Raw genomic sequence first — 121,896 nt, 5'->3', positions numbered from 1 at the left:
AGAGAGACAACACAGATAAAATACTTTGATCCTACACAAGTTTATATTTGGTAAGAAGAACATGTTGCCACGTGATTATATTTTTTATTTTTTTCTGTCTTTAGTAAACGGCATAATGTTGGAGAGATGTTGATGTCTTTCAGAAACACCAGTTGGGAACAGTATTTTGGAGCACGAAACTAATAAATACACAGTGTTTGTACGTAGCATCTGAAAACAGGAGAGCACGTGCAAGATGATACCCACCATGAGGGTCCTTGATTCCCTGTCCTGCTGCTATATTTACACCTGTGCTTTCTTTGTCCACGTTCTGAGGAATAGCTCCTACTCCAAACCCCAGTGGGGACAATATCTGCAATTTGGGCAGTTTGTGACACTCCATACGGGTCTCCTCTATTCTCGGACATGAGCGGCATTCACCTTGCATTTTTGTGCAGTCACACAGTTCTCAAAGGAGATTTCTCAGTAGAGAGCTTAGCTGAGGGCATGTTCTCTATTAGAGCAGATGTGGAGGGCGTACAGTTTAGCAGAGAGAGGGAGAGAGAAAGCACACAGGAACAGATGCGGATGTTGTTCTTGTAATATTGATACAGCTACCACACAGAAAAAGACATGTCAATAATATATTGTACAAGCTTTTACAGCAACATATGTTGATTTGCAACACTGTACAGTTCAGAGCTAAAGTGCACAACCCCAATCTGAGGTGACGAGAGAGTACTATCAATGTAACGAAAGCAACACAATGTATACACACAATTGATTTCCTTTGCTTTCTTCACAGCCTTGTGACAGTACATGAAGTCAATGCCATTTATGTGTCTCAGATAAAGACATACCACACTTTTTTTTCAAGTATTTAAAAATAATAAACACAATATTGCTGAGTTAATGAAAATGGCCATGTCAATTCTGATTAAGCTAACCCCAGACTTTTCTAAAATTTGGAAAGGATGGTCCCACATAAAGGCCTTTGGCACTGGGAATTTGAGCTAATGTTCAAAACCACCTTCCTCCCTGGGGCGCCTGGGTGGCTCAGTTGGTTAAGCAACTGCCTTCGGCTCAGGTCATGATCCTGGAGTCCCGGGATCGAGTCCCGCATCGGACTCCCTGCTCAGCGGGGAGTCTGCTTCTCCCTCTGATCCTCCCCCTTTCATGCTCTCTGTCTCCCATTCTCTCTCTCAGATAAATAAATAAAAAATCTTTAAAAAAAAAAAAAACCACCTTCCTCCCTCCCTCCCTCTCTCCCAAGTAGATTACAGACCTACTTTAAAGAATATTTTATTAGAATACTGGGACCTATTAAGCTTTTATTTACCCCCTTTCCTGGGTTGTGGTTGGCAGGGATTTCACTGATTGAGCAAGACTCCCAGCCAACTTGGGGAAGGATCTGGAAGGGGCAGGGAGTGGGGGCAACAACCTATTTGTAAAAATTATTTTGCTGGAATTTCATACACAGACACAAATGCTTCTCCTTTTAATTCCATCATACCATCAAGTTAAAAAGCAGCAGCTTCTGATAGAGGATCGTACTGCAAGGTATAAGCATCCTGGAGTTGAGAGGGGTCTGTCCAGGTCAGGGCCCTGGGCTCCACTGTCTTCTCCAAGCAGGACAGTGGGTTTGACAGTTAGTGTCTCTGCCTCTGAGGTAGGACCTTTTGGCCTGAGTCTCAAGATAGATGGGCAGCTATGTGCTTAGTCTCAATGGCCCATTTCTAGAAGGGAAAGGGATGCTTGGCCATTAGACATAGCCTAGAATGGGAGGTTTATTCCTTCATGAAATTCTGGGGTACAGATAAAAGTTTTCTCCTAATCATCATAGGAACCCATTGGCTTCCTAGACAGGAAGGACCCAAACCTATGTTCATTTCAAGTATCAATGTTTTTGGATATAATGTGGGAGAAAGAATGTAGGGGCAAGCTCATGCAGATTTCAGATGGTGGGATCTTATGGTTATATTATAGGGCATTTCTTTCTTTCTTCTTTTGTATACCTGTAGTCTTTCTAAGATACATATAGAAAGGATGAATGTTCTAAGTTTGTATCTGCAATCTGCATAGATCAGTCTGTAGTCATCATACTAGTACTTGGAATCCGACAAACTGTGGCCCCACAAATATCTATGGGAGCTCTTGTTAGTTCAGGCTTCTCCATCAGGTTTGCAGGGGAAGAAGAATTCTTTAAAATATTATCCTGAATTCTAAGGATCTTCCTATCTCTGCATACTCTGGTCACTTTCAATCTTAACGACTGAGCCACCCAGGTGCCCCTGGTCACTTTCAATCTTGACAAGAGGCAGATAAAAGAAGTCTTAAGATGCTGTCTCAAAATCTCAGGTGAAGAGCTCACTTCATGAGAGGAAAATAACCACCCATGGGATAGAAATTAATTATTTGGGATTCCAGTGATGGGAACTTTTGTGTGTAGGAGAGGGGAAAGAATGGGAATAAGCAATTACCCAGGAGGTAAATGACTCCTTCCTGGACAGTGACAATATGGTGCCCAGGAGGACATCATTGTTCACACAAAGATCTCTTCTCTCAAGGCCAAGTTTAATTTTCTGGGATCACCACCTTCTGGAGTGTGCTTCATTCCTTTTTGCTCAGGCTGATTAGATTTTATTTTTATTTTCTCTAATTAATCCAAATGACCTAATAAAAGAATACTCTTTGGGAAGATGCTTCCAGAACGAGCATCCACCTTCTGTTCAAAACAAGCTGAACTGGAAAGCAGAGTACAATTACCCTAGTTTTAGTCTAAGATGAAGCTTGGCTTACCTGCTTACTGAGGGGGTCTGCTCAGGGTCAGCTGGGCGGAAAACTCAGCAGGGAAGAGAATCTTATTGTCGATCTGGTCAGTCATTTTAAAGAACTTGCAATATTCTTTTGTGTTTGTTTTGTAATACTAACTTTAGAGATATGATAAACCGTCACATGAATAGAAAGAAGGCATTATACCTTTTAAGAATTTTGTGGGCCTATGTTTCAAAATAACTTTGCTCAGTGTTTTATTGTGCCTCCATTAAAAGAAAGAGAAAAAAAAAATCTGGCTTAATTTTTATATCTGACCCTGCAGTTTGTATAACCCATATAAAATAAAAATCTATATGTTACAAAATAGGATTTCTTTTTAATATATATATTTTCCTTTTGTAAAATTATATGTATTTAAATACATTTGAAATGTTGCTATAGGTAAATTAGAAATTTTTTTTCTAATACTATGAAAAAGGCAAGAGTTTTTATTGTCAACATACATTTTATATGTACTTTCTCCTTTGGACTGCACCCCAAAGAACCTTTTAGGATTCAGGGGCAATTTGGCACTATTCAATCGTACTACTCTGAAGTGAAAATAAAGCTTGATTTGCATACTATATTAAAAGTAAGGGAAGTATTTATAACAATTTTAAGCTTTTCATTATTGATTAGAACACAGCCTTTTGTCACTAATTTTTAGAGAGGTATTCTAAACTTAGGAAAGGATTTTTAAAAGGAGCAATGTTTTTTGGATTTTTAAACTGTACTCTACTTTGACATCACAATATAGAAATAGATTTACTTTGGAACAAACTACAAATACATTCACACAGTTTGTGACAACTTAATTGTCTACCTAGAGAACTGAAACAGCTTAGTGAGCTATGTTATTATAAATCTTGTCCAAGGCGTTCTATTTCTTCAATCAGGAAGTCAATGTCTTGGTGAGTTGCTGCGGGATTTGAGATGACCATGCGGAAGAAATTGACCTTGTCTCCCAAGGGCTGGTAGCTGACCATTGTGGTCCCATACTCCATCATTCTGGCTTTAATCACTGGGGCCACCTGTGGGAGAGATCAGAGCCACATGGTGACCCCTGGGGACCCTTCCTCTAGTAAAAGAACCCAATATCAAGTAGCATTTTTAGTTTTTAATTAAACAACCAGACTCATATTTGTTTCCCTTAAAGAAATTTTCTCCAAGTTTTTTTGGGATCAGAGCACTAGAGCAGTTTAATACATCCAAATTCTTGAAGGTGATAAGATGAATAATAAGTGATAGGCTCTCAGTTGTTTGCTCCCTCTTCCTTGACTTTGTGAAAAAGAAAACTGCAGACCCCAAATGGAGTCACACTAGGCCACGTCACCAACCCCGGGCTTCATACCTAACCTAATTGCACTTTCAATTTCTTCCAAGAATATAGTCTTAGCTGGTCAGTCAGGAATCTTCTGGTCAGCATCAAAATGGTACTCAGTCACATGGCCCCTCCCCATCCCCCAAAGAAACATGAGGTAATCACCTAATAAGACCCTTTTCCCCAAAGAAAGGTGAGCTCACCCAAAATAATTCTCTTTTCTGTTTGTGACTTCCTTGTCCTGCCTTTAAAAACCTCTCCTTTTCTATAGCCCCTTGGAGCTCCCCTCTACTTCCTAGATGGGATGCTGCCTAAAGCCAATTAGATTTTTAAAATATACCTCAGTTGAGTTTTTGTTATTTAACAACTTGCAGTTATGGTTTTGGGAGAAGGAAGAATTCGGTGTTGGTTCCAAGGCTAAATAGTTTAGCAATACAACATTTGGGGGAGGGCTTTTTGTTTTTCCCTCAGTAGATATAAAAACACTGGAAATAGAACATAGCTCAGAGAATGGTTACCAAGAGGTAAGCCTCAATATCAAGTGATGTCTGAAAATAAGCAGACTTTTGAGGCTTTAAAGCCCTTTTCTTTCTTGAGACCCTAAAGCTTTCCAGTTTCTTTTCATTCTCCTTTTGCATTATCTCAGTTTATAAGATTTTTTGAAATGCATTCCTTAATCATGATGAAAATCAGCTGAGGCCAAAAGGAGAGCCCACAAACACTTAACATTACAGAGGTGGCTCTCAGGTGAGATTTTACCACAGGTATGCCAGAATGATTACAGCGTCAGTAGTTCTCTGACGACTGTGTATGAGATGAAGTTCAAACTCTCGAGCTCAGCACAAAGCTATTTTGTCCCCCAGCTCTGAGGACTCATCTTCCAGTGCTCGCTAAAACTAATCTTCAACTCGGCCACACATATTTTTCTCCCTTCACACTTGTCCTCAGTCTTCCTGTGTCACACTTGTTGTCCTGGCTCCAAGTTCCCTTTCTCTTCCAAGACATACCCTATGCAGACCCCAAGACTCCACCACAGACCTACAACCATGATGAAGCTTTTCTTGACTCCTCTAGTCCAGTAGCTTCTTTTTCCTTTTAAGTGGTAAATACATGATCCTTACCCATAGAGCCTGTCTACAGAAACTTTCCTATTGTCCTATTACTTATAAGAAAATACATTTCATCTCTGTAATTTTGAAACTATAAGCTCTGAAGGGCACAGTGTCTTTTACTTCTTTTGTTTACAAGCACAACTGTGTGTGCACATTGAGGGCTCTCCAAGTCCTTACTAAATTAAATAAAGAGTAGAATAATAGGGATAGCTATCTAGGAAGAGGAACACATTTAACGTAGGTCTAACCGTATGTATGATCTGTTCATGTATTTTACCATTAGAGTCTGTAAATATAACATCTGATCATTTAAGTTCCTTGCTGCAAATATGTAACCAGGAATGGTTGATGTCAGGGAGCTTTATTTAGATATACATAGTAAACTTATTTAGATATACATAGTAAGTAACTCAGTTCAAAATGGGGACTATACCTTTCATCATAGTTGGATTCATTTTAATGAAGAACAGTTTGATTCAGATGGAATGCTGTTATGAACATGCAACTTTTGAACATCAACACTTAAATAATCATTTGTTTACAATGAGATTTTCATCTTCACAGTACTCATTGTGAAAATGACATATCTGATAAAGTGTTAGTATCCAAAACCTATAAATAACTTATAAAATTCAACACCCCAAAAACAAAAAATCCAATTAAAAAATGGGCAAAAGACATTTCTCCAAAGAAGACATCAGATGGCCAATAGACACATGAAAAGATGCTCAACATCACTCATCATCAGGGACATGCAAATCAAAACTGCAATGAGATTTCATCTCCCACCCATCAGAGTGGCTAAAATAAAAAATATAAGAAACAACAGGTGTTGATGAGGATGTGGAGAAACGGACCCTCTTACACTCTTGTTGGGAATGCAAACTGGTGCAACCACTGTGGAAAACAGTATGGAAGGTCCTCAAAAAGTTAACAGTAGAACTACTTTATGATCCAGTAATTGCACTAGTAGGTATTTACCCCCAAAATATAAAAACACTAATTCAAAGGGATACATGCACTGCTATTTTTATAGCAGCATTATTTATAATAGACAAATTATGGAAACAGCCCAAGTGTCCTTTGATTGATGAATGGATAAAGAAAAGGTGGTGTATATATATGTGTGTGTGTGTGTGTGTGTGTGTGTGTGTGTCCACACACACAAGGGAATAAAAAAGAATGAAATCTTGCCATTTGCAACAACGTGGATGGAGCTAGAGAGTATTATGCTAAGAGAAATAAGTCAGAGAAAGACAAATACCGTATGATTTTACTCATATGTGGAATTTAAAAAAACAAAACAATGGTTTTGTTTTTTAAATTGATCAAGGGAAAAAAAAGAGAGAGAGAAACCAAGAAACAGATTCTTAACTATAGAGAACAAACTGATGTTTACCAGAGGGGGGGTGGGGGAATGGGAGAAATGGGTGATGGGGATTAAGGAGGGCACTTGTGATGAGCACCAGGGAATGTATGCAAGTATTGAATCACTATATTGTACACCTGAAACTAATATAACACTGTACGCTAACTATACTGGAATTTAAAATTTAAAAAAGAAAGCCAAATGAATGTAAAAAAACCCAAAACAAAGTACTCAATATGTAAAATCGACATATTTCCTATCAGGCCCAATTATTTATTAGTTACCAAAGAGAAAACCAAGGACAGAGTTCATCTTCACTTTCATGTCACCCTCACCTCACATCCTAAACCTAATTGCCTCATCTAAACATGAATGTGCTTGATGATTCCAGCCCTGGGATTTTCTGATTCTAGGTTAACGTGTTCTTAAGTCTCTTTCAGCCCCTTTTTTATTACACAGGAAGATAATATAAAGAGGAATGTTTCTTTTTTTCCCCTGAAGGATTAAGGATGTACATAGAGCATCGGGCTCATCCCAGGGAATAAGTATGAAAAAGAATTTGAATATCTCAACTCTGGGGTTAAGTTCTGAAAGTGGATCTAGTAGAATATTCTAGCATAAGGACATGAAATTTATCACTTTGTGCTGTGAGACATGGCAAATCAATGTGTTCCTGGGAAGAGAAATCCCAAAATAGAAAAGTAATTCCAAATCCATGTGTCTGTGGAATTTTAGGAAGAATCACATAACTATTCCTTAATTTTTATTTGTGTAATAAATCATGCTTGCTCTTTAGAACTGACAAAAACAATGATAATGCTTTACTCAGTGAATTAAACTCTGATTTCATTTTCATGGGCAATCCCAGCAAAACCACATAGAGATGGTATTTATTATTAAAGACAATCATCTCTAACTTTTCAGAGAAGTTAAATCAAATCAGAGGTCAAAAATTTAAATGGTAACAGACATCATCCCAAACAGGTTTTGGTATAAAGTCAGATCGATTCCTCGCAGTTACTGAAGCTAGCTGGGTTGGAGAAATCATATGACTTTTGTCTAAATACATATGACTTTTGGCTGCTTTCAGAAAATGTGGATGAACTAAAATTAGCAGAAACATGGAACATCTACTTCATTGCATAATCACTAATTGCAAGTTCAGAAGGAAAATAAGATTCTGACTCTTCTGATGAATATATAGCATTTTCACTTATTTCTAGATGTTGTCTTTTGATCTCATTCTTGGTTTTGTTGAATAAAGAGAGTCAGGAAAGAGAGGCTGCCTGTTGAAGATTTCACTAAAGACCTCAGCAGGAGCTCTTGGTGCTGCCTTATAAGTTTTAGGGTGTCATTTTCTCCCTTGTGTCATTAGCTTTTTCAATCCCTTAGAAAACAATAACCAGGGAACTATCCCATAATTTGAAACCACATTTATTTCTCCCAAGAGAGCTCAGGTTAAAGCATCACGGAATCACAGAAATGTATTTTTTCATTATGTATCACAAAATCTTTTTGTTTCAAAATCTTGGAAACGTGAGTGAAATTTTTGGAAAAATGAAAAAGCAGAATAACAACAAATAGGAATCCTAACACTTTAAAATTTCACCAATTAAATTCCGTGTTACATTTAACAACGTAGACTTTGGAAGAGTGTCACCTTAAATATGAGGCCAATCTACTTCCTTACCAATGTACTTTTCAATCCACTGTTGACCTTTTGGAAGTCCATCAATCATAGACTGGTAGAAGTCAGGATGAGATATGCAGATAATGATCAAATACAATGGAATAAAACACAAGATGAAGATGATGATGAAGAACCAGGATTCTTGTCTGATGAATGTCCTCATGGACTCCACCTGCTTGTCCTGCCTGTGTCTAAGGCATTTGCCTGTGGTCGTGTGGCGCCCCAGGCCTTCTGTGTCCACTGTGCCTCAGTGATGATGGGCCACCTGCACATTCACAGTCCTGATCAGGCAGCAGGAAATACTCCAACCTGATTCTCAGCCTCCCTCATGAAGTTGTTGACTCTGCTTGTTTCATAATAACCACCTGTTGCCTAGATATCTGTCCCCATGTCACTGTGAGCTCTGGAGAAAGGCCTATGATCCACTAGTAGGTTTCCTAAATATCGTTTCTGCTCCCTGTTCTGGAATGTGTAAATGGCACTTTAGCTCAGCAAACGTTTTTGAGTGCCTTACTGTATGCTAAGCCTTGTACCAAGACAAGAGGGCACAAAGAGTAATTCTTCCTTGGAGGGTCCAGAATTTAACTTAATTCTTGTTTGCCACATGCCACATGGAAGTCTCCACATTTCCTCCCATTTTGGGTCTATGTCAGCACTGACAAGAGAATTTTATGTAGTGATAGAGATGTGTTATATCTCCACTATCTGATACAATAACCACTGATCACAAGTTGAGCCCTTGAAATGTGGCCAGTGTAACTGAAGAAGTGAATTTCTAGTTGAATTTAATTTTGATTGATTTAAATTTAAATGCCATACGTGACTATTGATACCATACTGGATAGAGCAAATGATCTATTTTATTTTACCTCTGCTGTTTTCCCTCTGGGATTGTGTGCACGTGTGTGTTTGAGCGTGTGAAGATTTACTGGTCCCTGGACATTATACTTTAAGGGATTTATATTTAAGAAGAAACTTTTCTGAAACTCTGAAAAATTATTGACATAAATAAACAAAAGTTAACCTTGATATTTTATGTGGTTCTACTGAATCAGAATTCCAACTCTGACTTGCTGAATTCTCTATCTTCTAGTCAGGAAAATGGAATCACAGGAGAGGAAAAAATTAAGAGAACTCATTTTGCAATCCCCAGACCTAATTCAAATTTGAATTACCAACAGTATAAAAATAGTTGACTAATATTCTCATGGCTCTCCCCAAGAAATAATCTCCATTCCCATCACAGTTTATGTGATTTGCCAAAACCTGAGGCATCTGAAGAGAGCTGTATTGAAATGGGGGGAATTCAGAATTGATTTTTTAAAAAGATTTTATTTATTTATTTGACAGAGAGAGAGAGATGGCGAAAGGAGGAATACAAGCAGGGGGAGTGGGAGAGGGAGAAGCAGGCTTCCCGCTGAGCAGGGAGCCCAATTCAGGGCTCAAACCCAGGGTCTTGGGATCATGACCTGAGCCGAAGGCAGACGCTTAACAACTGGAGCCCCCAGGCACCCCTCAGAATTGATTTTTGCTCAGAAAGTGATGGGAAAAACCGCTTTCTGTTCTGTTTTCCCATCTTGCCCCATCCCTCAGCCCAGGAATAATGAATTGATTCAACAAATGAAATCAGTCAAATTACCCCATGGATTCTGTCTGATCAATGGATTCATTAAAGAGGTAGAGCCAATGAGAATGGAAACATCTAATTTCTAACTAACTTGTTAAATAAAATTAGTTATTGGTAAGATGATACATACTACGGAGAAGCCACACCATAAAACATCAGGAAAAAATATGAATTCTTTCTTCTCAAACGATAACAGGCCCCTTTTTGCCTCCCTATCATCTTTTCCAATGTGACCCTCATCCTGCCTCCCTCCCATCTCTTGGGCTTGATTTCTTGGAATGAGCAAATGAGCCAACTTCATTAAAACTTCAAACATGACCATGACCCCTCCTACTCAGACACATGCACTGATGGATTCCCATTCTAGAAGCTTTCTTCCATGCATTCCTCTAGGTCAGTGGCTCTGAGCCTGGGCTGCACATTGGGATCACCTGGAGAACTTTTAGAACCATTCCCAAGCCCATCCAAAACCAACTGGATTAAATTCTCAGGGTTAAGACCTGGTTATCAGTGTTTTCTATAAAGCTTCAGGGTGATTCTAATGTGTGGCCAGGATTGCAAACCACTACTCTAATTAGGAGGCTTCACTTAAACTCCTCAACTATGTGTCAGTTTCTTCCTGATGAAGGTTTGATCCTGGATTGTCTACTGGCAGGTATTCATATTTATAAGCCTTCCTGGAGGTTTTAAACCACAAAAAATCCTGTTGTTTGACATAGAAGGAAATAAAATATTCTGAAAGGTCAGTGAGGCAGCCCAGGCTCCTTCGCAGTGGGGGAGAGGGCCTCCCCTGTTCCTGACAGCAACTGGAAGAAGTTCCCTCCTTTGTGGTAAATGGAAAACCAACCAACCAACTAACCCAGGCTCTGAGATCCAAATACACACAATCATCCCTAGTTTCCCATTCCTCAACACTGAGATGGGGCCCCACATTTACCTCCCTTCAAGATTCTCTTTGGGGTACATTATCAACCGAATCTCACCCATGTGTAAGTGATGGGAGCAGGAGACGAAAAAAGATAAAGGATATCTTACTGGCCACAGAAGAATCTGAAGTTCAAGCCCTCCAGCTCTGGAGTCAGTGATTTTGGGAAAGTGATTTTTTTTTTTTCCTCTCTGCTTCAGTTTCCCCCTCAGCAAAATGGGGAGACAGCAGTGCTTCCCAGATTAGGTTGCTTAGACTGAAGTAAATTTCTAGGCCCATGATGGGGCTGCTCCTGCCCAGATGTCACATCAGGAAATGGACACTTAACTTTCATAACCCTGTAAATGCTCTGTTTAACCAGAAACATGGAATATCCAGTCAGGAAATCCCCAACACCAAGCCAACCCTGGGCTCTATACTTATTTTGTTGTTCCTTACTCATTTTCTTTTTCTTTTCCTTTTTTTTTTTTAGAGAGAGAGAGAGAGGGTGCATGAGCGCGTGCATGCATGCACACAAACAGGGAGGGTGGGCAGAGGGAGAGGGAAAGAGAGAATCTCAAGCTTGTTCCATGCCCAACGCAGAGCCTGATGCGCGGCTCCATCTCACGACCCTGAAATCATGACCTAAGCCAAAATCAAGAGTTGGACATTTAACCGACTGAGCCACCCAGGTGCCCCTCCTTATTCATTTTCTATCTTTCTCTTCCTGTTCCTTATTCTTCATCCTATAAAAGCTTCTTGCATTCCACCCCATTTTGCAGTTCTCTGGACCCCTGGGAATGAAGGCTGCCTGCTTCATGAAGTGTTAAATGAAGTTTGTTTGTGTCACCTAAATTGTCTTCTTCAGTCCTTTCTAACACTTATGATAATTGAGTGATCTAATGCTAGGTCACAGTTGAGCCTGGGACACAACATGCACTCTACACAGTGGCCATTAGTATTGTTCCTTGCCCCCGGTCCCTTCTGGGGTTCACCATAGCTCTAAAGACTCCACAGGGTAGCCTTGACCTTGGCATCTCAAGAGGGTCAGCAGCAGCTCTGATTTCTAACCATTGCTGGTGCCTGAAATCTCTTCTGTGTTTTTAACAGTTTTGCTGGGCAGGTCAGCCAACTTCACCAAGGGTTCTTTTTTTTTTTTGCCCTTATATATTTTTTTAAATTTTATTTTATTATGTTATGTTAATCACCACACATTACATCATTAGTTTTTGATGTAGTGTTCCATGATTCATTGTTTGTGCATAACACCCAGTGCTCCATGCAGTACGTGCCCTCTTTAATACCCATCACCAGGCTAACCCATCCCCCCACCCCCCTCCCCTCTAGAACCCTCAGTTTGTTTCTCAGAGTCCATCGTCTCTCATGGTTCGTCTCCCCCTCCGATTTCCCCCCCTTCATTCTTCCCCTCTTGCTATCTTCTTCTTTTTTTTTAACATATAATGTATGATTTGTGAATGACAGTAAAGCTGTCACCTGATTGCTTATTTTAAGATATCATAAACTTGCTCTCAGGAAAAAAGAAGCAAACAGAGTAGTCAAAAGTCTGGCTATACCAGGTCTGAATGGCCTGGTTCTGAAGGAGCCCAGGAAGGGGAGTGGGCCAGTGCACCAAGGTCAAGGTTGGATTTCTCCTCTCTAGAGAGACGCCATGCATGTGCAAGGCCCACTAGACGCGCTGATGTCTGGACCAGAGAAGCCTGTATCACTTACCTTTGAGAGGCGGCTCATTCTCTCTTCATTGTCCTCCAGGATACGCAGACTCGGGGGCACGTACCAGAAACAGACATTTGTGTGCTGAGGCTATAAGGAGGAAAGTAAGATTCACACTCGGCCCGTCGTGGCCATTTAGAAAATTCCAAGGACATTTCAAACCTATTCTGCAGCTTCCGAATAGAATTCCTATTTTAAATCCATAATCACTTTTGGAGTGCCTGACTTTCGCCACATTATATAGAGTTATTGTTTTGTCAGTTTGCGTTTTTTACTCCAGCTCAGAACAGTGGCCCCATCAGCCCAGCTTCTCCTTTGTAATGCTCCCCTTTACCTGGACAGTACATGATTGACATAAAAAAAAATCAGTGATAAGAACTGGTAAGAACTGGAACTGACTAAACTTTTTGGGATCGTAGAGATCAGAATACGTACCTTTCCGTCAAACACCATTTCGTATCCTTCTCGGTTTTTTATGATATTGTATAAATACTCTGCCAGCTCCAAGCACTTATCAATATGTGCTTCAAACCCAGTGGTGCCCTGAGTAAGAGAAGAAGAAAGCTTATCAGGCGGGTGGGCTCTCTGTGGGGCTAATCTCTCTGGAGACTGATGCTTTCTCTGCCACTTCCACCTCAGGGCTGCTCCACACTTTCCTTGCATAAGACTGTGCTTCCAGAGGCTTTTCTGGTGATTATTTCTCCTTTGATGCTCCCCCCTCAGGTGTTTTAGCTCCTTTCATGTCATCACAGCTTCCTACAGCGGATTCCTCTTCTTCCCGAGGCCCCATTCTCTAGTAGGCAATTATTTTGATTACTCGAGGGGAAAATTTGCCTCTGCCACTCTGAGGGGTAATTATGGAAGTCAGTAATGACAGGAGGCTGGGCTGTTCTTCTCCTGTGGAGAAGCATCATCATCAGGGAGCCCCCAGCAGGCCAGCTTAGCCCCTGCCCATCATGAAAATTTACCATTTCCAGATCCCACTTTTGTTCACCAATGTAACCCCATTATAGAACAAATAGGGTAGGTACTCAATGAAGATTTGTTGAACAAATGAATGTATGAATCTTAAGGGGCACACAGATGCTTTGTTAGCCTGTCATTCTGCAAAGCTCATTAGATTTCTCCTCTGGGGATAAATGACTCATGTGTTGGTAATGGGCAAACATTATCAGGGAGGTCTTTTAGTTTCCAGCTCTGGAAGCCCAAGAACTTGTGAAAAAGAACGCTACAGCTGTGGACTGGAGCTGTTTAACGGACCTCGGGACACTCCAGGGCATTACTTTTCAAAATGGCTTTCCTCCTAACTCCTTCAGCATTTCTGGAGTGCTAATGGAAAGCTTAGACAAACAGCTAACGCTTAATCCAGGAGCACTTGGAAGAGGCCAACCCGTGACTAATCCAACATGGAAACTGGAGGGAGCAGCTTTAATGGACATAAGATGGGCCCGTGCTCCTATTGATGGTCTCATCATTTCAGCTAAAAGGGAAATGCAGCATAGCCAGTGACTTTAACATCTGAAGCCTTAAAGAAATCTGATGGGCTCAGGAATCATTTCTATGGAGACTGCCACCTAAGTTGATTGGTCAAAGAGTCTGACTGGTTCCTGATGACCCCAAGGAAGGGCCCTGATTGATGCCTGAACACTCGGGCCAGAGCCTACACCATGCACTCTATGACTTTGTGGTGTCAAGGATTTGGGGTTGGTTTGGACTGACCTGGCAGTTTGGGTACACTGGGGATGGCCCCTAAGTAGGAGGGAGAGAAGTTCATTGTTCTCCAAACTGGATCCTTTGGACCGGTCCAGAGTTGGCTTTAAACTGGCACCTACTTGATCCAGGATATGGCCGGGACCAGTAGGACTCTGACCCTGTCCAGCCCCATGGCCTTGGCTAATCTCCCTGATCACATGGGAAGGGTGGTGTCTGTGTGATTTCCCTCCCACACAGGGACATGGTAAAGTAAAATGAATGCTCTGAAAAGGAGTTTGGTTGTATTGCAAAGGCAGTGTGATCATCACAGACTGGATGGGGAGTCCTCTGGCCTTTGCTAGTCTAGGACTTTACTTGAGATGATCAGGAGTAACCTGACCATCCCTAGTTGTAAGCTAAAGAGGTACAAGGGATGGGGGGGGGGGATGACACAGGAAACTCTAGTGTACTCTTAGAAGCCTGTCTCTTCATGTTGGATATTTATGGGAATAAGATCCATATTTTATTTTCAAGGTTTTGAAGGCTTTTAGGAGATTCTCCAAAATGTACTCATTCATCAACTACTTTCTGAGTAGTTGTTCTATGCCACACAGTTGTTACTCTGAGAATAACAGGATACCTGGAATACCCTGGAAAACTTGATCAGGCGTGACATCACCATGACCCGGGTTGCTATGAAGGAAGCTGAGGGCTCTGACCGGCACGCCTAAATGAAAGTCTGGACCCCAGCGTCTGAGTTACGCTGAGGGAGCTGCGGGAGAAAGATGGTTTTATTTTCTCCCTCATTGCCCACACACTTAGGATTGGTTTAGGCTGACATGGCTGAAATGCACACTCCACAAGGGCACACGTTGGTGTTTCTTTTGTTCACCACTGTCTCGCTTGTACCAGCAGGGCTGGCATACATTAGGTGCTCAATGTACATTTGTGGAATGAATGGATGAGTGGATGGAAGTCTTTTAATCCCTGGGGCAGCGTTTTTACAAAGTATGTTCTGAGGAACCATCTCTATCGGCACCAGGTTAATTGCGTTAATAACGTAGCTCTGCCGGGTGAAATCCTACGTATTCTACCTATCCTGTTCTAGACCCGTCGCCGAGGCGACCTCTTAATAAATCATTTTTGGCTCTCAAACTAGGAATGGGCTTTCCATCCTTTAACTGCTCAAGGTGCGTCTGTGTTTCTTTTACAACCAGGTATTTTCTGTCTTATGTGATGGTTATCTGTGCATTTAGCTTACCTCGTCTGGAAAATTGTGGCCCCCTCATCCCACCCAGCATCAGGCACAATAACAGATACTCATTAGCTACTTATTAAAATAAATTGATATTTTAGAGAGAAAGTGAACATTCATTCAGTCACTCAGCAAAGGGTGCCTCGTATCACTTTCCCTTTAATGGTTTTCTCCTGGTATTTTTTTTTTCTCAGCCATTTGCCAGTCCCTTTGTTACCTACATTTTTTTTTTTTTAAAGATTATTTATTTGACAGAGAGAGACACAGCGAGAGAGAGAACACAAGCAGGGGGAGTGGGAGAGGGAGAAGCAGGCTTCCCGCTGAGCAGGGAGCCTGATGCGGGGCTCGATCCCAGGACCCCGAGATCATGACCTAAGCTGAAGGCAGACGCTTAACGACTGAGCCACCCAGGTGCCCATGTTATCTACATTTTTAGTGAGGGAGGCCAATCACAGAAAACTATAAGGAAACCTGCTAATTTGCATAATTTGCATAACCATACACAGAGAAATTTACCATGAAAACTAGGTAGTTACATATTGAGCCATGCTTGCAGACCTAAAATTAAGGTTCATTCATTCTCTGTCTCTCTCCCTCTCCCTCCCACCCTCTCTCTCTCCCTTCCTTCCTCCCTCTTTCTTTCCTTCCCCCCTTCCTTTCTCCTCCCTCCTTCCTCTCCCTCCCTCCCCCACTCTTCCTCCCTCCCTTTCCTTCCTTCCTTTCTTCCTTTCTCTTTCTCTCTCTCTTTCTTCCTCCCTTCCTTCCTTCCTTCCTTTCTCTTTCTCTTTCTTCCTCCCCTCCCTCCCTCCCTCCCTCCTTCTTTCCTTCCTTCCTTCCTTTCTCTCTTTTTGTTTTTTTCTATCTACTCCGAGTTTTACCCACCGAGGAAATCTGGAAAATAACCATCAAGTCTTGTTTAACATTCTCTAATAAGATACAGACAAAATGAAAGATCTCCTCACTAAGAACAGAGCTGAGGGCAGGCATAGGGCCTTTGCTCCTGACAGGCTTACGTCTGGTATTACTGTCTGGAAAGCCTGCCAGCATCACATCAAGAGGCTCATTTTTTTTTTTTTTTTTGCATATAGTTGCTTTCATCAAGTTCTCTTGGACTTAATGTGGGGGCTGTCTGTCAGTGCATTTAGCTCCATCGGTCATTAACGGATTAAGGAATATTTATAGTTAGGTTGCTTATTTTCATGTGGTTTGTATTGCGAAGGAGAAAATGTGGATTCACTTGAATGCTGCAGTCTCCAGGCATATCCGATAACAGAGGGTTTACTGATTAATGCTGCCTCCTCCTCAGTATTGTTTTTGCAGATCCTTTCCTCGTGCCCGAGGGGATAGGAGATGGAATGTCATAGCCTGCTCTTTCTCGGTTCTTCTGAGGGCAGGCTGACTTCTTCCCTGGCTGGCATCACTAGAGAGCTCTCACAAGAGGGTGACTACCCTCCCCACTCCTCTGGACTGTAGGACTGAGCTTAGGGCTTTGATCGTTATTACCACTTCATTTTGCAAAACACGCAGCTTTAAGTCAAAAAGCAAATGGAAGTTTTTTGCCATTTATGTGTCTAGATACTTAAGTTTGGCATGAGGAATTAAAGGAATATGCATCCCTAATTTACGGATAAATTATGCGGCTGCTGGGATTGTTTCTTTGTTTTTTTTTTTCTTTTTTTTCTTCCCTCTTTTGATGCCTTTACTTCAGCGCGTTAGAGTCTAGCTCCTCGGCCCTTATTTCAGGCTTCAGTTGTTCTTGTTGTTTCATTCACACCTGATGGCCTGCAAGTTATTTCTCTTACAGCCAACCATTGCCCCATGCTGGCGAGGGGGCTTCAGATGGAAAAGGAGCTGCAGGAACTGATGAAGCATGAGAGGAACACTTTTGTGTAAATATAGCTAATGATCGTCATCGTAATAGAAACACCGCAGGAAAAGGGGACAAAAAGGATGATCCTGAGCAATATTTAGAGATCAAGTTTTCCTCCACTGCCTAGCTGATGTTCATGTTCAATTTTGATTCCCACCAATCAATGAAATGAAAAACCTACTCATTTTCAAACAGTTTGAGAGGACGCCAATAACTCCTGCTCTTGATTTATTTATTTTTGCCAAATGAGACTCATTCCAAAGAATGAGTCTTATCTTGGGTGGTGGGGACCCAGTAAGTGTCCTTGTGCAAGCTCTTTTGAGAGAGGAGGGGGCCCCTGCTCATCCCACCACTTTTACTAGGGCAATAACTCCAGGCAGCCGCTCCATACTTAGTACCACTTAGAGGAGATTCAGCGGGGCGCCTGGGTGGCTCACTCGTTAAGTGTCCTCAGTTAAGTGTCTGACTTCGGCTCAGGTCATGATCTCAGGGTCCTGGGATCGAGCCCCGCATCGGGCTCCCTGCTCCTCAGGAAGCCTGCTTCTCCCTCTCACTCTGTCTCTCTCAAATAAATAAATAAATAAAGTCAAAAAAAAAAAAAAAATAAACTGCCTTTTTCCTGAATAGATCTTTTTTTTTTTTTTTTAAAGATTTTATTTATTTATTTGACAGAGAGAGACACAGCGAGAGAAGGAACACAAGCAGGGGGAGTGGGAAAGGGAGAAGCAGGCTTCCCGCGGAGCAGGGAGCCCAAAGTGGGGCTCGATCCCAGAACCCTGGGATCATGACCTGAGCCGAAGGCAGACGCTTAATGACTGAGCCACCCAGGCGCCCCTTCCTGAATAGATTTTTAGAGGCTTCCATTAGATAGTTGCTGACTGCATTATTTCACACCCAAACCCCCTCTGTTTCTTGTTAGCTATCTGCCTCTCTCCTGCTCAGGCATTTAGTTGACTTTGAAAAGTCTTATGGAGGACATTAGGAGAAGGAAGGGAAAAATGAAGGGGGGGAAGTCCGAGGGGGAGATGAACCATGAGAGATTATGGACTCCAAGAAACAAACTGAGGGTTACAGAAGGGAGGGGGGTGGGGGGATGGATGAGCCTGGTGATGGGTATTAAGGAGGGCACATATTGCATGGAGCACTGGGTGTTATACGCAAGCAATGAATCATGGAACACTACATCAAAAACTAATGATGTGGGGCACCTGGGTAGCTCAGATGATTAAGCGTCTGCCTTCGGCTCAGGTCATGATCCCAGGGTCCTGGGATCAAGCACCGCATCGGGCTCCCTGCTCAGTGGGAGCCTGCTTCTCCCTCTCCTTCTGCCTCTCCCCCTGCTCACACTCTCTGTCTCTCTCTGTATCTCTGTGTCTCAAATGAATAAATAAAATCTTTTAAAAATGCTAAAAAAAACCCTAATGATGTACTGTATGGTGACTAACATAATAAAATAAAATAAAATTAAATTAAAAAAAACCCAAAACCACGGCATAGGGAACTTTCTGCTGTAGACATGGTTCCTTACACAGGCACAATCTGTGATCTCACCCTGGCAGGTTGCACGCGTGCTGACCAAGTTATCTGTGTGTCCCCTGGGATGGGAAGGCCCCCCTATTTGTGTGGGCTACTGAGAAAGCATCCAGCCCAATCCAGCCCCTCCCTCAAACATGGAGGACCTCGGGGCGTGCCAGCCTCCCCCTAACCTCGCCCTTTCTTGTTTCCTTCATCAAGTTTCCCTTGTGGACTCTTTGAGCGGTTGGGTTTTCTAGCAGTTGGGTGTCTCTGGCAGGTCCAGCTGGCTCTGGCCATTGCCTCCTGTGGGAGGTAAATGAAACCAGGTGGGAAGTCACTGATTTGTAACATTGAAATTAGGAATCTCATCCAAATGAGAAAGAAAATCTTTGACGTTTCCAGCCTGCTTACATTTCAGCACACAGGTATCCTCTTTGAAGGCGGCAATGAGTCAAGCCCAAACTGTGCACCGTTACAGAGTTTCTGTTTCTGAGTGGAGTGATCAAGGGTAGTTAAATTCTGGGGTAAACAGAGAAAGCTTACAAAACGAAGTCACTGGGTAGTTCCAGGGTTTGGTTTTTTTTTTTTTTAAAGCTTTATAACTAGACGATATCCCTTGAAATGTGAAAAGGAAGCTATCGTGGTGGGTTTTGTCCTCCAAACAAAAGGAGGGCTTCAACTTCCCCGAGGGATCAATCACTGGGTAAAAACCAAGAGTTGAGAGACAACAACAACAACAACGAAACGCCTCTTAAGAATCCAGATGTTCTGCTGTAGAATGCAATCTGGGTTTGTTTTCTAGATGGGTGAGCATTAGAAGCAATTTGGCTCCTGTCCTTGCCCATGCAGAAGGCAGATATCTAGACACGGGATTAAAGAAACTTAATCCCGGGTAATTTTCGATTTGGAAATCCATTTTTAACCTCATAATAAGGGTCACCAAATAAAGTTTCTGTCTTTAGTTGACATTCGGCCTATCTACACAAGCTCACCTTTGCCCTCCACATTAGCCATAATTTGAAAACATCAACGTGGCGTCCGCACTGTAAGGCCTTGTCCCCAGTGTCGTAGGACAGGTCGTAGTGTTTATCTTGCTGGAAGAGGTAGGAAGCATGCATCTGGTTACAACTCTGCATCAATCCCTAGAAGAGAAGAGAAAACTTAGGAAACTCTACTGACTTGATCAAGTACTCTGTTAGATTTACACTGTGGTAAAAATTATTAAGAAAAAAAAATTTTAAAGGGACACCAAATTTCCTGGAGAAAGAAAGCAGGAAGAATCAAATGTTTAAGATGGGCCAAGGGGCGCCTGGGTGGCTCAGTTGGTTAAGTGTCTGACTCTTGATTTCAGCTCAGGTTGTGATCTCAGGGTCGGGAGATCGAGCCCTGCGTCGGGCTCCGCATAGAGCCTGTTAAGATTCTCTCCTTCTGCCCATCCCCACCACTGTTTGCGTGCTCGTACATATGTGTGCACTCTCTCTCTCTCTCTCTCTCTAAAAAAGTGAAAAATAAAATAAAATGGGACCAATATCTGGACAGTATGAGCTGTGGGGATAGGTCAGTTCTGTGGGATAAATGGCTCAGGGTCAAATGTAACTACAGCTTAACAACAGGGCATATATGCTTTAACTCTTCTTTTTAAGAGAATGTGTTTCTTTAGAAACAGTCATAATCAGAATATAATGTTTGTTCTTTGAGGGAACATCCTGCTGTTTTAATTTTGTTGTAATTAAAATACTTTAGAAACTCTTTGGTTCTGTAAAATACTAATAGTGAGATTATTCTAGTGTTTCATTCATACTTAGTTCAAGTACTTTATCATTTGGCTGTTAGGGTTTGAGTCCTCTTTGGAAGTCATAGCTTTTAAGATAGTTTATTGTTATTTTTATATGCTGAAATCTAAAACAATAAAGACATTGTTATTCTGAGAGGTCTTAAATAACCAGTCTTTCAAATGCCGTGTTCCCCTTTCAAGAGGGGTTAGTACTGCATTTTTATACTCGGTTGCTTGTGGTGGTTTGTTTGGGACGTTTCATTGCCAATGATCATTAATTTGCCCCATCACCAGGAGCTTGGTATGGAAAATGGGTGGCAAAGTGACTGAACGATTCCAAAGAACAGTGAATGAATCATGCTCTCTGACTAAAACAGCATTGTCCATCTCCTCACCGGAAACCCCACCACGTTTCAATTTGTCACGAACCACAGGAAGCCTTTGACTCTTTCATTATCTACAGTATAATTGTGATTTTACAGAAGCTTTGACATTTGTTGTTTTTTTTTTTCCTTGTGACTCATGACAAGAGAAGAGAGAAGCCTAAAACGTGGTCACCAAGTTGAAGTTAGAAGTGAGAATTCTTTAAAAAAAAATGTATCAAATGAAAGCTAACTGTAATGCAACTAAAATTTAACTGGGTCCTAAAAGACCATATGGTAGGCAATGAAGCTGAGCTCGACCCTATAGTTTGGGCTTCATTTGCAGTTGAATTCATTGAGATTCAGGGAAATTAAATAACTGTAATAGAGTAGTAGAATGACTTTGGATTTGAAAAAGAAAATTCACTCAAAGACCAATAAGATTGAAAATTGCAACAGGTTCTTCAATTTTGTTTCATGGTCACAGAAGCTTGGCATGTAATCTTGCTCACAAAAAGGTGCTACCAGTCGTAGGGAGATCACTGGAATGGTGGATAGAGTGGACCTGGGATAGGAAAAGCAACTCAAAACACAGGACCTCCCAAAGGCTGGCCGGCATCAGTCTCACTATACAAAAGGATAAATAAAAGTCCTGTTTTTCACATAAAGGGCCTTGATGAGATAATAAATACTCTGATTCCAAGCCATTAAAAAGTTATAGACCGTTATGTGGCCAACTATTTTAAGTACACTAATAATTGCTGTGCTCTCAAATAGCTGCTGTAAAAGAAATTCCCAGGGTCAAATAAATTTAGGAAACTCTACATCATAAATCCCTTCTTCAAAGGTAGTTGCAATATATATCAGCAATATTAAAGGCTCTGATACGCCCTGAAGTAACAAAACTTCCTTTTAACTCTTCAATCTAAAATACCCTAAGATTTTTTTAAACCCGGAACTCTCTTATCACAGAATACTTAATACAGTCTTATACAATGGCATTATTCCTTATATCTCAATAAGGGACATGCTGTCAGAGTATCATAAACTCTTAGATTTGAAAGGGATCCTAGAGCTTTTATTTTACTCCTTCTCAATGAAGGAATCTTTTCTATCTTCTTACTAATAAGTGGCTGTCCAATCTCCAATCACTTCCCCTGGCAGTGAATTTATTTCATTACCCAGATTCATTACCTCTGGGGAAGCTTAATTTTTAGAAAAGCTTTCCTTTCATTGACCGGAAGTCAGACCTAAAATCATAGCATATTCTGATTCAAACTCAGTGCTACTGAGCCAGTTCCCTGAAGCTGCAAGGAAAAAATGAATCTCTTCCACTTGAGAGTCACTTAAACTGTGAAGGCTGCCATTCTCCAGCCCTTTAAGTTTCTTTTTCTTTTTAAATTAAACATACTTAGTTATTTCAACCATCCCTCTCACATGTTCACCAATTGTTCCCCACTGTTTGAACCCTAGCTTGTTGGGGTCCCATATGCAATTTGGCATTGACCTAAGCAACCACTCCAGGCATGGAGGACAGTGGGAGACTACGACCTTCCTCATTCTGAAACTCTTTTTTTTAACCCATTAATATTTTATGAATGCTAAGTTTCTCTTGACTCATTGTAGACCCTGCTGAGTACAACCTAATGTTCTATGCCTTTTTTAGAAGTACAATTTAGCTAAATCCATATATCTATGGCTAATTGATTTTCAACAAGGGTGCCAAGACCATTCAATGGAGAAAGAGTAGTCTCTTCAATAAATGGTAGTGGAGGAACTGGATATCGCATGCAAACTCATACCTCACACCGTACATAAACATTAACTCAAAATGGTTCAAAGACCTAAATTTAAGAGCTAAATTTAGCTGTGTTTTCTTACAAGGATGTAGAGTAAGTTGGAACTCTCACGCACGCTGGTGGGACAGTAAAATGTTTCAGCCACTTTGGCAGTTCCTCAATAAGGTAAATATAGAATTAACATATGATTTAGCAGCTCCATTCCTCCATTGAAAACAGTTCCCTCATTTGAAAACAGATAGTCAAACAAATGATCGTACACAAATGCTCAGAGCAGCTCTATTCATAACAGCCAAAAAGCAGAATTAACCCAAATGTCCACTGAAGGATGAATGGATAAACAAACTGGTACATTCATACAACGGAATATTGTTCAGCCACAAAAGGAATGAAATTTTGGTACATGCTATGACATAAATGAACCTTGCAAACATTATGCTAAATAAAGTAAGCCAGACACACACACACATAATTTAGCCATGTAAGAAACATGCCTGTCTTGTCAACTCAAAATAGAATCATCCTCTACATGGAAATAAGAGCAGGACTTCATAATTATCCTCATGAACGATTTCTTCTTTTTGGATATGGCTCACTGTTCTAGGCTGTGAATCATCCTTCATTCTGATTCCATCACTACACACATTTACTCTACCAAACTCTACTGATGGACTGGGCCATGAATCAGGAAAGACGTACCTCTTCTCTAACCAGGAGAGCGGAGCACTGCAAAGGGACGCCCATCATCTTGTGTGGGTTCCATGTCACAGAGTTGGCCCTAAAGGAAAGAAATGGAGTTAAGAGGGTGGCACCTATGACAGGCTCAGGCTACAAGGTCTTGTGCCGGGACAACAGAGCTTTGAGGTTCTTAGCATTGTTTCTCAGACTCCTGGATGACACTAAGTTTACAACATAAGACGTGGACTCTTAAACCTACAACCTTTTCTTTGTCTACAGAGAGGGGGTAGGCGAGGGTGGGCATCTTCATGCGGCTCCCCCTTAGCTTCCATGGAGGAATTCAGCCAGCCTCCATGTGATCTGAGAGTCCCTTTGAGTGACTGGGATCATCCAGTCCAGCATCCCGCCTTTGGCGGCCAAGGAGGAGGGCACCAAGCAGGTGAAGGAGCTGTGCTCACGTGCCTCTATTGTTCCTGGAGGCACTACCATAGTGGCCTGGGGTGTAAAGCGATGGCTTATTTCACGGCTTAGTTTTGTTCTTCTCACCCATCTCTCCTTCTTCCTCTTCAATTGATTATTACATTTTTCATATCTGTCCTTTCATAATAGCTTCTAGTTCATCCCATTTTCATCTCTTCTCTGACCCAGACACGTCCTTCTAGACCACAGGTGGGATATGCTATGGTTCCTTTAGCAGTTTTCAATCTATTTTGTCCCAACACACTTGAGAAATACAATGCTCTCCCATCAGTAATAGAGATTGTCAGGGATTTATGCTATTTAAAAAGTCTAAACCATAATTCTGGGTCAGATTCTTATAATAATAATAATAATAATAATGCCATCAAGGGCGAGCACAGGCCATGTATTCAGTCTTATGTCCTTGCTCTATCCCATACCCATTTTCATTTTTCATGACACCATTTTCATCTCACCAGATTATTTTTTATTCTCAGAAAATTCTATTCTCATGCTCCTGGGTCTCTTAATGTTATTTCTTCTTCCTGGAATGTCATCTCTCTTTGCTCCACTTGGCTAAATCTTACTTATTCTTTAAGTCCCAGATCAAGTGTTATTTTCTCTGCAGACTTCTTCAACTTCATTCAACTTCTCTCTCTCACTCCCGCTGAACTGCTCCAACCGGCTCCTCCTTTGGCTCCCAGGGAAAGCAAGTGTCCCCTCCATGAGTGAGTTCCCATCGCTCACTTCACGGGTTTATCAGGCAAGGTGAGCCCCTGTGCATGTCTTCTGAGAGCCTAAGGGATCCTTGGGGATGAGAATCATGAATGTGACCTTGGTATAAACAGACTCACAGGAGGAAGGAAAGTGGCAGCTGGCTCCAGAGTCCTGCAGATCGCTGGCCCTCTTCTGGCTCAACAACAGACTTGGGCTCACCTGCTCCCAGCACTCGAGTTGCTTCCCAAGCCCAAGAACCTTGGGAAGAAATGAGAAGCTGGGAAACATCCCATTCTTCTATCTGATGAGTGGTGGGCATCAGTTGGCCAGTCAGAGAAGGTTTTCTGGCCTGGGGATCTCATCTGAATCAGTAAATAGGCCAGCTCATCTTCTGATACACAGTAAGCATTAAACAAGTTTGGCTCCTACTATTGATTTCAATTCTATTATTTACACACTGTGGAACTTTGAGCACATATACACTGCTTCTAGAATATTCTACAGCTCCATGCCTAATCCTGATGAAACTCAGCTTTGTCGGTAATGACACTTGATGGAGGAGAGAATAACTGTTCATTTCTCCGACTGGAGGTGTTTGTTTCGATGCTGTGGCCAACTTGTCTAAATTTTTAGAGTAGATGCTGTCGAGGCCCACGACTACCCGTCACTGAGTTCCTTGTCCTGCCTCTCTCACAGAAGGGCTGCCTCATAAAGATGGCAAAAAGCTGCACAGAGTGATTCAATGACATGCCCTTAGTTTGTTTGAGAAATGTTGGCAATTTATGAAAAACAGCCTCAGGTTCATTTCAAAATCTTTTGCTGTGAGGTTCAGTCATGAGGCTTCTGTGATTTATTGTAAGTTAGAGAAAACTGACTTCCTGAGGGCTGTTTTAAGATATGTCCTTGAGCCCTCATTTGTACCTCAAACTCAGCAGACCCCACATGAACTCATTAACGTGCCCCTCCTCATCCTTCCAGATCTGTTCTTTCACATGTGTTCTGTGCCTCGGTGCCTCACACTGTCCTCCTCCCGCACATCTAGCTCTCAAACCTCAGGTGTTAGTAGCATTGTCTTCTTTCTGCTCTCCCGATATCACCCCTTGCAGCTCTAGTTTTTTTTTTTAAACTTTGTATGAAGTGCTTTATTCTGTAGTACTTGGTGCTTGTAACTTTTGAGGAAGATGCTTCCTAGAGTACAACAAGCTAATGCTAGCTTGGTCAAAGATATCTACAAAAAAATGTCCCCCGTACTTTTCAACATATTATATAAGACTGTAAAGTCTGTCAAGGCAGAGAGTGTGGAATTTCTTAAAGTATTGGAAAATAAGGCAAAAGAAAGTATATATAAAGAGTGTTTAAGCATTCTGTAATATACAATGGTCTTCATGTAATTAGAGTGCAACTTATCTATATATATACACAAAGTGTTTCAGAAGCAAGGGAAGTCAACAGAAGCACTGGTTCTTTAAATTACATGTGGTCCCATAGACAAGCAGGTCTCTGTGATGGTTCGTCCTGTTGCATGGAAGCCACATGGCTGGGTTCATCCACTTATTTCCCTCCCAGCCGCTACCATCCGGGTTTGCACCCTTAGCTTCTGCCACCACCGCTACCCCTCACCTGGACATTCTCGAGAGCTCAGTGGCTTCTACTGGGTCCCTGGCCTCCATCTCCTCCCAAATCCAGAGCTGTCTCTCCAAAGGGCAGGTGAGATCATATGATTCGTCTCCTTACTGCCCCCCTGCCGCCTCCCCATGGCTGCTACTGCAGGGGCTTTCCCCCCCCCCCCCCCAATCTGAGAACTATAATGCTCTCCATGCAAAATAATGGCTCCGAGAGCAGGGATTCTCAGCTCAGGGATTTATGTTGATCTTGACTTGGTCCTGTGGGCAGGCCCTCCACTGAGACTCCCTGGGCAGGACTTATGGACACTCCACGAACTCCCTACTCACTGCCGTGAGTCCCTCTCAGTCTCCATCCAAACTTATCTGGACTTCCTCCAAGGACCCTTTCAAACCTCCGTGCCCTTGCTCTTCACCTTGAATGTCCATCTTCCACTTCCGCCTGACACAGCCCCAATGCCCACCCCTGCGCGAAGACTTCCTTGAATAACCCCGTTTAGCAGGAATCATCCCTTTCTCTGCGCTTGCCAGTCAGCTCTCTTGTCTGTCTCTTGAGCCTTTACTTTCTCTGCCTTGAAGTTTAACCCATCATTGACTGCCACTCTTCCCTACCAGATTCTAAGCCCTTTGAAAATAGGCTTCACACCATATTCGTCTTTGTGCCCTCACTGGGCCTGGTGCTGCGCCTTGCATATGGCAGAGGTTCAGTCACTACTGAACTGAATTTCTAAACCGCCGGCTCTCGGGGCAGGAGTGAGGGCAGTGATTGGTAATATGGCAGAAGCAGGGCCAGGACCTTCAGCCGGGCCCGAAAGCCTTGAGAGGGGGCGACCGCAAAGGGAGATTACAGGCAAACAGCAGCCTGCTGTGGGGAGGGATTAAAGAAGACAGTTTACAATGCCCAGAAGCGTACTTGGGAGCATTAGGGCTCTGGGCACACCCTCTCAGCTATGCCGTCTCTAGAAAATTTGACAGCGTTAGCAAGAAGAACGCTGCTTTTTGAGAATTTGGTAGGTACTCAAAGGGAGTGCCAGGTAGGCTCTGGTGACTTGTGCCATTTTGTTGTGAAGAGGGCACTCTGGGGACCCTGTGACCACAGGGAAACCTCTTGATCTGGGGACAAGAATTGAGGTGAGATCATATGATTCGTTTAAAAAACAAACAAGGTGTTTATTTTTCAATTCCCAGAAGAACAGATTTCCTCTGTTTTAGAGTGAATCCTTGGGAACACGTGTGCCTCCAAGTGGGGCAAATTTTTGTCCCTAAACTTATGCCCATGCCCATTATGCCCAGGGGTTTCCACTGGCTCTACGAGCTTATTCACCAAAGACGATGTGCCTTTTGCTAATAAGTCAGCAAGACGGATACTCTCGGGTACAGAGGTGGCAGTCCCTCTTTTTTGGGAACTTCATCTTTGGCTCTTCCACTTTATAGATTTAGTTACAATACGGTTTCAGAACTGCGGCAATTGGAGGAGACTATGTTCCACGGTGAATGTTCTAAGCTTTGCTCTGAAATAACAGTCTTTAGTACAAAAGTGTGTGGGTGTTTATTTTTCCAAGGCTCAGGGTAGGTAATTTAGTGAGCTTTTAAGTCATCACTGGTAGAGGACGCTCCCTGGCTTTTGGCACTCGGAGTCCCAGATGGCATTAAAAGTACAATAATAGACACTTAAATTTTGTGCCAGTCAGAAAGAAACTAAAGAAGAGAAAGTACTGTGTTCAGGCTGCCTCTCTCTTGAAAGCACGAGAATTCATTCTCGTTCTGATCATCCGAGCAGGCACCTTCCAAGCTGTTCTTTTTTTTTTTTTTCCCTATCATCTCTCCCTGTGTAGTGCATTGCCTTCTCCTTAAGCGTCTGGTTCCATAGAGATCTTCATGGCAAAAAGGAATTGGGCATGGGAGAAGCCCCAGAGGACTGGAGCTAAGTGGGAACCTGTAATCAGAGCCCGGGCGGCGATACCCGCCAGCCGCTGACCCCAGCCGGCAGACTCACGGACGGCTACCCTGCTGACTTGGGCCTCACCGGGTCTCTCGAGTCTTCCACAAATGAGGCAGTGTGCCCCTGACTCTGCCTCTGTGACCCCTGCCCCTCGGGTTCTCTGTGTGTGAGCGGGCCTGGGCATCACGGAGCACGCCGGGGGCATCCTTCCTGGCTTGGCCCCATAGCCAACGCCGACAGATGCTCCCACGCTCCATCGGCCTCACTCCTCATCCCGGAGCAGAAACTGTGCCAAGATATCTGGAGGCAAAGCCAGTGGGAGACTCTTCCTGGGCAGCGTCTGGCTACCGGGCAGGGCATGGTGGGCCCTTGGCAGCCTCGGACCAACTCAGGCTTTCTCAGTTAGTTGCTTGGTGTATCAGAGCTCACCTCTGCTGTTGACCTGCCATGGTGTAATGGGAGAACGGGGACGCTGAGCTTCCTCTGGGCACGGTCAGCAAAGCCCAAGGCTGATTTTGCATTCTATAATTTTTTTTTCCTTTTCTCTTCAGACCTGAATATGTTTTATGCTAATCAAATATCACCTCCTTTGGGTTTGGAGGCTTTTCTCAACCATCTACTGCTTAGTCACTGAAAAAAAGGGTGCTTTGCTGCATCCATCAGAGCTATGTAAAAAAAGAAAATTATCATGGGAATGAAACCATGAGATGAGGTTCTCACAAGTATGTCTTGCTTTCAGCTGGCCGTATTAAACCTCAAACCCAGGGGCGCCTGGGTGGCTCAGTTGGTTAAGCAACTGCCTTCAGCTCAGGTCATGATCCTGGAGTCCCGGGATCGAGTCCCGCATTGGGCTCCCTGCTCGGCAGGGAGTCTGCTTCTCCCTCTGACCCCCCTCCCTCTCATGCTCTCTGTCTCTCATTCTCTCTCTCTCAAATAAATAAATAAAATCTTTAAAAAAAATAAATAAATAAAAAAATAAACCTCAAACCCATGCTTTCAACACTGATAAATTACAAGGTGTAAAGTTATTTGTTGGCTTGCTTATAGCAGTGGATATTATCCTTTTGTGGAATATGAAAGCTACAGATCTTCTCCCCAGAAAATTATGACCTGTCAACAGGTTTTAAATAATTTGGGTATTTGGTTCAGAGATTGTAGGAAGGTCATTGCTGAGCCCTCTGGTCAACCACGGACTCCAGTTAGGAATCTCTATTTATTTGAGAAACATTCTGCCTGGGCTACCGGATAGAGGATTTGATGTCTTTTTGTCATTTACACGTAATGTTCATGGGTCTATGACCACACAGATCAAGGCACACAAACACTGCAGAGAATGGGTTCACCTGTGTCTCAAGAGTGCTTGGAAATTGTATGTAACTTGCTTTTCACATTTAGCTTTCACACTTTACATCGTTAGCAAGAAAAGTGGGTGTACCTCTCCACGCCGCTCAGTTTCCATTTGTGCTTCCGGGACATCAGTAATCCCCCACCCCAAGCTGCCTGCAAAAGGAAGATCATATAAGGAACAGGGTAACAGGTCTTTCATTGCCTAGAGTTCTAAAGTTTGGTGTCTTCCAGAATAGCGAGAGTCTCGTGGGGTGAAAATCATCTCCTAAGGCTCAGGCGACAGGGGGCTGGTCACCTTCTGGCACTAGACTTTCAAAGTTTAAATTGGAAGCTATTCTAAGGTTTCAGGTTCCATCCCACATTTAGACTAGTGTAAGGAGCCAAACTGGGGGCACATTTCTTGTGTCTGCACAAAGGAAAGATCCTTTCCCCCAACGCATCACCACCACTCATAGTCCTAGTAAAGCTCGTGATCTCAGAACAAGAAACCCTGTTGTCTGCCCTGTTGAAAGTACAGAGGATGGGCTAGGGAACTCATTAAGCAGCTTCTGAATTGTAAGGAAAACTCCTTTGGCAAGTCTGGATGATTCCAGAAGGAAGAAGCAGCTTCATAATCCTATTTCACTAATATGTATTTTAGGATAAGATAATTTCCCTGTCAAGAAAAAAAGGAAAGAAAGAAAGAAAGAGGAAAACAAGCAGGAAGAATTTGTGCCAATTTGTTGAGCGACTAGAACATGCCTCTTAAAAACTCGTACTCAAGTTTGAAGATTTGAATTAGTGTAGTGATGCAGTGATCTCCTTTAAAAAGAAGATGTTAAGATGGAGATTCATTGGAAAATGTTGGCATTCTTTGTGGGTAAAAATAATCCTAGGATAATTTTAAAGAAAAAAAAAACACCTGTTAGGGTATAATTGCCTTTTTTTTTAGTTTGTTGTAATTTCAGTTCTTTTACACTTTGAAAAATTATCCGATTTTCCAAATGTGTAATATTTTAAGATTTTCTCTAATTTAATTATAAAGAGTATAAACATTTAAGATAATAAGTGAAACACTTGGTAGGTTTCAAAGAAAACAAATACAATTGGTTAAAAGATCTCCCCGCTCTGTTTTAAGTGGAAATCCTAGAGGAGAGACCATAGCACCTGCTGGCTCAGGACGCACAGACACTGTTATTTTTAAAGTTGTCAGGATAATCCTCTTCCGGTTTCAGCTAACAAGCTTTAATAGGCTCTCCAGTTCCGAGACCCAGGTCATGATGGTACTTGAATTGTTCAACTTAGTGTCTTCATTTGTAAAACAGATGGGGTCTCTGGTAGCCTAATGAACAACTCACACTGTGAATCAGGGAAGGAAAAGAAGACTGGTAACCACTATGCAGGGTAACACTGGGATCATGGAAATCTACCTGGTTCAGCCTTAGTAATAGTGGATTAGTAACGAACAGTTTGTAGATAACAGCTGATCTTTGAACCGCACTTTGAGTAATACTGGCCTATGCTTAAATTTCTTCACTTTGTCCTTCTAAATCTTGACTTTTTTTTTTTTTTTTCATTTGAAAATGTTTTGGTGGGCACATCTTCATTTTAGTGTGACTAGGTCTGGAGTCAAAAACATTTCAACTATAATTTATCTTCTTAGCTGGCCCAGCTAAGAAATTGGAAATTTGGTGGCCCATACTTCCTAGCAAGCTGCCGAGTCTGCTTTCCTCTCCAAATATACAAATACCTGACTTGAGCTTGAGGTTTTTGTTTTTTTGTGGTTTTTTTTGTTTGTTTTTTTATCCTCTGGGTTTCCTATGTAAATATAACTCTTTTTTGCATTTTTGATCATTCTCCTAGGGAAGTACAATCTGCACGTGTGTGGCTGTGTATGCATGTGTGTAGGCTACATTCCTCCAAGGACGTTATAGGCTGATGAATCAAGAGCTAAGTGCTCAGCTTGGGTACTGGTCATAGAAATAATTTGAATATTATCATGTTGGGGACATTAAGGCAGGTCAGCCTCTGACTTCCTCCAGTCAGTGTTGGGTACTGGGTGAGTTGTGGGCTACTTTGTCTCTGCACTCTTCAAAAGCTTAAATCTCCCCATTCTGAAAATAGGCTCCCAAAGGAAAAAAAAGAGAGAGGGAGACAGAACATTTCATTCCATGAGCCCCAAATGAATAAATGTGCAAGGATATTTTAGTGGCCATCCCTATGGGATACTCACATCCACATGCATCCAGATCTTGTACTTTTTGCAAATGTCAGCAACTGCCAAGAGGGGGTCAAATGCTCCATACACAGTAGTCCCAGCTGTGGCACTCACAAGGAAAGGAACAAATCCCTACACAAACAAGAAAGCCCCAAATAATGTCAAACAGGGCATCACAGATTTTTTTTTTTTTGAGCTGATAAAAACAGTGGATATTCTCCCTCTGTCATACACTTCTCCAGTTTTGGAACCATCAAAGGGAGTGTCGACCCCTTGGAGCCTGGGAAGATATTCACTCTCCAGGATCTGAGTTCTCCAGGCCATTCTGTTGGACCTGCCATTTGCCTTAGGAGAACAGACACTCTGGTTCTCAGGAGAGGCCACACTGCACCCAGAGGTGAGGAAGTTTTATGGTGCCCCCAAGCCATTTATATATTCCAGGTAGATATTCTACCCCACTTTGTTCACTTTCTAGTCTTCCTTTTTGCTCACTTTCCAGTCTTCCTTTTACATAACAGTCCCCTAGATTGAGCAGGCAAAAGAACAAAGAAGGAAATACAACCGGCCCATTATTCCTATTTAGAAAATCCTGAGATCATTTATTTGGTGTCTTAGAGGGAAGGGTTCATGTGGGATTAGACAATAAGCCATGACCATTATCTGTCTAAGTAGTCCTCAGTCTGTCTGGCCCTGGCTAAATGAAAATTGCTGGAAGGTAGAAAGAAGAATGCCTCAAACAGAATGAACAGAGCCGTGATGTGACAGGCTGTCAGAATCAGTCTTTAGGTGGCAGCAAAGGTTTAATCTTGTGGTTTACGCTACTAGAAGTAGTTCGAGCACAGGAACAAGGGGAACCTCCTGCTGCCACTTTGCAGAAAAATATAAAAGGCAGATGAAAAGAAATAATGTATTCCTAAATTGATAATAATAAAACGCACCCGTTCTTCTCGTTGAACTAGGAACCGTAGGTCCTATCCACTAAAAGTTACACTAAGGGAGTTCTACAAACCAGCTCTCCGGTTTGCGGGGTTAGAAATGACTTTCTAGAGCTTTGTGGGAATCTTTTGCTGGTCTCCAGAACTTGCTGCTTCTAAGACTTCTAAATTGCATGCCAAAGAAGAAGATGCTTGGAGAGCCAATCATAACCATATTCCTAGGCGGGAAAAAATGGCCCCTTTCAAGTAACCACACCACAGTAACTCATGCTGCATTGGTGGTGTGATATTTTCCACTTGTGAAAATGATCTTTCAACTGTATGTCTGTTTAATGCCAACTCTCAGCACATAGTAAAGCTTTAGAAATTCCTCCAACATCACCGTGTATATTATCACAGGGTGTATTATTTAAACAGCAATTTAGATCTTTCCAAAGCAGAGGCTACAACTCAGAGAAATAAATAATGACTGGATGCAAAAATCCCATATTCTCAGTAAAGCTGGGAGGTTGAGAACTGGGTCTTCTTTTCAAAACAAAACCAAGGTGGCGGCACCTGGGTGGCTAAGTGTCTGACTCTTGATTGTGGTTCAGATCATGATCTCAGGGTTGTGAGATCAAGCCTTGTGTCGGGCTCTGCACTGGGCGTGGAGCTTGCTTGGGATTCTCCCTCTCCCTTTCCCTATGCCCCCCAACACTGCCCCCCAAACAAACAAAAAACCAAAACTAAAGTGTGTTCTCCACCGGATGGAAACAGAAATATGTACCCTTCGCTTGTTATGGGTTGAATAAAGCTCCCTACAAAAACTTACTTTTTGTTTGGCTTCAAGGATCCTTCTTTCAAGATCAGATGGGATCATTTTCCCCCTGAAAGGAAAAATACACACATTATAAGTTTGCTTCAAATAGTTTACTTTGTTGTCTTTACAAGCAGCCACATCAGGGTAAAAGTTCAACCCTACACAGTGGATAATCATGATCAGTTAAAACAACTCGATGCCTGTTTCCAGGAAGAAATGCAGTTCCTCCCTGAAGGATGCAGGATATAATTTCTGACACATTGAGGAGACTCCTGAGCACACTGTGCTGTTAGAACAGCCACATGTCACTCCATGCTGCACAGAACCCACTTTTTGGGTCATCCTCTTAACTCGGTTAAAACAAGCCTGCTTTGGCGCGAGCCACTTGGCAATGAAAAGTGAGTGCAGAAAAGAGATTTGTGTTCCCAATCTTCAAATGAAGGGAGCTGCAATTTCACATATAGATGACATGCCAAGAAGAGAAATCCATTCTGAAACAATTGAATGAAAATATTAAATAAAAAAATACCTAATTACATTCTAAGTGCTAAAAGCATAAAGCTGGCCAGGAAAACATGGGCTCAAATTTCAAACATTTAGATACATGGACTTTGGAAAAAGAAACATCCTTTCTTTCCTTCCTGAAATGTTTCTTTCCTAAAATAAAAACACAGATACTGCTTTGCTAATTACAAAACCGCATTATTATAATAATCAAAGGAGTTGATTTTGACAAGAAGCTGGATGTAGCTAGATGTGTCATTTTAGTCAAGTGACTTGATTTCTCTGTGCCTCTCATTACTGTCCCTGGAACAGAGTGATAGTAATATTACTTATGGAGTTATGAGGTTTAAATGAGTTAATAAATGCAAAATTATTTAAAAAGTGCTCGGCATGTGGGAAGCATTCCATAAATGTTAACTTGTATTGTTGAGATTGTTATGTATTATGACATCCTTCTCCCAAGACTTTGGGGGAAAAAATAGGGAAAGGACAGAGGAGTTGCATGGTGCCAGAAGTAGTAAAAAATTCTTTAAACCAAAATAGCTCTCTTGAGGTTGCTAAACTGGCTTAACTTTTCACGTCGGGGTCATCGATCTAGGTTTTTAAAAGGCAACTTGGAAAAATAAATTATGGGCAGGAGGTTGTCACAATAAATGGCTGGGAAACCCTATTGGCATTTAGGGAGCAGTGAGTTGGGGGGGGGTTGGTATTTGTTGCTAGGTCAATAATCCATTCCTGGCTGTCCCTGTGACTTTAGGCACTTCATTACATCTTCTAAGCTTTACATACTGAAATATGTTATTTTATTATAAGTTACTTTCCTAGCACCCATTTTATAAAAAATAATTTGGGCATTATGTAGTTAAGTTTTATTTTCTGCGATTTTCATCTCAGGCTCATAAAGGAAGCAGTGCAAACTAGTTGGCATAAAAAGCAGACATTAGGCCTGAACGCCTTAAGAACCACTAATTTATGTGAAGCTGTTTTCCAAAGGAAGGCAGTTAAAACGCAATTATCTGGCAACAATCATGGACAAGTTACCAGTGATTAGTCAGGCTGGGTTGGAACAAAAGATAGTGAACGTACATTTGGTGCTGAGGGTACGATTCCGGGTCAGAGCCCCCACCTCTGGGGAACTTGGGTGAGATGGGGCTTCTGAAGGAGGGACAGAGGGAACGGAAAGCAGGGGGTGAGGCGGGGACAAGGAGCTCACTCCCTACATCTCTTCCTACACTTCACAGCTCAGCTGGGGGGGGCATCCCACGAAGCAGTGATTTTCCATCTCTCTAGATCAGGCTATGCTCAAACACCTTGCTTCAGCACTGATAGAAACAAAAATTTGTGCAGATTCAGAAGAAATTTGGGTATCATAGTTGTCTTCTACATAGTTTTCAGCACATTAAAGTTGCCATTGTATTTTTCTAGGTAAACATGGAAACTGAGAGAGAATTCTCAGAAACAGTTTGCAAATCCCAAATTTTCCCTAGTCTTCCACATACCAAAGGAGAGTAAAAGACTCTCCTTTGGAGAGTTTTGGTTGGACAAGTTTGACAGCTGTGATTCACTCGTCTAATCACACCTGGATGTTAAGCATGAGGCAGTAAGGTGTCACCAAGAAGTCACAGATTAGGGTACATTATAATTGGAAGGGGCTGAAGACCTGTTTCTAGTCTAATTGTCTCATTTTTCAAATGAGGAAGCAGGCCAAGAGAAGTGAAGTGACTGCCCAAGATCAAATGTTGGCAAAAGGTTGATTGTAACTAGAAATAAAACACTAAGCTTCCTCGAAAGGCCAAACAGATAGGAAACCTATTTAGGAAGACTGGAGTCTTTTACGATAAGATAAATCCTTGCAGATAATATCTGACTTTCCTGGATCAGAGGCGTCATTCAAGCATGCTGAGAAAGCAGTAATGAACAGTGTGTTGCATTTCTCGATCGGAGTTTTGGGGCGGGCTCGTCAAATAATCCAGTTCAGGCAGAAAGTGATGGTTGTGGCTCTTGAAGGGGCAGGTTGCAGCCTTTCTTAAGCCCTCTGCCTAAGATACCTGTTTTATCCACTTAGGGACCCAGAACCTGAAGGTGGCCGATCAACATTTGTTGGAGGTATGTGAGCAGAACAGAGAAGTTTAACTCACAGATGATATAGTATGGGGGCCTCTGGAGACAAAACTTTTCATCTTTCTGTTTATCTTAGAATTCGCTGAATTACTTTAGAACAATGGTTCTTAAAATTTAGTGTGCATAAAAGAATCACTTGTGTGTGCCTTTAAAATGCAGATTCCTTGGCCCCGCTCTTAGGGATTTTGATTCAGGAGGTCGATTATAGGGCCCAGGAATTAATTCCTTCCACAAAGATGTATTGAGCGCTTACTCTCGATGTGTCACACACTGTAGGGGGTACTGGGGTACCAGGGGAAACAGACCAGTTTCTACTCTTCAGGGCTTCCATGCTAACAAGAGAAACAAATAATCACACAGGAAAATAGATAAGACATGCACAGGAATCTGCATTTCTAACAAACACCCCTGATAATTCTGATCTGGATGCACATGTTGGGAAACATTGCTTTAGAAATGGAAATTTTAGCCTGGTAGGCATTTAAACAATCGTGTGACAGACTAACCAAGTACCATTCATATGACCTATGGTTTTGAGCCATCATGGCTGTAGGGCGGGGAGCAGAAGGAGCTCCAGATATGGATCCTGCATCCCCTGCTGGTCTATGTGCTGTGGGATGAGAGAACATCTGGGTGACAACCAGCAGGGTCCTCTGAGGACTGGAAGCTGTCTGGCCAGGCCTGGATTTTCCAGACAAACATCTCTTGGTGCAGGGAGGCTTTGGATGGCAGCTGTTGCATTCTGTAGGTCTGGCCTCAAAGTATCTCCATAGCAAAAAATGTATATCTTTAATGTTTACACGTCCCTGCCTTTAAGGACACAATTAAGTAGTGACTGATGCTTTTAATGCTGGTCTCTGGTAGCTGTTCGTGTTTACGAAAGAGCTGCCATTGAAGTGGGGATTGTTGAATCAGATTGCTGCTTTGGATGTGGCTGCCTTGCGTTGAGATTCCTGATTTTGCAACAGTCTTTATTTATTTATTTATTTGACAGAGAGAGACACAGCGAGAGAGGGAACACAAGCAGGGGGAGTGGGAGAGGGAGAAGCAGGTTTCCCGCGGAGCAGGGAGCCCGATGTGGGGCTTGATCCCAGGACCCTGGGATCATGACCTGAGCCGAAGGCAGACGCTTAACGACTGAGCCACCCAGGCACCCCGACAGTCTTTAAAAATTTATATAATTCTATAGGGTCAGATAACTTCACAAAATTTCCTGGGCAAAATCCCACAATGGCAGCTAGAGCTGCCAGCAGGAAAATCTCCTCTTTGTGGGAAGAAGCTAAAGACACAGTGGATTTTGGGCCCAGATTCATGAAGGAGAAAGAGAGCTTACCAACAAGAGAATGTTTATTAGAGAGTTTATACCTCTAGGCAGGTATCCAAATGGTCACAAAGCAGGTGCCTGAGTCATTGGTGACCCTGCTCATTGGCCCTGATGAAACTGTAGTAAATCTACCAGCTTTTCTTAAGTGAGTAGAGCTTGTCTCTGTTCGCAGAGATAGGTGTGCAAGGAAGAATGGATGTGTGACTCCTTCCTGTTAGAAATTGATTGATATTACAATCATTGCTAAGAGCAACAGTGTTGGCAATGATAATGAATCGCCAGCTTCAGAAGCACTCCACGATCTCTGAGCCTCCTGCCAACTCTACAAGGCTTACTATTGTTCTGACCTTGCAGACAAGGAAACCGAGGCTCAGGGAGGCAGGTGAATGTGGCTAGAACTCGGAACGTGGAGACAGAATCATCAGGTTCTTGCCCCAGGTCCTATGCTCATTGTGTGTCCTTGAAGAATTCAGTTCTTCCTTTTGCTCATTCCTAAAGTGATGACAATAGTACCTCCCTCACGAGGTTTCCATGAGGATTAAATGAGATAATAAATGGAAGACACTATAAAGCACTGAGTATAAAACTCTACCTATGCGTTTACATATGAGTACATATGAGGTAGTCTGACTATGGTCACTACCAGCTGTGGTTCTAGCGATGAGTGACTCGCCAGATGTCACACAGCTGGTAGGAGGCTGACGGCAAACCCAGAGCTGTCTGATATCTGAATGCAGGTTCTTAGCACTGCACAAGCATTTATGGGGTTCAAACAAAATACCTGCCTATCTGAAAGGTTGCGTTCTAGAACTGCAATGATGTACGTAAAATTAACACTAGGGTTTTTTGGAAACCCTTCCAAGTGAGGAGCTCCTTGATCCCGATTCTATTGGCTATTAGCCCTGTTTAGTAAAATAAAAACTTATCACTTCCTACTAAAACACATTGCTCCATCATCCCTTGATGATACTGTTCCTTCTAGCGTAGTATCCAAATGCTAGAGGAGTAACCAAAATCTGCCAGTTTTTTTGGTTTTGTTTTTTAAGTAGTCAGTGCTAAGTGAAACCGTTTCTTTAACATAGATTGTGATATTGGGATGATAAAGGGAACTCATGGACCCAAGCCAATTTTCAAATTGCCCAGACTGTGTGGTGACTTGAAAATTTCACGGACTGACTGGGGAAACCATTGTTGCAGGAATTGTGGAGCAGAGGGGAAACTTACGAGAGAAATCTCCTGGGAAAAGGGCTCCATGTGTCTCCACATGGCTGCTGCCGGTGTGGGTAACCTATTCTGGGACATGCCCGGAAGATAGACTAGCAAACAGAAGTCCAAACAGACCATTCAGGAAGTACTAGTATTACGAAACCAAACCCTCTGCTAAAAATTTTTATCATAATTAGAAACAGTGAGCTTCCTCGGTCCCTTTAATGTGTAGTTTGATTCAGAAAAAGAATTTTAACTCTAACAGATAACCATATTTTTCCCTTTTAAGATTTGTTTTCCAATGGGCACAATGGGATCACTTAGCATTACAGCCAGGATAGGGAAGCAGGACAGTTTGGGTGATTTTTGTATCTAATTCTAGTAATTTTTTAAAAAAATTACGTTCTCCAAAAGCGTTTATTTCACACAGACACATACACACACTCTCACTCACTATACAACAATCCAAGTGATGTGCAACCAAGGATGCCAACCATGATGTGGTTAGGAGCTACTTTTGTTTTCACACGAAACCTCCAGATTGCTGCCATTGGGTGCCCTCATTAGAGCTCACAGGGGAGTATGTGACAAAAGAAAGTGTCTACAAGCAAGAAGGTGTGCTGGTCATTTCTCATCACTGCCTCAACTTCCCCAAGCTGCCACTCCTCTTTCTTGAACATACTGGTAGAGAAAAGAGGATTATGATAAGAAGTTCAATTCACCATGTAAGAAAGCATACTTGGCTATTCTAAATAACTTTTGAGTCAGGGAGGAAATCAAAACTGCAATTACAGAACATTAAAAATTAATGACATGGGAATACTACATGTAAAAATATGAGAAGCATCCTAAATCATTCTCAGAGAAAAATGAATAGCCTGGCATGCTTTTGAAATTAAATAACAGAGAATGAAAATAGCTAAATATTTAATCCAAGAAGCTAGGAAAATGAAAACAAACAATGTAGGCAGAGAGAATGAATGGATTTTTCAATGAATTAGAAACTTTATATGGTAGACTGAATTACTAAATTCAAAAGCTGGTATATTGAAAAGATCAGTGAATAAACAAGTATCTGCTTAGTTAAGTAAAGAGAGAAAATGTAACATTTGAAATAAGAAAGGAGGTTATGGAAAAAGATATTTTAGTATTATAAAAATTTCTATATAAAGCTTTGTGCTAATCTTAGAATTTTTGAAGAAATAGATAATTTTTCCCTACTAAAATGGAAATTAAAAGAAATGATTCAATGTGGAACATAAGGAATAGCACAGAGGACCACAGGGGAAGGGAGGGAAAACTGAAGAGGAAGAAATCAGAGGGAGACAAACCATGAGAGACTATGGGCCCCGGGAAATAAACTGAGGGTTTCAGAGGGGAGGGGAGTGGGGGGATGGGGTAACCGGGTGATGGGTAATAAGGAGGGCACGTGCTGTGATGAGCACTGGGTGTTATACGCAACTAATGAATCATTAAACACCACATCAAAAACTAAGGATGTATTATACGGTGGTTAAATGAACATAATAAAAAATAAGTGATTCAAGAATATGTAGAAAATTTGAAAAAATTAATAATCAAGAAGTAAGTGGGAAAAAAGTTACTAAAAACAACCCCCCAAAATGACAGGCCCTGATGTTTTAATAGTGAATTTTAACAAGTCGACTATTAGCAGATAATGCCCTCTAAACTCTTACAGAGGAGGCAACGGGAAGCTGCTGGATTTATTTCTAGAAACTAGCTAATTCTAAAAGCAAAATCTGTCAAAGGTAGCCCAGAAAAGCTTATCAATATATCTTATAATATAGCTATAAAAATCCTGAATATGTTTGAAAATATAATACAGAGGAAATTACAGATTAACATGGAACCGAGTACAATTTGTTGCAAGAATACAAAGAAAGGAAAGGAGATAAAATAATAATTAGTATCTGAAACTATAAATGAGTAAACAAATAACAAATAAGAAGAAAAACACAGATCTTTACCAAAGGATGCGAAAAAGATTTGAATAAACGGAGAGACACATGTTCTTTGATGAGAAAACTCAACATTGCAAATACACAAAATTGCTCTCTAAAAGTAACACAATTCCAACCGTCTCCCCACTGGGAGTTTTAGGGGAATGGGAATCTGAGAAAATAATTCTAAAGTACAACTGGATGAAAAAACTAATTAAGAATATTCAGTTAAAAAGAGGGCAGGGGACATATTTTTCTCTACTAGAGGGTAGAACATATTATAACACTGTAGTGATTAAAAAGTATGGTGATTGAGCTCAAATAAGCAAATCAGTGGAATAAAAATAGAAGACTAGAAAGTGATTAAAGCATTTTGTTTGATCTCACATCAACATTTGGCAAAAACTAAGTGGATAAAAAAAATAAAAAATAATTACATATCTCTTAAACACCACAGATCAAAATAAATTTCAGTTAGAGCAACTATTAAAATAACAATATAAAGGTTCTAAGAAGAAAGTGGAATATTACCATGTACTAAGAATGGGGATGACTTTCTAGAAAAGACACCAGAAGTAGAAAATGGATAATTGATGATAGCTCTGACTACCAAAAAACGGAATATTTTTATAAATACCATAAATAAAATTAAAAGCAAATGATACATTTTGGAAAACATTTATAACATACATGACAAAAAGGGCTTTGTGTTCTTTTTCAACTATGAATGACTGATAAGCATAAAATGCTCAACTTTGCTAATAATTGAAAATGCAATTGAAAATATAAATAATTAAAAAATGTTTCTACTCATCAAATTGACACAGGTCACTTAAGGCTTTAGTTCCTAGGATTAGTAAGAACGTGGTGAGTAGTCACCCCTGTATACTGCTTAGGGGAAGTGTAAATTGGCTGGTTCTTTTCTGAAGGGCAACATGCCAGCAAGTATCCTAACTCTTAGTACAGACATAGTCTGGGGCTCAGAAATTCTATTTTTAGGAATTTATCCTAAGAAAATAATATATGTATGTGTGCAAATATTTAGCCACACTGATATTTATATTAGCAATTTTTTAAATAGTAAAAATTTAAAGTAGCTTAAATGTCTAACAACAGACTTAAGTAATATAAATTCTAAATAATAGGTTATTAAATAGTAATTAAGAATTGTATTAGAGAATTTCCAATGACATGAAAGTTGCCCATAATATTTTATTATATAAAAAACAAGTTTCTAATCAGTAGGTTTTATGTTTAAATATATATAATGTATTTGGAAATATATGCACCAAAGAATTATGAGAGATTATGTCTAGGTCCTCCTATTTTCCTGTTTTTCAACAATGAGTATGTGCTGCTTCTGGAAAGAATATTATAAGAAAATAATATTATAATTGTAAGAAAATAAGAGAATATTATGTTTGTTTTTTATAAAAAGAACAGGCTATCCCTTACCTAACACCATATAAAAAATTAACCCAAAATGGGTTAAGGCCTGAATGTAAGAGCTAAAACTATAAAACTCTTAGAAGAAAACGGAGGACAAAAGCTTCATGACATTGGATTTGGCAATGGATATTTTCATGGACACAATGCCAAAAACACAAGCAACAAAAGGAAAAATAGGCAAACTGGACTTCATAAAAATGAAAAACTCTTGTGCATTAAAAGACACTATCAACAGAGTAAAAAGTATCCCACAGAATGGAACAAAGTATTTATAAATTTTTGCAAAATCTGATAAAGGACTAACATCCCAAATATATGAAGCACTCCTTAAATTCAACAACAAAAACAAACCACCCAAATCAAAGATGGCAAAATGGACCTAAGAGCCGCAGATAGAACATTCCATCCAACAGCAGCAGATACACATTCTTCTCAAGTGCACATGTACATTCTCCAGAATAGATCATATGCTAGACCACAAAAAATTTTTTAACAAATTTAAGAAGACTGAAATCATATCAAGTGTCTTTTACAAACACAGTGGTATTAAAATAGAAATCAGTTAAAAGGAGGAAAATTGGAAAAATCATAAATATATAGAAACTGAGAAACACACTCCTGAACAGCCAATAGGTCAAAGAAGAAATAAAAAAATAAAAAGTATCTTTAGACAAATAAAAATGAAAATACAGCATAACAGAACTTATGAGATGCAGCAAAGCAGTTCTAAGAGGAAAGTTTATAGTGATAAATGGCTATATTACCAAAAAAGCAGAGTCTCAAAATATCTAATTTTACATCTCAAGGAACTAGAAAAGAAAGAACAAACTAAGCCCAAAGTTAGCAGAAGGAAGGAAAGAATAAAGATTAGAGCAGAAATAAATGGAGACAATAGAAAAGATCAACAAAATTAAGATCTGGCTTTTGAAAAATATAAACAAAATTGACAAAACTTTAGTTGGACTAACCAAGAAACAAAAGGGAAAACTCAAATAAATAAAATTAAAAAGGAAAAAGGAAACATTGTAACTCATACCAAATAAATACATAAGGTCATAAGAGATTACTTAAAAATATTATGCCAACAAATTGGGTAATGTAGAAAAAGTGAATAAATTCGTAGAAACATACAACCTACTGAGACTGAATCATGAAGAAATAGAATTTCTGAAGGGACCAATAATGAGTGAAGAGATGAAAGCGGTAAGCAACAACCTCCAACAAAGACAGGACCAGATGGCTTCATAAATAAATTCTACCAAACATTTAAAGGATTAATGCTAAACTTTCCCAAAGTCTCCTAAAAAATTGAAGAGGAGGAAACGTTTCCAAACTCATTTTATGAGACCAGCAATAACCTCATACCAAAGCCAGATAAGGCCACTACAAGAAAAGAAAATTACAGGCCAATATCTCTGAAGAACATAGATGCAAAAATTCTCACGAAATACTAGCAAACCAAATTCAGCAATATATTAAAAGGATAATACACAATAATCATCAAGTGGGATTTATCCCTGAGATGCAAGGATGGTTCAACATCTGCAAATCAATCAATTTGATGCACCACATTAAAGAATGAAGGACAGAAATCATATGATCATCTCAATAGATACAGAAAAAACATTTAACAAAATTCAACATTCTTTCATGGTAAAAAATTCTCAACAGACTGGGGTTAGAGGGAAACTACCTCAACATAATGAAGGCCATATATGACAATCCCATAAGTAACATTATACTCAATGATTAAAAGCTGAAAGATTTTCCTCTAAGATTAGGAAGAATGCAAGAGTGCCCACTCTTACTACTTCTATTCAACATAGTACTGGAAGTCCTAGCCAGAGAAATTACACAAGAAAGAGGAAAAAAAAAACAGACATCCAAATTGGAAAGTAAGAAGTTAAATTGTCTCTGTTGCAGATGACATGATCTTATATATAGAAAGCCCTAAAGACTCTACAAAATAAACCTGTTAGAGCTAATAAACAAATTCAATAAAGTTGCAGGATATGAAATTAACATAAAAAATCAATCCCATTTATAGTAGTGTGAAAAAGAATCAAATACTTAGAAATAAATTTAACCAAGGAGATAAAATATCTGTACACTAAAAACGATAAGATATTGATGGAAGAAGACACAAATAAATGGAAAGATGTCCTGTGTTCATGGATTGGAAGAATTAATATTGTTAAAATGGCCATACTACCCCAAATCATCTACATATTCAATGCAATCCCTATCAAAATTCAAACGGCATTTTTCACAGAAATAGAAAAAACTATCCAAATAGAAAAAATTTATATGGAACCACAAAAGAGCTCAAATAGCCAAAGCAATCTTGAGAAAGAAGAACAAATCTAGAGGCATCACACTTCCTGATTTCAAACTGTTTTACAAAGATATTGTAATCAAAACTGTATGGTTCTGGGATACAAATAGACACATAGACCAACGAAACAGAATAGAGAGCCCAGAAATAAACCCATGTGTGTGCAGTTGAATAATCTTTGACAAAAGTGTCAAAAATACGCAATGGGGAAAGGAGAGGCTCTTCAATAAATGGTGCTGGGAAAACTGGACAGCCACATGCAAAAAAAAAAACGAAACTGGAGCACCATCTTACACCAAGCACAAAAATTAACACAAAACAGATTAGTGACTTGATCGTAAAACCTGAAACCATAAAACTCCTAGAAGAAAACATAAGTGGTAAGCTCCTTGACATTGGTCTTGTCTATAATTTTTTTGGATTTAACACCAAAAGCAAAGGCAACAAAAGCAAAAATAAACAAGTGGGACTACATCAAACTAAAAAACTTCTGCACAGCAAATAAACAATCAACAAAATGAAAAGGCACTGTATGGAATGGGAGAAAATATTTATAAACCATATATCTGATAAAGGATTAATATCCAAATTATATAAAGAACTCTTACAACTCAATAACTAAACCCAAATAACCTGATTAAAAAATGGGCAAAGGACTTGAATAGATATTTTTCCAAAGAAGACATACAAATAACTAATAGGCATATGAAAAGGTGTTCAGCATCACTAACCATCAGAGAAATGCAAAGCAAAACCACAGTGGGATATCACTACGTACCTGTTAGGGTGGCTCTTATCAAAAAGACATGAAATGATAAATGTTGGTTTGGGTGTGGAGAAAAGAAAACCCTTGTACATGGTTGGTGGGAAGGTAAATTGGTCCAGCCACTGTGGAAAAGAGTATGGAGGCTCCTCAAAAATTAAAAATAGAACGCCTATATGATTCCTGAATCCCACTCCTTGGTAAATCCAAAGGAAATGAAATCAGTATTGCAAAGAGATATCTGTACTCCCATCTTCACTGCAACATTATTCCCAATAGGCAAGATTAGGAAACAATCTGAGAGTCAATTAATCAATGAATGGATAAAGAAGTGTGATACACACACACACACACACACACACACACACACACACACACTGGAATATTATTTAGCCATAAAAAGAAGGGAATCTGTGACCACATGGATGAACCTGACAGATATTATGCTAAGCAAAATAAGCCAGAAACAGAAAGACAGATGCTATATGATTTCACTTACATATAGAATTGAAAAAAGTCAAATTCATAGAAGCAGAGAGTAGAATGGTGATTGCCAGGAACTACTGGGTGGGAAATATGGGGAAATATTGCTCAAAGAGTACAAACTTCAGTTATAAGATGAATAAGTTCTAGGGATCTAATGTACAGCATGATGACTTAATTAATAATATTGTTTTGTATAGTTGAAGTAGGCTAAGAGAGTAGATCTTAAGAGGTCTCACCACACCCTCCACCCCTCACCAATGGTAACTGTGCGAGGTGATAGATATGTTAATTAGCTTGATTGTGGTACCCAGTATATGTATATGTATCTCATGGCATCATATTGTACACCTTAAATATATACAATTTTTATTCGTCAATTAGACCAAATTAAAACCAGAAATATATATCTTCAAAAAAAATAAACAGGTAAAATTATTTTTTAAGATGGTGCAAAGGACTTGGATAGACATTTCTTGAAAAAAGATGTACAAATGGCTAATAAGCACATGAAAATGTGCTCAACATCACTAATCATTAGAGAGATGCAAATCAAAACCACAATGAAATACCACCTCACACCCATTAGGAGGGCAACTATTTAAAAAAAAACCCAGGAAGTAGCAAATGTTGGCAAGTACGTGGAGAAATTGGAATGCTTGGGCACTGTTAGTGGAAATGTCAAATAGTGCAGCCACTACGGAAAATAGTATGTTAATTCCTCAAAAAATTAAAAATAGAATTACCATGTTACCTGACAATTCCACTTCTGAGTATATACCCAGAAGACTAAAAAGCAAAACTCAAAGAGATACTTGCACACCCATGGCCAGAGCAGCACTATTCACAATAGCTAAAATGTAGAAGCAACCCAAGTGGTATATACATACAATGAAATATTATTCAACCTTAGAAAGGAAGGAACTGATGACATTTGCTTCAACATGGATGAACCTTGAGGACATTATGCAAAGTGAAATAAGTCAATCACAAGAAGACAAAAGAGTCAGGTGCCTAGAGTGGTCGAATTCATAGAGACACAAAGTAGAATAGTGGTTGCCGGGGTGGGGAGGGGAGAGAGAGCCATGGGAGTTTTTGTTGAATGGATATAGAGTTTCCGTTTTGCAAGATGAAAAGAGTTTTGGAGATGGATATTGATGGTGGTTGCCCAAGAACACAAGTGTCCTTCATGTCACTGCCCTGTATACTTAAAAATGGTTAAGATGCTAAATTTTATGTGTATTTGACCACAATTTAAAAATTGGGGGAAAGAAGACAAAGGATCCTGTTGGACTGGTAAGCACCAGGAGTTCTCTTCTGAGTCCAAGCCCCAATTCTTCACTTCCCAGCTAGGTGGTCGCAGACATGCTGCCCCTCGACCAGGGTTATAAATCAAACAGAGTAAGGTGAACTCACCATACTGCTTACGACTATTATGTACATAGAAACTCTTCACAAACTGTGTCAGCACCAGGTAAATGTGAGGGGATATACTTTTCTGTGTCTCTAATAAGTGAATTAATTAGATCAATTGTATAAACTGCTTAGGAGTCTGCCTGGCACATAATAAACACTCACTAAGGGTCAGCTATTCTTATTTTATAATCCTTCCTGATATAGGACATAATGAAGCACATACACCTCTAGCACCAATGAGTTCTCTGTGTCTAACCCATAGGAAATATGACTCTCAAAGGGCTTACCCCAGTCCTGCTCAATGATAATTGATTCAGGGTCTCTGTGAAGTCTATCCTATTACAGTGCACTCAACAGCTCCCCAAGGGCCTGAAAGAGTTAATTAGCTTCCCTAACAGCTTTCACACACTGGCCACAATTCAGCTAATTTAATAAGAGAGTATAATGACCCCAGATTATTTATACTTTCAATTGTTTAAATCAATTGAATGATGAAGTGTGGTACTTAACAAGCATAAGGAAATGTTATCTGACTGTAATTTGTAAAGCTAAGAGATATGTTAAACTAAAAAACTAAAATTTATACAAAAACATAAGTGTTCATTTTGTGGTATACAAGTATTAATCAAAATACCTAACAGAGATCTCGTGTTACATGGGATATAGGAAGGCCAGCGACTCTTCTAGTCCTCTGCCCACCAGGTATCCCGTATCTTGCTCAGATTTGTTTTCTCTAAGGTTTTACAGCAATTTAGATAATTTAAAGGCAAACCCTGAAGGGAGGAGTAAGAGATGGAAAGATGGGGAGAGAATGGGAAAGAGTGCTAGAGAGAATTAATTTCTAAAAGCACCTGTGAGTCCATACTGACGGTAAATATATCACACACACACGGAGGCGGGGAGAGATCTTCCTTATAGTAGTAGAGTAACAGGAACGAATAAATAGAGAAGAAATGATAGAGTTAGAACATCATATTTTGCAACCATCATCATCATAATTCAGGCCAGAATCTTCAATGGATGCTAAACTAGTGAGTGAATGTTTCAGGAGGAACAGAATATTTATATAGTATCAAAGCATCGCCTATAAGATAAACCTCAAAGTAGAGAACAGTCATTTTACAGGGGAGAAACCTGGCAGACACTACCCTAACCAAATGGTCAAAGTTGACATACCTAATAATATAATAATCGTCTTGAAGAGGTATGGCTGAGAAAGACAAGGATCACCTCCCTGGAATTCCTGCCTAAAATGCATTGCCTGAATCTAACCATGAGGAAATATGAGACAAACGCAAATTAAGAAATCTTCTACAAAATAAATACACTCTTCAAAAATATCAGTCATGAAAGACGAAGGATGAGGAAATGTTCCAGATGAAAGGAAGCTAAAGAGACATGACACTGAGTGTAATGTGTGATCCTGGACTGGGAAAAAAAAAATAGCTCTAAAGAATATTATTGGGACAATTGATGAAATTTGAATAAGTTATATCGATTAAATAATAGTCCTGTGTCACTGTCAGATCTGATTTTGATTACTGTACTGTGATTATGTAAGTGAATATCCTTGTTCTTAGGAAACGCACATTGAAGTCTTAAGGGGCATGATGTCTGCAAGGAATTCTCAAAAGGTTCAGAAAAAACTGTAATATACATATAATTTGTATTTATAATATAATATTCATTACATTCAAGAGATATTAAATAATGTATATGGAGAGAAAGAGAACTCTAAAGATGTATATCAAAACTCAAAATGGATTAAAGACCTAAATGCGAGACCTGAAACCATAAAAATCCTAGAAGAGAACACAGGCAGTAATTCTCTGACATTGGTCATAGCACCATTTTTCTAGATATTTCTCCTAAGACAAAGAAACAAAAGCAAAATAAACTATTGGGACTATATCAAAAAAAAAAAGCTTTTGCACAGCAAAGGAAACCATCAACAAAACAAAAAGACAACCTACTGAATGGGAGAAGATATTTGCAAATGACATATCTGATAAGGGGTTGGTACCCAAAATATATAAAGATACAATTCAATACCAAAAAAAAATCAAATAATCCAATTAAAAATGGACAGAGGATCTGAATAGACGTTTTTTCAAAGAAGACATCCAGATGGCCAACAGACACATGAAAAGATGCTCAACATCACTATCATCACGGAAATGCAAGTCAAAACCACAATGAGATATCACCTTACACCAGTTAGAATGGCTAAAATCAAAATGATAAAGAGAACAAGTGTTGGTGAGGATATGGAGAAAAAGGAACCCTCATTCACTATTGGTGGGAATGCAAACTGGTGCAGCCATTGTGAAAATCAGTATGGAGGTTCCTCAAAAAATTAAAAAGAGAAATACCATATGATCCAATAATTCCACTACTAGGTGTTTACCCAATGAAAATGAAAACCCTAATTTGAAAAGATACATGCACCCCTGTATTTATTGTGGCATTATTTACAGTAGCCAAGATATGGAAGCAGCCTAAGTGTCCATCAATTGACGAATGGATAAGGAAACGTAGTATATTTCACAAAAACACAAAGTGAACAAAAAAAAAAGGTTGGATGTGTTAATGTCTAAGAACCTTTCCAACGCTGAGGGTTTCTGAATTGAAATCCATTCACAGCTCTCAGCGTGGTGTAAGCCCAGGGCTTTGCCCCTCCCCCACTCACAGGTCCCTAACCTCTCCCCTGCCCTTCCTGCCAGGAGAACCCCTCCTGCTCTCTCCCCCTTGTTTCCTTCCAGTTGTATAACTGTAAGATAATATAATGTATAATATCTATAATGTATAATGTACGAAAACTGCAGAGTTCTTGTGAGTTCTTCAGAGAAAGACTCTACATAATTTTAGTCAAAGGAATAAGGAACTCCCAAGAGAAATTAAGCTTCTGCTATTTTATCCCTTCTTCTTTTCATATAATTCACATTTCCTGTCTAGCAGGTCTTCCATCTCACAGTTAAATATGCCTTAAGCACCCTCCTTAAAACAACAAAACCAAAAACCATCCTGAATTCAACCCCCCTCCAGCTTCCATCCTCCCTGCTTCTCTTCAGGGCTCTACATTTAGAGACGCTCTCCCTCCCCTCTGCTCCTGCCCACCCTTCACCCGCTGCAAACTGCCTTCTGCCTTCACCCCTCTATTGAAGCTACTCTTACCAACTCACCAGCCACCTGCTGATAAATAAAGCTGATGGGCAGTTGTTGACGCTCATTCCATCTACTGGTAGCATTTGATGCCGTTAACCACTTCTAGAAAGATTCTCACAGCCCTCATGCCCCAGTTCCTGAGCCTCCTCCAACGACTCAGGCTGCTCTTTCTCAAGTCTCCACTGCAGGCTTCTCTAACTCTGCCTGTTCCTGAAATGCGGGAGCTCCTTAGAGTTCTTTCGTAGGCCCACTCTACTTGGCTTCCTGTGTGTAACTTTAGAGCTTCGGGCTCATATTTCCCCATGCCTATCTGACACCCCCACTTGGATGTCTCATACATTCTTCAAACTCAACATCTTCAAATCTGAACTTCTCACTTTGGCCAGGGTTCCTTATCTCAGAGAACAGCAAGCCTGGCATTCATCCTTGACTCTTCTCTCAACCTGCACATCAATCAGTCAATAATTCCTAGTAATTCCAGCATTCAACTACATCAGGCCGGCCCACCATTCAGCATCTACTAATATTACTACCACAACCACCAACTTCCAGCCTCCAACCTATACTTCACTCTGCATTTAAAATGATTTTTCTAATGCCAAAATACGATGTCGCTTTGCTGCTCAAAACCTTTCAGGGGCATCTCATGTCTTCAAACCTAAAGTCCAAACAGCTTAACATGGCTCATAATGTCCTTCATGACAAGGTCATTCTGACCACTTACCCCCAGAACTTCTTTTCAGTTCTTTGGGCAAGCCAACGTCCCTCACATCCATGGCTTAGAATGTGCCATGGTTTCTTGGAACATTCTTTCCTTTTCATCTGGCTAATTCCCATCGTCCTCCCTCTGGATGTAGAATTAAATGTGTATCAATAGCAACCTGTACTCCCCCTCTCACAGCACATACCTTTCTCAAGTGTTATCATTTGTTTCAAAGTCTGCCTCTGCATACTGGACTAAGTTTTGTAGCATCTGTGACTCTATCCACCTTGTTCACCACTGTGTTCCCAACCAAGGCCACTGCCTACAGTCAAAAGAAGCCGCTCAGAGGGCTCCCACTTGCATTATATGGGAACTCTGTATTCTTCCAAATTATCATTCCCAGAAGTTTTCTCCCCTCCCCTGTCTGAACCTTTGGGAAACATGTTTTTGCTTAGTGGCCCAATCCAATTCTGAAGTATCACTCAGTTTCTTTCACAAATAGTTATTTTTCTCTAGATATTAACTCACACTTTTCTATCCTTAGATATCATCAATGCATCATTAACTTGGATTCCACTGATTCAAAATTTGCAAATATTAGACCCAATGATACTTAAATAAAAATCCATTAATCCCATTACTGCGAAGATTCAACTTTTTGCTTCTAAGGAAAAAGAACTCTTACACTAGAACTTATGAAATCGAAGATTCATTTAACACATTATCCTCTTTTTAATTAATAATTAATTTTTACAAAAATAGAAACACTCTTTTTAGTTATGATACTTCACATTCAAATGTAAGCCCATGGTGAAGTGAGGTTTTCCATTGCCTTATTTTATTTATTAGAGTAATAATAAAGTTAATATGCTTTTTGATTTTCAACTTTGAAAGAAGCTTTTCCAAATACATGAAGATTTATTATATATTTCTCTTTCTTTGTTTTAACTGAGAATCATGTTTCACTTTGAATGGGTTATCAAACTGAGCCCCTGTGATTACTAATTAAGAGACAGTATCTTGTAGTATTTTCTTCCATATGTGGCATTGGACTAGGAGACTATTCTTCTTCACTAGGACATTTCCCTTCATTGTGAGCTTCCTACTAAGTCAACTGTCTGTAGAACAAGATAAAACCTATTACCCCAGCCACTGACAGACTAATGGGCAGAGTCAGAAAGAGTTACTAAGAAATGAATGTTTTTGAGAGCAGGTCCAGGTTCATGTTTTGTAAAACCTGGATGAACTTTGCCAAGAACACTAGGAGAAACGAGAAGGCAGGTATGCACTTTGTCAGCCTCAAGTGATTTTCTGACCCAAACATCTGACTTTCACAAGGACGTGATTAATAAAAACAAAATGGCTGCCAAGCATGTTTTAACTGATTCTGACTAGAATGGTGGATACAGATGACTGTCCAAAGTCTGCTCCTTGGCCCCCCAACCCAGACACTTCAATTTCTCGTAATCCATTAGGCCAGGCTCTCCGTCTTAAAACCATTCTATAGAGATGATGTGAATTATCAATATAGAATTAAAGACTACATGTAGCTACCAACACAGCTTTAATTTTCCCCCCAACATGCTCTCATACAATACTGCTAGGAGAATAAATCGGTGAAAACTTTTGAAAGGCAATATGGCCTGATGTATCACTTTCCTTAAGAATATTCATATAACTTAAGTTAGCAATTATATTAAGAAATAATCCTAAATGGAGAAACCTGGGCACATAAGAATGTTCAATGAAGGATAGAAGGATTATTTATAATAGCAACACCAGAAACAGGGAAATGAACAGGAGGGGGTAATATTTTGTGTTTGCTTTCTACTACTACATATCATTTTTAGTATTTTATATTTGTTAACACATTTAATCTTTGTAATAACCCTATGAAGCAGGGCCCTTACTTTTTCCTTTTTTCAGATAAGAAAATTGAGGTGCAGAGAGGGATATGCCCAAGCTAGTGCTGGAGCTGAGACGGGGGGAGGGGGTCAAAGAGTCCAGCTCCAGAAACCACCCTTCAAAGTACTATCGTGTGGGGTGCCTGAGTGGCTCAGTTGGTTAAACATCTCCTTTTGGCTCAGATCATGATCCCAGGGTCCTGCGATCGAGCCCCACATCAGGCTCCCTGCTCAGCAAGGGAGTCTGCTTCTCCCCCTCCCCCTGCTTATGCTCGCTCTCTCACTCACTCTCTCTCTTCCAAATAAAATAAATAAAATCTTGGGACGCCTGGGTGGCTCAGTCGGTTAAGTGTCTGCCTTTGGCTCAGGTCATGATCCCAGGGTCCTGGGATCGAGTCCCGCATCGGGCTCCCTGCTCCGTGGGGAGCCTGCTTCTCCTTCTGCCTCTGCCTCTCTCTCTCTCTGTCTCTCATGAATAAATAAATAATATCTTTAAAAAAATAAATAAATAAAATAAATAAATAAAATCTTTAAAAAATCAAAAACAAAGTACTATCATGCTTTCTCGTATGTTATGTAGTTAAGAGTGTTTGCAATAATGTGGGAAAATACTTACCATGTCTAGTTAGAAAAAGAAACATGACCATAAATATGAAAATTAAAACAGGAAAAGAAAAAAACTCAAACCTCTATGCTTAGAAAAAGAGATTCGAGATTTAGACACCAGTATGGTATTAGTGATGATCTTTCGGTGGTGGAATGACAATTTTTCCCTGTTATTTTGTATTTTTTAAAGTAAGCATGTATTGCTTTTCAGATGGTAAAAACGATCACTTACTCCTCTTTAAAGTTCTCATGTGCTTCTTGCCCCCAGGTCTGAGAACTGTGAAGGTCCATTTATACACAGATATTAGTTTTTTTTTAAGATTTTTTAATTTTTGAGTAATTCTCTACACCCACTGTGGGGCTCGAACTCACAACCTCGAGATCAAGAGTCGCACGCTCCATCGACTGAGCCAGCCAGGTGCCCCTAACACATGGATATTTTTTGATAAATACAGTACAGTTCTGTAAATGCATTTTCCTTACGATTTTGTTAATAACATTTTCTTTTCTCTAGCTTGCTTTGTTCTAGGAATATAGTATGTAATATACATAAAACATACAAAATATGTGTTAATTGACTGGTTATGTTATTGGTAAGGCTTCTGGTCAACAGTAGCTCTTAGTAGTTTAGGTTTGGAGGAGTCAAAGGTTATATGTGAATTTTCAACTGCAAGGGGTGGGGAGGTCAGTGCCCTTGACCCCCATGTTTTCAACTGTACTTCCTTCCTCCTTGCTTCACTTCATACTTCATTGCAATTTTTTTTTTCCTCCTGGTCCTTATTTCTCCCATCTTTTATTTCTTATCTATTTTTCTTTCTTTCTTCTTCCTCCTGTATTGTTCTCTCCTCCCTTCCCCATCCCACAAGGCTCATGAGCAGAAGAAGGAAAAGCCCCACCTAGCCCTACGTGCCTGGTAGTCCCTTCCCTCTGTCTCCTCCCAATGGGTGTATGTGGGGCGGGGGGAGTTGCCGGGGAAAGTGAGGTATTTTCTGAAAAAAAAAAAAAGGTTATTTTTAACATTGTGTTTTAGTGTTTCTAATGGCTTCTAAAATTGTTGACATAAAATTCTTTGACCTCAAAATTTGAGGTGATGTGGCTAGTCACTGATTCGAGACCCCATTGGTTTCCCAGCATTCTCTGCTTTCTGCTCCTTTCTCTGCTGTTGGTGAACAACAGACATCTTTTGGCATCTGTTCCCTGGCAACCTCTTCTGTGCTCCCTGTTCCTGTGACTTTTTTGCTTTTCCTTCTTGCCTTTCCTTCTTCCAGGCCTGCACTCCCTTGGGAGCATGATCCTGCCCTCAGACAGTCAGCAGTCCTCAGGCCAGCCTTCGGCTCCCAGGAATGCCTGGCTGGCTGGTTGGGTAGGCTCATCCCAAGGGCACTTGCATCGTTACAACCTGATTTTCACAGGAGTAGAAGCAGCAATATTGATGCCTCGAGGTACCCTCTGTTCTCCCAGGTCATCCCTCACCCACTGGGCTTCAAGGTCAAGAACACCTGCTAACCAGGCTAGATTAGAAGACGGAGTAGGTCAGCTAACAGGGTCTGTCTAGACTGTCCTTCCCCGAATTCTAGGCTCCTTATAAGATGTGGCTACAGATTAAGAACAATGTTAAAGTCATCTAAACCTTTATTCCCTGTTAGCAATTTTTGTAGACTGGTAGTCTTAAAAATAAAAGCAGTTCCTTCTTCAAAATATGCCTGCCTTGCTCCAGTCCTTCTAATTTCCCACCCATCCTATTGCTAGAGCCTCACGCCCAGCCTCACTGACCCAGGTCTCTCCTCGCCTTGCTTCCTGAAGGATGGTTTCTCTCATGCCCTTCTCGGATAAAAATGCTTTCAGGTGACCTTGATTGCTGATGCATCATGCTCAAGTGCTAAGTTTAGTGTCCTCCCCCCACAACAAGGAAAAAGAAAATGTCACTTTTTCTTTCTGATTGTAAAAGTAGCATGTGTTCCTTGTAAACAACCAGATCAGGTCAGGCAAGATGTAAAGGCGTGGACAAGAAAGCGGCAATCCCTTGTGATTTTCCCTCCCAGAGAGAGATGCGTCATTAATCAGTGTGTTTTGTTGAGCTTTCAAAATCCCACATGGCCCACCAGGTTTGCCATGACCGTTCCTCCTTGATACCCCTGGTCAGGTCCCTTTCCTCTCTGGAGCTCCACATGCTCACTCCTACTTCTGGGGCTTTGCTTGTGGTGTTCCGTCCTCTGTAATGGCCCCCCATTTCCCCTCCATCCATTCAGTTCATCCTTCACTGTGAAGATCTTTGAGAGCACAAGTCTTGCTTGCTGCGTGGAGCCTTCCAAGCCTTACCAATATACAGAACAGGTACTCTGTGCCACACGATTCAACCCTGTAACTGTCTCCTTCTGGTGTTATCCTATCTCCCTTAGATCATAGACTGTCAGGGAACTGGGATGATGATGCCCTATGCTTTTCTGGAGCCTCACGATATGGTGGGCAAACATGAAGTCTGTCTAATAAATACATATGAAAAAAATGGTTAATTGAGTAGCTCCCTTTTAATTTAGTGAAATTTCTTACTCAATTCTTTAGAGACTAAATTTAATTTCTTATCGGTTCCAGACCTATAGGCTAGTGAAAATTTACATGGATATGCTGGAAATGCTTTTTAATCCTACACCTATTCCCAGAGTACCTATGAGGTTTAGGTCCCTTTAAGGCAGGGATCTTCCCTAAGAGAGCTCTTTGGTTCCAGCACAAAGTGGACAAATTGCTGGGGGCATTATTTACTTCCTGCTCACTAAACTGTCCCCCCTTCTGTAATCAGTCCATCAAGCTCACACAATCCATGGCGCCTAGAACGATGACACCTCCATAAATCAATACTCAAACTGCTGGTTTGTGCTTAAGTGCCCAGGTGATGAATGCCCTTCTGCACCTTCTTGGTGCAGAATATTTTGATTGATTTAACAAAGGTGCCAATTCAGTCAAGGGCCATGGAAGGCTCCATGGCATTGAGGAACAATGTCCCAGGACTCCAAGCAAGAGCCCACGTGAAAAAGAAACAGTGAACAGCAAGCTGGGATGGAGGTGGTTTTGCCCCCCACCCCACAGTCAATGCCTGCGTTTGGACTGAAAGATACATGTGTGGAAGTTGCAAACTGCCAACCAATGAAGGGTTGCAGATGCACACTCACCTCTCATCACATTTAATCAGAATCACACTGTCTGTTCCAATCCCCAAAGCTGCAGCTCCCTTCTTGAGAGAAAAATGACTCTGTAAAAAAAAAAAAAAAAAGCATATTTGTAATTAGTTGTACATAAATTCAAGATCTATTCCCTCAGCTGGTTTTTTTCCTCCTTTAATTTCTAATCTCCCTCAACAGCATGGATTGCTGAGAGAATATGGCACAAAAACAAGCCAACTGCCTCCAGGAACTATGACTGTATGGCTTCCAGGCTTATATTTTCCTACCAAGAGATGACACTCAGTCTCTGTCAAGTTTAATGAAATTGTGTGCACTCAAGTAGAAGAAGAAGTTGGCCTTCAGTCCAGCACTCTTCATCCCAGACTTGTTGGGGAGCTAGTTCTCTAGTTCTCGTGCAGGCGACAGCTCAGCCTGAGGCAGGACCAGGGAGAAAGGGTCAGTCGCTGGCTTGGGCAGGACGGTGTGCAGAGAAAAGCCACACTGACAAGCCACCGTCAGATCTTTGTTTGTGCTTTTGGTTATTGATCCCGGGTAGGATTCTGAATCTCAATGGCTGTAATCACGGGGCAATTTGGAGAGCTGAGAGAGGCTAACGTAAGCCCAGCTGTATGGCATCTGCCCAGCAGCCTCTTACTATTAACTACAGATCATTAAGCTGTCCAAAAGGAGGGCTGCTTCCTCAATTTACATCTCCAAAGGATTGCTGACTGGAATTTTAAGTTAGCGTTCCAGAGTGTACTCTCCCTGAATGCCCACTTTTGACTCATCTGAATTCTTAAACATGCAGCACAGGAACTGTTAACACATGTATTTTTAGGGCGTGTGTCTGATAAGCAAGAAGAAATCACATTTATAACAGTGGCAAATAATGTGAACCAATACATAAGGCACCGACTGGAGGAGTTTAAAAGGCCCAGTGGAGCCGAGATGTAATGAGAAGGGGCCATTAGCCTCCTTTTACAACCTCAGAAAGACAAAGTAGACCATCGTTACCAAGATACCTGGAAACTAGGAGAGAAAGCTTAACTGGGTTTGTAAAGATGCATGACGCCCCCAAACAAAACAAAAAAGTGTTCTCTCTTGCATGGTTAGCAGATCCCTGGGTGGCCCCCAGAAGAAGCCGCTCAGAGGAAAACAGCAGTCTGTTACTGCAGGGAGGGCACAGAACAGAGGAGCCAGCTGTCCACTGAACAAGCAAAGCTACTCAAATTAGGCCCCTCAGTGAATGAGCTCGAAAGCACTGTTAAAATCAAACACACGGAGACCAGACTTGAAAATTTCCTGAGCCAGACAAAAACCAGTTTAGTCATACAAGCAAAGCTTAATTTAGCTTATTTTGCATGACAAAATGGGCTGACGACCTGGGTCACATCTAGCTTATGCCTCTGAAAATCATAACTGAAACTTAAATTCTTCCCCCAAATTGATAGGATGTAACCACTAACCAATTCTCTATCATTGAAGAAAATTCTAATATTGTTACCAAACACTGTGAAGAATAAACAGTCCCTGCCTCTGTGATCTCTAAGCTGCTTTATAACAATATCCTCTGAGTCTCATCCCACATTTTGGTTTGAGTACTCCCAGTTTGCAAACTGTCTTTTTTTTGGTGTGTGCAAAATAAACCTTCACAATTATTACTTCAGTGATTCCTTGGTTTTACTTCTGTTTCTGTTTTTGTTTTCCTAAACCTTTGAGAGTATTAAACTGCCACATGGTAAATTGGGGTGAAGTAAGAGATCTGGTGCACCTGGTCAATGAGAGGAAGTAGTCTTGTCTGGTCTTTAATGAGAAAGAATAGGGATGCTCAAATGAGGAGCAATTACCTAGGATAATTGATCACTGTAGCAAATGCCACACACTTAAAGAAGAACACAGGCCTAAAAAGAAAGCTTCGAGATGGGGAACAAAGGTGATATGAGGCATGAAAAAAGAAGATTAGGGACCGAACACTGAGCCTGTTTACATTTTCAGGAAAAGGAGCAGGGAAATCACTAGATGTTATCCACAAATAGCAAGGGACCATGGTAAGCAAGGAGCCTGAGAGCAAAAAAAAAGACTACCTAATGAGGAAGAAACAGTGAAAATAGCTTCAATAGCACATTTCCGTGCTGGTGAGACAGCACATGGGGAATCATTTTTAATCCTTGGCACCACGTTTGATGGAACTACTTGTTGATGAACCACAGCAGGCTGGAAGGTGAGGAGCCCGGAAACCAGGCGTCTGGAGAGAGCTCAGAGGATGCTTGTTCATGAGCAGAGGGCAACAGGGACATGTGGTGTCAAGGTGAGAGAAAAAGGATCGATTGCTTCAGAAGGTAAATCTATGAACAAAAATTGAAGGCTACAGTGATTCAGATGTGTCCCCAAATCATCAAGGCTCTTGTAATGATCAGTCATTCATCAATAGAATGGCTGGGGGATGGGGGGCGCCTGGTGGCTCAGTCAGTTAAACCTCTACCTTAGGCTCAGGTCGTGATCTCAAGATCCTGAGATCAAGCCCCTCACCTGCTTAGTAGGGAGCCTGCTTCTCCCTCTCCCACTCCCCCTGCTTGTGCTCTCTCTCTCTGTCAAATAAATAAATAAATAAAATCTTTTAAAAAAATGGCTGGGGAATGAGTTAATGAATATATCCCCTGTATCTCCTCCACCCTGATTTTGGAAAAATAATAGACTTGATAGAATCCAGTCCTTATTTAGAACTAAATCGTATTTCTATTTCGGTAATAGATGTTAAAACCCATCTGATTTTTATTTTTTACTAAACAAAAAGTTCGAGGTTGATGGAAGATTAATTTCTCGATCTTTTTAAAAACATCATAAGTAATCTAGATACAGTCTACATGATTCAGCTGACATTTGAAATATGTGTAAGTAACCATGGGGTTTTATAGTTATACAATAATTGTAATTAAAAAATAAGCAGGCTTTCTGGGCTTGGGTAGGATGAGATTATCCAGAGTAAGAATGCGTGAGAATGAGAGCCCATAGGCTGAGGCAAGGGCATGAACTCCGTCATTCCATCCAGCCCTATGACTAGGGTGCGCATCAGCTCCTTCCTTCTGTAATGGGGACAATAAATCTTTCTTGTCTTTAGGGATGGTGGGAGAATAAGAGGAGTGGTGGAAAGCTCTGAGACAAACCACTTCAGTTCTTGACATGCTGCTTTCTCTTCCTGTACTGCAATTTAGATAAGCAGTTTGGAAAGCCGCATTAACTATTTCCAGCCATTGTTGGTCACATCCAGATATTTAACTGAGACTCAGGTTCAACTGCCTAGTGGACCACAGGGCTTCAGGGAAAGCCTCTGCTAAGCTGGGGACACAAAAATTATTAAACAGCCCTCAGTCCCCGGCTACCTCCCCTACCTCGTCTCCTGCCTCCCCTCCTCTTGCTCTCTCTACCTGATGGTACTGGACTCCCCGGTCTTCTGTGAGCTTGCTAAATTCGTTCTTGCCTCTCAGTCTTTGTATTTGCTATTCCATTTCTTGGAAAATCCTTCCCTCGGATATTTATATGGCTCCCTCCCTCATTTGATGTAGGTCTCTGTTATATATCACCTCCACAGAGACCTTTTATGACTATCTTGTCAAACAGAGCCCACTATTATCCCATTCTCTTGTCAGCATGTGACATTAAATATTTGTTTACTATCTGTCCCCTACTAGAACCCAGGTTGCATGAGGACAAGGACTTTGGTGGTTGGTTTAGCAAATATTGATTGAATTTGACCATATGCTTGGAGAACAAGTCCAGAAAAATGTCCACTACTTATTGCCATAAATCTCTGGCCACAAATCCCAATATTGAGGTGTGGCTTTGGTAACTGGAGCCAGACATGGTGGGCTAAACAGACCCCAACACCTCTAATCTAAAGCCCATTCTAAAAGCAAGTCAAGAGATCTTCTTAGCACCCACCCTAAAAGGCCCAAGATGGGGTCCTTCCCAAGTAGGAAGCAGTTATAGGTCTTTCTAGCCAGATCAGCTGCTTTGGGGAAGAAGCAACTCATAACTTCAAATGAAGAAAGAAAATGGCACACTAAGTTGGAAATCTCAGCTCTTAACTCTCTGACTTTCTGTCAAAAGCTCTATCTTCTAGCCCTAAGGTCTATTGATTGTTCTTGGACTTGAACCCCTTTGTGAATGGAGTGAATGAAGTGTGTGTGGAGACACAGAACAGAGGTGAATGGGGGGGCCTTACACATCAGGACCCCCAACAAATAGGTCGTAAAGCCCAACCGGTGAATGAGCTGAAATCTGCTTCTTTGACCCCTCCACATGCTTTGGACACCCCGCCCCACTCAGCAATTATAGGACTAACAGTCTTCCCCTTCTCCACAACTCTCCCACACATCCATTGGTTTGCTCTCTATACAGCCTGAGATTTGATGAAAATGACGGCTTTTTCTGCCTTAGACACACTGGTAGTCCTTGTCCTTGCTTTTATTCATCAAGTGGCCTTAAAAGAGCATTCTGCTTTCTAAAGCATCTGACTTACAAAGAAGCTGGTACTCTGTGAGACCACTTCATTGATTTCTAATTATAATGATTTGGAGGGCAGGGGACCACCAAACCATGTTCTCAGAGACTCCATGTGATACTGACGTGATATGGATCTGCATACAAGGCATTTCTGGGAGGCTGCTACCTTATTACTCACCCATTGTGAGCTTGTGCTCTAAGTAAGTGCTAAAAGAATGTTGTGTACCAAGATTAAGTTGACATGAAAAGAGATCCAAGGATGACATCTGGTGACAAATGTGAACATCAGCACTGAGCATGAGTTCAGTTATAGTGATCACTCAGTGTGGTCTCAGGGACACTGAGAAGAGTGGCTGTCCCTTCCAGACCCCTGTTCTTTCCTTCCCCCACAGTACAATATATGCCTCTTGAGAGCAGGCACTGGGTCTGTTCTGTTCACTGTTGTCTGCCCAATGCCTGAGGCAATGCCTGGCACATTGCGCACTGAGTGAATGAAGACGGTCTAAAGAGCACATCCCACTACCCCATGGCTGCACTGTGCCTTCCTGCCTCATTCCTTTGTCTCCTATTGCAATGGAAATGCCTCCAAGAGAGGTAACACTTTGGTTTTTACCCATCATTTACAGGGCTCTCAGGCTCTTTCCTGAGAGTAGGTCTTGATGGGATTGAATAGAGAGAGAAAATAACACGGGGGTGATGAGGGCCCTGAAATGAAGATGAGGTAGGAATGCAGAGGCTAAAGGAAACCTGCATTTAGCTCACAATTTCACTTACTGAAGTTCTGTCAGGCTAAGCTTCTGTCTAATGGAAAGCATTACATGGGAGCTGTCTTTCCAAGCTGCCTGGGTCACTGTTAGTTTTTTGTTTTGGTTTTTAGACACAAAGGACATCTGTTTTTGGAATTGAAGACTCTCATATAGTGTTGTGATGTGAAAACCATCTTTCTAAACAATTACGAGAATCATCTTCCGTGTAAGTGGGCTGAGGCCATGAGGACCTCGGCAGAACATTGGTGACTGGCTGTAAAGAGTGGAGTGAGTTGTGCTGATTTGCCTAAAAGATCCCACTACCTGTTCTGATTATGAAGAGCATTTTTCCTAGATGCAAATATGCTGTTTCACTGAGACTATTTCTGGAAGAGCTTGTTGCACACAAGGAAATAAGAGGAATTTGGAATGGAGCTTGTTTGGGCTTTCAAAGGATTCAGGGGTAGAGATGTGAATTATTCAGCTAGAGTCTTAACTTCCCTCTAAACCTATTTTCAAGAAAGGACCTTAAACTCATCAGATTAATTTTTGCCAAGATTTTCTATCACTGAAGATTGGTGACGAGGATGAGATTCCAGCAAAGAACGAGTATGGAACAGACAATCTTTAAGATCCTTTCCAATTCTGAGATTTTTGTGCTTCCATCCTGGGGAGGAAAATAGTCTTGGAATTCTTTACTCAGAGCTTAAATGCTGTCTCTTGTTTCAACTCAGTGATATATTTACTTCTTCTAATGTTCTTCATAGCAATATTATTTGTTTAATTTAGTCCTATTCAAAATTTCAAGAAAAGAGTTGGCTTTGAACAACAGAAAAATGTAATAGCTTGCCCTCCTTATCAACAAAGGGAAACTTCTTGTCTGAGTTGGTGGCCAGAAAAGAGATGGGTAGCTTTGCGGGGTGCAACAGAGACAGTGAGGGCCATTTAGTAAACAAAAGAGGACCCTTCCCTTCCTCAATGTGTGATGTTTCTGGCTGGCTGCTGGAAGAGAGTTTCTCAATGTCATTTCCATCCCTATGGCCCTACGCATGTCAAGTTTTAAACTCAGTGCTCAGACTAGAAGAAAGGATAGTAACTTGACCTGGTTCAATAAATCAGGAAATTAAATTAGCACTAGAATAACAATATGGGGAAAATAAGATTTGAGAAATGATGCTACAAGTGAATTTAGACCAGCCAGCTAGAGTGGTGTAGAGGTCATCCAACTCAGTAGTTGAAAAAGCAGTGTTGGGATTGTTAGGAAACCGAGGCTCTAGATCTGACTCTGCCACTGACTGGCTAGGAACCCTGGGCAAAACATCTCCCACCTCTGGGACTTGGGTTCCTCATCTATAAATAAGGTTGTGGGGTTTTTTTTAAGTCACCTAATATTTATGTAGAGTTTCCTACATCCCAGGAGCTGAGGTGAGTGTTTTATAAGGCTCTCATTTGATTCTCAAAAGTCTTGGGCCTTGGAAACTCTCAAAGAGCATTGAGAGAGACAATACTTGAAGCAGCTTCTCCCAAAGCCTTTGGCCTCTCCTCTCTCCATTAGATTCATAAAGCAGCTCTTCCACTACTGTTTCTCCCTGCAGGTCAAGGGACTCAGGAAAGAAACCTCCATGCAAAGATGGAAATTGTTTGGCCTGGAGAAAAGGCATTTGAGACATGACTTGGTAATCTTCTGTTTTCAGCTGGTGGAGATCTATTTCTGGGGCTGGTGGAGACAAGGTGATTGTAAAACTTGAAAAGACTAAGGGAATATATGGCCTGGCCTGAAGCTGGAAGGAACTACACTAAGTGATGAATGGAATGGAATGGCCCTGAGGTCTAGGGTCCAGAAGGAACTAGATACAGGGATCATGTTACCTCTTAATCCGAAGCTTCACGGGCAGGGCTACTTTAAGAGTTCATCTGTCCAGAACGGTTTGGATCAAGACATAGGAGTGCTTTAATGAGCTCTAAAATCCCCTCCAGCCCAGCCCTATGAGATAATAAGGACTTTTTTTTTTTTTTTAGTGAGGGGAGTAATAATTTAGCATGACAGTCACATTAAGAGAAAAGATCTTGGTGGAAATTTTACTTGGGAAGGTATAAAATGTTAAATTAATTGATGAGCTCTGGTGTACAAAATGTCACTGAATCTTTTGATCTGGTTTCTACTTTGGTAGTCGGGGCAGAGACCTCATTGGCTTGGGAGTCAGGAAACCCATTTAATCCTGGGTCTACCTATAGCCTCTTCGTTGAAGAAATGCTAATAACAATCTCTGCTCTGCCTGTCCTACAAGAATGTAGTGAGAATCAGATGAGCTACTGTATATTGGAAGTGTGTTGGAAAGAGTCAAATAGTTATCAGATATAAGATATTATACATTAGAAAAAGAGTTCATCTGTCAAAAAATAGGTGTAGCATTAGAACCAATTGGTATTTTAGGAAAGGTTCATAATTCAAATGTTCTTTCATAATTATGTGCATGGATCGAGGTACAAGAAGGAGGAGGAAGAATCGAATGGTTGTTATATAGCTGAGTCACCTTTCTATCACTTAGAAGTCAAAAATTAGACTCTAAGTTTGCTATATCAAGAAAAGAAGCCATAGAAAAATTATTCTCAGACCACATGATCTGGGCTTTGTGGGCAAGGTTAAGTCAATTTCCATGAAGCTTGAGCCAAGAAATCCACACAGAAACCAGAGAGCACAGGGCAGCTTTCCGGTCGACCAACCTCATTTCAGGTTGTGCAAACAGCTTGGAAGCCAAAAGAAAATGCCTAATATAAGATCATCTGAGCTTCTTGAGATTGAGAATAGAGTAACGTTTAGGGGTACAATAGTATAGGGAAATAGTAATTGAAAAAAATTATATTATGGTTTTCTATCCTTGGAGAAGCTGAGAAATGAAAATTATCTCATGGGATGGGGTACTAGGCTTAATAGGTTGAATAATGCCCTTCCCGCAAAGATGTTCACAACCTAATCCTTGAAACCTAAGAATATGTTACCTTACATGGCAAAAGGGACTTTGCAGATGTGATTAAGCTAAGGGTCTTGAGATGGGAGATTGTCCTGTGTTATCTGGGTGGACCCAATGTCATCACAAGTATCCTTGTGGAAAAGGGGTAGGGAAGAGAGTCAGAGCCACGGAAAGAGATGTGGCGACAGAAGCAGAGGTCAGAGAAAGAGAGAGAGATTTGAAGATGTTCTTCTACTGGTTTTGAAGTTGGAAGAAGGGGCCATGAATCAAGGAAGGCAGGTGGCATCTAGAAGCTAGAAAAGGCAAGGAAATGGATTCTCCCCTACCATCTCCAAAGCAACACAGCATTGCCTGACCCATTATAGATTTCTGACCTCCAGAACTGTAAGGTAATAAATTTATATTGGTTTAATCCATTAAGTTTGTCATAATTTTTTTAGTAGCAATAGGAATACAATAGGAAAGTAGCAAATAGGAAAGCAAAGGCAGGTAATTTCAGCCTGTGAAATTCTCTGCTAAATTTGACCTCTGTAAGTTGAGGAAGGGCAAAGAAACAAAACAAAAGAAAATGGTAAAACATGTCTAAAAATGATACTGAAGATCATTTGTTAACATAAATCACTAGTTTCTTTGATTCCATGGCTACTGCTATGGTTGTGAATGGTAGTCACTGGCTTCTTTGTACTTACCCTTTGCTTCCTTGCTATGAACACACACACACATCACTTAAAGCAGAAAAAGAAAAGTTCCATAGGAGATGTGCCTCGACTCCCACTATAACTCCCTGCCTCTCCCCACTGATGTCTCTTTACAGGAGTCCCTCATTTCCCTATAGACCCCTCTACCCTCCCCAGCTCCTATTTCCCCCACCATCACAGGGCTTCTTGATCTTCTTTGAGGCAACTGTTTCCCAGACCCTAGGCTATTCTGAGGCAGAGGTTGTGAAGGAAAAATCTTAGGAATTCCATGGCAGGTAATGCTTACTAACGCCTGTCAAGAACAGCCTCTGGTTTACTGCAGGGTCTGTGTGGTGGGAGAATTTGGAACCAAGATGTTGCTCAAAGAGCTGCAAAGTGGCTTCGAGCTTGTGTGTGGCTCTGTCCCTGCACAGGAAGGAAAGCTGAAGGCCTAGCAGAAGGAAGCTGTTTAGCTTAATTTATGTCAACAGGGTGGGCCACTTTTTTCGATGTGTCTGTGATGGTAGGAGGAATGGCATTAACTCTTTGAAAGCCATGGAAAGAATGTGAAGTACTATGCTGTGGCGTTCAGCTAGGAAGACCCAGGTCTCAGCGTCCTGCCTGGACAGAGCCTAGCAGGACGCAGGAGGCTGTGATTGGCTGAGACAGAACTGACCCAAAGATCAGATATGACAGATATGACCACTAGGCCATTTCTCTACAGTGATAAAACCTCTGATTAAGTCCACCAAAGATAAGCATTAAATGGTTCAAGGCACCATTAGGGTAGAATATCTGATCAGAATTTTCATACAGGGGGCACCTGGGTGGTTCAGTCGTTAAGCGTCTGCCTTTGGCTCAGGTCATGATCCCGGGGTCCTGGGATCGAGCCCAGCATTGGGCTCCCTGCTCCACAGGAAGCCTGCTTCTCCCTCTCCCACTCCCCCTGCTTGTGTTCCTGCCCTTGCTATCTCTCTCTGTCAAATGAATAAATAAAATCTTTAAAAAAAAAAAAAAGAATTTTCATACAAAAAGATGGTATCAGTAGGACACTCCAGAGGTTTGAATTATGTAGGCACAGGAACAATTGTCCAAATGAGTTCATAGTCACTCTGGCCTCTCCTCTCCTCCTTCCCCCAACACACAACATTATTACAGAAAAATTACGTGTAGAAACTAGAAGTTTCTAGAAGCATTCTGCTTTCTCTTTGGGGTTTTTCCTACATTTCAAAGAGAAAGGGGTTCACCCCATTGTACCACACAGTTGTTCTCTCCCCTCATTCTCTCCCAAGAAGTATCTACCCTCTGGGGATAAAGCATTTCCAAATATGACTCCTTCAGCTTGGGCTTTACAGACTATAACCTTAAACTTGGAAAGAATAGAAACACATACATGCTCTGATGTGAAGGCAATGAGCCTGGGAACAGCAGCCATTCCTTTTTCCTTGACTTCTGGGAACATCTTAAAGCGTGCAATCAGCATGGCATACATGTTAGATATAGCACCACCTAAAGAAAGTAACAGCAACACACAGTGACCTTTTCTATTCATTGTCAACATCATTTCACATGCAAGCAACATTCCTTATTTCCATTGACCTAGAATCCTCCTTGGACATGGGAGAAGGCCATATTTATTGGTTATCCTTTGACCTGAATCCTCAAACTCAGACTGAATCTTCAGCCTAAGAGGGTCTAGAAAAAGGAGCATTGGGCCCAACCATAGGACATATGCTACCCCTTCACATCCCAAATCTGCGACTAAACAGAACTGCCAATTGATTCTGCTCTTGCTGGGAGTCCTTTGAAGAGGTTCTTAAGAACTGAGAAATTGTTGCCTTCCTTCCCACCATGCAAATGTGGTCATTCTTCATTAGGCTTGTGGAAATCCTACTTATCTCCTGACGGAGAAAACATTTCTTTTCATTTCAACTCAGGCAATGCCTTGCACTCACACTAAGACAAATCCGTTGTAGCTCATGGTGTGGACTGTTAATCCACAATTCTTACAGAAGGAGAGACGATGGACTCTGAAAAACAAACTGAGGGTTCTAGAGGGGAGGGGGTTGGGAGGATGGGTTAGCCTGGTGATGGGTATTGAGGAGGGCACGTTCTGCATGGAGCACTGGGTGTTATGCACAAACGATGAATCATGGAACACTACATCTAAAACTAATGATGTAATGTATGGGGATTAACATAACAATAAAAAAATTAAAAAAAAAAAAGAATGAGGATAAACATCCAAGCCCATTTCATCATACTCATCTGTGAATTTCCCCAGAACAGTTCTTCCCCCTCAAAGACTTCATAGAAATACAATTGTAATAGCTGAACAAAAATCTTATTTCATAATGATAGGAAAACACAAAACTAAGGGAATTTTAAGTCTATGTTGAATTGCTTTTCCTGTGTCATCCTAAGATTGTCAAGGATTTCATACCATAATATTTGTATCTTATAAGTAAGGTCTCATTTGGCAAGCAAAGAAAAGTGAGATTTCCCCCAAGATTGTTGGAAAGCTCAGGATTTTTGCAATACAAGAAGAAGACAGGTTGTTGTGCATGCAAATGGGGATGTTGGAATGGAAGCTGTGACGTCATGCGGCAGAGTGAAGCCACTATCTCCTCCTTTCCCATAGGGGACACACTGGGCTCTGCCATGATGTGAGTGTTTGAGAGTTCCCTTCCCTTTGGGTGGCTGAGGAGCAGAGGGCTCTTTGTACCAAACTGAATGGCCCCCACAGGGCCATGACTTTTGCCTTATGCTCCCTGGGCTCCGACGCAAGCAAGCAGCCTGGCCCAGAGCAGTAACTATCCAGATCCCGGTTCTGTCATCAGTCTGAATAAGGGCAATTGCTACCTCTTCTGACCCCCCAGAGACATGGGGCGAGAGGAATCCAGGTCAGGCCTGCTCTGAGCAAACACCTTGTCTAAAAGGGCTGAGGGTGTAGGATGCTGCCGGGCAAGGGACCAGCTTTTAAAGGAACTTCCACTCCAATGTATGGTTTTTCAATCTTGGCACTTAGTGATATTTGGGACTGGAGAACTCCTTGTGGGGGGGGCTGTCCTGTGCACTGGAGGGTGTTTAGCGCATCCCTGGCTGTTATCCACCAGAGGCTACTAGTACTACCTCCCCCCTCTCCCCCGCCACCAAGTTGTGACAATCAAGAACCTCTCCATTCATTGCCAAATGTCCCCTGGGGGTTACAATAGCCCCCAGCAGAGAAGCACTGCCCTAGTTGTTCTTGTCAGAGAGGCTGGGGAGAAAGGAGGCCAGGAGAAAAAGGGGAAGATGAACACAAAGATACCATGTCACATAGCACAGTTATTCAAGAAGCTTCCAGCTCTACCTTGCCGCTTCTCATTTGCCACTCCAGTTATTCTCTGTCTAAAGATCTAGTAGCCCTGAGAGAGATGAAGAGGATTCTGGATCGTTAGAGCAGACTGTTGTGCAACCCAGGCAGGAGGACAGATGCATCTTCCAGAGGAAGGATGCAAAAACAAGCTCTGAATCATCAGGAAAATCCTGTTAGATTGGAAAAGGTTTGTGACTAAGCCAAAATTTCCCTTTCTTCTCTTTTGGTCCTTCATGACTTGCTGAGCAGTGAGGAATACTCCAGTTCTCTTTGGCTCCCAGGCACAGGTGACATCACATGAACAGATTTCTTCTAGAAGTCCCAGAGAACTTTCCATGAAGCATGAAGCCTCTGGATGCTATAGATGGAGGTGTAAGGTAAACTGAGCTGAGCTACGTATTCAAGTCACAGACCTAACTCTCCATGTTTAGTCCTGGGCAATAGGACTTTCAGATCTCAGGCACATATGATGTATGATTTCCCCTATCCCCACTCTTTAAATTGTAAGACCCTATACCCCAGGAATAAGGCCAGATGCTACCTGGAAAGGCATCCATTTGCAAGTGAGGATGCTATAGTCCATCTCTCCTCTGTAATGCCTTGTAGAAAGCAGAGCAGAAACAGGTTGCCAATGGCCTTTTCTTCTGTCCCCTCCCCACTTTGCAATGTCTACATTATACTTAGCATGACATCAGTGGCTTCCATCTTGGTGTGAGAGCATACAGATCTTTAGGATCCAAGGAAGGAGTCCCATGATCAAGGTTAAGTCTTTCTACCTGATCATTTTCTGTCATTGATGGGGGTGTCCATACTTGGCTTAGCAGAATTGCCAAAGAAGGTTCTTTCTCTGGGTGTATATTTTTTGGGGCAAGTGGTTTCCAAGAGCAGCTAAATTAGGCCTGGCCCAAGCCCTCTCAGACAAGTTTTCAGGGTCAACAGGAGCAACTGTTCTCTTCCCACTCCTGGGGACCTTTAAAAGAGAGCTCAGGATGCTCAATCACATAACCAGCCTTGTAAGAGGGAGAAGAATAGAGGTAAAAACAATGCTGATCTTTGAACACTACCTAATTCCTCATGAAAAATACCTTAAGAGCATCAGTTCCAGGCAATGATGACAAAGTTCCCTCAGTGGGGAATGGTTTTCCAAAGGAAAACTGCGTTCCCTACAAAATAAAGGCTAGCTTTAAATTCATCACAGCTGGTGTTTAACAAAAAAAAAAAAAAAAAGCTAATTTTCCCTTCCATTTAACTAACATGTTTTCCTTCAGCACCTGAAAAATTGTGTTGTATCTTTAAAAGCATAAAATATAATAGCAGATCTGAGCTTGTAGGTAAAGCTCCTTAATTTAAGCCCTACCCTTGAGGCCACTGTTGCTTGCTTATAATTTCTTCTTTCAACCTGTTCTTTATTTTCTCTCTCCCTCATCATCCACTTGTCTCTGTAGGTTTGCTGAAGGGACATCTCGACGTGGCCTTTGCTAGGCCTGACATAATGGCAGGTGTGGCTGTGGCCTCCCCAGCAGGGCCAGTCTCAGTGTACTGAGGGCCCGCCCCATTCTGATGACCCTCTCCTGCCACTGATTAGGTGACAGTCTGCACACCAGGTTTATTTTCCATGGGTCAGTGACTCTCTCTCCCTACTGCCTTTCTAACTTCTATTTCTTCTCTGCATCAAAACCAAGGTCACATACAGATCCGGAACCAAGGGCAAGGCTTTTTTTGTGTCAGGTTGATTCTCTTGGCTGGAAGAGGTGTAAATAATGGAGCTTAGAATCCAATGGCTGGTGATAAAAGGCAGGATGAAGAGACTGAATGGCATGATAAAGAAGAGAAGGCAAAAGAAACCTTTGGAAGGAATCAGCACCCTCTGTTTCAGCTTTAAGAAATGGTTTCCCAAGTCACTCTCTGCCCTCCTTGAAATTAAAGTCAATCAGCTTCTCTGGTTGGTATTTGAAAGGGACAGAGTACGTAGGCTCAATTACGTAGATCTGCCTCATAATGCCTCCTGAAACAGAGAAGGCTTTATTAAATGAGGCTACCCTTTCACTAATTGTGGGAAGAGTTTCAGAGAGTGAATTCCCTTATGAGGAATCTTTATTCCTGTATTCCACATGATCCATACATCTTCTGTGTAGGATCGCAGTAGAAGGGTTGGGTAAATATCCACCCCTGTTTATCCTCTTTCTGAACACCAATAACTATTGGTCAAGTATGGGGAGTTGGCTTGGAAGCATGGTCAATGGTCATGTATTAGCACGCTCATTCTTTTGATCAACATAACCTATTTAACATAAGCAGAAATACCGACTAGATACTTAATCGCTCCTATGTTCATAATGAGGCACTGCGTATCAGAAGAAAAAACACAAAGAAAGGTTGAAATATCATATACCAGGAGAAAATATCCCATCGCCAGAGCCCCCTGGCCAGCCAATGATTTCTCTCATTTTCTTTAGCGTGACATATTCCAAGAGCACAAATACTGGAGCAATTTCATAGGTGAACCTGAAATGTAGTAATGGCCACATTTTATGTATGTAACTCGAAGAAATAATTCATCATTACAACATCTATAGAACTATTGTATGTCCCTCTTCAAGCCCTACATTCACAAAGGTTTTGATTATAGTATTGAACAGAGAGAAAATTATGTCTTCTTGAAGGTTGTCCATTTTTCTATATTCCTAAAGTTAAGAGCTTAATGCCCAAGGGTCATTTATCATATTGAATAAATAAAGAACACTGCAGAGTAATACTATTTAAAAGATATCATCTGGTCCCATTTCTTGTTCACTTTATACATAATTATAAATCCAAAATGCCAAAAAAGTGCCTTTTGTGTTTGAAAAATGTTATATAGCTTTGATTGCATGAAAGATAGATCAGGACTCTTTTCTTTTAAGTTAGAGTGAGCACCCGTATACTTCTGAAGTTTGTATCACTATGTTAGGGACTACTTAATTAAAAAGAGATTTTCACATGAGAGGTAGAATAAAGACTATGAAATCTCACTAATAATTATCCTGGATTTTAAAAAAAAACACCACATTTAACTACTTACATGTTGGTGTTTGCTGTTGATGTCAGCCAGTCTGCTGCTAATCCAACCATATCCAGTCCAGTGGAAAGTTGATTGAAATATCTGGGATGCCCTGAATAAAATGGAATACGAGAATCAAGACTGCATCCAGTGAAAATAAATGCCTCTCAAACACATGATTGCTCTAGCTAAAGAACCTTGAAAGATCCTTCAGTAATAGGAAATCCATATTCAGAAGCCCAACATGTGCATGCATGCGTGTGTGCACGCAGACACACCCAAAAGGAGCATTTCATCTAACAAGAGAGACTATTTGGGGTTTTGGTATTTCTTAAAACACACTCTAAAAAAGCTTCCTCTAAACATTATCCGATATAAAAAAAAAATAACAAGTGTGGTTTGCAATGTGGATGCTAGTTTATTTCCTAGCATCCCTTCAATACATTTGCAAACTAAAATGCTTGTGTAATCCAAAGCTATTCTTGTTTACACTCATGCTGCTAAAAATCCTTTTTTGTTGAAGTTGTTCTGGGAATCAGTCATATCATGACATCCACCAGGCATGCCAACATTCATAATGATATCAGTGACAAATGACTGATGATTACAAAAGACAACACAAAAATGAGAAAATAGGACACTTTGTTGCTCTGGATTCAAAAGGTGATGATCGTCTAAAGAGGGCATGGGCAAATTCAATTCTTATCGATTCTTTTCTGTCCAAATACTTGATTATAAACAACAGAACTCCTCATAGTTGTGATTTAAAGTAAAGAGGGATACGGTCAACATCACTGCCCCATCAACAAGATACATGAAGATACATTCAATGGGCTGATGAGTCCATTAGCAAGGCTTATCTAATTAACTTCTAGATTTCTCTAAAACTCTCCAAAGGAGTTGACATCCAAATACTCCTGAGGCTATTATTTAAAATGTGATTGTAAATATCTCATTAGAATTCCATTCCTTGTCTTGCCCCATAAAAGCCTATCTCTAAATCTGTGATTTGCTTGGCAGCAAAAATTTTGGAAGATTATCAATTATGGAAATAGCATCTGATGAAAAGGCAGCCCCTACTTATTGGACACCTGTCTGAAGCCCGGGGTGACGGTCTCTCAGGCCAGCACGGGCAAAACAAGATAAAGGAAGGCAATGGGGAAAACAGGGACAAAAGTCAACACAGAGCTTATCTCTAGGACTGGAGTGCTCTCTTATCAGCCTTGGGCATGTGGCTAGACATTTAGACACCGAGAAAAGATAGGAGCTGGGAAAGGGCACATTTCAAAGAGACTGGGATTTGTGTGGCTCTCGCTCATGCTCCGGAATTGTTTTGCTTCCCTGTGGCTGTGCACAGTGCCCTTCTACCTTTTCGCTCTTTACCAGGCCCTCTGATGCTGACCCTGTCAGTTTATGCATCCAGGCAAAATGAGAAAGCCCCTTTGCTGCTGCCGCCTGGGCCACGGTCTGGAACAGCCCTCCCCTGTCTCTGCCTCATTGACTCCCCATTTCATTAGACTTCACAGCTGAAATCACAGCCGCCTCTCCCTCCTGATGCCCCTTCATTTCTCTTTCCCTAAGCCATTTCCTTAAAGTGAGGAAATTAATAAAGATTAGCAAATCAATCCATTAATCTACTCTCCCAATTCATATGCATTTTCTGGATGAATCTGGCGTCTATTATCACACAATATTTAACTCTCTGGAGACTTTGGCATGAAAAACCTCTGCAAAAAAAACTGAGAGAAATTCCAAGGCCTGTGTCTGGCCCCAGGATATCAAAAGGCCAATCCACCCTGCCCACTGCCTTTGGAAAACTGGGAAGCAAATTTGAGGCTTCAATGGCTTGACTCGCTTTTCTATATATATATTTTTTTACCTTGGTCGCCCATGGCACCTGAATCTCTCGTGCCTCAAAATTTTCATTCACTGATGGTGATGTGATAAAAATGGAAGGAGATAGTTTGACAGGTTAGAGCAACATGTCCTCTTGATTTCTGCAGAAGTGGGCTGCAGAAATATTCTATTTGCTCCCTTCCCGTGACCACCCCCCGCAGGCTGCCGGCGAATCCAGGCAAGGCTCTCCGAGAGAAAGGGTGGGAGAGACCTGCCTTGGAGGCTCCCAGCTGTCCCAGCCCGCCTGGGTATCCAGCTGCCGCCGCCGCCCCCACCGGGCCCGGGAATAGGCGGCCACGCGCAGCCGGGCAGACAGCGAGGAGGAAACGTGAGATTAGAGCCGCTCACGCCTCTGGAACGCTCCCCACTGATTAGCAAATGAGCCAGGAAGGATGCCCAGGCTCGGCCAACGACCAGCCCCGGGCAGCCCTGACCCCCTTGTCCACCATCAGTTGGGGAGGGCCCCAAAGTCGGTCCAAACTGCTCTCCGTGTAGCCGCAGCACGCACCTAAGGACGGCCTCATTTATCGATGCTTCCATTTCTTTGTCTGATGGCTCCGTTAAAACACTCAAGACAACATTAACCCCTGCACTCCCCAAACACCACCCACTACCACCAAGTCCAATGATCCCCGAAAATGTTATTTATTCTAAAATACTATCATTCTCTGCAGTTTTCAGTTTTCTGTTCCAACAGTTCTTACAGACGTAATTTTAACAATACAGGACGACTTCCACTTGCAAGTATTTAACCCACTGCCCCTCACTCCTCTCTAAGCTTGGAGCCCAAGTGAAAATTAGATTAAGGACTCTCAGTAGAAAGCAGGTGCTAACATATTTTATAAAAGCATCTCCCTAGGAGAACTAAAATGTCTAATGGTCACAGAGATGGTAACTACTTTACAGACCCTAAATAGTACTAGTCGTCAAATACCAGTTATAGCATAGAAACCTGTAAACTTGCTAGTCAAAAAGAGGTGACCGGTGTTACTTCTTTGAACTGCTATTTAGGGGTGGAATGGGGAAGACCAGAAGACTACATGTGTTATGAATAATATTGATATGATGCTTGGAAATCCAACGTAATCCTATTTTCCCCTGAACTTTAAATAAAATGCATTAGAACTACATTTGACCAACAATCTCACAAGCATTATGGCGAAGTCTAAGAATTGAATTGCCCCATCTTCTCCTAACACTAAAGGAAGCATTGATAGACAGAACTATGACTTTCATTGACTTGCAATTCTCATTATCTTAACTCTTTAAATTACATGTCAGACATCACCAGCTTTTAAGGATGAAAATGTAAAACATTTTTATAGGTTCTTTCCAGTTTGGTAGCAATAAAAATAATAGGTAGCAACCTACTATTATTATATTTAAATATTAGGTTAGGGGAATGGATCAAACAAGAATGAATTAAAAACACTGTTCAGGTTTGCCCCCACAGATACATCAAAAGTTGGAAGAACATCTTTAATGCCTAGTATATACATCATGTGGATTCTCTGTGAACATGATTGAGAATGATAGCTAATAAGCCTTCAAAATTCATATTCCACAGACCAAGTGTGGTCAAAATCACCAAGTTAAACTCCTTTCCCTATGCACCTAGTTTTAAGTCTATAGTCTCACAAAAGTGGATACTAATAATGCAGCAGATCCATTTCCTTAGGCTTCTTCTCTGCATACTTTTCCTCTCTATTGGTATAACGAATGGAAAAACAAAACCAAAAAAAGTAGCTAAAAGTCACACAGCAAACATTCTTAAAATGCTTGTGGTTGATTAGAGCAATATGATAATTCATTAACCAAAGAAATGGCAACATAAAAAATCAAGTTCCTATGGTAATTAATATTCATGTGACATTTTTAGTTGCTAGCGGATCTTTTTTAAGGCTACAAATCAATTTAGATCCACAAGGTCTTCTATCCCTCATGAAATTCATTCATACCTATTTTTATTGCTTTAATGAAGTGTAGTGGATCATGCATCAGCATGATTAGAGACAATGTGGGAAAAGAAGGGGTAATCATGACCTGGGGAGATAAATAGCTGATTTTGTGTAGATAAAATGAAAGCTTACAATGTGCCCAAATAAATGTTACTAATAAATAAATACTATAAATAAATAAATAAACAAACAGATAGCGTATGAAGACTACTGTGAAAAAAAGCAATAGATACAAAATACATTTTAAAATAAGGATATTTGATTCCCCTCCCCCACCCATTTTCTTTATTTTATATTCAGAATGGCTATGAAGCACACACATCCTTGTATATAACACCGCTGAATTGTTAAGCTAGTTTGTATTGTGTTTTCTTTTGTGGACATTTCTTTAAAAAAAGAGAAAACCTGGGGTTCGAATCTGAAGTCCTGGCCATTTGAGACAATGCCAAAATATTATCCCCCTGTTGCAATGATTACATAGGATGGTTTATCCGATGTCTGACCATTCCTATGCCAAAGAAATGACTAGCACTACACTAGTATTGGGCTTTTGTTTGGATCATGCCTTTTGAGGTTTCATTTCCATATTCCCTTCCTTTCTCCATTTTGGGTCACTTCTACTGGCCTCTGCTGACAAATGGTTGCTTCTACATCAGTGGTTAATCTCTGTGGCCAAATACGTGCAATGTAAAATCTGATGATTTATACTTAATGCGTTTCTAATGTTTCCGATATCAACTTCAGAAGCATGAGCATTAATAGTAAAGGGTGACTTTGCTTCATATCATTCTAATAATGACTTCTTTTAATTGATGAAAATAATTCTGTTAATTTGAAAATACCAGTAACTCCATAAACAGAAAACATTTTTATATAAAAAATAAAAATTGTAAAAGGAAAAAAGAGCTTTATTATTTTTGACTGGACAATACCTGTTTTAATTGCATACTTTAGAGTCGTTTGGCAATGCATCAAAATTTCCTCCAAATTTTGTGGTTGGTCTGCCAATTCCCAGTTATACTCTTGAAGGAGCTCATTAGGGTAATGGAAATCAATCACTTTGGTTGATCTATCGAAACTTTTCACCACATACTGAAGCAAAATGTCCATAACATCTTGCAGAAATGCCAAAGTGGGCCTTTCTCCATCACACGCTGGCAGCAGGTCTAAAGAATGGAATCAAAATGCCGCATTTTAATTTTACTGTGGAAATATCCAGGCAAGATCTTGATTTGGCAATTTTTCTTTGGACTGAGAGATTTTGTGCTTAAAAAAAAAATCTGGAAACGCAGAGCATTTTCTTTAAATGGGAGGTATTTTTCAAAGACAAAGGAAAAAGAGAAATTGAGATTTCTCCCCCACTCCAAGTTAATTCTTTGCATTTCAATCCATAAGGTATTGTTTGCTTCCCTTTTTAAAAGGAGTGTGCCTCCATTCATCTGTTTCACCGGGGTCCGTCCTAAATGTTATATCTCAGTAAATCATCGTAAATGATTATGGAAATACGTCACATCAGAATGTTTGAGGAATGCCTTTGGGCAAATCAGGCAAAGTGGAGCATGCAATGTTAGGATCTCTGACCCATTAAGATGGCTCGCTATTTCCTAAGTCAGTGTGTGTGTGTGCGTGTGTGTGTGTGTGTGTGTGTGCGCGCGCGCGCGCGTTTAGGTGATTGGGTGTGTAAACACAAGGGAGTAAAAACGCCCGCAGGTCTCACGTGAATAGAATAGTTCCCCTGTGAAACTGCAGCTATGAATTACTCTTGCGATCTAAAGACCTAGAAAGTCTCATCAACCAAGTCCCACCCGTTTCAGCGGCCACCAAGAAGCCGACCTCGAGGTCCAGCGCGCGCGGGGACCTCCGCCAACCGCAGACCCGCGGGCGGCACTGGGGCAAGAGAGCCGCGGCCCGAGAGTCCCCTTGGAACGCCCGCGCCCAGCGCTGCGCAGAGGCCGAGGTTAGGGCTCAGACAGAAGGGACAGGCCCAGTGTTTCTCGCTTTCAGCTGAAGATTCACGTAAGGTCCGCCTCCGCCCTGCTTCTCCACGACTCGGGTCAGGCCCCTGTCATCGAGTCCCTTCTGGTTGCGGTGGGTGGGACAGTGCGAGGGACAGTGGCTCCCGGGGACCCCACGGGGCGCCTTTACCTGTTGCATGTAGAAACGCATAGTTGACATCCGCTTTGGGGCAGCTGCAAGGCTTCTGATTACAAGCGCAGGCAGCCTTCCGGGAGGTGGCCCGCGGGGGCTCGCTCCCGCCACTCTCCGCCGGCTTCTCGGCGTCTCCGTAGAGCAGGGCTAGGCAAGCACATCGAGAGCGCTGGTCAGCCGCCCGCCGGTCCCAGCTCCCTCGCGCCTGCCCATCCCCGGCCAAGCAACCTCAACTCCGCTGTTGGGGATGAGGAGGTGAGAAGGTGACACTGCCCCCGCGGGACACAGAGGCGACTGACTGGCCGTTTTCGACTCCCTCCCTCGGCACGGGCTGGGCACTTACCGCACAGCTTGTTTCCAATGCCTCCCGTGAACTTCTGGGCCACCTGACACCAGGCTCTCGCTGCAAGGAAAGACAGATAGGCGTACAGCGAGGCAGAAAGAGAAAGCAGACGACGTGTGAAGTTTCGTTCTACGGGAACAAACGCACTAAACCCGGGGTCCAGAAAGAGGCCGCCCTGGGCTCCGCACAAAGGACAGGTGCAGGAGGGTCACGGGAGCCAGGCGGCCCGGCCCAGCCCGACCTTACGTTCCCTGATTTCTTTCCAAGAGCTCAGAGACTCCAGCCCTTTGCACTTGCCTTCCAGGTGCCGGTAGGTTCAGGCAAACTCCCCTTCCTGCCTTGCTCCAGCGAGTTTTCCTAGAAACCGAAGCTGTCCATTTTCCTCGCAGCCTCTCCTTCCAGACCAAGAATTCTATCTCTTCCATTTTTTTCCCTTCCCCCACAGCCACTCTATCCCTCTACAGGGTCCAGACACCAAGATGGTGGCAGTGCCCCAGGCCCACGGAATTCGGTATCGAGGAGACGCGTCTGTGTTTGGGGGGGCTCTCCCAGACTTCATTGAAAAGGGTCTGAGATTCTTCGGGTGTCTTTCCAAGGGATAAGAGCCTGTGAGGTTTTGGTCTCTTGGGCCATCAGGGACCTACAGCGAGAGCTGGGCGAAGTGTCCGAAGTTTCCTGTTGCAGGTGGAAAAACCTCCTTCGTCTTCCTTAGCACTGCAAACCCCATTCCACCCGCAAAGCTCGCCTGCTGCAGGCCCCTCTTCCCCTACCTGTGCCGGGGTTCTCGGGATCCCCGGAGCCATCTTCAGACCCGAAGGACCAAAAGCCGGAGCCTGGAGATGCCATCAGCGCTGTGAGACTGGAGCGGGTCGCCTCCGAGTGCGAACTGTCGGCGAGCTGCCCTCTGCTCGGCTCTGCGCGCGCCTGCGTGCGTGTGTGAGTGTGGCGGGAGGAGGGCACCGCGCGGGGACCGCGCGGCTGTGCGGCAGAGGGTGGGTGTCACACAGCGACAGGAAACGTGCGTGTCTGCGTGTGAATGCGTGTGTGTGTTGGGGTTAGGGCTTAGAGAAGTGGCAACTCTCTCGGAAGGCTGAGGTTAAATAGGGAAGGAGACCGAAGGGTCCGCGGAGCAGGGGTATGGGAAAGCGCCGAGCACCCGAACTGCTTTTGAAGGAGAAGGAGTCCAATCCGGATGGATGAGGGGGCGGCGGAGAGAAAAAATGGGAGAGGGAGGATGCGAGGCAGACAGCGCTCACGAGCTGGAGTCAGAGCGTGTGGGTGGGAGGCGTGCAGGGGAGCCTCCGGGGAGCGCTAGCCGCTAGCCCGCAAACAGCCCCCGCGGGCCCGGGTGCGCTGTCCCGAGTGCTAACGCTGCTGACTGCGCGCCGGCTTCAGCGAGGGGTAGACCGGAGAGACCTTGGCGAGGCGGAGCGGGTGGCCGGAACGGGTCTCATACAGGCATCGATTGGCGTATTGTTTGAGGTCTGGTCCTGCTGCCGGGAAGGCGGCGCGGAAATCGCGCCGCCTTCCTCCAAGACGGTGCGGAAATCGCGCCGCCTTCCTCCAAGACGGTGCTGAGGTCGCTGTGACCTCGAGAGCCCCGGCGGCTGGGCTGGAATCACAAGCGGTTCGTGAGCTTGGGGAGGGGGCGGTGGGGGCAGAGCGCCTACGCGCTGAAGGGCTCATTTCAGCTCCTTAGTAGAGAGCCTGACGCCTTCCTACTGAGCCGCGCGGTGCTCGGGAGCGCGTCATTCCTGTGCTTCGGAGAGCGCGGTCGCTGAACCCACCGTCCAGGATCTGACTGACGGCTGGGAGAAAGACTGCTGATTGAGAGGCAATTAAAATCCACGCAGGAGCCTATCACCGAGGACCTCGGGCTGGGGAAAAAAATAAAACGAATGGAAACTTCTTGGGGAGGGGGGCGAGAGAGAGCAACTAGAATCAGCAGGCAGGATTGACGGCTCATGGGGGATGGGATCGGGTCATTCAGCTACCTTGGCCCGCGGAGGCGTGGGAGGGTTTGCTGCTTTCGTGTGACCTGAATCGATGTGTGCGTGGGAGGCGTGCACAGAGTTTCCAGCTAAGCAATCTGAGCTTTCTAAATTCAAGGCGGAAAGAAGGCATCGCCTGCTGGGCCCCTCGAGTCAGTAGGCCTCAAATCAATGGTCTCCCCCCCCCCGACCCTCCCTCCCCCCGAGAATCTTCACGATAGCGGGGGGAGGGTGGTGGGGCCGGCGAGATTCACTATTTCTGAGGCCTGGTGGGAAGGGGTTTCTTCTTTTCTGAGAAAGTCAGCATCTCTACTCTCTTACAATATCCTGTACGTTAAAAGCTGTTAAACAAAGGGAACACGCCCTGAGATTTTCGGGCCCCGTTGAGTTCGCGTTGCTTTCCCTTAGTAGCGGAGATCAGCGTCACGTACACCTTGAGGCTCCTGGGCTCTCAGAGAGAGAGGCTGAGGAAGACCCTGGTGGGGAAAGGCTGCGTCCTGCTTCCGCCGCGTGCATTCCCTTGAGCGAGCGTTTTTCATTTCCACTCTGTTCACAAGCCCTCATTTCTTTGCCCTCCTCAATCAAGTCACCAAAGTTGCTGCCAAAGCAGAGACTCACGGATCTTCAGTCTTGGCCACCGCCCCTGGATCCTCGCTTAGGAAGGGCGTCGTGGGGCCTCGGTGGCCGCATTCAAGCCCAAGTCCTATGTTCCCAAACACGCGGGGGCCTGGTAAAGTCTCTGCACGAAGCTTTGCCTTCTTCCGTGCCCGAGCGGGGAGTCGTGTCGGGGAAGGGCGCTGGCCAAGGTCCTGCCGTAGACTTGGCGCAAAGCCGGCTGCGTCGAGAAGCCTGCATCTGGCTGCGGGCGCTTGGTGGGCATGGACCCAGGCCTCAGTGTAGCCACCTTCTCCGGCGCTCTTGGCTTCAGGTTACAACGCCTGGGTGTGAAGACTTCGTGGTTGGGCCGTCTGCTCGCGGGCAGGGCAGCTCCGCCGCTCTTGCTCCGGCAGTACAGATGCGAGTCAGAGAGATCAGTTCTTTGTTTAAATCCACCTCAAATCCTGCTAAATGTTTTGCTTCGACCCAGCAGGATGGGGTTGCAGAACTTTTCTGCAATGAGTAAGTGGTCGAAGACATAAAGATTCTTTAAAACGAGCGTTTAAAACACACTCACAAATCCCCGAAGGAAGAAACAGATTAAAACACAGGGAAGGTAGAAACCACACACCTGGATTTAACATAATAATTTTTTTTAAACGCGACTTAAAATCCCACTGTTCAAACTCGATTAAATCCCCGCAGCTCTGGAGTACTTTGAATCTAATGGTGGTATTTACATATTTTATTTAACACACCCTACTTCTCAGCACTCAGGGATCTGATTTGTCTTTCCTTAATGTGGTCCCTCCCTAGACGGCAATTTGCTTTATAAAGACTTTGATTTGGAAAAAGAGCCCACTCCCCCCACTCCTGGGCTTGGCGTAGGAGATAACAAAAGAGCTCAGGGCGGTAATAATTACAGTCATTAGTTCACAAAGGAGGCAGCCACCAAATGGGGAGGGGAGGTGGGCCAGCGCTCTGGGGAAAAGCTTTGGATGCCTCTTCCTCAATAGGGGGAGAGAGAGACCCATGCTCCAGCGGCTGCTCTCCTGGGCGGGTTTCCTGGGTTGACCTATTTCTTGTCTGTGGATTATCTGGAGATCGCATTGCAGGTCTCCCAAAAAAAGAATGTCTGCCAAGAGTTTTCCCTTGTGTCTTCCCAGTGTTCAAATGTCGAAGGACAGAAAGAGGGAGATGGAAAGAGAGAAAGAAAAACGAGAGAAAACAAAGAAATACAAAAGAAAAAAGGGAAATAAAAACACTGAAACCTTTCACCGAGCGTTTGCGATTTCCTTTTCCAGTCCCACTTAAAAAGGGGGTGGAGAGTTTAGGGAGGGCGCCAGTAACTGCCTCCCAATCCAGCGACGGAAGTCCCGGGGTTGCCAGGAGCCACTTCGGAAGCTTGAAGAAGAGGCCTGGCAGCAATGCGGAGCTCAGCTTTTCCCCCCAGGGGGCCTCCGGGTGGTGGGTGGATGCGTGGGTCGGGGCATGGAGACTCGGGTTCCAGAATCTCTCGCCTCCTTGACAGTGCACCGTGCCCCGCAGCGCTGGTTTCACTGGTGCCTGTGCTAGGCCCAGCCTGCAGCCCGTCACAACCGAGCTGTCGGTCCCCAAGGGGTGACCCCGAGCAGAGGCCGCAACGAGAACCCACGGAAGGAGCAGCGCCTATAGCGCACACTTAAACTCTGAGCTCGGTCCTGCCACAGCGGGAGGTTCCCCTCGAGCGGGTCTCATTTGTAAAATGAAGAGGTTGTACGTACGAGGCATCTCTGGGGGACCTTTCGGCGTCAACATTTTGGGTTGGAGAGCACCTTACATCTGGTGGGCGAGCGACTCAACAAACATTCACCCGCCCTCACTCGATCCTCCAAAATTTCCCCGAAGTCTCCTGGCTCGGGGCCGCAGGTGCAACGTACACCACCAGGAGGGACAAGCCCCATCCCAAAACCCTTCTCCCAATTCTGTTGTCCGTGAAATCACCTCGCCGTCCTTCCTGACGCTCTTCAGACAGCGTAGACACGGACGGCGTCAGTTTCACAGAAGAGCTCAACCCAGGTTTTAAAATAAGATGCAGTCGACTGAGGAAGGCAAACCTCTGCCCACCCATTGCCCTCCCCTCTCTTAAATACGGCAAAATTCGGAGCCCAGGAGATTGCCTCAAATTTGCAGACTAGGAGAACCTAAAAAACCTGACAGTTTGCTCAGTGGCGGGGCTAGAGGTGTGTGTGCGCGCGCGCAGGGTCGGGGGTGGGGGGATTTGGGAATTTGTCCCGAGGCCATGATTGGGTCGCAAGACCTGGGTTTTAACTTAGATGGTATGTTTGGGATGGTTGGAGGCCGGGATTGTTCGCTGGTGGAGACAACAGGCACCGTCGCCCCCCTGCCTGGGCACCTGCACCTGCAGAGCTGGACAGGAGGAGTCCAGCCCTAAAGGGGAATATCGGGGGACCAGCCCCGAAAGCCACGGACTTTCCAAGGCACTTTCTTTATTTAATAAGCTCAATAACCACGGGAAGGGAAAGCGCGAGTGTGAGATGAAGTTCATCTTCAAAGCTTCCCACGCCCTCTCCTCTCCTCCCACCCGAGCTTTGTTTTGCTCGGTCCTCGAGTGTTCCGCGGGGCTGGGAGAGCCGTTTCCAAGGAAAAAGAGATCTTTGAAGTCATCCAAAACGAGAGGGGAGGGATCGGCGAGAGCTCAGGCGCAGTCGGGTCCACAGGAGTTGTAAATGAGTGAACAAAGAGATACACAGGGGGCCAGGGATAGGGATGCCCCGACTGGCGGGCTGGTGGGAGTAGAGGGTGTCGGAGCGCGGAGACGCGGCGTCCGAAGAGATCTCACTTCTCCGCCTTCGGAGAGGCTGGCCCAGGCACTCGAGGGGCGAGCGCAGCCCCTGCCAAGGTCAGGGCCGCGGCTTCAGCTCCCTGTGGTGCCAGCGTCCGAGGGTCTCCCGCTTGGCCCCTGCAAAGCCCCGCAGTCTCGCGCACATTCCCATGGGATGGCCCCCAGAACAGCCGGGCTACACCTGCTGCACGAGGCGCTGCCGCTGGGAGGTTTTGCGCAGGAGCCTCCTGTAGTCGTAGGGATTGGCTGTGGAGTCGCTTTCCTCCTGCTCCTGGTTCTCCTCCGCCCAGCACCTGCAGCGAGACCCAGGGCCCGAGAGTGAGCGCCGCCCCGCCCACCCAGTTAGGCGGTTCTGCTCCTCCCACCTCCGACCAACTGCAGGCAGTTAAGAGCCACACATTCAAAACATCAGGATAGTGGCCAAACGCAGCTGCATAATTTTCTCAGCAGGTTTTAGCATCTTAATTTTTTTTTTTTTAACACATTTTGGTCAAGCAGGAAAATTCAAAGTGCCTAAATAGACAACCCTCGTTTTGCATTTTAAAACTGCTCAAACGTTTCTCCGAAGCCCTCCTCCCAAATCTCATCAACCACTGTTAGCTCTGGGCCCTTTCAGCTATTTCAAGGAGGCTGTTGGGCCGCCTTTCCTGAACTTACCGCTGGGAAAGTCTACCAACTTTACCTTTAGATTCTGCAACTTGCCTGGGGAAAAAAGATGCTCCCTTATGCAGCTACATAGATGCATTCATTTACTTATGTGGTACCTACTAAGTATTAGCCATCAGTGTAGGCTAAAGGTGAACAAAAGTCCCTACTCTTATGGAGTTTAATCTAGTGTGGGAGAGGACCATTGACAACCTTAATATGCCAGGTGGTGAGAGATGCTATGCAGACAAGTAAGGCGGGCTAATGAGGTAAGACTGATGGGGGTGTGTGTGTGTGTCTTCCTGTACAAGCAATTTCATTGAGGGTGACCAGGAAAGGCCTCTCTGATAAGGTGACATTTGAAAAGATACCTGAAGGGATGAGGAGGGGAGAGCAGGCAGATCTCTTGGGGAAGAGAGGTCAGTCCAGGATGATGGGTCAACCAGCATTAAGGCCCCAAGACTACAGTATGTGTCTTGTGTTCAAGGAACAGCAAGGAGGCCACCGTGCTTGAATGAAGTAAGCAAGTGGTGGGGGGGATAGCAAGGATTGAGAGCAGGAGGAATGAAGGGATAATGTGGCAGAAAATTGAGTGCTTTGGGACCATGGCAAGGATTTGAATTTTACTTAGACCTAGACAGAGAGTGGAGGGATATGAGTGGAGGAATGGTTCATAAAAGGATCTGGCTGCTTAAGTAAGTAAAGTAAGGAGGTCTGTTATGAGATATTGCAATAGTCCCAGCCAGACTGAGAGTGGCTTGGATGAGGTTTGTAGAAGAGGAAAGAACTGATCAGGTTTTGGTCATACTTGAAGGCAGAACTGAAAGAGTTTGCTGATACATTGGGTGTGGGTTGTGAATGAAAGGAATCAAGAATGTCTCCAAGGTTTTTGGCTTAAACAACTGGAAGCGTGAAGTTGCCATTTAACGAGATGGGGAAGGTTATAGGAAGAGTATATTTTTTGGGGCGAGGGGGATAAATATTATGGTTTTGGTTTTGTAAAGTTTGAGATATTTATTAGATAGTCAAGAGGAGATAATGAATAGGCAGTTGGATGTATAAATCCTAATCTAGGCTAGAGATTTCAGTTTTGGAATTTTAAGTAGACAGATGATATTTAAGGTCAAGAGAGTATGTGTTGATAAAGCAAAGGACTGGGACACTCCAATGTTAAGAGGTCCATGAAATGAGGAGGTATCAGCAACGGAGAATGAGAAGGAGCAGCCAGCGAGGTAGGAGGCAAATCAAGGGAAGTACTGTCCTGGAGGCCAATGAAGAAAATGTTAGGACAATGAAGAAAATGATAGGACAAGATAAGGATTGAGAATAGATCATGGGATATGGCAGAACTGAGGTCATTTGTGACCTTGGTAGGGGCAGTTTCTGTGGCGTGTTGGGGAGGGAATCCTAAGTACAGTGGCCCATGAGAGAATGGGAAGCAAGAACATTGAGAAGGAAGGATCGCTCTCGTGTAACTCTCTTGCTATCATGAAGAGCAGGAACATGGGGTTTGGAAGGGGGATTGAGTCAAGGGTGTTTTTTACGATGGGTCCAATTGCATCATGTTCACAGATTGTCAGAAATGATGCAGTAAAGAGGACAAACATTCAAGATGCAGAAAAGGGAGGGGATAACTGCAGGACAATGTTCTTGAGCAGAGGGAAGGACCTGGATTCAGTGCACAACAGGAAGGTCTGGCCTTAGGTAGGACAGACAGTCATCTGTAGTAAACTGAGGGAAGTCTATGGGTAAGTGGTAGATTTGGCAGTGGGAGTATGTGTCTGTTCTCTATATTTTCTCATTAAAACAGGAAAGAAGGTGAAAGCGAGGAGGTTTTGAAGGTTTGAGAGAGAGGAAGGGGTCTTGAAAGAGTGGACTTGGACAGTGGGACAGTGGAATTTTAGGGAAATAAAGTATGACAAAATAACGCCAAGGGCTCAGGTCTGCGCTCATATAGCTTGAGTGAGATTTGGTTGTGTTTTTGTGTGGCCATGTACAGCTGTGTAGGTGCGGGTATGAGGATTGGGCAGAGACTTGGGTTTATGGAATGGATTGGGTAGAAAGTTGGGTTTACCCAGCACTGGGGTTTGCCAATTGATTATAACTGAGGGAGAAAAGGGCAGGGTCATTGAAGGTATACGCAAAGCAGTGAAAATAATAATGAAAGGAGAGGGCTTGACTTTTGCTTGCAGATGAATATGCCCTTATTCTGGTCCATTCTGAATAGGGAATTAAAAAAAAAAAAAAAGACACCATTGGGAAGGTCTTTAGAGCATTTTGAATTCAGTGGATACTTGACAGGGAAGGTCTTTGGGTAGCATCATCATGGGCATCTATGGGGCTGGTGATCATTCTCTTCTGATTAACTGACTTGAATTCTCATTACCTATTCAGCTCATTTCTGTTATTATGAGAATACTGAGTATCAACCCTCTGCCAGTTACACCACACACATTATCTCTAATTCTAAGGACAGCATGGCAAGACCTGAGGTTCTCCTTAGCCTCGATCTGCAGATGAGGAAACGGACTGGTTCTACTTGATAGAGCAAGTGAGGAGTGGAATGAGGATTCAAATCCATGTCCACATCACTCAAATCTCATACTTGCCCCATTGTATCCCTTTGTCTCTTTTCTGCTGATGCTTCCTTCATGATTTTCCTATCCCCTAACCAAGGCACTCTTGTTCCATTTTATTTTTATTCCTTACCATCCTCCCTATATCTCCTTGTCATAATTAAAATCTGGCCATGCCTTAAAAACCCCACCTTTCTCAGTATTGCTCAACAGAGAGCCCACTAAGACTCACCTTAGGAGGAGATGAGGGAGACATCAGTTCTGTTATTTTCTAATGACATTCTCTAATCACTACCTGCTACTACTTTTACTCATTTAAAATCCATGAAACACTCAACTTCATCACTGCTGTGGTCCCTGATTCTCAGACCTACTCACACCTTCCTGGGTGACATTAGTACTGGTGTGTATGTGCTAATTTCTGTGCTAAGTTTTAATTCCTGCACATGATATACACACAGGGGTGTATATATAATATGTAAAATATTATCAGAATAATATGTTTACTTATAAATATATAAAACAGTATACTTATATATAATAAGATATATATTTGTCATGTAATTTAATGTATATAATAATTATATATATATATTCTTTCTGCAATAATATCTTCCAACATACAGTTTGATGCCAAGTTTCTCTAATTGTCCCCAAATGTCTTTTAGAGCTGTTTTTCTGTTTCTTTTGTTTTCTATTTTATTTATTTATTTATTTATTTATTTTGGAGGTAGAATTCAGTGATTCATCAGTTGCACACAACACCCAGTGCTCATTACATCACCTGTTTTCTATTTAAATCCAGGGTCTCATCAAGGTTTACTTAGGGCATTTGTAGTTTTGACTCTTTAGTCTTCCTTAGCTTAGAAAAATCCCCTCTTGGAGTTACCTTGTTTAGCTTTGTTTGATCGTTTACTTTCTCTCTAGAGTCAAGCTCTTTGGCGATAAGGATGACACTGTGTGCACCGTTGTGTCCTCTCCTTCCTCAAGCACCCAGCACAGGTCTTTGCACGGGGAGGCAATAAAGAGTAGTGGTCCACGTCATTGACTCTAAACTCTAAAAGGTCTGTGTTCGAATTCTGGCTCCCTCACTTCTTATCTAGGTGACTTTGCAGTTATTAAACGTTGTTGACTTAGCCTCCTCATCTATAAAATGGGGCAGTAAGAGGAATTGCCTCACAAGGTTGCTATAAGGATTAAATGGGTGAACAGCATAGCGTCCAGCCCAAAGGAAGCACTCAGCCAATGCTAGCTTCTAGCATTCTCATTCTAGTGACTACTAAGTACACGTCCACAGATACCGCTGGAAGCCCAGGCAGTATTTCAGGGATATAATGCTTTTACAGCAGATGTGTGTCTGTGCTTGGGGGAAGGGGAGAAAGAATATACTAGAGAGGATGTAGATTGGGTTGTTAAAATGGGAAACAGGTAAGTCAGTGGAAAGCAATTTGAGCAGGAAGTGAAAAACCTTGCTAACTCAGTGTGTGACTTGGGGCAAGTCACTTAATCTTTCTGGGCACTTGCTATTTTCCTGTGTAGAACCCTGTGACTAGACTAGAACATCTAAGCTCCACCAATATGTTACAGTTCTTGATCTCAAGATGGAAGAAACACATCTTCTTTTGGAGACAAGGGGTGGAAATCAAGTAGATTCTATAAAAGCAAATAAAGATGAAAAGAGCCACCATCTCTGGAACCTCTCCCCTATGCCACATCTGCTGTTAAGTGCTTCACATACACCATTTCACTTAATCTCTTTGACAACGTAGTGAGGTAGTTATTAGTGAAACCTTTCCAGATGTGGAAACAGGCTTAGAGAGGTCTGGTAACATGAGCAAGGTCCCTCAACTACCAAGTGGCAGAATCAGGATCCAAATCTAAGACTGACTGACTCTAAAACCTCTTCTCTTAACTGCCAGGTCATACTGTATAAGAGACAGTGAGGGCTGTGAGTGCCCGAGGCTGACAGATGTTCACTTAGGATTTTGGAAGAACAGCTTTCCGTTGCCTGTCGTTACTCCCATTTCTTGTATATCAGGTTTCCACTTTATTTTGTGCCTTCAATTTCAAATAATTCAAATTCAAAGAATTTGCCCTCAAATTCACAAAGAGTTTTTTTTGGGGAAAAAATTCCCAAAGTAGTAAGTAAGCTACAAATGGTTTAAGATACTTAGTGTCAAACAAAGTTAGTGGAGAACTGAGAAGTCAAATCTAAAACACGTATTTTGGGGTGCCTGGGTGGTTCAGTCAGTTAAGTGTCCGTCTTCAACTCAGGTCATGATCTCTGGGTCCTGAGATGGAGCCCCGCATCAGGCTTCCTGCTCAGCAAGGAGTCTGCTTCGCTCTTTCTCTCTCCCTCTGCCCCTCCCCACCACTCATTCTCTCTCTCAAATAAATAAATAAAATCTTTAAAAAAATCTCCCCCAAGCCCCACATATTTCCATATGAATCTTTCTTCCAGATATTATTTTGGTCTGATGTCATGGATTCTGAGAAATCACACAGCATAACTGAGAAGCCAGTAAGTGTTTAAGATTACATTGGTTAGAACTTAAACACAGATTTTGGATACGGTTTATTGCTTGTAATCAGTATGACCATATAATTTATCATCCAAAGTGAGGTATTTCTTAAATTTAAAAAAAATTTTTTTTGGGGCGCCCGAGTGGCTCAGTCGGTTAAGCGTCTGCCTTCGGCTCAGGTCATGATCCCAGGGTCCTGGGATCGAGTCCCGCATCGGGCTCCCTGCTCTGCAGGAAGCCTGCTTCTCCCTCTCCCACTCCCCCTGCTTGTGTTCCCTCTCTCGCTGTGTCTCTCTCTGTCAAAAAAATAAATAAAATCTTTAAAAAAAAAAAAAAAATTTTTTTTTGAAGATTTATTTATTTGAGAGAGAGCACGCGCGCACATGCCTGCAAGTCAGGGGAGGGGCAGAGGGAGAGAATCTTGAAGCAGATTTCCAGCTGAGCCCCGAGCCTGCCATGGGGGAGGGGGTGGTGGGCGTGGGGGGGGGGCTTGATATCACAACCCATGAGATCATGACCTCAGCCAAAATCAAGAGCCACCCAGGTGCCCCCAAAGTGAGTTACTTTTAAAAGAGGGTACTATTAACAATGACACCAAGAAAACAGGTATGAAACTGGGTTGTCTGAATACCCTACCATAATCCCTGAGTTTACTTGTAAACAACACATCATCTTAAGAGGCAATAGTCGGTGAGAATATTTTGTTATAGTCCAAACACAGTGACAGTGCTTTAGAAATGGAACTGGGAGTAAAATGTGGAAGATGCTGTTGTTTAGGAGGTAGCTTATTACCTTTCATTAGCATTAAAACATTGATGCTGGTGTTCTCCCTGTTGTCTTCCTTCTCTCAAGTTAGAGTTATGTTCCTTTGGTCCAGAAAGACTGGGCAAAAATTCCTTATAATAGAAATCTTCCAGGTCTAATAATTTTCCCCGACTGTAAATAAACACATAAACACATCATAGTTTCAATCTACTTTACTCAAACTTATAGGATACTGGTTTTCTTCCTTTACCTTGTATAATTTAAAAGTAATACCTACATGTCAACAGAAACAAGAGGAGTCTTGGAATGCATAAAACAGTATACACCATAAGTTAAAAAGAAAAACAAAACCCTCATCTCTCACCTTTATGAGAACATTAGCTGCTGGAGCAGTTTTTCCTGACTTCATCTCATACACCGTGGCACAAAACTAGTAGAGCTAGTGATTACAAAGTTTCCGTCTGGCCAGTCTAGGACAGGGTTTACAACTGACCCTTGGGCCATATGAGAAAAACTGACCTTTATGTGCCAACACATAGCATTTTCCGATTTTCTCAGCCATCCGTTAAGTACACTGATGCACACAATGTTTCATGATCTTACCTTACTTCCTTCATAGGTTACTTTCTGTCGTCTCCTTACGGTTGGCCTTTAGTGGGCTAATTTCTGTGCTAAGTTAAAACTTAATTCCTGCACATGATATACACACAGGGGTGTGTCTGTGACCATCTTAATTCTTGGACTTACTCACACTCGTTCTGGTTCCTGCGGTGCTCAGTACCTGTACTGTGACGGGACTTCATATGAGGTAAACAGATAGAGGTCTGGAAGACGACCAAGTGTTACAGTGTTTCTGGGGAAAAGTGCTTTTTGAGTTACAGATACCAATTTACAAATGAACTTTCAGAATGCCACTGATACGTAAGTCAAGAGCTCAGTGAGACTGGTGCTTAACAGAAGAACCCTTGATTGTTATTAGCACTCTCTGGAAGTCAGTTAATTGCAATAGTGGTATAACGTTAAAATAGGAAAGTATTGGTGGGCTGAAATGTTCCAGGAAAAGGGGAATAGTGTGAGCCTAAGTTGCCACACCTACAGGCTACACAAACCTTATTACCTGACAAACCCATAAACATTGTAAGGAGTGAGATTTAGCACGTGTTGAAGAACAAAAAACAAAGGAGTTTGGGGAAAGAAAGTTCATGGACACAAGCGTGTTCAAATTGTCTGATCAAAAGCATATCAATGGACAGAGAAAAGCAAATTCTGTACCGGGACAATACAATTCATTCATAAACTATTTGAGTTCTTAATGTATGCTTCATACTATGCTAGCTCAATATATTTCTAATAGGTAAGATGATCTTCTAAATTACATATAAAGCATATATTTATAACATAAATAAATGTATTGAGAGGATGCTACTTTCCAAATCTATCCACATAAAATAGATGATTTTTTTAAAAAGGTGATTTTCAATCATAATTTGAACATTTGGAATTATATTTATATAATTTATTTATATATATTTACTTATATAAATATATATATTTATATAATTATTATTTATATAATTATATTCAGATGACACTGAAATCTAGAAATAATAATTTACCTATCTTTCCTTGGTCTTCGTTTTTCTTCTTGGATTGACTTCTAAAGGGAACAGAAAAAATTTAAAAATCAATATAATATTATGATTAAAATAATGTAATTGATTAATAGAAAATAATTGATATATTTACTATAATCTTAATATATAAATACATTTGTTCCTATAAAGCTAACTTAGAAATAAGCAAGTGGATAGCATGTTTTAAAAATCTAATGAAATATAATTCACTCAAAATTTGCTAATTATGAATTTGTGATTATTTTTTTACCAGGCCTGGACTATAATTAATCTTTGCATTCCATGCCAAAAAAAAAAAAAAGAGTTAACCACATAGTGAGCAGTATACACAAGATCTACCTACAAATGGGAAAACATGTCAGAATTCCTGGAAAACCTGTCTCTCTATCACACATGCAGCTGTGAGTTAGGCAGGTTGATTAGGCTGCTTTGATGTCTCGCTTATATGTCATCATTGTCTGCTGGCAAAGCAGATGGGTGGACAGCGAAGGCAGGTGCAACAGTCCACAAAGAATAGAAGTGTGACTTCACTAACCTATAGGAGCCCATTTATGGCATAAAAGTAACAGCATAGATGATATATGTGTTCATTTGCAAATTCTTCCTCCAGTTGAGAACTTGATGTATCAAGGCACAAATCAGAATACGTGAGTCTGGATTTAATTAGATACTTTTTAATCAATGCTTCAATCTGAACACTAAGGAAATGGTACTTCATTTTACCTTACATACAAAGCAGTATCACCTTTTGTATTGTAACACTAGTAATGTGTTTCACTATGTGTGCTGGTGCAAGGTATTTGGACTCCCCTATTTATATGCTGCAAGAGCCTGTCTGTCTTTTAGGCTCAGAGAACAAATTGCACACTCACCTTGAACAAGCTAAGGATACTGTAATCATGGGAACTCTAATGCAGATATCAAGCTGCTCCATAAAAATGCAAGACAATAAAAATGGCAACTAACAATGGTTTGTAAATATTGAAGGTTGCCCCCAGTATTTTTAGGCATGCTAAATCATTTTTTCTCATGATTTATCATTTGTAATACACTAAAATGTCAGATGAGTCAAATGGTTCATAGTTTCATCTCTTCTTCTTGGTTGGTATTTTAGTGGGTGGAGGAGGGAGAAGGGAATGTTAAAGGTATCAAGTCTGGGAGTGGATCATTCAAGAAGTAACCAGGTAAGGGGCAGGACACCAAATACATTCCTGTCCTCCTTCCTATTTCCTATTACATTCTTGATCCAATGCCCCGGGCCAGGAGGTGCTCACAAATAATCATGTTGCCACCATAGGTACAATGGCCCCTAACAGCCTAGTGAATGATCCCTGCACCCCAGGTGGTGTTTGTTGTGGTTGTTGTTTTAATATGACAGAGGTCCTGCCTCCTTGATCCATTATCTGAAAAAAATGTCTCTTGTTCTTGGTAATCATTTTCTATAATCCAAAGTTATGTTTAAATGATGGCGTTCTGTTGAGTGACGGAGATCCCCTTTACACCACCACGAATCAAATGACCTTCTGCCCTTAAATTCTGCCACCACGAATCAAATAACCTTCTGCCTTTTCTTTGGGATCAACATTTCTCTCTGGGAGGCAGTGTATATAATTTGGTTCTCAGTTACAGGAATTCTTAGAAGAGTGAATACTGTCCAGGCTTATGCTTATTTCACTTTTGCCTGTGCTAGAATATTCTAGTGAACTATCACTCGATAATATATCTTTCCAAAAATTATTTAAGGTGGTTTATCATGGAAGCAATTACACAAGCAAGGTAATAAAGTGGAAGTTGTAAATAAGGAACAAAGAGGGCAAAAGTGTAGGATGGAGCCTTATGTCTGTCCCTCAGTGTCCTGGCAGCTGGGGCCAAAAGGGACGCACGAAACTGCATTCTTCATCATGAAGACGGAAGCATATTGTCCCTCAAGGGAGAGGATTTAATACAATACTAATCTTATCACCTGGGACTTAATATTAGTGACATTTATTTAAAACAAACAATGTTTTCAGCGATAGTTCTGAAATGACAAATCACTAACTTGAAATTTGAAATGAAAAGAAAGAAGCAAATGTCTAGTGGCAGTTTCTTGTAGAGTTAAAGAAGAGAGAGCGAGAAGGAGATAAAGATGGTATAGTGTGTAGTATATTTTAGAAAGAGTTTCATGAAAACCATTTAAAATTACAAAAGTGGTTTTTTTTTGATACACAGATCTTTTATTATGTATGAATCATGAGTTCATGTTCCTCTTTCAATTCAAATGCTTTAGCGGAAGTTGCCTATGATGCATAAAAATCTTCCCTTGTTGCATACCTCATTCCCTATAGCAACATTCCCTGTGTCTGTGGGTATCGCTATGTGGTCTGGTTGTTTCTTAATGAGGAGGGGGGTGAGACGTGGCAGTTTTGGGGGGTTTCCAATACCATAACCATTGCTTTCTTTTTTCAGGAACTGTATCCAAATCCTTGCTTCACTTTGCTCAACAGAAGTGAGGTGCTTGGTTGTGTTTTAGTCTTCTCTTTTTTGGATGCTGCTGGTCATGCCACAGATAATAAAGAATACAACTCTTCAAAAGTCTTGAGCTTTATAGATGGCACAACACTTCCTATATCCCATTCCATCCTCTGGAAGAAGTAGACCATGGTGCTCTCTATCAGTAAGCCACTCAAGATGGCCAAAAGGAGAGCTTTCCGTTGATCTTCAGGGTCACTCTAATTGCCTGAACATTTGATGTAAGGACAAATACTGTAATGAGTGAGGCACAGGAGTGTGTCATCATGTTCCCAAATGACAGCTGGAAGCAGCAAGAGTTTTCCATAGCTAGATCATAATAACGCTTTCAACAGCAAAATGAAGTTGAGTTTCTTTTTTTCCTGCTGTCATCGGTCATTCTACTCACAGGAAAGTAAAAAATGCCAATAAAAAATGGCAGTTTGTTCTAGAGAAGCAATTACAAACATGCTGGAGACATCCCACTCCTTGGTATATTTGATTAAGTCATCAGGGTCAGTGTTCCGGTTTGAACCTTGAAGCCGCCACCACCTTAGGAATGCTACACAAAGCAAACAAAATGTGCAGAGTTGTCCCTGCATGTTTATTTTAGTACTGAAAAGAAGATGCCTGTAAGGCCTTGGCTTTGCATAAAATCGCATTAATCAAGATGATAACAGGATCATACCCGATATGTCTGTCTACAGGCTTTAAGGCAGGATTTGCAGATGGTTATCTTCAGCACTCCAAGGTTATTGGCTCCGTACAATTCCTCGGCCCCCTGGTCACATCAGATGCACCTGTCCTGGCAGGCGGCCAAGGCAGCCGTGGGAGTGGCTACCACCCCCTCCGTGTCCCACTCGCCCAGCCGTAGCCCGCCCCGCCCACTGGTGCCCACTTCCGAGCAACTACAGCGGAGCCGAAATTCCAGAAAGTGTTTTCCTGGTTAAAGGACGTGGGTCCCCTCAGAGCTATAGATTCCACTATGCGTCATGCCCCAAATTTGGGTAAGGGCCAGATAAATATGAACACATGGGATGTTGTCGCTTATACTGGTATCTTGGGTTTCTGTGCTTTATTTTTCACAGAAGCCACAGATTTCAAGACTTAGGGTTATAAAAAGGATTCCAGTCACTGATAGTTTAAGAGGTATTAAACCCTTTACGTTCATTTAAAAAAGAATAATACGAAGGCAAAGTCAACTTCTTGAGAGCAGGGACTCATTTGTGAGGCTCAGGATCTGCTGCACGATTCCTGCTGAGCGGGCGGTGGTCAGTAACAGACATGCACCTTATTTCAAGCTCTTATAAATTCTCATATCAAGAGTGGCATCTGTCGTTGAAACCCTCATGGTCAATGGTCATTCGGCTGCAGTTAATAAAGGTCACTGAGCATCCTTTACCACTTATATTCAGAGTTAATAGGGAATGTCTGGTAATTTCTAATCTTGTTCTCTGTTCTTCTTTCTATTTAACCACATAAAAAAATGTCAGGCTATGTGCTTCCTTTTGGGGTGGGCAGAAAAAAGTCTGTTATCAAGATTTTTTAAAGTAATAGTCAAATGGAGCTATCTGGACTTTTCGCTTCCTTGATTTACTTCTAATTGTATTTCACTCACATTGCACTGCACTCGTTTGTACCACAAATATTTATTGCACGCCGACTATGTGTCAAGCTAAATGCAACAGGCAAACTCCTTGACCTCGTGAAAACAACGTTGGTCACTTTTTGGCAGGACACAGCGTAGTGACATGGAAGCATGGACCACTTAGGGAGGACACAGGAAGAGCTCCTTCGAGATTTGGGAGTATCAGGAAGGCTTCCTGAAGAAAAAGACATCGAGGATGGGGGTATTTTGTCCCCACAAGGTGAGAATAGAAAAAGGAAGTAGTTTCTAGGTGGAGGACAGAGCATATAGGGACAATGCCTATGGACAATGTGAAGACCAGGTACAGGCTAATGAGAGGAAATGGATGGAGAGGAGAGAAAAAGGGGTGAATGAATGTCAGGAGCTGAGGTTGGAAAGGTAAGCAAGGCCCTCATGTTAACCAGCCCTTCTATCATAGGACACTAGGAAGTCATTACAAGGTTTTCCATCAGAGGGGTAGCACGACCAGATGTTAATTTTAGAAACACAACTCCAACTACAGTGTGAAAGATGTATTAACAAGAAGGGGAGCAAAACAAGAGAACAGTAAGAGGGGGGATAGATGCAGAAGTATCAACTGGGAATGCTGGCCTGGAGGAAGCTGTGAGCATATGGTGTGGAGAGAAACAGAAATTCAGGAGATATTTAAGAGGTAGGTTTTTGGATATGGAAGATGAGAAAGGGGGAGAAGTCAGGATAATATTCTGATTACTGGTTGTGAAAAGAGCCAGTCATTCATTCACAAGGACCGCATGTCACGCATTTCTATTTATATGAAATGTTCAGAACAGGCAAATAGAAAATAGATGAGTGGTTGCCTGGGGCTGGAGGGAGGGGATGGGGGATGACTGCTAATGGGTCTGGAGTTTCTTTTTGGGGTGATGGAAATGTTCTAAAATTGATTATGGTGATGGTTGCACAACTCTGAATATAATGAAAACCATTTAATTGTATATTTTGGGTGTGTGAATTGTACGGTATGTGACGTATCTCAACAAAGCTGTGTGTGTGTGTGTGTGTGTGTATGTGTGTGTGAGTGTGTGTGGATGGATGTCTGTGCACATCCATGTGCAGTATGTGAAACAAACACTAGCCAGTTTGGGATCTGAATGTGGAGAGAGATCTAGCCAGAGGTAAAGATTTGGGAATCAGTAGTAACTGAAGAAATGAGAGGAGAAGAGAGTCCAAGATTGAACATGAGGCAACACCAAGGTGGAGAGGAGCCTTCCAAAGATACTGGAGAGAAACCCCCAGAGAGGGGGGAGGACTAAGAGGCTGTTTGACTTGGAAGTCAAGCGGGAGCTCCATTTTCTGCCAAGAAGTGGGGGAAAATTCCAACAGATGGGAAGCACTCTCCGGGGGCAGAGAATCCTTGCTCTCTCCCTTTGGCAGTGGGAGTGGAAGAGGGAATAAGCATTATAGAGGGAAGGACCAGCAGGTGCAAAGGACTAAGGAACGTGAGAGAAAGGCCCTGTCTGGCAGGGTTTCAGGCAGTTAGTGGTGGGTTGTGGATATGGGGGCTGGAGAGGGGGTTGAAGAGCAGTCCCAGGGCCAATGGGGAGGGCCTCTGCAATGTCTGGACTTCCTGCTGAAGGAACTGCTGAGCTCTCAGAGGAATCATCAAGGGAGGAACCCACTCACAAGATGGTCTAGAGAAACACTCTGGTAGGGGCTGGAGACGCCATGATGGGAAGCTTGGAATATCCTAGGTGAGGAATGATGATGGTCTGAAGTAGAGTGCTGCTCGTGGGTCAGAGGCAGGGCATGAATAGGAGTGAGCCTTGGCCAGGAGAAGCCATGCTTTAGGGGACAGATTTGATGTCAGGAATGAGAGAGAGGGCAAGATCCAGGATGACTCCCAGGTTCTTGGTCCGGGTCCCACCAGTGGATGACGGCGGCATTCATGGAGAGGAAGGGCAGGCTTGCACACAGGGAGTAAACTGCACAGTCAGAAGACCTGAGTGTAGCTAATAAGCCTGGCAGCTCTGGAGTGCTTATTGGGTCTGAGTCCTGACTAGTGAGAGGACACCACCTTAAGGGCTATTCATAGGATTAGATGTCATAGTGTGCGTGAACACCCCTCCCTCTAGGCCTGGAATTTAAAAGGTGCTCAAGTAAATGTCTTCTTCTTCATCCTTCCCTTCCTTCTTTTCCTTAAATTCACCCTTTGACCTGAGTCCCTCTCCTGTTACGATGTATTTCTCTTTCTGGGTTGGTATTTGCATCTTAGTTCTATTAATGCACCAGCAGACAAGACTGCTGGAGGACAGGGGGTTTACAGGACTGTGGGGGAGGCTTGGACCAGGAGGAAGAGGGGTGTTAGTGGACGCTATGGCTCCCATCTGATAGTAAGAGTGAGCCACTTACATGTAGCAGATAATAGTATGTGGAGTCCTCAGGGTTATTTAATGTTTTGGGTTTCCGGGGCCGTCTTGGGGGTCTCAATATTTTTGGCTCTTCTTCTTTAGAGATACCTACAAGAAAGGTGATCATAAACAAGTATTCAATTACAAAGACTATTATCAAGCAAGGTCTTCCTTTTGGGGGTAAATAAGAAATTATATACATACAACAGGGGTTCAAGCTGGGAGAAAGAGGAAAGACTTTGGCCCCCCAACCAACCCTTATCATATTCCTCATCACACGTTCCTTCTGATTGTTTGGTGGTCTGGGGTTTTGAGAGATAACGGAAAGGAAAGCCGGGCAAGAAAAGAAATGCATAGTTTGGTAATGTGGAATAGCATACAGAAGTTCAGAGGATGATGGGGAGAGGAGTCAAAGCTACCAGAAAATCCTTAAAAAGGGGTATTATGCCAAACATTTAAAGAAGAGTTAATACCTATTCTTCTCAAACTATTCCAAAACATAGAAAAGGAAGGAAAACTTCCACATTCATTCTATGAGGCCAGCATTACCCTGATAGCAAAACCAGATAAAGACATCACAAGTAAAGAGAACTACAGGCCAGTATCTCTGATGAACATAGATGTAAAAATACTCAACAAAATACTAGCAAACAGAATCCAACAATACATTTAAAAAATCATTCACCAAGATCAACCCAAGGATCTATTCCTGGGTTGCAAAGGTGGTTCAATATTCACAAATCAATCAATGAGATACATCACATTAATAAAAGAAAGGATAAGAGCCATATGATCATTTCAATAGATACAGAAAGAACATTTGACAAAGTATAACATGTATTCATGATAAAAACCCTCAACAAAGTAGGTTTAGAGGGACATACCTCAACAGAATAAAGGCCATTTATGAAAAACCCACAGCTAACATCATCCTCAATGGGGGAAAAACTGAGAGCTTTTCCCCTAAGGTCAGGAACAAGAGAGGGATGTCCACTGTCACCACTATTACTCATAGCACTGGAAGTCCTAGTCTCAGCAATCAGACAACAAAAAGAAATAGAAGGCATCCAAATTGGCAAGGAAGAAGTAAAACCTTCATTACTTGCAGGTGACATGATACTCTATATAGAAAACCTGAAAGACTCCACCAAAAACTAGAACTGAAAAATGAATTCAATAAAGTCACAGGATACAAAATTAATGTACAGAAATCTATACACCAATAATGAAGCAGCAGAAAGAGAAATTAATAGGAATCAATCCCATGTACAATTGCACCAAAAACAATAAGATACCTAAGAATAAACCTAACCAAAGAGGTAAAAGATTTGTACTCCTTAAATTATGAAACACTGATGAAAGAAATTGAAGATGGCACAAAGAAATGGAAAGACACAGATGGCTCACGGATGGAAGAACAAATACTGTTAAAATGTCTATACTACCCAAAGCAATCTACATGTTTAATGCAATCCCTATCAAATTACCAATAGCACTTTTCACAGAACTAGAACAAACAATCCTAAAATTTGTATGGAACCACAAAAGACCCTGAACAGCCAAAGCAACATTGAAAAAGAAAAGCAAAGCTGGAGGCATCACAGTTCTGGCCTTTATGTTATATTACAAAGCTGTCGTAATCAAAACAGCATGGTATGGGCACAAAAATAGACACATAGATCAATGGAACAGAATAGAAAACCTAGAAATGGAGGGGGAAGGAAAGATGGCAGAGGAGTAGGGAACCCTATTTCAACTGGTCCCCGGAATTGAGCTGGATATCTACCAGACCACTCTGAGCACCCACGAAACCAGCCTGAGATGTAAGAAGATCTGGATCTCTACAAACAGAATATCGCAGGCGGTTGGTTTCGAGGTACGAAGCGGGGAGCCGTGATTCTGCAGGCAGATATCGGAGGATAAACGGCAGCGGGAGGGTGCCTGGACGTGGGGATCCTACAACGCCGGTGAGCGACAGCCTTGCGTGTTGCGGACGGGGCACAGACTTGCAGACTGGTAGCAGCAGGGAAAGGACTCTAGGGCAGCCCCCGGGGCGGAAACCCGGAGTGGCGGGGTCGCTCACGCGAACTGGGAGCGGCTGGCGGTTTTAGAAGCACAAAGGGCAGAGACGTGCTCCGACCTGGAGGCAGGACTGGGGGCGCTGCGGAGGGGCACACAAGCCAGGATGCTGCAGTTTATAGTAGCACGGACAGAAACGGAGATGGTGTGGCCTGGAGAGCTCACTGAAGAACAGACTGCGGTCTCTCTGCTTTGAGGCAGAGGGTTGGAAACGGTCTCTTCTGCTCTGACTCACGGAAGAGATACAGAAAGCCGCCAGGGAAAGCCGCCAGAGAACAAAAGCCCCCAAAACTGATTCCCGCTGAGCCCATCCCCTGCCACAGGGGGGCAGGGCAACTCCGCCCAAACAGGGTTGCCTGAGTAACAGCACAACAGGCCCCTCCTGCCGAAGACAGGCTGGGAAAACAAGAGGCCAGCAACCCTAAGGTCCCAAGAAAACAGGTGCATCTTGCTTGGGTTCTGGTCAATAATTTGGACTCTATACATTCCTTCAAACACCCATCAACAGAATGACTAGGAGGAGGAACCCCCAAAATAGAAAAGACTCAGAGATTATGACTTATGCTGCAGATTTACAAATGGGTGCAGATATAACCAAGATGTCGGAGATGGATTTCAGGCTAGCAATTGTGAAGACAATAGCTAGAATGGAGAAATCAATTAATGGCAGCACAGAGTCTCTAAGGGCAGAAATGAAAGCTGAATTGGCAGAACTTAAAAATGCTATCAATGAGATGCAATCCAATCTAGATAATCTAACAGCTAGGGTAACTGAGGCAGAAGAACGAATAAGCGACCTGGAAGACAATATAATAGATAAAAAGGGAAAAGAGGAGGCCAGGGAAAAACAATTCAGAATCCATGAAAATAGAATCAGAGAAATAAGTGACACCATGAAGCGTTCCAATGTCAGAATAATTGGAATCCCGGAGAGAGTGGAGAGAGAGAGAGGACTAGAAGATGTATTTGAGCAAATCGTAGCTGAGAACTTCCCTAATCTGGGGAAGGAAACAAACATTCGCGTCCTAGAGGCAGAGAGGACCCCTCCCAAGATCAAGGAAAACAGGCCAACACCCCGGCATGTAATAGTAAAACTTGCAAATCTTAGAACCAAGGAAACCATCTTAAGGGCAGTTAGGGGGAAGAGATTCCTTACGTACAGAGGGAGGAACATCAGAATAATGTCAGACCTATCCACAGAGACCTGGCAAGCCAGAAAGGCCTGGCAAGACATATTCAGGGTACTAAACAGGCAGCCAAGAATACTTTATCTGGCAAGGCTTTCATTTAGAATTGATGGAGAGATGCAGAGCTTCCACGACCGGCAGAACTGAAAGAATATGTGACCACTAAGCTGGCCCTGCAAGAAATATTAAGGGGGGTTCTATAAAAGGAGAAAGACCCCAAGAGTGATATACAACAGAAATTTACAGGGACAATCTATAAAAACAACATCTTCACAAGCAACATGATGACAATTAATTCATATCTTTCAATAATCACTCTCAACGTGAATGGCCTAAATACTCCCATAAAACGGCACAGGGTTACAGATTGGATAAAAAGACAGGACCCATCCATATGCTGCCTACAAGAGACTCATTTTGAACCTAAAGATACATCCAGACTGAAAGTGAAGGGATGGAGATCCATCTTCCATGCCAGCGGACCTCAAAAGAAAGCTGGGGTAGCAATTCTTATATCAGACAAATTAGATTTTAAACTAAAGTCTGTAATTAGAGATGCAGAAGGACACTATATCATTCTTAAAGGGTCTATCCAACAAGAAGATCTAACAATTGTAAATATCTATGCCCCCAACATGGGAGTAGCCAACTACATAAGCCAACTGTTAACCAAAATAAAGTCATATTGATAACAATACGTTAATTGTAGAAGACCTCATTACTCCACTCTCAGCAATGGACAGATCATCTAAGCAGAAAATCAACAAGGAAACAAGAGCTTTGAATGATACATTGGACCAGATGGACCTCATAGATATTTACAGAACATTCCACCCTAAAACAACAGAATACTCATTCTTCTCAAGTGCACATGGAACTTTCTCCAGAATAGACCATATACTGGGTCACAAATCAGGTCTCAACTGATACCAAAAGATTGAGATTATTCCCTGCATATTCTCAGACCTTAATGCTTTAAAACTGGAACTCAATCACAAGAAAAAATTTGGCAGAAATTCAAACACTTGGAAGCTAAAGACCACTCTGCTCAAGAATGTTTGGGTCAACCAGGAAATCAAAGAAGAACTTAAACAATTCATGGAAATCAATGAGAACGAAAACACATTGGTCCAAAACCTATGGGATACAGCAAAGGCGGTCCTGAGGGGGAAATACATAGCCATCCAAGCCTCACTCAAAAAAACAGAAAAATCCCGAATTCACCAACTAACTCTACACCTTAAAGAACTAGAGAAAAAGCAACAAACGATGCCTAAGCCATGCATTAGAAGAGAAATAATTAAAATTAAAGCAGAGATCAATGAATTAGAAACCAGAAACACAGCAGATCAGATCAACGAAACTAGAAGTTGGTTCTTTGAAAGAATTAATAAGATCAATAAACCACTGGCCAGACTTATCCAAAAGAAAAGAGAAAGGACCCAAATTAATGAAATTATGAATGAAAGGTGAGAGATCACGACTAACACCAAGGAAATAGAAATAATTATTAGAAATTATTATCAACAACTATATGCCAATAAACTGAGCAATCTGGATGAAATGGAGGCCTTCCTGGAAACCTATAAGCTGCCAAGACTGAAACAGGAAGAAACTGACAACCTGAATAGGCCAATAACTAGTAATGAGATTGAAGCAGTGATCAAAAACCTCCCAAAAAACAAGAGTCCAGGGCCTGATGGATTCCCTGGGGAATTCTACCAAACATTCAAAGAAGAAATAATACCTATTCTACTGAAGTTGTTTCAAAAAATAGAAACAGAAGGAAAACTTCCAAACTCATTCTATGAGGCCAGCATTACCTTAATCCCCAAACCAGGCAAAGACCCCATCAAAAAGGAGAATTTCAGACCAATATCCCTGATGAATATGGATTCCAAAATCCTCAACAAAATCCTAGCTAATAGGATCCAACAATACATTAAAAGGATCATCCACCACGACCAAGTGGGATTTATCCCCGGGATGCAAGGGTGGTTCAACATCCACAAATCAATCAATGTGATAGAACACATTAAATAGAGGAGGGAGAAGAACCATATGGTCTTCTCAATTGATGCAGAAAAAGCATTTGACAAAATACAACATCCTTTCCTGATTAAAACTCTTCAGAGTATAGGGATAGAGGGAACATTCCTCAAGTTCATAAAATCCATCTATGAAAAACCCACGGCGAATATCATCCTCAATGGGAAAAAGCTGAGAGCCTTTCCCTTAAGATCAGGAACACGTCAAGGATGCCCACTCTCGCCACTGTTGTTCAACATAGTACTACAAGTCCTAGCAACAGCAATCAGACAACAAAAAGAAATAAAAGGTATTCAAATTGGCAAAGAAGAAGTCAAACTCTCTCTTTTCGCAGACGACATGATACTTTATGTGGAAAACCTAAAAGACTCCACCCCCAAATTACTAGAACTCATCCAGCAATTCAGTAATGTGGCAGGATACAAAATCAATGCATAGAAATCAGTTGCTTTCTTATACACTAACAACGCAACTTCTTATACACTAACAACGTAGAAAGAGAAATTAGAGAAACGATTCCATTTACAATAGCACCAAAAACCATAAGATACCTCGGAATAAACCTAACCAAAGAGGTAAAGGATCTATACTCTAGGAACTACAAAACACTCATGAAAGAAATTGAAGAAGACACAAAAAGATGGAAAAACACTCCATGCTCATGGATCGGAAGAATAAACATTGTTAAAATGTCTATGCTACCCAGAGCAATCTATACCTTCAACGCCATCCTGATCAAAATTCCAATGACATTTTTCAAAGTGCTGGAACAAACAATCCTAAAATTTGTATGGAATCAGAAAAGACCCCGAATCGCCAAGGAAATGTCGAAAAAGAAAAACAAAGCTGGGGGCATCACGTTGCCCGATTTCAAGCTATATTACAAAGCTGTGATCACCAAGACAGCATGGTACTAGCACAAAAACAGACATATAGACCAATGGAACAGAATAGAGAACCCAGATATGGACCCTCAACTCTATGGTCAAATAATCTTTGACAAAGCAGGAAAAAACATGCAATGGAAAAAAGACAGTCTCTTCAATAAATGGTGCTGGGAAAATTGGACAGCCACATGCAGAAGAATGAAACTCGAACATTCTCTAACACCATTCACAAAGATAAACTCAAAGTGGATGAAAGACCTCAATGTGAGACAGGAATCCATCCAAATCCTAGAGGAGAACATAGGCAGTAACCTCTTTGACATTGCCCACAGCAACTTCTTTCAAGATACTTCTCCAAAACTAGTGAAACAAAAGCAAAAATGAACTTTTGGGACTTCATCAAGATAAAAAGCTTCTGCACAGCAAAGGAAACAGTCAACAAAACAAAGAGGCAACCCACAGAATGGGAGAAGATATCTGCAAATGACACTATAGATAAAGGGCTGGTATCCAAGATCTATAAAGAACTTCTCAAACTCAACACCCAAAAAACAAATAATCAAGTCAAAAAGTGGGCAGAAGATATGAAAAGACACTTCTCTGAAGAAGACATACAAATGGCTAACAGACACATGAAAAAGTGTTCATCATCATTAGCCATCAGGGAAATTCAAATCAAAACCACACTGAGATACCACCTTACACCAGTTAGAATGGCAAAAATGGACAGGGAAAGAAACAACAAATGTTGGAGAGGTTGTGGAGAAAGGGGAACCCTCTTACATTGTTGGTGGGAATGCAAGTTGGTACAGCCACTTTGGAAAACAGTGTGGAGGTACTTCAAACAATTAAAAATAGAACTGCCCTATGACCCAGCAATTGCACTACTGGGTATTTACCCCAAAGACACAGATGTAGTGAAAAGAAGGGCCATATGCACCCCAATGTTCATAGCAGCAATGTCCGCAATAGCCAAACTGTGGAAAGAGCTGAGATGCCCTTCAACAGATGAATGGATAAAGAAGATGGGGCCCATATATACAATGGAATATTAATCAGCCATCAGAAAGGATGAATACCCAACTTTTGCATCAACATGGATGGGACTGGAGGAGATTATGCTAAGTGAAATAAGCCAAGCAGAGAAAGTCAATTATCATATGGTTTCATTTATTTGTGGAACATAAGGAATAGCATGGAGGACACTAGGAGAAGGAAGGGAAAAATGAGGGGGGTGGGAATTGGAGGGAGAGATGAACCATGAGAGACCATGGACTCTGAGAAACAAACAGGGTTTTAGAGGGGAGGGGGGAGGGGGGATTGGTTAGCCCAGTGATGGGTATTAAGGAGGGCACGTACTGCATGGAGCACTGGGTGCTACATGAAAACAGTGGATCGTGGATCACCACATCAAAAACTAATGATGTATTGTATGGTGAGTAACATAACATAATAAAATTAAGAAAAAAAAAAGAAAACCTAGAAATGAACCCACAATTATATGATCAATTAATCTTCAACAAAGCAGTCTTTCAACAAATGATGTTGGGGAAACAGGACAGCTACATGCAAAAGAATGAAACTGGACTACTTTCTTACACTGTACACAAAAATAAATTCAAAATGGATTAAAGATCCAAACATGAGATGGGAAACCATTAAAATCCTAGAGAAAAACATAGGTAGTAACTTCTTTGACATCAACCATAGCAACTTCCTTTTAGATAAGTCTCCTGAGCCACGGGAAATAAAAGCAAAAATGAACTATTGAGACGACATCAAAATAAAAAAGTTTCTGTACAGGAAAGGAAACAATCAACAAACCTAAAAGGCAACCTACAGAATGGGAGAAGATATTTGCAAATGACATATTGGATAAAGATATAGTATCCAAAATATATAAAGAACTTAAAAAACTCAACGCCCCCAAAATGAATAACCCAATTAAAAAATGGGCAGAAGACATGAATAGATATTTTTCCCAAGAAGACATAAATGGTCAACAAACACATGAAAAGATACTCAACATCACTCACCACGAGGGAAATGCAAATGAAAACTACAGTGAGATATCACCTCACACTTGTCAGAATGGCTAAAAACAACAGCACAAGAAACAACAGGTGTTGGTGAGGATGTGCAGAAAGGGGAACCCTCTTGCACTGTTAGTGGGATGCAAACTGGTGCAGCCACTCTGGAAAACAGTATAGAGTTTCCTCAAAAAAGTTAAAAGTGGAACTACCCTACAATCTAGCAATGGCACTACTGGGTATTTACCCAAAGGATACAAAAATACTAAGTCAAAGGGATACATGCACCTCCATGTTGATAGCAGCATTATCTACAATAGCCCAAGTTATGCAAACAGCAAAGTGTCCATCAATAGATGAATGGATAAAGAAGACGTGGGGTGTGTGTGTGTTTGTGTGTGTGTGTGTGTGTGTGTGTGTGTGTGTAGGAATATTAGCCATAAAAAAGAATGAAATCTTCACATTTGTAATGATATGAATGGAGCTAGAGTGTATAATGCTAAGCAAAGTAAGTCAGTCAGACAAATACCATATGATTTCACTCATACATGGAATTTAAGAAACAAAACAAATGAGCAGAGGGAAAAAAAAGAGAGAGGTAAACCAAGAAATGGATTCTTAACTATAGAGAACAAACTGATGGTTATCAGAGGGGACGTGGGGAGGGATGGGTGAAATAGGTGATGGGGATTAAGGAGGGTACCTGTTGTGATGAGCACCAGGTGTTGTAGGAAGTGTTGAATCACTATATTGTACGCCTGAAACTAATACTACGCTGTATGTTAAGCTAACTGGAATTTAAATAAAAACTTAAAAAAAAGGGTAATATGCTCATAGAATTTTGCTGTGATCCCCCAACCACCAGCCTTACACAGTGACCCATCCATTCAAGCCATGCACAATCTCTACTTCAAGGACCATCTCCTATGTTATGCCCAAACAAGAACACTGCTTTTTCATTTACAGGGTTGCCTCCCTTCTAAATGTAGAACCTCAAGCTATTAGAATCTTCAGACCTGACTTTAAAAACCTTCACCAAGAAAACATAAAGTTTGTCATCTTTTTCTGCTCTTTTTTTTGTCAATATAGCCAAGTTCTCAAAGCTGTAGCAACATCACTAGAGCTTCTGAGTGCTCTGCATACTTGGTTGTTAGTGCTTGCCACAAGGGCTTTACATTTACAGAGCTAAGGGGCCTCTCATCAAGTATTTCTGTCTGTTTGTCATGATTCTTGACCACTGCATCCCCTGACTGAATTTGTGCAGAAATATCTGTTCAATGGATACATCAGGGTCAGGGTGGGTGTAGGGTATGGGTGCTTATTGGAGAATGACTTACATTCAACTTATATCTGAGCATACATTTGTTGGCTGGACTTTAAAGGCAGTAATAGATCATGATTTTGTATAATAAAGGGGAAGGGATGATTCCTCATCTAGATGTAGAAATACACAGAGAAACTGAATTTCTCCCAACAATACTAACCAAATCAAGTCAAATAGAATCAATCAGTGAATATTTCTACTATGTGTAAACAACCATGACTGGTAGTACAAACCAGTTTCAACCAGGATAGAGACTTGAAGATGTCTAACTTCCTAGTCTCATGCCCAATCCACTACCTGAACATACTTATCACAACGGCATTCATATTCTCACATAATCTAGCTCATTCATTTCAAAGTCTATGGGAAACTGTTGGATGACAAAGATAGATCAGCTAGCTGGGAGTACTTTTTAGAGGTGCAATGCATGGAACAATCAGAGAAAACCACAGCAATCATACATTCTTTTTTGAATAAGACCAAAGAAAATGAGATCTTTGTTAAGGAGACCCTGTTAATAGAGATTAGTGATAGACAGGAAGAGTGAAAGCACTTTTCCAACCAATCTCTGGAGATTCATCTTCTGTTCTCTCTCTCCGTTCCTCTCCATTGGCATAGGCAGAGGAGTGGAGGGATCCAAGTATCTGAGCCCTATCGGATCCTGTCCTAGACTGTCAAAAGCATGAGGAAAGATGGTGAAAGCTGGATTCTTGCCACCACCACAAATAGTGGTCTTTTAGTTTTTTCTTTCTCCTTGCTAATCGTCTCTCTCAGTGTTTATTACACCTTTTCTATGGCTCTTGCAAAGTCTTATCATTTTAAAATGTATTGGTTATATCCACTTATATTATTCATTTGAATCTGAATGGCAAGAAACATAAGCATATAGTATGAAGTTATTATGTTTTTAGAAGCATGAAACTGCCCTGGGACTAAGTTGTAACTTGACTTTATTTATTTATTTATTTTTAAAAGATTTTATTTATTTATTTATTTGAGAGTCAGAGAGAGAGATATATAGAGAGAGCACGAGCAGGGGCAGCAGCAGAGGGAGAGAGAAGCAGGCTCCCCGCTGAGCAGGAAGCCCGATGCGGGACTCGATCCCAGGACCCTGGGATCATGACCTGAGCCAAAGGCAGACGCTTAACCGACTGAGCCACCCAGGCGCTCTAACTTGACTTTAATGTTAAAGTCTGAATTAAAATATCAGAGAATGACTATTGTAACAGAAGTTAATTAAGTGGAAGGTGGCAAAGAATCTGAATAAAGGCCAGGAGAGCGGAAAACAAAACCAATTCTGACAATAAAGAGAGTCCTGCTCATCTCCACTGTGCCATCAAATGTTCCCCCATTCAATCTCATTTCTATTACCCAGACTATTGAAACTGCCTTCTAGAAAGTCAAGGGTGACCACTTTACTGACAGATACAAAGGCCCTTTATCTGTCCCTCAATGGCTGACTTCATCATTTAACATTATTGACTACCCCTGACCTTCACGACTGAGGGTGAGATTTCTGAGGGATTATCCCTTATCTTATTTATCTTTGTATTCCTGGCATTTAAGGACATGATGGACATATAGTCAGTGCTTAATAAAATGTTGCTGGATGAGTAAATGATCCCTTTGCCTCCTGCACTGAATCATGCCCCTCTTCGTTCCTTGCATTTCCCAGAGTGTATTCTATACTGAATAGCTTCCTGATGCCCAGCTCAGGGTTGACGTTCTCACCCCACCAGAGCTCCTGCCCCAATTTCTTATGCCCTATTGAGTACTTCCATCTCAAACTCCCAGGTTCAAATGAACTGGTGGTCACTTTTCTTCTCCATGTAGGATTCTGTATATCACAAGCTCCATGGCATGGCAACTTTATTTCTGCCCCCATCCCAGGCTCAAAATATGGATATCACCTTTGCCTTATCCCTCTTGCTCATTTCCTATAAACAGACAATCATCAACTTCTGTCAATTTTTGGATACATGTTTTGAAACGTTTAATATTCACCCACCATTTCTTCCTGTCTACCATTGCTACCACTCTGGGCTAAACTGTTCATTTAATAATTATGGCAGGGCCTTCATCTGTTCTCCATGCTTCATCTCACAAATGAAAACCAGCTTTTTTTCCCCCCTTAAATATCATTTATTTATGAAGTTTCACTTTTCAAAAGTTTATGATGCCTTTTTTTTTTTGCTTCTTTGATTAAGCCTAAACTTCACCTAAATCCAGATTACTTACAATCTCAGCAGTTCCAGTTTTATTACCCACTTCCCCCCAAAATGAACTATCTCCCCTGGTCAGTCTACTTACCTCACCGGAACCCTGACACACCATGTTTATGGCCATCCCTTTGCTTATTCTCGGCCTCACTGAAATCTTAAGCATGCCTCCATGCCATCTCCAGCACCAGCTTTTACATGAAGCTCTCACCGACTGCCCAGTGACCCCCCCTCAAGGACACCAACAGTACTTATAGGCTGTACCGATCATTTGAAATGAGCTGTGCCCCCTCAAAATTCACATGTTGAAGGCCTAACCCCCAGTACCTCAGAATATGACTGAAGAAAAGGCCTTTAAAGCGAGGTGACAAGGATGTGCCCTAATCCAATGTGACCAGTGTCCTTATAAGAAGAGGAGGTTAGGACACAGACTCATACAGAAGGGAGACCACGTAAAGACACAGGGAGAAGTCGGCCATTTACAAGCCAAGGAGTTCAGCCTTAGAAGAAACCAACCTTGCCAACACCTTGATCTTGGATTTCTAGTCTCCAGAACTATGAGGAAATAAATTTCTGTTGTTTAAGCTACGTCTGGGGAACTTGGTTATGCAGCCCTAGCCAAACATATAAAATCTTACTATTTTTACCTGTGATTTTTTTATAGTGGAGCCATAGGTTTTTGAGTGGTATAGAGATCATGACTTAGGTTTTGATGTCCTCCGGCCTTTTCACGGTTGTTTTGCATGTGGTAGGTGTTTGGAGATGCTAAGAGGTTAGATGGATTCCATTTTAGCTCAGAGACACAGTGGTGAGTGAATTTTGTTAACTGTATCACCAATGTCACTGTTTATAGGAAAATAAATTCCTGATGTTTTCAAGATAAGTGTAAATAGAAGAACCAACAAAACTTTTGAAAGAGAACCCAGAGGACTTCAGGAACAATCTAGGGGTACAAATGTCTTAACCAAAATCCAGAATTCATAAAAAAGTAGACATATTTGGCTATTAAAAATAAAGACTTTCATATGGCAACAAAGTCAGAAGACGCATGATGGATTTGGAAAACTATATTTACAATATGAATGACAAGTCAAGGGATGGTATTTGTAATACTTAAAAGTGTTAGCAAATGACTATAAAAATACAGACCAGCAGAAAAAAGGGCAAAAGATTTCAATACGAAGTTCAAGATGAGCAAATCCAAAAAGTCAATAAGCATAGGAAGGCACCTGAGCTGGCTAGTAGACAAGGAAATATAGGTTAAAATAACGACAAAATATCATTTTACTTTAGGCACATTAGCAAAGATTAAGAAGAAGGATAACAGTACTGAACAGGATGTCAGAAAAAAGTATGTTCTCACAAATTGTTGACAGAAATGTCCATAGTTAGGGTTTTTGAGAAAGCTGTCTATCAAAACCAAACATATTTTCAACTCAGTAACCCTGCCCTGGGAACTTATCCCACAAAACTAAAATCCTGGTATACCAGGGCATTTTCAAAGATGTTTACTGCAACAGTTTTCATAGTGGCAAAAAATTGAAACAGCGAATAGCTAGCAAGAGAGAAAAATTTACATAAGTCATTGTGATATACACATGAAATACTATATAGCCAGTAAAAAGAATGAGTTATAGGTATGCCAGCTGATGTGCAGGGACTCCTGCTAAGGAATTGAAGGGGAAAAGCAAGATGTATAAGTATTCATATTATGATCTTATTTATATAAAACAATGACAAAAATCTCTGTATGTGTATGTGTGCATAAGTGCATGTGTGCATATCTGCAAAAACCATGAAAGAATACATGCTTTATGATAAGGGTTCTCTTAAGCAGGGGGTGGGTAACAAGGAAGGAAACGGGGGGGGGGGAGAAGAAAACAGGGAAAAAAGGGAAAATAAAAAAACACTTCATTTATGTAAAATTATAAATATGCACGTGGATGTGTATATATTATAGAGATAAAAAATGTCAAAATGTGTTGAATTTTCAGAATTCTGTTTAATTCTTGTATCTTACAGAATCTGCTCTAGAGTTAGTTCACTGACTTTTTTCCTTCACCAGGATAATGTGAAGCAGAGGGCTGAATGTTTCTAAAAGGTGTCTCACTTAAGATACTGCCATGCAAACTGGGCAGCCAATAAGTGAACATTATTGATGAATGTGTTCAACAGGGTCTGACTGCATTTAAATTAAATTTCCCCAGACTATTTTGTATTTTTGAAGAGCAAACTTCTCATGAGCTTATCAGCATACAAATATTCCAGAAAGGCAAGTTGATTTTGTCCTCTAAATTTTTGTTCTTTTGTGGGAGTACAAACACTATCTGCTAACGTCATTCTAACCCCTTAATTACAAAAGTGACATAAACATTCGTAATCCCAAATTATCAGCAGCATATCAATGTTGGCAGAGGCAAAATTAGGTTTGTGACTGTTTTGTGTGATGTGCATGATAAATATTAGCTTGTAAAGGTTATTGCTACGTGAAATAGCCAGAAAGTAAAATATTTATTTATATTGTAGTTGTGGTAATAATTTAGGTGTTTTAGTTTACCAGGAATGCACATTTCTTTGAGTAATGAAAGGACAAACAGCTCAATATTTTTTTATTTGGAAGAAAGCTTAAAACTTATTGGCAATATTTGCTTTAGAAAATTGTATCTCTGTATTATTCTCATTTTGATGATAATTAACTATTTTACTTAAGTATACATTCAGAGTATAGTTTGCATAAGGATCACATCTAAATCAGATACTAGCAGAACAGAAATGCACTTCTGTTATTGTAATTTTTTAAGAAATCCATTTTTTAGTTCTTTGTAAATTTCCATTTACTGCTGACAGTCTGTGAACTTTAAGCAATACAGTTGACCTACAGGAGGAATATTCATTGCTGCACATCAGAGGCATGATTCATGCACTCAGGGTTGCAACCTGCCTTCCAGAAGCTGCTCCTTCCACAGCCAGGCCAGCCAGTGTGGAAGAGACTGGACACAGTTCAGTCTCCACTGACCCCCTCTCCCTTGCACTGCGCACGCTCTGGAGACATTTTCATTTCTCATGGTTACCCTGGATTTGGCCATTTGTTTTACTCTATGGTCTATCTGTGCTCTCTTGAGTCTACCTGAAGTAAAGGGTTGTAAGGGGAGGTGCTTCTGCTATTCTGAGTGTCCTTAACACTGGGGATGCCTTACCATTCCCTGGATCTGACTCACAGGCTTCCTCTGACCTTCTCAATAGGCAGCTACTGGCCTCCATCCCCATTTGGGACTGCTCAAGCAACTCCTTTGGCTCGTTCTTTTCTACCAACCAAACACTGATGCCCCAGAACCAACTTAAACCTGTGCTTATTCTGTAGGGCATGGGCTTTTAAGCTTTTCGCCACTCCCTGATTTGGGCACATTGTACTAATTTCCAGAACCTTGAAAAATTGAGCATTTGGTTTTTATTTTATTTTATTTTTTTTTTATTTTTATTTTTTTAAAGATTTTATTTATTTATTTGAGAAAGAGAGAATGAGAGACAGAGAGCACGGGAGGGAAGAGGGTCAGAGGGAGAAGCAGACTCCCTGCTGAGCAGGAAGCCTGATGTGGGACTCGATCCCGGGACTCCAGGATCATGACCTGAGCCGAAGGCAGTCGCCCAACCAACTGAGCCACCCAGGCGCCCGAGCATTTGGTTTTTAAATTGTGTTCCTAGGTTTAGGTAAGGTGCTGCCCCCTAAGCCTGCCCCTCATGTCTATTCTAGTTACGTCACAGGAGAAACAGAGGAGAATAAAGCCACTCTTTTGTGGGGGGGACAAAGAGACATGCCCTCTAGACTATCATTTGTCTCTTGGACATGATCACTACATATCTGCCGTCGCTGGCTGGCATCCCTGTTGGGCTGAGGTCTTTGACTAGAGTCCTCAGAGGCTAGGTCTGTTCTAGTCATGGTTTTGGTTATGTCCTTACTCCTAGCTGTCTTACATGTTCATGCACAGTCATCAAAGCAGGGCGCCCTAGGAGAGGCATATGAGAATACATACGGTGATACTGATGGGATCTCGAGAGTACCTTCTTTGCGGGGGGGATGGTGGACTGTCATGCTGAACTAGGAGAACGTGTCCTGTGTGGGACTGTCCATGGGACTATGGAGCCTGTCAGACAACAAAACACATGCTTACTTGCCAGGAGAATGGTATTTAAGGCCCCCTCATTACATCTTGGTCATTTTTTAAGAATATAAGATCTTAATCTATCTGAAAAATATCTGAGTAGATAGCCTGAGGGGAAACCGATGTTAATTTTTCCCAAAGAGCCCAATTTTAGAAAATTATTTATTGACTGTTCATAGTCATTTTCTCAGGTTGGCCTTTGGAAAACACAGATTAGAAGAACATTATCTGATTTTAAACAGCAACGTTTAGTCGTTTCTTGCCCTCTACTCCTACTTTATAACACGCAGATTAGGTAGTTCCTATCAAGGTAAGGTGAAATAGGCTCATATTTTTAGTAAGCCATTATTCCTGACTAGAGCCTGTCTGGTCCAGAGCATGGCTGGAGGAAATGTCAAGCAAGCTTTCAGTGACTCAAGACAGCCTGGCAACAAAGATGACATATCTGGAGACTCTAGTCTTACTACACATGGCTGTGGAAGCTCTGTACCCAGCTGCAGTACCATTATTCAGATTCTTAAATTTATATAGAAGTGGACTCTGAAGGTCCAAGTCAGAGAGGGATGGAGAGGGCCCACTCTACTTGAGAGTGAGCACCTAGCCAGTACACTTGGCTTTTCTAGAGCTTTTTGCATAGGTGCTCTTCTTAATTGAACCACCTCACATGGCGGAAGGTTAAGCTGATTAAATTTACAGTATTCAAATTCCAATTCTGTATTATTTTATCCTGTAGTTAGATTAGTTAGCAATTTGCCAAGGTTAATCTTTGAAAAATGAATTTTAGGGGCTAATATTCCATCTATGAATGTGTCATTACTTATTAATCATTTTCTTATTGTCTCATTTTATTTTTTGCCAATACATAAATTTTTCTTTCTCAGTTGTTTCCTTAGGCTATGTCCTCATAAGTGGGTTTATTGGGTCAAGGATGCAAACTATTTCCGTTTTTTTCTATATCGCCAAATCACTTTTCAAAACGTTGCGTCTACAGTCTTACCATTAGTGTTTGAGAATAATTAAATCAGCACATCCTCATCACTGCTAAATATTTTTTCATCTTTGCCATTTTGATAAGTAAAAAACAATAACTTGTTTTAACTTGTATTTCTATTTCTAGGGTGAACATATATATGCTTATTTGTCATTTGCATCTGTTCTATTAAAAAATCAATGTCTTGTGCCCATTTTTCCATTGGGGGTGTTAATGTTTTTCCTAATTATTTATGAGAGCCCTTTGTGCAATACACATGTTCACTTTTCCATTTGTTCTAAGTTTTTTTTTATCTTGTGTTTGGTTCTTTAACTTCTAATGACACTTTATAATCTCTGGAAGGTTTAAACGTTTATGCAGTCCAAAGTTAGGCCATCTCTTCTTTGTAATTCCTTTTATTACTTCTTATGTTTTATCCTTTCCTAAGCAGAGATTGTGTAGACTCAGTTCATATCATCTTGGTTGCTTTTGGTTTATTTCTTACAGTGAAATTATTAATGTATTTGGGAAATATTTGGGTATCTAGCCTGAAGTATGATTATCTTACTTCTTCTCTCTGCATCAGAAAAATTTTAAGCATTATCCATCTATTTCTTATTGTTTTGCTGTGTATCTTTTTGTGACAGGTTTTTATAGATACTAGGGTCAATTTTAGGGCTATCCTATTTTATTAGTCTGTGGTTGATTTTTATAACAGAGGCATATGGTTTTAATTATAGCTTTATATTATTCATTTTACTATCTAATATAGAAAGTCCTCCTTTGTAATTATTCTTTTTTTCTGAAATTTACAGATTTAGGGAAATTTACAATTTAGGGACATCTTAAATGCTAAAGAAAATCTCGTAGAGATTGAATGCAGTTTTCTTTTTAAACCTAGAAATTAATTTAATTAATTAATTAATTTATTTTAAAGATTTTATTTATTTATTTGACAGAGAGAGAGAGAGCACAAGTAGGCAGAGTGGCAGGCAGAGGGAGAGGGAGAAGCAGGCCCTCTGCTGAGCAGGGAGCTGGACGTGGGGCTTGATCCCAGGACCCCAGGATCATGACCTGAGCCGAAGGCAGCCGCTTAACCGACTGAGCCACCCAGGCGCCCCTAGAAATTAATTTTAGAATAGTTATGTTTACAATATCTTATGTTCCAATCCACAAATACAGTGTGTTATTACATTATCCACATCTTTTTTTTTTGTCTCTTTGTGGTTTTCTTGCCAGTTTTATTTCAAGCTCCCCCACCTTTTTTTGGCGATTCCAATGAGCTCTTTTCCCATTATATACTTTTATAGGAAAGACACATCAAGTTCCACATCAGCCTCCCTGCTCAGCGGGGAGTCTGCTTCTCCCTCTGCCCCTCCCCTCGCTTGTGCTCACGCTCTTTCTCTCTCTCAAAAATAAATAAATAAATAAAAATTTGTAACGGGGTGCCTGGGTGGCTCAGTCGTTAATTGTCTGCCTTCGGCTCAGGGCATGATCCCAGGGTCCTGGGATCGAGCCCCGTGTTGGGCTCCTTGCTTGGTGGGAAGCCTGCTTCTCCCTCTCCGATTCCTCCAGTTTGTGTTCCCTCTCTCTCTCTCTCTCTCTCTCTGTCAAATAAGTAAATAAATAAATAAATCTTTAAAAAAATATATAAAAAGTTTTAAAAAGTTAAAAAAAGAGAAACTTCTGTTTGCTGCTTCATTACATCAGGTAGAAATTCCCAAATAATGTAAAAAAGTGTTGTTACTAGCATCCTTATCTTAATCCCACTTTCTAATGGAACTACTTCCAGTGTTTTCAGTTAATAATGAGGTTGACAATTAGCTTAAGAAATATATTCTTCATATTGTTAAAGTATCTCCTTCTATTTTTAATTTACTAAGAGTTTTGCTTTTCATCAGGACCAGGTGTTATTTTATTGAAAACTGTTTCAGCGTTTATCAAGATGACTTTTTTCTTTTGACCTTTTGATACTGTGTTCCATTAATATGTGCTATTTAGAGAGTCTTTTAATGTAATATTGCACTCAATTAGCTAGTACTGCACTTAGGAGTTTTACCTCCAAATCTCTGAGATTGACTCATAGCTCCCTTCCTTCTTGCCCTTTCTACTGCCTTCCTTCCTTCCTTTCTTAAAACGTTACTTGTCAGACTTTGGTTTCAGGGTACATGACCTTCATAAAATAGGTAATTTTCTATATTACCCTTTTTTTCTCAAACAGATTACATAATATGGGAATTATGTGTCTCATGAACTTTAAGTGCAATTGCCTAAAATACTGAGTTCTTGTCAACTTTTCTTTGACAGACACATCATCATATTGACTAATTTCTTTTCAGAAATTCATATTTCAGCCCCAAATTGTTTTTGTGAAATTGATTGCATTTATAGTATGATAAGATTTTAGTATTATCCACTACATTTGTTATGATGTTCTTATTTCTAATTTTTTGGTGGATTCTTTTTTAAGTAATTAGTCAGGAATTTATTTTGTTGTTTTATTTTCAAATTATTATCAAATCATTTTCTTTTTTTTAAAGGATTTTGTGTATTTATTTGACAGAGAGAGAAAGAGGGAGAGAGCAAGCACACAAGCAGGGGGAGCAGCAGAGGGAGAGAGAGAGAGAAGCAGGCTCTCTGCTGAGCAGGGAGCCTGATGCCGGTCTCAATCCCAGGACCCTGGTATCATGACCTGAGCCGAAGGCAGACACTTAACCGACTGAGCCACCCAGGCACCCCTATTATCAAATTATTTTCAAATGAAGCTATCTTAGCTTCATTTAGATATTTGGTGTATTTTTGTCTTATTGTAATTATTTCTTTTTTCTGTTTTTCCTGGTGTTGAATAGCCTTTAATTTCCTTTAAAAATTTCTCAACTTACATTCTTCAAAAATTTCTCAACTTACATTTTTTTTCATTATTTTCTCTCAGTTAATAACGAAAGCATTTAATGATTTGAATTTTCCTATGAGTATAGACCTGGCTGCCTCCCATTCATAGTTTTTATACGTGGCTACTCTCACTTTTATTAATTCAAAATAATTTATAGCTCTAATTATGATTTCTTTACTTCAGATTATCTTATTGATTTTTAATTTACTGATTTGTGTTTTTCAATTCTATCTCAATTGCATTATGATTAGAAAATGTAATCGGTTTGATTATGATTTTGGGGAGTTTGTGGACTGGCCTAGTATGTCTAGTTAGAAGAAACAAAAGAGGTTGAGGAAGGAAGAAAGACCAAGAGAGAGGCAAAAGGCAAAGGAAAAGATTAATAATATTCAATCTGTGGTGAGTACCGGGTGTTGTATGAAGTGTTGAATCACTATATTATACTCCTGAAACTAATATTACACTGTATTTAACTAACTGGAATTTAAATAAAAACTTAAAAAAAAAGAACAATTTTTAAAAATACACCAGATATTTGAAAAAAAGGTATTGTCTCTATAGGATATGAAATTATAAATATATATGAACTTACCATGTTGATTATACTATTGTATTAACTATGCTATATAATTTCTCTTTGAATTGATCTCATGTAGCTAAGTAATATGGTGTAATATGTAAAGAAGAAATTCAGTTTCTAGTGCTGCTGATATTATTGGTCTTTTTGTGTGCATTTATTTATTTATTTAAATTTTTTGTTAGATTTTATTTATTTATTTGAGGGAGAGAGACAGAGATAGTGAGAGAGAGCACAAGTGGGGAGGAGAGCGAGAAGCAGGCTCCCCTCAGAGCAAGAAGCCTGATGTGGGACTCGATCCCAGGACCCCGGGATCATGCCCTGAGCTGAAGGCAGACGCTTAACCAACTAAGCCACCCAGGTGCCCTATTTATTTATTTTAAAGATTTTATTTATCTATTTATTTGTCAGAGAGAGAGAGAGAGAGAGAGCATGAGCAGGGGGAGCAGCAGGCAGAGGGAGAGGGAGAAGCTGGCTCCCTGATGGAACACTTGATCCCAGGACCCTGGGATCATGATCTGAGCTGAAGGCAGACTCTTAACTGACGGAGCCTCCCCTTTTGTATGCATTTTAATCAAAACTTTAATGGGAAGTTGGGTGGGGGGAGTCTATTGTTCATTATTCTCCTGCTTCCATGTTAGCTCCATGTCCTCTGTAGTTCAGAGTAAATACAAAGTATAGAATGGGGGGAAATAATTTGAGTGCAAAAAGTACAGCTGTTTCCATCAAAGGCTTCTGGGTCAAGTGTTTCGTCTGAACTAATTCAGCTAATTCATCAGAAATCCATACTTCAGACTGCAAACTTATGTGCGATAAATTCCTTTCTATGATTAGTATTTGATATGTAATTAAATGATCCTCACTGAATTGTTAGATTGTAAATAAAGTCATTTAATTTTATATACTGACTTTTTTTCTTAAGAGACTTGGAGAGTTAGTATTACTTCTTACGAAGAAAGAGGAACAGCAAATAAACTCAGGAAGATAAGCATTGGGTGGGAAGCAATCTAACTTCTGAAATCTCTACTTTTTACCCCGAATGAAACAATAATTCTATAAAATATATAACCCAACGTTGTTTGAGCTACCTGGCTTTCACATGAATGTAAGCATGTTTACAGACACAGGTTGACATATATTCTTGGATTTGCACATTTTGCACCTTGCCATTCTGCACAATGGCAAGGTGATAGGCAATCCTAACAAATAAAGCAGATCAAATCTGCCTCATAATAACTGAAAGTATTAAGGGTTATTACATGTGTCTAAATGCTGTAAAAACTTAGAAATAAATAGAAATAAATGGAAAATTGTGATTTTTTTCCCCCCAACATTTACTCTCAAAGCAACCTAAAAGCATTTGTATTATATCCACTGTATGTGTACATGGCAAGGGACTGCTTTGATCTAGTGGTGAATTTCCTGTTGATATTATGTAAATGAAGCATGAGAATAGCAATAGCATCCTTACTTGTTAACCTTGCAACCATTAAAAAAATCACAGCCTACTGGATAGTCACAGCTTCTTTGTAAAAGGAAAGAAAGAGAAATATGCTTTTGTGTTCTCAGAATTTGTCCTGCAATTAATCTTTTTTCTTCTCTTCACAATGGTCAAAACAAATTGCCAGGTGTACCATGATTAAGAAGAAAAACATCCCCCGCAAAACACCATGCAGGGAGAAATAATGCAATGTCATTGTATACTCAGGAATACAACCGCATGTATTAAGATGTATGATCCAACGGCTATGCTCTAGGCATACATATCCTATGCTACATTTCTCTCAATAGAAATGCAAGTGCAGTTAGCACCTATCAGTTTCAATTTATTACAACTGTTATCAAAACAAAGATATAAAATAAGTAGTTCATGTACTTACCTTATTTTATTTTTAAACTTCATAACTAGCTGCTCAGTCTTCATTTGGACATTATTTTACATTGACACTTCTACATATTAAAAAATACATCACACACAGAGAGAAACCTTACAGAAAAAGGTTATAGCTTGTTAAAATTAACTTGAAAAATTTAATTATCGAGGTGCCTGGGTGGCTCAGTTGGTTGAGTGCCTGCCTTCGGGTCAGGTCACCATCTCAGGGTCCTGGGATCCAGCCCCTCAACGGGCTCCCTGCTCAGTGGGGAGTTTATTTATCCCTCCCGTTCTGCCCCTCCCTCCGCTTGTGCTCTCTCTCAAATAAATAAATAAAATCTTAAAAAAAAAAGAAAAATTTAATTATCTTCGTGTTCTATCCATGTTTCCTAGGGCTTTCTTTAGAATGGATAAGAAGTTCTCCCAGGCCACTTTACAGAATCCAGCTAAAGCTTACTGAGTCCTACAACAGAGTTTGGAGTAGCAAATAGTTGGAGATGCCTACAGATTTTTGAGAATCATGAAAGAATTAAAATTTCAGGTGACTCTTAGGCTTATTTTAATGATGGAATTACTTGTAAATGAGCTTGATTTTGGTTTCCCAAGTGAAATTTTTCATGGGGAGGCCCGGTTTGCCATGAAGGTCAGTACTGCAGGGGTGGCCTGATGAACCTGTGCTAAGAGTGCATCACCTAAATCTGCCTCCACAGGTGAGGGCAGCTGCTTGCACTGTGGGGTGCCAAATTTGGCGATTAATATTCTGATGATCTAAGGAGACAGGACTTCTATATATTATAAGAACCTTTTTACCCGGGGCGCCTGGGTGGCACAGTCGGTTAAACGTCTGACTCTTGGTTTTGACTCAGGTCATGATCTCAGGGTTGTGAGATCAAGCTGGGCTCTGCGCTAAGCATAGAATCTGCTTGAGTTTCTCTCTCCCTTTCCCTCTGTCCCTGCCCCCTGCCACGCTCTCTCTAAAATAAACAAATAAATCTTTTTTAAGATTTTATTTCTTTATTTGTCAGAGAGAGAGAGAGAGTGCGTGCATGCACAAACAGGGGGAGCGGCAGGCAGAGGGAGAAGGAAAAGCAGATTCCCCACTGAGCAGGGAGCCTGATGTGGGGCTCGAACCCAGGACCCTGGGATCATGACCTGAGCCAAAGGCAGACACTTAACTGACTGAGCCACACAGGCATCCCATAAATAAAACCTTTTTTTTTTTTTAAGAGCCTTTTTTTCTGAATGGAGGGGTTTAAAATCAGATAATATATAAAAATCAGTAAACATTTATTTTATTTTATTTTATTTTATTTTTTAATT

At 41.5% G+C, this 121,896-nt stretch overlaps 2 protein-coding genes and 1 pseudogene across 2 annotated transcripts in view; all 3 read right to left on the bottom strand.

The window, feature by feature from the left end:
* Positions 1-3,044: 3,044 nt before the first annotated feature.
* On the bottom strand, positions 3,045-80,060 carry GAD2 (glutamate decarboxylase 2). Its single transcript, XM_032396680.1, has 16 exons — positions 79,020-80,060; positions 78,250-78,309; positions 77,904-78,053; positions 76,691-76,924; positions 71,926-72,016; positions 71,257-71,369; positions 66,900-67,015; positions 56,618-56,697; positions 33,523-33,577; positions 31,792-31,908; positions 29,668-29,732; positions 23,514-23,592; positions 19,872-20,021; positions 12,983-13,090; positions 12,548-12,637; positions 3,045-3,824 (listed from the first exon to the last, which is right to left on the bottom strand). Exons 1-16 carry the CDS (start codon positions 79,093-79,095, stop codon positions 3,651-3,653), a joined length of 1,758 nt encoding a protein of 585 aa, XP_032252571.1. The 5' UTR covers positions 79,096-80,060; the 3' UTR covers positions 3,045-3,650.
* A 3,797-nt stretch (positions 80,061-83,857) lies between these two features.
* MYO3A (myosin IIIA) overlaps positions 83,858-121,896 on the bottom strand; it is a 229,963-nt gene continuing 191,924 nt past the window's right edge. Inside the window, exons 30-33 of the mRNA XM_032396700.1 lie at positions 98,330-98,436; positions 91,807-91,847; positions 90,218-90,361; positions 83,858-83,975 (exon numbers count right to left, since the gene is read on the bottom strand). Coding sequence (XP_032252591.1) covers positions 83,858-83,975; positions 90,218-90,361; positions 91,807-91,847; positions 98,330-98,436 — 410 coding nt within the window. The remainder of the gene's footprint in view (positions 83,976-90,217; positions 90,362-91,806; positions 91,848-98,329; positions 98,437-121,896) is intronic.
* LOC116627039 lies at positions 94,362-96,153 on the bottom strand (annotated as a pseudogene).

This window comes from Phoca vitulina, unplaced genomic scaffold, assembly GCF_004348235.1.
Source record: "Phoca vitulina isolate PV1807 unplaced genomic scaffold, GSC_HSeal_1.0 scaffold93, whole genome shotgun sequence".
NCBI classification, from domain to species: Eukaryota; Metazoa; Chordata; class Mammalia; order Carnivora; family Phocidae; genus Phoca; species Phoca vitulina.
This window is presented reverse-complemented; position numbering and strand designations above follow the sequence as displayed.

What these genes read in the sequence shown, in the direction of transcription:
- GAD2 (XM_032396680.1), bottom strand. Translation starts at nt 79,095, where the DNA reads ATGGCATCTCCAGGCTCCGGCTTTTGGTCCTTCGGGTCTGAAGATGGC. An exon ending in CATTGGAAACAAGCTGTGCG is followed by an intron (nt 78,054 to 78,249) that starts GTAAGTGCCCAG and finishes GTGCTTGCCTAG; the next exon opens with CCCTGCTCTACGGAGACGCC. An exon ending in CTGATTAAATGTGATGAGAG is followed by an intron (nt 33,578 to 56,617) that starts GTGAGTGTGCAT and finishes TTTTCCTTTCAG; the next exon opens with GGGGAAAATGATCCCATCTG.